At 38.5% G+C, this 144,179-nt stretch overlaps 3 protein-coding genes across 8 annotated transcripts; all 3 read left to right on the top strand.

Moving 5' to 3' along the window:
* The first annotated feature begins 25,878 nt into the window (after window positions 1-25,878).
* ZNF770 (zinc finger protein 770) lies at window positions 25,879-34,571 on the top strand. Of its 6 annotated transcripts, none has more exons than XM_054200040.1 (3): window positions 25,907-26,266; window positions 27,285-28,292; window positions 30,537-34,571. In XM_054200040.1, exon 3 carries the CDS (start codon window positions 30,679-30,681, stop codon window positions 32,860-32,862), a length of 2,184 nt encoding a protein of 727 aa, XP_054056015.1. In that variant the 5' UTR covers window positions 25,907-26,266; window positions 27,285-28,292; window positions 30,537-30,678; the 3' UTR covers window positions 32,863-34,571. The 6 variants fall into 6 exon arrangements, with proteins under 6 accessions (XP_054056017.1, XP_054056015.1, XP_054056014.1 ...); XM_054200039.1 differs by having other exon boundaries at window positions 27,285-28,540; XM_054200042.1 differs by lacking the exon at window positions 27,285-28,292 and having other exon boundaries at window positions 25,879-26,007.
* A 9,432-nt stretch (window positions 34,572-44,003) lies between these two features.
* On the top strand, window positions 44,004-99,251 carry AQR (aquarius intron-binding spliceosomal factor). Its single transcript, XM_054198729.1, has 35 exons — window positions 44,004-44,177; window positions 45,057-45,113; window positions 46,284-46,324; window positions 47,335-47,370; window positions 48,651-48,771; window positions 50,652-50,792; window positions 52,409-52,477; window positions 53,001-53,101; window positions 53,778-53,854; window positions 55,106-55,170; window positions 57,138-57,254; window positions 58,224-58,337; window positions 59,180-59,283; window positions 60,103-60,205; window positions 61,295-61,415; window positions 64,464-64,605; window positions 65,374-65,552; window positions 67,424-67,591; window positions 68,024-68,193; window positions 71,406-71,647; window positions 73,264-73,407; window positions 73,938-74,007; window positions 75,073-75,183; window positions 78,178-78,287; window positions 80,590-80,725; window positions 82,170-82,379; window positions 83,182-83,319; window positions 84,323-84,394; window positions 88,074-88,261; window positions 90,018-90,189; window positions 91,938-92,108; window positions 92,858-92,943; window positions 94,093-94,267; window positions 95,343-95,456; window positions 98,661-99,251. Exons 1-35 carry the CDS (start codon window positions 44,094-44,096, stop codon window positions 98,907-98,909), a joined length of 4,398 nt encoding a protein of 1,465 aa, XP_054054704.1. The 5' UTR covers window positions 44,004-44,093; the 3' UTR covers window positions 98,910-99,251.
* A 30,417-nt stretch (window positions 99,252-129,668) lies between these two features.
* On the top strand, window positions 129,669-135,190 carry ACTC1 (actin alpha cardiac muscle 1). Its single transcript, XM_054200964.1, has 7 exons — window positions 129,669-129,733; window positions 130,467-130,615; window positions 131,737-132,061; window positions 132,675-132,836; window positions 132,965-133,156; window positions 134,311-134,492; window positions 134,867-135,190. Exons 2-7 carry the CDS (start codon window positions 130,487-130,489, stop codon window positions 135,008-135,010), a joined length of 1,134 nt encoding a protein of 377 aa, XP_054056939.1. The 5' UTR covers window positions 129,669-129,733; window positions 130,467-130,486; the 3' UTR covers window positions 135,011-135,190.
* Window positions 135,191-144,179: the final 8,989 nt, after the last annotated feature.

Below are 144,179 nucleotides of genomic sequence, written 5' to 3'. Positions count from 1 at the left end.
CAGCACAGGAGCACTCATGAGACTCATCGTCAATGAGCACTTTGAAGACAGGCTACTGAACCTCAAAAATGTTTTGTATGTTCACCACAGTTACCTTTTTGTCTGACTGCTGGGCACAAATCTTGAGCAAGCCACAATGTTCTACCTCATTTTCTTCAGCCTTTTTCTCTCATCTCTGGATTCCACACCTTTCAAGTGCAGTTAACCGATTACACAGGGAAAAGGAGTTTAATAAATCACATAGGCACACTGTAAAGGATTTTCATGCATTCCTTTCCTATGTAAATGGTCTGTAACTTTTTCATGAATCAGGCCCATAGACTCTTTATTTCACACTTCCATCTTCCTTTCCCTGTAGAATTGCAATTTAAATGATCCTGAAACATTTTAAGACAATTAAAGGTTAGCTTTGCATATCAGTGATCTACCAGCAATTCCCTGTAAAGCTCTGATGTATGCACAGTGTTTGATCTCCAGCTGCCTGATTTCAGGAAGGTAGAAGGGTTTCCATACTGCTCTGAACTCTAGGCAGGGTTGGAAAATAGGCTCAGAAGACACTGCAAAATAGCTACTGCTTCCTTAAAGCTTCACACAGTTCTAGGAAACTGTTGTGGATTGCCAGGACTTTTGACTTCCTTCAAGTTTTGAGCAACATATAAATCATTAAGAGGGTTTGGACTGCCTTGCTAGCAAGATTTAAAGGAGGTTCAAAAAATGTTTTTGTTTGGTTTTGTGTTGGTTTTTCTTATGTCAAGCCTTAACACTATTTTTTAGGAATTTGCATAGCCTTTATTTCCAGAGGCAGAAATGGAGACTTATAACTGAGACTGTCTTACAAAGAGCAAAATTATGTTGGGGGAGAGATGTAAATTAATATACCATACTGTGCAAAAAAAAACAACCCCAAATTTGTCATCTCTATATAGCAGCAGCCCCACCAGGCCTGATCTACATGGGTTCTTAGAGGAAATGAAGGCTGCCTGGCACCTTGGAGTGACTGTGTGCAACTTGACCAAAGGTGGAGTAAGAGGTACCAACCAGTAGAGACTTCTGCAGGGACTGGAACAGTACATGATTTGAAACAAGGGCTTGAAATATAGTTACAAAAGCTGAAAGAGACTCAGCACTTAACTAGATTTTGAGTGAATTGTGAAATATTTGGACAAGATTCTTTCCTTCCCCTCCAGCCCCTTACAGCTTCCTCCCTCTGGAAAAGCACTTTAATATGTAGACTACAAATTAACAGGTCTCCAAAAGAGTTGATACACATTTGAGAAAATATTGTTGCACAGCATGACTGGACAGTTTAATTCCATTTGAGACAGATTCAAAAGATGGAAATTACTATAATATTGGATGATGGAATAGCTCCAAACTCTTACAGCTTTGTCTGGAACAGGCACAGATTAGCCACTATTGTTTTACATAGCAACTAAATATAAATACTATAAAAAATTTATAAATAGTGAGTGCCAAATTGATCACATTGTAGAGTTTTACTGGAACATTTAAGTCCTGTTATTAATCTGACATTTATAAAATTTTTACCACCGATCACTTAAGACAGTCATCTGTCCATATATGTTGTCTTCTGAAAAAAATAAAAATGAAGATAGAAACAGCTTTGTGATTTATTCAAAATCTCTGAGACCATTTCTGCCAGTGTGTGTGCTGATAAATGCTATGTTAACAGGTTCTCTGTTTGTTTAACATCCCCCCGAGGAGGGCTCAATGTGATTTAAGCAGTCTCATATATTTAAAGTGCAGCATTAATATCTAGTCTGCAATGAGAAAGACAGGAAGGGTCACAGGTGGCGCAGTCAGGGCAGTTGATAGCCTTTGTCTTCCTTAGTAAAAGTTTATTCACATCACAAAATCTTGAAAATCTTGTTTTAGGAAAATATAGTGTGGAAATTACATCCTGCATTGCAGGATATAATATAACAACATTATAGGAATATTTACAATAATAATCTAATGCCTATTTTCTATTTTTTGCCTAGGTTGCATGTAGTTTGCTATACATCAGCTTTTTCTTAAAGGAAGCAGAAGGCTTTTTACAACAAATTAATACCTCCACATCCTCAACACACACACACACACACACACACACGCAGAAGCACACGTTCACAGTCATATTTCTGGAAGCTATTTTCTAGACCATTTTTCCCTGTCAGTAATACAGATGTGATGAATCAGGCCTCAATTATGATTCCAGTTGCATCCCTATTTTCCAGAGAGCATTTGGAATTGCTAAAGTAATTCAAAGGCTTAGATTATTGCCTTTTTGTCATGAATATTTGTTATGCCTTGCCTGCATTTGATGGGCATCTGATTAAAATGAACAAAGCTGAATCCATATGACACAGAGGCTCATTTTTATCACTGTAGACAGACTGAAAGTAAAAAACACTACTATAGAGAGCCCACTAGATCAAATAATCCCAGTAAGGTTATGCAAAGATGGTTGTTTTTTCAAAATCAAACATTATAGAAGAAACATTATCATTGAGCATCAGACATGGGAAACCCAGGCTGTTAGAACTCAATGAAATACTCGGTGAGAACATCTAATGGAGACTGTTGTGTGTGCAAGCTGTGGATCACCTGCAATTGCCAAAAAAAACCCCATGCATCAGGCTCCAGGGGGAAGAGTGCTCTCTAAAGGAAGACTTAGACAGTAGATTATCTAGAAGATGTCGGCTTTCCTTTGGGTGAAATGCTAAAGCTGATAACCAGACAGTTTTAATTTTGGATGAGCTGGCTCCGAGGTTGTAGAAGTTACAGAAACTGAGGTTGCTGTAGCCCCCCTAACAATCTCCCCTTCCGAACTACCTCACATATAATGCAGTGTCTGGTGTGTATAAATGAGATTAACTCTAAGAGGTATTAATTCTAAAAACTGTGTCTTCTGCTTATTCATAGATTCAAATAACTTTCTATCAATCTTCAAGCCCACAGGATAACTAAAGTTTTCAAAAGAAGGTCAGAGATCCAGCACTGCAGGACATACAGCTGCCCTTAGGCACTTTTCTGGACTTTCTAAAATACATCACCTAACTGTAGAGGCCAAGATGATTTCTTCAGATAATATCCTGAAGATAGTGACAACTTTTGGTGACTTTACTACTTTCAGTTTGGTAGTTTGGTACTACCTTCAGTCGGCAGGAGCCTCCATTACACGAATAACGACTCACTGGTCATCACCACTCTCTGGAATCCACAATGAAACATTAGGGCAAGTTCAAATCATAGTCTATTTTCAGAATCACTAGAAGGGCGTTAGTACTTCTCCGAAAACATCAATTCAGTGACTATTATACACACAAGCAGTAGTCTTGATGTATTTCATTTGAGAGACACACGTCTCGACAAATGATTATTCCTGAGGGATCTGCCAAAGGAAAAACAGAAAATGACCACTGAGGTCACGTTTTTATTAGATACAGTAAAATGTCCCTAAAGTGCAAAAATTAAGTCATCTTTCATTGTAATATGTTTCATTAGGAGATTATGTTATGTCAAACTGCACATTGCTTATTAAGTCCCTTTGACAAAAGCTCTTGTAAAGGAGAAAGACAGAGATGACACAAAACAAATAATGAGTACTTGATGATCCTGTTTATCATAGCTCTTTGTTTCTCTACTTTTTACTCTTCCTCACCTGAAACCACCACTTGTTACTTATGGATTTAACTGCTTTGGACATTTCTGAATACGGCATGTCATTGGGGTTGTTATGTCAGTCTTAATTAGCTGTTCTTTTTGCCTTCGTGTTTGCAGGTAAGTGTAATCATACCACTGTCTGTCATGATACTGTTCTCTTTAATAGGTGTAAAAATGTAGTAGGCCAACAACTGCTATTGTCACTGAATCCTCACTGTGTCTTTGAAGTAGACAGAGGTAATTCTTTATTATTATTTCACTGAAGTTTCACAAAGTGAAAGTCCAGGTATAAGAAGATGTATTCAGCCTGTTCTTTAAAACCTAGGCCTTACTGGCTACCACGCTGATTCCATACAACCAGTACTATGCTGGCATTCACCGTAACCAGCTGCAGTGGTGCAACCACTTAAAACACTAGCTGTGAGGAGACAGAGGAAAAAGTCAAGACAGCAAAAATAGAAACGAGTATGCACAAAGCCTTTTTAGTAGTTGCAACTAAGTCCGATGTGCTATATCAAAGTGAATCTGATAGAAAGGAATCCAAGGTCTGGACGCTCTAAAATTTACCATGCAATGGGTTAAGCGTCTCAGATGGAACATAAAGATTGTGGAAAGCTTGTTCTCTGAGCCAGATGATGAAGACAGTTTGCCAATATGGAAAACAAGCCAGAAATGCCACAGTGAGGGAAGAGAATTTATTTAGCAGATTTCTACCAACTCTGGCAAACAGACAACAGGAGCCCTTGATCTTCTGCGTGGAGATATAGCTGACACTCATCTATACCTTGGGGTTTTTTGTATTTCTCATATTTTAGGAAAAAGTTAGAGAATGCATATTTAGTTGGCATGAAATGATTCAATTTTGTCAATGTGACTAATGAGGGACTTGGAGCTCCATGGTCATATATTTAACCAGGGAAGAAGATGGAGAAGAGGAAGGTGAAGGAGAAACTGCTGTGGGATACATCCTACTCCTGATTAGCCTGTAACTAAATCTGCTGGGTGACAAGATTTCCATGTTTTTAACTACTGAAATAGTATTTTTCATCTGTTGTCCTTTCTACATAGCTTTGTTCTTACCACAGTTATCAGCTTCATCTGGTGGGCCATTGTTTCTTGCACACAAAGAGATAATAAGCAGTAGATACCTGTCTAGCTTTCCCATTGCTGCTCATTCTTGAATGTATGATGATTTATATTGCAGAATACTGTGCTATATAGAGATTTTGATACCATAGTCATTACTACAGTACACAAACTTTTGTCTGCAGTGCATTAAGCAACATATTCCAATATCCATATGTAGTCTTCAGTGACAATGCAGAGCTGGAGTGGAGTGCCTTGCTCATAGCCTGCAGGTTAGGTGAAATTTGTAATGGGCAATTCAGTTACTGACATATGTCATTCTTTTTCCTCACTCTTTTAAATAAGGATTGAAACACAGACAAATTGGCCTAGCAACCTGCTCAAAGGATCGAACAGTTCCTCTCCCAGGTACATATGTATCAGGCGATAAGGGATGCTGATATGCTGGTCATACATTGAGCACACCTGTTGGTGACCATATTCTTCATTTCCTTCTGCAGTCTCTTCAGACAATTTATAATGCGTGCTTTCAGTATAGGGAAGGGGGGTACAGGAGGTTTTATAAGTGAGATCAGAGGGCAGTTGTTGTTATTATTTTTATAGTACCAAAACCATGCAGAATTCTCTCTGTTTTTCCTAGAAGAGCTGACAATCCAATTTAGATATGAGGTAGCAAAATTAAATTTAAAAACACCTAAAACATAGAGCAGCTGGAAGAGGTGTAAGGACAAAGGTTACAGCATTACAGCTACATTGTTAGGCAGCAAGAGCTAGCATGAAGTAAATTTAGCAAAGAAAATTTATGGGAATAAATAAAATAAAATAAATCCATGTCTTTTTTACTACATAATTTAGTATTAATAATAACAGAGGTCTCTGTAATACACCAAGTAAGGTTGCCCTTGCTATTAGAATGTCCAATTCAGAAGAAATAAAAGTTAACAACTGATCAAATCAAATTAAAATATAGAATCCCCAGCATACCCTTTCATCATACTTTAATGGCATGTAAAAAGCACATACTTAGATAACCAAGTGAATCTGAGCAAATCTTTATGCACAGATGTCACGGACAAGGACTTACCTCAGCTTTTTACAATATTCTTTTGAAGAGTTGCAAATTTAAAACTAAATCCAAATGTATAATTACTTAGGGATTCTATATCCAGAGAGCTGAATCAGATCAGTTGTGAGAGAAAAGCCAGTCCAGCATACAAGAAATCTTTGAACTGTACATCCCATTTAAGTGTATATTATAAGCCTGTATCTTAAGAGCTGTATATATACAGCTGAACAGTTAAATAAAAAGGGGCTTTTCTTGACACAATGCAAGGTATCTGAAGGAATTGGCTTTGTGTAATTATTTGGAAGGTTGATTCAAAGCATACTACTTTCACCTTAAAACATTCTTCTTTCATGGAATTAAGTTTTGTGTATTCATTATATATTTCTCTGTAAAAAGAAAATCTATATAACTTGCCCTCCTGTTCTATCTTCAAAATCCTGGAGGTTGTTTCTGTCCTTATTAGGGTCTGTCTGAGTTTTGCTATTAACCTCAGAAGGAACAGGACTTAATTTTAATACTACTTCAGGGGCCTCCTCCAGTTTCAGTTGCTAATCTACTTTTATATGTAAATCCCATAAATCATTGATTTATATGAAACTGAGGGGAAGGAGATGCCTGTTATTTTGCTAGGTGGCCTAAATAATTGTCTGCTCTCAGAGTTAAAAAATTAAAACAACCCCCTTCAGAATAGCAAGAGTATCCAGTTCATCATCACTCTGCAAACTGGTACCCTTTATGGTTTTTGCTCTTTTTCTTTTCCATCCCCACTGTTCTTAATAATTCAGTACCTTCTTTCTTTAATCATATTATTAAAGGCAATGGGCTGATGATTCATTTTGCTTTCTTTGCTCTCTCAGTGATGTCCATTAATGAAGACTTACTTTTCAGCGCCATTGACTCACTTATCTAAATTATTTACTTGGTTGAGCAGCTCAGTGTATCAAACTTTTTTTGGTCAGTGTAGCAACTACTTTTAGCTCAGATTGGAGTTTCATATTGATTTTCTCCTGGAAAACGTGTATGAAATGGATTGTGCTCTAAAGCACCAAAAGTGGTAAATGCAGGGCTGAATAAGGTATAGATAAATAGATAACAATAAGTCCTCTTTCTGTAGCAATTTTTTACATTTGCTGTCCTTTCCATTTGAAATGAGTGAAAGACTTTTGAAACATTAATGGCACTGAAATTCCCCCGAAGAAGCCCATTTTCTACTGGAAAGTGTACTGGACTAAGGTGTGCAAGTCAGGTATACACTTTTTGCCTTTTGCATTTAGTATAGACTATTATTCCCTGGCCACTCCAAATCAGAAAAAAAACAGATTGTAATGTCTTCCCCACCCAAAGCCTATATAATAAGTCATCACTTCCAGAAGACTTCATATAAATCTTCAAGGAAAGAACATGTATTAAGAAAATTTATTTCACAGGAGATTTTTGAGCTCTTTCTCTACTGTCAGTTATTGCTCATTGCCTTCTTTCTGTCCTGGCTCTAATTAAGGAAATCTAGGTTGTTTGTGGGATATATTGGTGTGGCTCAACTTCATTTTATCCCCCTTTTTCTCTCCCTCATAATCCCTCCTTCAGCTGCTTTCACAACTGATCCTACCGTCTTCTCCTACTCCTATCTCCTAATAAAAACCTTTTCAAAGAAGTTAATTGCTTTCAGTCTTTCATGTAATCCCATCAATAGAAGTACTTGTTTCTACTTGAATATTTAAAAAAAAGTCTGAAAATTTTCCAGATATCTAAATTTTCATTGTGCTCCATGTGACATTTTGAAAGTTTATTTTCTTTGCTATGCCCAGATTCATAGATTTCTGCATAATGTTCATATCACTGTTTGAAACTCTCAGCTGTAGATTAATATGGGGAAATCTCTCTTTCAGTCTCAAAAAAAGAAAAAAAATCTCTGTTAAATAACATTTTTTTCAGAGAACAATATTTTCTTCATCTAAATACAGTGGTTTGGCGTGATGGGAAAAACTTTTTCCATTCAAAGTCCTTGACAGTCTGCTGTTTATATTCCTAGGACTGTCCATACTATTCTGAAATACCCTGTAGCACCTGTGTAAAGTAGATATCAGAAACAGGGGTGGAAGCTTGATTATAAGTACAAAAGAGTAAAAATTAGCAGAAACTATAAAAGAAAAATGGAAGGTGAAACTTCTGATAAAACGTGACTGATATTTGGCAGAGAGGAATGATCTTTATTGGCTATTCATTTTGTTAGGGAAATGATACAGAAAAAGCTCTGAATGCAGAAGTATTGGAAGTGCCTTGACTTGAGACTTAGTACAATCGCCTGTAGATATGTCTGGGGAATGTGACTCTGGGAGAATGGACAGAACCTATTATACTTTCTCCACGTAGCAGGAATGTTTGTTCGTAGGCATTATGTGACACTAAGTATCATGGTGTTTCAGCACTTGTAATAACGAATTTTATTTTGAAGTGTATTGTGATCAAGAAAATATTTGCTCTCTCCATTTTACAGAAACAAAATGAAGCACAGAGGAAGTCTAAAAGTCATATTTTCCTCTGTACTAGACCATGAAACCTTTTATATGTGGAAGATAAATGACATTTCCCATCAGATTGAACATTTACCCCACCCTTGTAAACGATTACATATGGGAGCAAGATCAGCCTTTAAATTACTAATCTGTAGTGAAAAAGAAATCTTTAGCAAACTAACCAAGCAATGTTACCCAGATCTTTAGAGTACATCATATTAAGAAACAGATTGGCAATACAAAGTTTTCAGTTTATCCCATTATTGCTCCTTAATCCCTTCCTCATTAGTGCTGGAGTAAATTATATTATATATATATATGTATGTATATATAAAAAACACAAATATAACAATTATTTTTATTTTTTTCCATTTGACACCACAAAAAATCATGTGCTTGCTATTAAACCCAGTCCAGGCCATCAACCCCATGCTTTCATAGCCTGAAATCACCAGCACCATACTCTACCAAAAAAATTGAGATGGAAAGTGTTTTGATAATGTTTGACTGATGAGTTTAAGTAGCTTTTATTAAATATTTGTTGAACTTAAATGCCTACTAGATACTTGGGAAAAGAATGTCACTGTTAAAATATCGATGCCATAACTTCTGAATTAGTGACAGCTCTCTACGTAAAATTATAGGTGCTTCTTAGAATGGATTCCTTCCCAGCCACCTCTTGCACAGCACAGCAACCTCCCCTTTAGACAAACCTTAACTCAACATGAAAGACTAGACGTGACACTGTTCATCCGGACTCTTGACCATTTCAGCAGAAAAACCTAATCTATATGAAAAAAGTAACAAAAACTGAGGTAGGAAAAAATCGCAGACATTTACCAGTATGCTGAGTGCAGCCTCATGCCCCGGCTCCAAGGGATTTAGCTGCCTGTTCTCAAGTCGACGCAGACACGGTGCAGCTGCATAATCTGGGCTCAGGCTGTTGAGAAAAGAGTTGTGTGAGAAAGAACTGTAAGAAGGTGGATGGCTGTCCCTCCCTCCTTGCTCAGAAGCTGCTTTCAAACCCCTGCCCTCACCCTTAGTCCCTGTCGAGGGTCCCTGACCATGCCTGGCCATATACCCCACTGATCCAGACCCGACCCTGACCCACTGTCTCGACTTCCCAGCTTGGACTTGCACCTGTGTCGCCACTATAGGTTTGTCTGGAAACCCCTGGACTGTTGGCTGACCCTCATTACCACCATCAGACTTGCTCCACTCTTCTCCTTTTGGGTACTATGGGACTGGACCTTTGTCAGTGCAGTCCCAGCCCCACACATGCCTTGGGTCACCCTCGGCTCCTGGCTTGCCTTCCATTACAGAGCATCCTGCTCTGGCTGCTCCCTGACAACATCTTTATATACCATAAGAAATCCAGGGCTAACACATACACACACACTCCCTCAAAAAAAAAAAAAGGGAGAAGAAATAGAAGACAAACACAGCAAAGGATAAAAATCCTTTGCAGGTCACCTTAGGCATTGCTTTTCGGCAGAAACCAATTTGAGTATTTATAGCCAAGCTAAAACCCATTGAAAGCACAGGTCAAAATGGAAACACTGACCTTTGCCAACTGCAGGGCTAGCGAGCGCCACCCCTGACTAAGTACTTGTAAGCTGCTTGCAATAAAAAAACCCTCTTAATTTCAGCTCTCCAAGTGTCAGTCCTCTGTACTGGTTAATATTATCGAGGGAATCCTTGCCTGACAGAAAGTAATTTAGGATCCATTAAATATGATTACTTGGCCTTGAAAATGATGGATATTGAACAGAATTATAGGATCACTTTACAAAAGAAAGGTCTCTTTTACATCCTTTCTTGTGGGGCATTAAATAAAGTCTGAAGAAAACTCCTAAGGGATTCCTGGCATTTATAGGTTACATTTATGAAAAGAAGGATTGATATTCATATTAAAAACCCTAAAAATTGAACAGGGTGATGTGGCAAGCACGTGGACAGCTGTGACATGTCTAAAAAGTGAGTGACATGTTCACCAACTGTTTTCCTTGCTTCAATTATACTAGAGATATGAAAAGTGCCTTTAATTTCAGGCTAATCTTTCATGTTCTCTATTGGAATATTAACCCCAAGTGGTTTCCTAGGTTCCCCATACTTCCCACTATATCTTCATTTGTAACTGAAGTACTTATGCCACAGATTTTCAAAATTCTGAGGTCGCTGTTTTCACTATATCCTTTAATAGCCACACAACAAAAATGAGTTTGTATAGAGACTTGATATGTTTATGCTGCTTTAAACTAACTGAAATCTAATCTTCAGAAGACTATATTTTAGGTACAGGGGAAGTTTGACTTCTTCATTACTAAAGGATCTGCCCTAAAGTTCAAACATACAATGAAAATAGACAGTGTGAGCTTCCTCACTTTTCTCCCACTTGAATTTCCAATCAAAATTGATAAACTAAAATCAACTAACATTTCTTTTTATTCATTTTTCCATTAAGAAGGTGGGTTGGCTAATTTATCCTATGGAGAAGGCTGGAAATGTGGCCTCAAAAATTAGAAAAATAAGGTTTATGGATGGCTCCGCCTGAAAATAGATCCCTCTCTAGAATGAAGGGAGAAAAAGGAGACATAAAGAGCATAAAATGAAGAAAAATGAGGTCGTCTGTGCTTTGATCTTCCTCATCTCACTGTATTTCCACATAACAAGCTGCCCTAGAAACCACAGTATCCTGGAACACCCATCTTCACTCCAATGGGTCTCATAGATAAGGCTTCACCTTACAGACAGCAATCCCAGATGCTTCACCTGAATCTTCCTCATTAAGCGTAAGGCAGCAGATTCATCATGAAGACAAAAAGCACATTCATCATCTACTTCATAGACATAAACAAAATCACAGTATGTCTGGGCACAGCACAAGACATGGCCCACTGACAAATCTTGGCTTACATGCTTTCTATTTTGAGATGAGGAAGAGCATTAATATATTTTAAATATAAAATTTTCAAGCCAGTATTGTCAATGAATTACCTGACAACTGATTTTTGATTGCAGTGTGTATGTTGAGCATGTATTCAGACAATACAAGATTGTTGATATATACCTTGAACCATTCGCATGCATTGGCAAATAATAAGCATCTAAATTTTAGTTGTTTTTTTAAATGTTGATATATCATCTCAATGACATTCAGTCACCTCTCTGGTTTCTTACATCTGACTATATGCAGTGCATATCTGAAGAAGCAAGTTCGCCCACTTCCAGAGGCAGCCCTTCTGCTACTTCGCATTATGTGTGATCATTTGTACCTGTGTAAACATGGCACAATATTTTATGGGATTACAATGCTTTAATTTATACTGACAACAGCTGCTACATGCATCTAGAGATGGGTGGATTTCAGGAGATCTCTGATTCTACAATAAAGTAGGTTAACTCTGAGCTGTTTTTTTTTTAACTAGTAAAACAGCGACATTCAGCAGCCTCATGCCTCAGGCGCACATCACATACATACGCACGGATTATAATTCCAGTTTCACCAAATTCAGAGTGGAGCTCTGAACTGGGATTTTCCATATCCCCTAAGAATGCCCTAGCTATTTGTTTGTTCAGGAGGGGGGGTGGTCTCCCTTTTCAGTTTCAATCAGGAAAACATACGCTTGACATGAGATAACTTCACCAAAAAAAGGTTCTGTTAAAACTGATAGGTGGCTCCAGAAAATTACAGTTTAAGTGAATGAGCATTTTCTGATAAAAAGGTGGTTTCACCAAGCAGTTCTTGACCAGTTCCACTTATGTGACCTCTGCATTAATTTTGGTGACTTTATAATACATAAGAAAATGAAGAATAAAGCCCCTATATTACTAATTACATTTATACAAAACCATTACCTAATAGTTTTGTTATAATTTCATAATCCTTAGCATGCAAACTAATGTGGTACTTAACATCTCCCCTCCTTTAAAGGAACCTATGACTACATATCTGGGAATATTTAACAACATATGAAGATTCTTTTTGTCTAATTTTGCTTTTCAGTACATAACTAGAATCTTCTTGGAGATAACGATACCTGAAGAGTTCTGTCATCTAAATATAGAAGGAGATGCAAAGGAAAAGAAAGTTATGTAGTTGTAAAGAGAGGAGCACTGGGCAGCCTTTGATCTATGTACTAAAGATCTTTATTAACTATGTTTTAATGTATGCAAATGCACATAAAACTATATTTTTAAGTATGCATAATTTAATTATTCCTTAGACAGCAATCTTGGGTAGCTTAGGTCAGAATCACATTTTTATGGTTGTGAGATAAACCCTGGCAAACAGGAGCTTATAATGGAAGTGCTAACACAACCTTAGCACTTCAAGTGCAAAGGGTATAATCAAATTTTAAAAAAATTGCATCTCATTCGTTAAGTATATTGTCACAAACTGGCTGTACAACAAGAAAGTAGATGACAGCAACATGCACGCAAAATAAATCAGGATTAATGGACATTGTCAAAGATACCTGGTAAATTTAAACAATAAAAAACATTACACAGTTTTCAGTGTTGTATTTTTTTTTTTAATAAATGCTGCTGACTATGATGCCGAAGGAGTCCAGCAAGTTGTATTGCAGCATACATTTTCTTTACACATCCCTCTCCTCTCTCAGTTCTAGAAGTGAACCTAACGAGAAGCTGCAACACCCAGACCAAAGAGAACAACATTTCATTCTGAGACAGTTTAGAAACATGTCCTCTGCTTCACTGGCATGCATCAAAGTAGTATCCTAAGTTTTTAGTTTCTGGCTCTTCTAGGGTTACATCCACATTTGATATTTGTCAATTTTTTTCTGAGGGTTAGATGATTTGCAACACCAGCTCCCAACCCACCGTGCCCCATACATACAGATCTAAAGGTCTTTCCTTTGCGTTGTTGTGATTACAGTGCACTACAGTGTTTTAAAAAAGGTGCTGAACACCATGGTCATACGTTATACTGCCCTGCTGTGTACTGCATGTATTGCAGGATTTATCACGTCATGCACTGTTGGATCCCTACCAGAAAACCATATAATTTCAGAGCAGGATTCATTCCATCATTCTTTTTTTTTTTTTTTTCCCTAAACAGTGTCAATTTCAAAATACTGGTAGGTGGCATGGAGAAAACACTGAAGACCTGTTATTCTTTACTGTGATTAATATAGATAGGCTCCTGAAAAAATATCTGAAGTTGCGCTGTGACATTAAAACAAAGATTCTGAAGATATGAATGAAGACATGGCTTGGCAAACATTGAGTGGGACTGAAAGGAATCCTATGGTCCACTCAGAAAAAACAACAGGATGGTGCAGAATGATGAAGAGCAGTAAAACTGTTATGAATTGGCCAACTCTGACTATTGCTGATTAGCAGGTAACTATGGCAACGTGTTCTCAGTTAATTTTTGAAATTAGGATGTATGCGACTACTGAGTGCCTTTTCTCTAACTCATAAACCTGGGTAAAACATAAGTTCTGTTGGTTTGTGGTCACTGGGTTCCCAAAATGTACTAAGGCAAGTAAAGGGATACATGGAACCATCTTCCTTCCACTCCAGTCGTCAGCATTCAATAAGAGAAAGGAAATCTCTTTGGACTGGTGTTTTGGTTTCTAATCTTTCTCTATATTGTACTGGTATCTGCCAGGTGACATTTAGGTGTTGGGATTGTCTACTTCTTCATCTGTTCATTGGCTGAACTTCTCCAGGTTATGAAGTCTTATTATCTTTTTGAAGTTACTAAGTTGTTACTACAGAAAACAAGGTGGTTTTGTAACAAGTGTGCCATGTAAACTCGGAATTCATCATAGGATGGCAAAATTGTGTCATGCTTTTGGCAGACCAAAGATAGACCCTTCAGACTGAAGTACCTTCAGCTTTTGATTTACAAGAATTTGAATGGAAAGTTACCAAACTTAGGCCACAGAGCCCAGGAAGTTGTTAATAATATTATTTGCTTTCTGACTAAGAGATAAAGCAGAAGAAGTTACAAACTAAGGAATGCATCAGGGTTTTCAGAATTTCTGTGTAAAACCCATACATACTTATATATCAGTGATCACACTACTGGGCATAAGCAGTCTCAGTGTCAATTTTGAAGGCAAACACGTTACTTATCCATACTGTTCGACTCCTGGAAAGCATTCAGGGTTAGCTCTGGGCAATGCACTCAGTACTACTAGCAAGAAAGCTGCTTCTTATTGATGACTCAAGGATGTACTTTATGTGAAGACAGGTCCTGGAACTTCATGCATAACCCTGGCACCTCGCTTATGCCATTGATCTGTGCCGTGATGTCAGATGACCGATGTCAGTCAAACAAGATAGTTCAGAGTTTGTCCTAGAAAAGCCCCAAAATCCCCACTAGGGCAAGGTTAGACAGGGTTTGTGAACAGATAAATTCAGATTGCCATAGAAGGAAATATGACTGCTTCCAGATTTTAAGAGGATCCCAAATCACACAGAGCTCTTAGGATTGACCAGACATCCAAGTGATATCCCTTTGCTTAAAGGGCTTCAAAAATACTTGAACTACAAATAGAAAGCTGAAAACTTCAATAACATATGGTAAAAGGTACACAAACTATGGAAGGGAGGGATACGACCCTGAAGAATCACAGAATCAGAGAATGGTAGGGGTTGGAAGGAACCTTTGGAAATCATCTAGTCCAGCCCCCCTGCCAAAGCAGGTTCACCTAGAGCAGGCTGGACAGGAATGCATCCAAGAGGCTTTTGAATATCTCCAGAGAAGGAGACTCCACAACCTCTCTGGGCAACCTGTTCCAGTGCTCTGGCACCCTCAAAGTAAAGAAGTTTTTCCTCATGTTCAGATGGAATTTTTTGTGTTCCAGCTTGTGCCTGTTGCCCCTTGTCCTATTGCTGGGCACCACTGAAAAGAGTCTGGTCCCATCCTTTTGACACCCACCCTTTAGATATTTATAAGCATTGATGTGATCCCCTCTCAGTCTGCTCTTCTCCAGGCTAAACAGACCCAGGTCCCTCAGCCTGTCCTCATAGGAGACGTGCTCCATTCCCTGGATCATCTTTGTAGCCTTCCTCTGGATTCTCTCCAGTAGTTCCCTGTCCTTCTTGAACTGGGGGGCCCAGAACTGGACACAGTACTCCAAATGTGGCCTCACCAGGGCAGAGTAGAGGGGGAGGATGACCTCCCTCGACCTGCTGGCCACGCTCTTTTTAATGCACACCAGGATGCCATTGGTCTTCCTGGCCACAAGAAAACATTGCTGGCTCATGGTCAAGTTGTTGCCCACCAGGACCACCAATCCCTCTCTGCAGAGCTGCTCTCCAGCATGTCAGCCCCCAACCTGTACCGGTGTAGGGGTTATTCCTCCCCAGGTGCAGCACCCTCCACTTGTCCTTGTTGAATTTCATTAGGTTCCTCTTCATCCAACTCTCCAGCTTGTCCAGGTCTTGCTGTATGGCAGCACAGCCTTCTGGTGTGTCAGCCACTCCTCACAGTTTTGTATCACCAGCAAACTTGCTGAAGGTACACTCTGTCCCCTTGTCCAGGTTGTTGATGAATATATTGAACAAGATTGGACCCAGTACTGACCTCTGAGGAACACCACTAGTTACAGGTCTCCAACTAGACTCTGCGCCACTGAATCTGTATTTTCTAGCTCTCAAATGCAAAGGGCAGTAGACAGCTGCTGGCTCATACTTAAGTGGAAAGGTATTACGCTCTCATGAAAATTCTGTAGTAGTAGAGGACACACAAGTAAATGTGTAGGCTGACATGAATACCCATAATATATTATGATAACTGGAGGACTTGGAGGGTCTGTAAAATTTACAGATTTTATTTTTTTTTAACAATTTTTATTATCTATGCTAAGCAAAAGGTAACTTGAAGCTGAAGTCAGCAGCATGAAGCATTGTGAGATGAAAAATATCTTTTACCTTAATATCCAGTCCTACAGATCTTACACAAGTAAAAAATCTATCCCTAGAAGCTAAATGTGTCTTTTTCTCCAAGTGAATAAATTTATACTTCCTGCAATATGACTTTAACTGACATTACGCACATCTATTGAATTTCAACATATTACTTTATTTATCAGAAATACTTAGGCTACATGTAATTCTATGTGAGACTCTGTTCCTGATTTTCAGAATAGCTTTATGATGAAGATTCTTGCACTGCAGAGAGCTCTACTGAGTTTTAGAGGAGTCTACATGTGCAGGCTGTAAACAGGTGCTTGTACGAATGAGTCTACATTGTTACTTGAAATTTAAAACACTTAGTTATTACTTACCCTGGATAGATAATTATATCATTTGCATCCCACTGCATTTACATGCAATGATGTGTACATACTTTCTAAATTACAAGTTCAAATCTAAATGAAAACACTGTATTACAAATCAAGATAACTCGATTTGTCAAGATTCTCTGCGGTGTAGAAGAAACTAATTGTATTGATAGACGGGAGGTTTTGTGCAAGTCAATACAGCAGCACTGGAGTTTAAGAATAGATTTCTTGCCTCATCAAATCCAATTTCCTGCTGTCACAGGTGGTCATGTGTTTCATATACTACTTCCATTATATTTCTGGAAAAATAAACACAGCTTTCCTAACTGACCCACATCAAGCTTTCCAAGTTTTGCTGCCAATTCAGATTTTTGGTCCCTCTTTCCTTTCATCTAGCTTGTGAATCACATTGAAAACTGAGGCAAAATATTCAAATACATTTTGAACCATGCATAATTTATCCTCCATTGCTCCTTCTTCTTCAGTGCACAGGGATCTCACTGTTCTCTTAATTTTACATGGCTGAAGAATCTTTTGCTATATATATTTTTTTAAGACTAATAACATTTGACTTCTGTCAATTCTTATTACACAACTACACTTCCTGTCACTGAGGTTTAGCTTTCCTTGCTGGACACTCTTTGATTTAATTAATTAATTCTCCTAATTTCTTGAACTTCATCCTTCCTTTTGAAATCAAGCAACCTAAAGACAAGCTTCTGTTAATCCTCCTGTTAATCTAAATGTAATCTTTATGTAACCAGTTAAAAGAAGGCTGCTTTTATGACCAACTCTTCTTTAGTCCACTTACCGCTTGCCAAAACCAAATGGAAATCAATTCTAAAATAGAATCAGCTATAATTCAGTATTATCTACCACATCCAGGAATGACTGGCTCCAAATATTATTCTTGACCCTTGTTTCCCATGGATTACTGTCCATCAGTAATTTTGACTACTGTGTTCGCAGCTTATTTATTTCTCCTTAACTCAAGCTGTGGTAGTTTAATTGCTGGCTCCTTTGGTCTTTCAAGCCTCCATCCACTCAAACTGTGGATTCTTTTCTTTTCCCTTGTACTAGTTTCAGTGCTCTTCAAGCCTTTAACAAAACCAGTCTAGAAAAATAAATGACAAATAAAAAACTCTGTCCTGAAAAAATTATAAAAGTTAATTGCTGCCAGTGCAGGAAAATTCAAGTCCTTTGTAGACTTAGATCAAGATTCTCAGTGTAATCATAGACTTAGAGAAGTTATAATATAATATAGCTGGATTCAGTGTCTTACTCTAAAAGTGCAACATTAGTAGGTAGGTAGATGCTCTTGCTTCCTTGAGTACATAGGCCTCAGAAACCAACTACCTCTGAAGAAAGAACCCATACACTTCATGACTAGAAAGCAATTTTAAAAATGAAATATTACAAGCCCCTTACATGTTAAGCCTGTTAACAATATCCATAGAATAACAGAACAGCTGAGGCTGGAAGCCACCTCTGGAGATTATCTAGTCCAAGCCTCTAGCCAAAGCAGGGTCAGCTAAAGCACATGGCTCAGGGATGGGTTCAGCCAGGTCCTGAATATATCCAAGGATGGAGACTCCACAACCTCTCTGGGCAGCCTCTCCCAGTGTTTTACCATTGTCAAAGCAAGAAAGGGTTTTTTTCTCATGTTTAGGGAAATTTCCTATATTTCAGTCTGTGCCTCTTGTCATTTCAGTGGCCACCACAAAGACGAATCTGGCTTCAACTATACTCTCTCCCATTATATACTTATACACATTGATAAGATCACCACTAAGTCTCTTCTTGAGGCTAAGCAGTCCCAGCTCTCTCAGACTCTCCTCATATAAAAGATGTTCCTTAATCATCTTAGTGTTTCTTTGCTGGACTTCTTCCAGTATGTCCATCTCTTTTGTACTGGGGAGCCCAGCACTGGACACAGTACTGAGGAGATATTTCTTTTCTTCAGCTCTGTTTTTGTTTATGTTCTTTTTACTTGTTCCATGAAAGGAATTATTTTCCATTTTACTTAGAGTAATTTTTAGCTCCACTCCTGCATACACACATACACCTTTGCATGATATTGCACAGTTTAATGTTTCAGTGTTGTAAAGAATCCTTTATCACCCAGAGGCCACCTAGGCTAGCCAATGGCACTGAATGTGCAAAGTCAGAAACAAAAGCTTATAAGTACACAGCATGTGCAATTTGATACTGCATTTGAATTTTTCAGTTCTAGATAATCATAAATTCCTTTTAAATTGAAACAAATTAATCTACACAAAGGAGGTGAAGACACCGGGAACTTTCTATGCAGTATGTCAATCTGTAGATTAATTAATACATTGATTCCATTTGAGAGCCTGCATGTACCTGTCTTCCCACTGAGATACCCACTGTGCAATCAGTGGTAATTTAAAAATCAATTGCTCTTCTGTAGTAATTAAATTTGTCCATTTAAACAGATATAATTGATAGAACCTGCAACTAATTTCAAAGCAGGGATTCTTAAGGGATTCTAGAGATTAAGGGCTGTGAGCCAGCCATTTGTGGGTTTTTTACTCAACAAATGAACATCTAAATAAACTGGTTTGTGTATGGGTTTTAAATACACTATACAAGATATGACATTTATCTTGAAATATACTGCTAGACAACGCCAAATATATTGCTAGACAAAGCAAAAAACTTAATGAAAGCGATTGTAGTTAGGCAGAACTACATCTTAAAGGTACTGAAATACAATTATTCTTACATTTCACAGAACTAAATGTGTTGCCTATAAAATTTCATCATATTATTTTAAAATTTCTCTTTTTTGATGTGATGCTCTAGCTTTTTATAAGTCTGGTTGAATAAAGTCTGCTTTTCCTGAAAATGTCATTAAAAGTTGCTTTTGTTTTGAGCATATAGAGAGAATGTATGGAGCTCTTGCCACACATAGTGCTTAATCAAAATATGATGCTTGCATGTGCAGAATACATGTTTCTGAGATTCATTAAACAACTATCTCCCCTCAAGGCAATCCATTTTTATGAACCAGAGGGCTTTAAGATGGACTATTTAGGAAAAAAAGGCAGAAAATAGGACAAGAGAAAAAGGGAGAAACAGAAGACAAGCATGAAATGCATATTCACAGTTTTAAAAGTCTTTGCAATTTACTTCAGCCCTGAGGTGGCATTAATTGACACATTAGCAAGTTATCTGCTGTGTTATGTGCCTATTTAGCCTAGAATTCAATAAAAATAACACCAGGGAAATTGCTGTAACACATTGCATGTACAGTACGTGTTTAAAGTACGAAACACCTTACAAAAGGAGACACAACATTAATGATAACATGTTGCAGTTAACTCACAGACTGCCTCTGCAACTCATGTAATTGAACTGCCAACTGTCAGGTTGCAGAGGCATCCTTACAATATTTTAAGGCAAAATCTTACAATTCCTAAAAACTAAAGAGAATTGAAATTTATCTGAACAAGGTCTGGTTTCTCATATTTGTATACTATAGCATACACCCACAAAAAGACCAATCGCTCATTTTTTGTTAACATTAACACTAACATGCTAATACCTACTCCAAACAGTGTGCCTTCTATAAGAAGTGGAGTAACATGCATTTAGAATAGCAGGGTAAAAGGGTTACATAGATAACGTTGTAGCAAGTGGGAAATAAAGTTTTCTTGCACAAATGAAGGGACGATTCAGCATTTCAAGATCTTGAAATTCAGTTTTAGCCAGGGAAACTATTGTATTGTCCAATTTTTCTTTAAGGAAAGTTTAGCAATTCTTTCATTGTTTATTTTTTCTGTTTTCTTTTCTTCAAAAATAAATGAATTAAAAAAAGAATCTTGCACGTGACTTTGTCTATTACCATAGACAGATGTGTTTAACCTCTCGAGTGCCCAAGTCAGATAATAATCATGCAGATTGTTTCAGTATACCCCTGTTTTATTTATCTATTAAATATAACCTAATCTAGATAAACAAAACAAGGATAATAAGTATACTGAAACATGTACATTCTGCACATTCTCAGTATGTAGAGAATTGTTACAGAAATGTTAGGATTAGTATGTGTGGCAGATGAATAGCGATATCTGGGTGTAGAAGCATCAGAAGGAAAAACCAGCTGGAGAACAGTTACGAGAGTGGCCTGTATTCATAGCACCTAGGTTAGCAGGTCATCAAGATCCTAGCACATATCTACCTACAGTTTAGCAGGACACCCAGATGAGGAGGCAATGGGCAGTGAGTAAATCCCAGTGACTTACCGAAGCGGGGCAGGATGGTAAAAATAATCACGGTCAGGTTACAAAAAGATATATCTGAACCCAAGATGTGGGAGGAAGGTATAAGTGAATGACAGAAATCAGTTCAGATTTAAAATAAAGCCATTTTCCACTCCTACGAGGTCTTGCACCGTTGCTACAATGTTGCAACATTATTTCCTACAAACTCTGCCTATTTTATTCCTTAGCATCATAAAAGCAAATTATCAGTTCCCTGTGTTTGCTGGGTTTTCTACGAAAACGTATTGAATGACTTCATCTGTTTTGTTACAATTGGGCTGTAAGATTTAATTTAGTATTTTTGGATTACCCTCTCCGTTAACTCCCAGAACTATATGAGCTGATGAGCATACCATCAGATGGCATGCATTGCTACAGCTTCATTAAAATCACGAGAGCTACAATGATGGATCTGCTACTTTAATCTGTTATTGGACACAAGCTAAACTCAGCTGCTTGTGTTCGTGCTTCAGGCCAGAGGTTTCATGAAGAAAAGACTGCCAAGACTGCATATACTTTAAAATTAAAGGGACACTTTAAAAAGAAAAAGATATATAATCAGGTGATCTGCAATTATTAAATGATTAATTCATTTCTGAATAGCTTTATAAGATGCATGTGGCAAATATTACACACTTTTTATAGCTGGGGAATTGATACCTAGAAGGCTGAGTGACTTGCCTGTGGTCAGACTGTGTTTCCAAGCTTTCAGCTATAGGCCGTCCAATCACCCTTTTAACTGCAAGACTTGGCTGTCTTTCAACGAGGTTAATAAATGACTGTAAGCTATTGAAGTAATGATCAACACTGTTTAAGCTGTTTCACTGGGCGTTTAACTGCAAATTAATTTTGTCCTGTAGTGTTAAAATTTGGCTTACATGTTGCAAACTAGGTCAGGTATTATTTAGAATCACTAGTGATGAGACTGATTTGATTTCTAACGCTGCCAAACTATGAGGTAGCGATTGTTATATAGACAGTTGTTTCTAGATATCAAAAAATACATCTCGAAGACAGTTCTGCAGAGATACTGGGGCCTGCAAAATTATCATATGCTTAGGCCTGCAAATGCTGCCAACTTCTGTTTCATTAGGGTATGCGAAATCCATGAGTAAACAAGTTATTTGTTTGTTTGTTTGTTTTAATATAGCAACAGGGTGTCTATCTGTATTCATCAACAGCAGGGGAGAGGCAATTTGGTGTATCTTCTGTCCAAAGACAGAATTATGATTATCAAATTCTATGTTTTATTATTGTTTAATCAGCTGGCATCATACTGCAATGGCTTGTGCTACGTAAGCTGCACATCAGTGAAAGATGACTGATTCCCAGGTTAATTCATTCTTTTCAAAAAGAGAGACATAAATTATTACTCTGATTCTGTCTTTCTCATTGTTTCATTGCAAGTAAGAAGGGTTCTACCCCATAAGTGAAGAGCATAGGACTGGGCTATGATGAGGTCTTCAGTGCAATCTGAGTGACGACCAGGTGCCTACATCCTTTACTGGGGATGTTAGCAATCTGCAGGTAACTTAAAAGGTCAAAACCAAAGAAAATATCCCAGGAAAGAAACCTTGGTGAACACTTTTCTCTGCATTACTGTTATTGACATAAGACAAAATGTGGGCAGATCTTTTCTAACTATTTTGTGAGTAGGAGGGATTTAGATCATGCACATGTCAGAAAATAAAGCTGAAATTTCACCTTGTAAGCAAATTGAGTTCCTCACTGCCACCTGGTTCTCAGCTTTCTTATAGTCTTGACTTCCAAGCAAGCTTAGCCAAGTAGTTTTGAAACAGCCAGGCTGTTGGGAGTTTCCTTGGCCTACATGATTGCCTCGAATTCCTGGTAGGGTTGGGAGAGGGGGCTCAACACACAGAGCAGAAGGACAATACGAATTACTGCAGCCACCTCTTCTGCTGGACACCGGAGAAATCCAGTGGAGATGTATTGGCTGTTCTGTGTCAATGCAGCTGCTCTGAAGGACAGTTTCTAGGGTATTTCTCCCTATTATACCAAGGGGTCCACTGATTTAAATCTTGATTTGTTGTTTTTTCTGTTCTGCCCTCTTCCATTCCTCCTGCTAGGAGTCAGATCCTAACCTCACTCATCACACAGAGGTGGGATCTTGGAAAAAGGACAGCTGAAGGAAAAGTATGAGTGAGCTGGCACTCCTGTTTTTCTAAGTTAATGCTGCATTTGCAAATAATTATTTTTGTTTAATTGCTGTCTGCATGAACAAATGAAAGAAAATGCATCTATATAAAAAAAATTAATCTTTAATAAAGTGTTATCTACTGGAATGACATATTTTGTCTTCAGTGCTGCAAATTCACTCACAATGGTGGTCTAATCAATTATCTGATTTTAAAAAGGTTTTTGTGGGTTTTGGTGGGTTGTTGTTTGTTTGGGGTATTTTTTTTTTGAGAGGGAAGCATAAAAGACGTTTTCTGCTGGCCCTCTGTAATTCCTGGGCTAGGGCAGATTTCTTAAAAAAAAGAATTAAAAAAAAAAAATTTACAGCCTGTCTTTATGCGAAAATTTTGATAAAGAGTTTAAGATTTGACTAATGGAGTCCATATTGAGCTGTACACACAGGTAACTGAGTCAAAACTCTGGTGACTGGAAATTCTCTGTCCCAATGGGGCTACAACCTAACCAGCCACATCCATGTCCTTATGCTTTATTAATGGACTTTTATATAAATGAATCTCTTACACTTTTGTGGTCGGTTGACCCTGGCTGGATGCCAGTTGCCCACCAAAGCCGCTCTACTACTACCCCTCCTCTGATGGACAGGGGAGAGGAAATATAATTATAAGCTCATGGGTCGAGGTAAGGATGGGGAGAGATCACTCACCAATTACCGGGCAAGACAGACTTGGAGAAAGTAACTTAATTTATTGCCAATCAAATCAGAGTAGGGTAATGAGAAATAAAACCAAATCTTAAAACACCTTCCCCCACCCCTCCCTTCTTACCGGGCTCAACTTCGCTCCTGGTTGTCTCTACCTCCTCCCTCTGAGGCGCTAAGGGGGACAGGAATGACAGCTGTGGTCAGTTCAACACACGTTGTCTCTGCTGCTCCTTCCTCCTTAGGGGGAGGACTCCTCACACTGTACCCCTGCTCCAGCGTGGGGTCCCTCCCACGGGAGACAGTCCTCCATGAGCTTCTCCAACGTGAGTCCTTCCCACGGGCTGCAGTTCTTCATGAACTGCTCCAGCATGGGTCCTTTCTATGGGGTGCAGTCCTTCAGGAACAGCATGGGTCCCCCACAGGGTCATAAGTCCTGCCAGCAAACCAGCTCCAGCGTGGCCTCCTCTCTCCATGGGGCCACAGGTCCTGCCACAAGCCTGCTCCAGTGCAGGGTCCCCATGGGGTCACAGCCTCCTTTGGGCATCCACCTGATACAGCATGGGGTCCTCCAAGGGCTGGAGGTGGATATCTGCTCCACAGTTAACCTCCATGGGCTGCAGGGGACAACCTGCCCCACCATGGTCTTCACCATGGGCTGCAGGGGACAACCTGCCTCACCATGGTCTTCACCATGGGCTGCAGGGGAATCTCTGCTCTGGCACCTGGCACACCTCCTCCCCTCCTTCCTCACTGACCTTGGTGTCTGCAGAGTTGTATCCCTCACATATTCTCACTCCTCTTTCCGTCTGCTGTTCCGATGCAGGGGTTTTTTTCCCCTGTCTTAAATACAATATCCCACATGCGCTATCACTGTCACTGATGGGTTTGGCCTTGGTCAGAGGCGGGTCTGTCTTGGAGCTGGCTGGCATTGGCTCTATCGGATGTGGGATAACCTTCTAGCAGCTTCTCACCCCTGTAGCCCCCTGCTACAAAAACCTTGCCATGCAAACCCAAAACAACTTTGCTCTGCCATCTGCCTGATCTTTTATGAGGTAAAATCACAGAATCATAGAGTGGTTTGGGTTGGCAGGAACCTTTAAAGATCATCTATTCCAACCCCCTGCTGTGGGCAGGGACATCTTTCACCAGGTCAGGCTGCTCAAGGCTGTGTCCAACCTGACCTTGAACACTTCCAATGATGGGGCATCCATAGTTTCTCTGGGCAACCTGTTCCAGTGATTCACCACCTTCATTGTAAAATATTGCTTCCTTATTTCTGATCTAAATCTACCCTTTTTCAGTTTAAAACTGATGCTCCTTGTCCTGTCACTATGAGTGTTGGTAAAAAGTCTGTCTCCGTCTTTCCTATAAGCCCCCTTTAAGTACTGGAAGGTCGCAATAAGGTCTCCCCAGAGCCTTCTCTTCTCCAGGCGGAACAACCGCAGCTCTCTCAGCCTGTCCTCATAGGAGAGGTCCTTCAGCCCTCTGACCATTTTCATGGCCTCCTCTGGAACTACTCAAACAGGTCCATGTCTTTCTTGTGCTGCGGACCGCAGAACAGGACGCAAGACTCAACTGCAAACGGTTTCTGTCTTTTTCTGGATGTTTTCAGCCTTTTGCCTGGCGTTCCTCTCCACCTCAGCTGTGCTCACTGAGGGGGCTCTGGCTACTGCAGGGACCAGCCCCTGAGCTCCTGCACTTGTTTGATCCCTCTCTCCTGCAGAGGAGGCAAAACTCTGCAAAAATGTTACTTTTGTGCCCACACGTTATTCGAGGTCTTTTTAGACTTCCCAGGGAAATCTCTCTTTCCCCTTTCCCTTCTAGGCACCACTTCTCGACCTTTTCGGCCGCAGGGTTTGGTCCACATTGCACAACAGGGTAATTCCACCAGCAAGGTTCAGTTGCAAACCCCGCCACATTTGCTTTTAGCATGCTGAGGATGAAAATGTAGCTTATGTGTAGGGAACAACGTGTCACCAGCGACTAATAATTAATCAGCAGAGCACAGCGGCATTTTCTGCACGAAGAGAAAAGAAATGGGGGCCGCCCTCCTCTCCCTTCCCCTCAGCCCGGCCCGGCCGCGGCCCGGCCCGGCGCCTCAGAGCGGCGGAAGGCGGGGCCGGATTGAGCGGAACGGGGGAACGGAAAGCTCCGGCCCGGGTTTCCTGGCGTCCCGGCGACTCGGTGCCATCCGGGGGGGAAGAGTTTAGGCGGCAGCAACCCCGGGAGGGATGAGAAGGTGGAGGTGTTGTAGCTGTTTGTTCAGGTCGCTCTCTCTTCGCCTACCGGGTTCCCGCTTGCCGCCCTTGCCCTGGGCCGGCGGTCAGCACCGCTGCCGGGGCGCTGGGCCGGTTACGGCCCTGTCGCGGCCGGTGCAGCGTGTCGGGTCCGGGCCCGCGCCCGGTGCCGGTGCTGAGCTCTGCCGGGGGGGCCGCGCCGGGCCGTGGCGGCCCCATCAAGGATCCCGTTTTGCGCTGGGGGAAAGCCGGCCGCGGTTGTGTGTGCCCGTCGGCGGTGTGCTTTCTGTAAGAGCCGCCTCGCTAATTGCTTTTAGGTTTTTTAACTGGGTTTAAGTGTGGCTTGCTGGGGGTGTGGGGGGTGTGTGTGGTGGTGTCAGTCCCGGGGTGCTGGAGCCCCTTCAGCAGAGCTCAGGTTTGTTCTTAAACCAGCCCAGCTTTTCTGCCCTGTATTTTTTTTTTTTTTGATTAAGAAAATGTTTTGGAGAAATACATGGAAAATAGGGGAGGGTGTTAGCTTTGAGGAACTGTAATGCGTGGTGTTGATTTCTATATAACTACAGGTGAAGGTTACATTTCTGGTGAAATTTGTTCCCCAATGGCAGCAATCTAATGTTTTCCCTAGGGAAAGCTGGTGAGGAGATCCAGCATGCCGTGTGTGTGTCTCAGCCCTCAGCTAGATTTTCACTTGTCTGTTTTGTAGTTAATGTTACAAGAGGCATCTTATGTTTTTTTGCACATTTATTATTATTATATTTTTCTTGTAATTGTGTTTGGAAAGCTATAAGCATTAGCCTATCTCAAGGGCAGGAGGATATACTAATAACAATGTGGAAGAATCCTTCAGTGGCAAATTTGGTAATATTTTACATTTTCATTTCTTAAGTGGTTTGTTTTAAATTACGTTAATGGGTTATAGGGAAAAAAGCCAGAATATTCATCTTGTATAGGGTCAACTATATGGATGTGGGAATTTGAGATGTTTGTACAACCTTTTTTGGAGGCCTACAGTGTTGGACACAGAGCAATTTCCCCACACAACTTATTTGTATGCTCATTAAGAAAAACTTTGTAACTGTGAGGACAAAAACGTATTTGAATCCTCTCTGCTATAATTTGAATCCGTTTCTAGTCACAACTATAAATATCTTGGGGAACGGCTTATTTCTGTTTTCTTTACAGCTGGCTCTTAGGTTTGGTTTTGTTTTGGGATTATTTTTTTTCTGTGCTTTTTAATCAGGTCTCTCTATTTTAACTTAAACATTCCTAGCTATTTTAATCTTTTCCTATATATTGTGCATTTAAGCTCTGATCATTCTTGATCCTCTTCTCTGGACTCATTCCAATTAGTTCAAATACTTGACTCAATTTGAAGGACAGTATTCAAAACTGGACCGAGTACAGCAGCCGAATTCTAAACAGTAGTGAGTAGTATGGAAGATTTATGTGCTGTCAAAGCTTTACTTCTGTTTACGCATCCTGCTATGCATGGCATTCTTGCTGTTGGCGTATTCAGCTTCCATTCAAACTTAGACTCCAGGTCTTCAATGGCCTACGTTACTTCTTGACTCTGTTTTTCTGCATGACCTTGCAGCCAAGATGAAAAGCCATGTTAATTTAATATTAAATTGGACCTATGCCACAAACTAAATCCTTATCACATAGGGAAGTATGTTTTCTGACTCTAATTAGGACAAGCCTGTGTACTTCCAAGGCTGGCAGGAGACAAAATTCCAAGCTTGTCTTTTGCTCTCTGATCTTCTGCAGTAGCATGTTTATTCCTTAGATATGCAAGGCACAGAGCACCCTGAAATAGCTGTGGAGAAGTCTGTCCTTAGTAAATAGGATTTGAAAATATATTTGGGCCACACAGTAATGCCTGTCTTAGCGCCTTTCTCCTTCTCCTGCATCCCCTAAGTTCACCTCATCTGAGCCTTTAGCCTTTCACAGGGCAAGAAGACTCCAGCAAGAAGCTCTGTTCTGCTTTTGACACCTTGTACTACAGAGCATTTTCCTCATTCACCAGATAGACTCTTTACAAAATTTATAAGCTAAATACAAAATCCCTTGTGTAATATGCCACAGCTGTCTTTCACTTTAGATTTTTTTTCTTTGCATGTCACTATACTGTTTGAGCACTTTCCTGATGTGTAAATTAGATCTGTATGACAGTATGTTAACTAAAATTCATCAGTCTTTATGGTTCTTTCTCAGGAGGTTTTCCATCCCTGCTAATGGAGGCTGCCTTGAGCTGTACGGAAACTTCCAGCGTAGCAGAGAAGCTTTTCTCAGCCTACCTGTCTCTAACTTCATGGTAGCACAAACTAGAAAGCATTTGGTGTCACACACTTACTCTCTCTAAACTCCCTGCCTTCACATGATGTGACAACAACTTGGAGGAAAAGGGGGTCTCCTAAGAGCGTTGTGTGTTCTTGCACCTTCAAAAGAAGACTGAAACCGAGTAGCTGTTAAAATTCTACGCAAAAAGAGAATAGGAAAGGAAAAGTTGACTTTTTCAACTGCTTGATAAGGCCTATCCTGAATGATTTCAGTAAGATTAAGGTAATTCCTCAGTGTAGTTACAACTGCATCTAAGGCATACATCGAGACATTATTTAATAAGGCCTGCATGTCTATGAGAGGTGGAACGATCCTACCAGATGACCAGGTTTCTTTCCATTAAGCTTAAGAAAAATCTTGATTCACAAGATATTTTCAGTCTTCTGTGCGTATGTGTTGAATCTCATTGTAACTTGCTTTAAATTGCAGTAGGCTTTTATTCTTTGCAATGACTTTGAATGGACTTTTAAGATATTTCTGAATTTTTAAAAACTAGAGTAATTAACTCTTTGTGAAGAGACAGGGCTTTCGGAGACAATGAATAAATTAATTTTTATTCTGCTGGTATGTAGGAAGAATATACAACTTGTGAGTTGTAGTATCAAAATACCACAAATTATAGTTAGTAGAAATGTACTGTGTATCTCAAAGTTATTACAAGTTGTAACTATTATGCTGTTGCTTTAAAGTTTGCTTCCTCATCCCTTTTCTTTTTTATAAGGGGATATAGGTAATACCATAAAAGGTATTTTTACTCTGTTGTTATTACTGCTCTTGTGGACTGAAATACTTAACCTGCCTCAGATGCAGCAATTTAGGAAGGATGTGACCAATTGAAATTAGTACAGAGACAATTAGAAAGACCAATCAGTTCGTTGGTTTTGTTTTGTTTTGTTTTGTTTTTAAGTGGACCTAAAAGCAATACTTGGGGGGGGGGGGAAAGAATTTTCCTAGTTTAAAAAAAAAAGGGGGGGGGAGAGAAAAGAGACTTGGAATACATAAAGTTGTGACAGAACACTTTTTAGTTATTTTCTAGGGGAAATTCCCCTTTCTAGGGGAAAGGACAATGAAAATAACTTTGTAGTAAAGAAAGGCTCAGCTGAGTACAAGGAAGAGCTTTGTCGGGGGCGATGCATTAGTGTGGGAGCCCTGCTGAGGTTAAGGCACCTCCTTCAGTGGAAGTTTTTAAGACCACTTTGGAGGCTGTCTAGATGAGAGCTGGCTTCATAGTGGAAGGCTTGGACTAAATAGTTGCTTGAGGTCCTTTCTATCTGTTCCTATGAATATTATAATAACTTTTCAAGCACTCAGGTACTTGCAAAGTTACTGTTTCTTGTTTGTAACTCATTACGCCTTAGCTGAGACACAGTAGCTTGCCCAAGCCTATTTCATCTGGTGAAAATTCAAGGAAAATTAGAACTGACTATGTCATGATTTTGGTTTAGACTAAAATATTCATTATGATAACGACCTCTATATTTATGGTGACTTCAGAGTATACTCATGGTTAGGTATCAAAACTCTGACATTCTAGCTCTGTGGTGAGATAGTGAATGTAGCCTGCGTTAATCCTTGTTTTGAGGTTATCCTCTTTCTGGTTGTAGTTTATGGTTGGTGTGTTGCTCTTTCTGACTGGCTCTGGTGTTTGCATTTTGAGATAAAGCAGAAATGATTACACTACTGTTTCTTCTGGATACAGTTCATAAGATGCAGAAATTTGAATAGTAACTTTGTACTTGGTTTCAATGTATTGTTAATCTTCTCAATAACACTGTATTCATTTAATCTTTTTTAAAAAAAAAATCCAAGAATCCCCAGCCCCAGCTCTCTTATCTTCACAAATATTATATCAGGGAGTTAGAATTATTGCTGTAGTGGACAAATCTATTACAGTAATTTTTTTGTGAAATTTTTTCAGAATATGCTTTATTTGTATATAACCTAAATATAATGTAGCTGAACTGGGTATTACTTGGAAGTAACATGCAGGACTGAACAATATCTGTGTTGCAGTACAGATTCCTTAGACTACTTTCCAGAAGAAACAAGTTTAGTTTTTCTGTATCGTGTTAACATGTTATGAGGAAAGCACTTTAAGATAAGTTAAACTGTGAGTATTCTAATCTAGATGCTTTTGGTCTCTTATGTAGAAAATGAGACAAACTTAGGCAATTATGTATTAATATAGGCTAAAATAATACTATCTTTCTTATTTTAGGGACCTGTGGGATTTAAGAATATCTCTCCTGAGAAAACTTGCTGCTTCTACAGCCTTCCATCTTAGTGAGCAATTGATGATTTCACTTGAAATACCTATCTGAAGAAATTAACAGTAGGCGAGGTGTAATTGCTTTTTAAAAATGTTAAAAGTTCAGCAGTGTGTAACAGCTGACAGGATACCCAAGAAAAAGCCATATATTTGTGACATTTGCTATAAACAGTTTGAAACTCCATCAAAATTAGCTAGGCATTATCTGATACATACTGGTCAAAAGCCATTTGAATGTCACGTGTGCCATAAAACATTTAGGCAGCTAGTCCACCTGGAGAGGCATCAGTTAACCCATAACCTGCCTTTTAAGTGTATTGTTTGTCATAGGAACTTCAAAAACTTAATCACTTTTTTAAAGCACCAGCAGCTTCATAATGAAAATTATCAGAATGATACCAAGCAAGCAGAAAACTCTGTGACTTTTGAGCAAGACAGGGTCACTTCTGGCATATTTCGATGTTCTATGTGCTGTAAATCTTTTACAACTGAAGAGAGGTGGATGCTGCATCAGTGCCTGAAGGCAGATCATCTACATGGTGCCAGAAGGAGAAAGAAAACTCATGCTTGTGAATCGTGTAACAAGACATTTCCATCAAGATCTAAGCTAGAAAGACACTTCCTTATTCACACTGGCCAGAAACCTTTTAAGTGTTCTTCATGTGGTAAATCTTTCAGACAGTCAACACACTTGAAAATCCATCAGCTCACGCACACCGAAGAAAGGCCTTTTCAGTGCTGCTTTTGTCAGAAGGGATTTAAAATACAGAGCAAACTCATAAAGCACAAACAGCTCCATGCCAGAAATAAGACTTTCCCCAATATTTTATACAAAACAAAGACTCTTAAATATCCCAGGCCACAGAACCTGTTGGAAGGAAAGAGGGATAGTTTTGAGAATGCTGACACTTATGAGTCACAGGAGAATGACCCACATGATGTTCACTCGATTTATATCGTACCCTTTCAGTGCCCAGCATGTGAACAGTGTTTTGAAACGGAGCAGGTTCTAAATTTGCACAAATGTTGTTATCTGAGAAATGGCAAAAGCTCAAATAATGGTACAACAGCATGCAGCCACAGAGTCAGCATGAAAAATAAGATCCTTACGAAGCTGAAGCGTACTGGAAGAAAGGCAACAGATTTTTCTCGGACTGACAGAAAAAAAATAAAATCGGGTCACTTTAAAAGTCCTGACCTGGTTGCAGCTAGAGATCAGCATTCTGATCAGTATGCTACCACTAAACCTTTCAAGGATTGCCGTAGCAAGCTTGACATGCACAAGGCACTTAGTAATCGGATGAAAAGAACATTTGCTGTGCCACTACCTAGGCAAGAGCACCCGCAACCTCATGACTTTGGAATTAATTTAAAAGGTATGCTTACTGGTGAAAGCATGTTAAACATCGATGATTCACTGCATAATAAAGGTGACGCTTTTTATGGTTCATCAGATGATGGCTGCTTTGATAATCCAGAAGTACTTCACTGTGCTTTTTCAGCTTCTGCTAAAAATATACATAACAGACACAAAGTGTGTAAATGTGACAGATGTGAAAAAATCTTTCCATCTTCATCCAAACTTCAAAGACATTATCTTATACACACGGGACAGAAGCCCTTTGGCTGTAATGTTTGTGGGAAGACATTTAGACAGTCAGCTCACTTAAAAAGACATCAGCTCACCCATACTGAAAAGAGACCCTATAAAAGCCCCGTTTGCCAGGTAGAATTTGAAAACCTGAACAAACTTTTCAATCATCAGGGAGATCACATTGAATTTAAGTCTTCTGAGCCTGTGGGTTATTCTCAAACACCTTCACGGGCATCTGGCTTTCAAGAATTTGAGTCGATTCAGTCAAACCAAGCAGCTGAAATCAAAGTTGAAATTGAGTCAGGGGACTTTGTTCTTGACACCAGCAGTAGAAACACACAGCCGTATTTGTGTAGTAAATTGTTGGAAACGGAGCAAAGCTGTTACAGCTACTGGCATGACTTTTCTGAAGGTACTGAAAAAAGTGAAGTTGTTAACAAATTGTATCAGTGCAGTATCTGCTTAAAAACTTTTAAATCGCCTTCTAAGCTTGAAAGACATTACCTGATGCATGCCGGACAGAAGCCGTTTGAATGTTTAGTTTGTGGTAAAAATTTCAGACAGGCCCCACATTTGAAAAGACATCACCTTATTCACTTTAAAGAGAGCTTAAAGCTGAGTTCCACTGAGCAACAACCAGAGAATATATTGTTTTTATCAAAACTGGATAATGTCCTATGAAATTGTATATTCAAGTTTTTGGTTGCATAATTATTAAAAGGCTTATGTGAGACCGGACAACAGACTGAAGGGGATTATTTTTTCCTGTTATGGAGATGACCTGGTGAAGAATTAATTTACTCTCTTCAGAACTGTCTACTTGATATAACTTGTGATGAATGTGAGATGTTTAAAACAAAAAAACCCACCATGCAACAAAAAAGCCACTTTGCATTTCTTTTCCTATCTTAATTTATAAATACACTTTCTTACTGTATCAATAGCATTGCAGCAATCTGCAGTACTCCGTGAATCAGATGTTTTAAGTTATGCCTTTTCCCATATAGTACTTTAGGACACTATTGCTGTCCAATGATAACCATCCAAAAAGTAAAGATAAAAAGGTAATTTTCAGAATACAGAAAAAACAGTCCTTTTACTTTTTTCTGGGTCTGTATATGTTGCAAGAAAAGGACACTTGCTGTATTTATTTCATACTTTTTTTAAAAAATAACGCTTATTTTTAGATAAAAGATGTAAAAAAGAAAGTAGAAAAAGGGGAAAAAGAAGTTTAATGAGGAAACAATGTTGATGTGGCGTTATAGAACAGTTAATAGAAAACTTTTTAACTGCTTTGTAACGTGCTTGGAGATCTATGGATGAGGAATTAGACCTTTTCCCTTTTTATGATAAAGTATAAATAGACAATGCTAAAAGAGCAGGGTTTATAATCAATTAATCCATTTCACCACTTAATTATCTCCACTTCTTTGTATATCCCTTGCCTTTTCTAGCCTTTTTGGCCAATTCATACAATACTGAGCTATTTTTCTGCAAGAAAAGAGGATAAGAAATTATCATTAATATGGTTACTATGGGGTTACTATCTGTTCCAGTCTCCTTCTAGCACACATATTGCACCAGTAAAAGAAATATTCTCCAAGATGTGATAATAACTCAGACGAGCAGTTTTGTCGGGAAGTCATGTTCTTGTGACATTAAATGTAAGAGACTGAAAATGACTTTTAGCTCAAATTAAATAATTCTTATTTTGTATTAATAGAATCCGTAGTCATACTTTCTGGTAAGTAGAGAGCTTTGCCCATTGTGCCTGTGGGTCTAGCAAAAAGTGTAAGTGAAGTGGAGATTTATTCATTATGAACAAGAATGAAGTTTGTTTCTTTTTTTTTCTCTGAAAAAACTACCTTTTAGGATATTTTCCTTTGTTATGAAACTTCTGAATAGTTGAAACCTGAAGTTTTGAATCCTGTTTCTAAATTAACATACCTGTAAGATATGTGGCATTCTTTTTACTATTTAAATAGATCCATATTTATTTAAGTAAAATGGTTTTTGGTTCTGTTTTTTTTTTTTTTTTTTGGAGTGATTTATCTAGGTCTTGCTGTGGCATAAGCTTTGTAGTATTTGGTATAAATGAAGTGAAGGGCAAAGGGAGTTTTTATTATATTTTCATAAATGTCATTCTTTCCCATTTTCAGAGAGAATAAAACTAGGAAAGATACTCAGAAACAGTCTGTAGTTACTGTGATTTTTGTATGACAGATGAATGCAGTATGGTAATAATGACTATAGTTATATATATTGAGATTTTTTTTCTCCCTATGTGAATTGTTTCATATTGAAAGACAGAATACTGTATAAAATGTTTTGAAAGTGTATTGTAGAGCTCTTTTAAAATACTTGTAATAAACTATTTTATTTATATTGTACTTTTATTATATACTTTATGTGCAAACCAGAGTTTCAAAACTACAAAACATTTAGTATGCAGCAAAGTCTAAGACTACATATCAAAATAACTAACTTTGCATGTTAGAATAATAGATTTTGTTTCAGGTATTTTTGTTACAGAAATAAAATAGAAATATGTTTAAAGAGAATAAGATCTTTCTTAAGGAGTCACAGTCATTTTAAAAAATGCTATGTTTGAGCCTAATGTTTAAAGAACAGTAAACTTGCTATGTTTTGAATATATCAATTTGAGTAAAATGAGGGAAAGGTAATACAGAAAGCTTCTTTTCAGGGATGAGTATGTGGCAAGTGTTACTGTCTGATTAATTTGGAAACTAATGTAATCTTTGGGCTCCATGAGATTTCAGAAGGGCAGTAAGGGCCACTTTGTTTATCTGGCTCTCTTTATGAAAAGTTTGCTGTCAGTATAAATTCACGATTTTAGGGCGATTATAGCATCAACTAGCTAGAAAGGGGTTAAAGCAGTTTCTAAGAGTCGGGAGAAAGAAAAAGTCTAAGGTTGAAATCCTGTCTCTTTTGAAGTTAACAGTAAAATTATCCAAGTACCTTTGAGAATTTGAGCTAAAATGGTTTTCCCAGTGCTAACAATAACACTTTGTGTTGTTCATTAGTATGTTAGTCATTTTCCATAATGCTTCAAGGCAAGTTCAAACCATCAATCTTTGAAGTATCTTTGGTGGCAGAGACATTGCCTGTGGTTTTGTCAGAATGAGCTGATGGCTAATAGTAACAATCTCATAGTACTGAAGTAATGGATTTTTTTAAGACTATACACAGAACCAAAACATATTGTGAACAGGAAAACAGTGGGTCCTCCTGTGTTAATATTGAGCTCTCCCCAGTAGAACTTCTCAAACTGCATGGATTCGGCTTTGAGGTAGTTCTCCGTGGAATAAAAGAAGGGTCAAATATTTTAAAACAAGCAGAGAAAGGTAAAAGGGATTTTTTTTTTAAAGACAAATGAAGTATGCAATACTAAGGTCACTGGAACTGTAGTATTAACTGATCACACCGTCCATTTTCTATCTAGAAAACGTGGCCATGGATAAGTTTAAAATGTTTATGATTTTGGTTGCTGTTATCCTTGCAATATTTGCAGAAAGTCAAAACTCGCAAAATATATATATATATATGTATTCTTATATATGTCTAGGGAAAAATTTAAAAAGGAAAAAAAGCCATCATAAACCACACAAGAACTGTTTAATCACTTTTATAGCTGCTTCTAACCGAGTGTTTGGTTTCTAACTTGTCTGTGATCTGCTCTAATATACCCAGCACCAATAAGAAAAGTTGGTGAGGCAAATGGGAGACAGACACAAAAGAAATTTAATTGAAGTTAATGAGAGCTTAGGCTTCAAACTGAGATGTTGGATCTAATGTTTAGTTTTCCCGGCTGCCTTCTAGTATATATGTAAGACTCTGAAAGTCATAATCTTACAGCAGTAGCTCACTCGTGTAACACTTAGATAAGTACAGCTGGATGACTCTTAAATCAATAAAGACTATGGATTCGGTCCTTCTAATGGCCCCTTGTAATAATGTTCAAAATGCCTAGATCTCCTAAATAACTAAAGGGGTCATGGTTCATATTCCTGGCACAAGATTTTGTGGATTTTTAAAGTGCAAGTTTTATTTTAATAGCCTAGTTTTATGGTCTGGTGGCTATGGATGAGATGTATCTGAGAGGCAGTAATCATAAGGAAAATTGAAATTACAGAAGCGACTTCTCTGTGCTTTCATATACCTTACTTTCTCCAGGTTGAACAAATTAATTGTACTTCTTCAGATAATGACTAGTTCTGTCAAGCAGCTTTTAAAGAGCATTTTTTTAGCATTTGTTAAAAAAGTGTATGCAAGTGAAAGAGAAATCAGCTTTATGCCAACAAAATCACTCGGAATTGATCATTTCCTTGTTCAGAAACTGCTATTCTAACAGGAAAATGTCGTCATGTCTGCCCTGAGTTATCACAAGTCTTTGAATGCTGTTTTACTTGTGTACTCTGCCATTCCCGTTCCTCTCTGCTTCCAGGATGTGCTAATGTGTGGCTTGGTTCTGCTGTACACCTGACGTAGTTTGGATATGCAGCTGAAATTTTTACTTTTCATTGAAATCCCTCCAGTGTCCCTGGTCCCAGTTTGTATGGATCTGTGAAACCCCGTATGTGACATGGAGAGTCATGGAGCAGGCTGTTGCACGTGTGCTGCTGTGGCCTGAGGACATGAGTGCATAAAGACGCAAGAAGTTGACCGGCTGTGGTGCAGACTGTGGCCTGTCATTCTCCACTGAAAGTGGTCTGGGTATGTAGGGTATTAGAAGCATATGGAAATAGCTATTCAGGTTTGCCTATGGCTGCTTCACTGGAACGTGCCTTGCTGGCACAGCAAAGGAGGGGAATACAGAGAACTATGTGACCACTGCTATATAAAAAAGCAAAATTCTATTCCTAAGCTCAAGAAACCAACTATGCCTGCTGTTTCCCATTTGTACTGCTAATGCCCTGCACTCAGTTTCTATTGACACCAAGGAAAACACTATCTTCCCGACAGGCACATTTGCGTTATTTTATTTGTGCATTTCTTTAAGGAGTATAAATTTTAAGGCTTTGTATGTGTTAGCAAAAGTAGCTTGCTCAGCTACAGAATCTCAGATGATTTCCTCAATTTCTACTTTATTTTGATTCGAAGAGGATCCTGGAAATAGAGTTGAGCAGCGAGATTCCTGTTAATGACAATGCAGTCCTACTAAACTGAGTAGAAATCTGCTAAGTCTTCTAGACACCTCAAGTGTCTCACTCAATTTGAGGAGAATTTTTAAGATCAAAACATGTTAGGATTTTTTCTTGACATTGACAGCAACCTTGTTTGCCATAGTGCACTTTATTTTGTATTTTATACTCTGCGTCTTAATAATAGCAGGTACTTGGGTAGTGGGAATAGCTTTGTAAGAATTCCCTCAGGCACCAATTGCATGTCTGCTGCTAGTGCAATTAGCAGAGGAAAAACATCCATTTGCCAATAAGCTAAAATGATTTTTTTGTGTAATATTTTAGTTTGTATCACAGTAGAAGGTTTTTTTTTTTAAGTAAAAGAAATTATTAGAACTTAATAAATTATTTTTCAGTGTTACACCAGTGTCAATTTTGCTATTTCCAGTAGATGGTCTGTTTTATTGCCATTTTATCCTCTTAAAATCCTGACATGCTAATGGAAATGTCTACCAAAAACCTAGAAAATATGGAGGAAGGCAAGGATTAAAGCTTCAGGAGACTGGAGCTGGTTCTCAGCATCTTAGAACTGTTCTCTCTTGATTATGTTTTATGCTGCATATTAGATAAGCTTCAGTTTTGTCTGCAATCTGTATTATTTTTTTTTCTGTGTCGTTAGAAAGGATATGTGATTGAGAATCTGCTTTTACAACGATTCTGCAAATAGACTCCACTTCCCATAACATTTCTCATGCTAGCACTAGCAGAAAGGAAATTATTTGCCTTAGAATCTCATTTTAGTGACGAAGGCCTCATGTTCCTCCATCAAACATTTATCTCACATTAATTTTTTTGCCCCATATAAATTTTGTCACGTAACAGCCTCTCACAGGATTTCTAGCAAATATTTCTAGAGCTTTACTGGCCATTGGTTTCTTATGTTCATACCACTATCCTGCCTCAGTTGGTAAGAACCCAGCTAAAAGTCTCTGAAGAGAATTAGAATAGCCCAGAGTCTGCTGTAACTTAAGCTGTCACCCAAATGCGTGCCCAGCAACAGAAAACTAAGAATGACATAAACTCCCGTATTTCCCCACCTCCTTCACTAGAGGCACTGCTTGCTATTCTGGGATATAAAAGCAGCTGGGTTGCTGAATTAACCATATTTTTCTCCAGTCATAAGCTCAGAATTTCCATTGAAGTTACTGTAAGTTTTGCACAAAAATCAAGGGCAGTACATTGGCCAGAACGTGTGCTAAATAAATATTTATACACAAATCAGAATGCTACTGACGGCTTCTTTACACTTTAAAATTCTAAATATTTTAAGAAGCATCTGTTACTAAACTGAGGCATCATTTTTGAAAGTACCCATATTTACTGAGTGGAAGTACACATATTTACTGAGTGAGTACCCATATTTAATGAGATGAACACAGTGACACACTCTTGGACTAGAAGAATGCACATAAATAAAATAGTAAAAGCGATATGATTGAATTAAAACTATAATGAAGAGGCTGAACATTCAGTTTATGTGAATATTAACTGCTAGGAAGAAAAAACTATAACGAAAGCAATAACCCCTAGCACTGTGCATAAGCTTTTTTACATGTTGAAGGATTCCTCTAATCTTTTCTGAGAAGCTTTTCCAAATTTTATTTACTTGAAAGCAGGTTAAATCAGTATGTTTCTTCTATAGTTTCAACAGGTAAGAGACATGGGAGGTTTCTGGTCGTTTGTGACTAATATACATACTATTCAATTTCTATGCCATTCATGCCCCCCATTCCTTTCAAAAACTTACTTCATATAACTTTGCAACATTTCAAAATGCTGCATATTGATCATCACTTTCCTTCTTTGCTTAGAGGAAAAGCTGTACATGCAAGTGTGTATATAAACATGGTGGGACTTGAAATTCTCATGTTTGGAGCTTTCTGTTTCAGGGTTTTTCAGAGGGATACCTCTCAAAAAAAACTTGTGTTTATGTGTAAAAATCAATAAGCAAGAGAGAAAAGCTGAATTTAAAGAGATGCAGTCCCCTAAGCTTTACAACCTTGCTTCACAGAAAGCCAACCCAACATACAGCTTCATGTCTCTGAGGCTGGGATTCATCTGCCCTAAGTTACGGTATCCAGGTGTGCAGTTTAGGTACTTCCCCAAAGTTAGGCTTATGCATTTAGTATAATGCAATTATATTAGGCCAGATAACAAATTCCCATACAGCAGCGAGATACATCCCACATATCTAGGCCTCTGTCCTGAGAAGCACAGTTCTATTAAAAATCACCTGGACCACCTTGATATTTTTAAGTTGTGCACAGGGAAAGCACAATTCAGCCATCTGCCTCTAGGACTTAATGTGTGTTTGACTTTCTGCATACAGAATATTGCTGTCAGAACAATCACACTTTGTTCACTTTGTAAAAAAGTAATGGAGACTTCCCTTCACCTCTGAGTTATGTACCACAATGTCCGAGAAACACTAAGAGTATTCAACATACATAGAAAAGAGTAAAAACTACTGTTGTAAGCAGAAGTACAGCCACATTCAATGATTTTGGAAGGAAGAGGCCCCTGCATCTCTATCAAGAAGTAACGCAGGCCAAAGACTTAGCCTTGATCACGCACTGGAGCTTCAGGCCTAGCTTGAAATTGTACCGGTGGACCAGCAGGAAAATAACCTCTGGGTGGGAAAGCATGGAGCAGTAGGACAACGCTGCCAGTGAGCCGCTTTTCCATTTCATCAGAGCGGTGTTAGCATGCCCTCAGCTATGAGGGAACAGAGTCCCCACCCTGGCAAGAAGGTTTCGATATCTTCAATTCCATCTTATGTTAGGAGAACCTCCGCCACCTCTGCTCCCCCAGTGACAGGAGTTCAGGCAATAGTAGAGTTGTGATAGTAGCCATCCCCCCGTTGTTCCAGATCAAAGAGCAAGGAGAAATTGCTGCTGCTCTACTGCAGTGACCAGGCTGAGGCACATGGGGAATCATCTGTCCCTAACACAGTGTTTCCTTGGAGGAGGACAAGTCAGCGGATGCCTGTTCATAATTTTGAAGGAACCTGATGACTGGAATGGGTAAGGTAAGGCCATTTTGCAACCTGAGCGCAGTGCTGCTATTTATTACCCGTGTTGGAACAAAGCTTTCCAACCAGAGTTTACATAGGTGAACACAGTATCCATACGGAGTCTGCCTCTCTCAGTGCAGGGTTTCTTTATGTCTAAGAGGCTGAAAGATAAAGGATTCAAAGGATAAATCTCTCTGGGTGAAAGAGAAACAGTAAAAAGTGAAACAACTTTTATATTAGCAGTATGTAGCTGCTGAATCAGGTTTCACTGGTCATGTCTCACTGGAGACACTAAAACAATAACAAGCCTTAAAGTCAATTAATACTAGAAATCCTTAGAGATTAATTGTTTGGTTTTCATTGCTAGAAATTAATTATTTCTGTGACTCCTGGTAGAACCTAAAATAATTTAAAAGGTAGACAGGCCAGAATCAACCTGTGCTAATTATCACTAGATACTTCCTGACCCACCGATACTGTATTCCAGAGCGTATCATTGAGATAAAAGCAGTGGCCAGCTTATTGATGACCTTGGCTTGTACCATTTGCAAAAAAGAGGAGAAAAGCATATTTTTCCTGGCTGCAATAATATAGAAGGGCAGGCATCCAAAACAAGAAGAGCTAATTAAGCAAGAAAGCCGCATTGAATATAAATTGACCAGGACTGTATGCAGCCTAGAAATGAATAATAGTCTTGAAAATCGCATCTACTCAAATGTGTGACTTCTTAAATAATACATGTCTTCATGAATGAATTAACAGATTTTTGAAGAGAAAGAATATTTGATTTTCTTGGCGTGTTAAGTCAATGAGTACAGCAAGATGGAGAACTTCACAGAAGGCTGTGGGGATGACGGGGTGCAGGGTTTTATTTTTCCCCTGACTACAAAGCAGTTTGGGGTGGAAAGTGACAGACGCGCCTCCACTCTGGGGAAAACTGAGTGTAGCGTTTGAGAGACCAGTCTTAACACAGTTGTGAGCTGGGGTGAGAGTCGCAGATGGGGACATGGGTACAGCACTGGGTGTCATTATGCCTGGTCTCACCACAGCTCCTCTTAAAAGGTTCAGCTGCTCTTGAGGCTTGAAAGAAATGTATTTTGCCAAAGCACTAATTTATACTGTTGCTATTTATTTGTAGTCCTACTATCATAGCAGTCTGTAACTAAACAATAGCCCTTATAGAGAAATATTTAATGCATTATTTACGGGGAGGAGATATTTTTTATCATTGTATTTGACGTTGCCACAGAGCGATGTAATCATATTGCCTCACATTAGGCATCTAATATTAGTTTCCAATATCAGAAGCTTGTTCAGAAAATGAGTCAGAGCACTTAAATTAGTTCTGATTTGCCCTCTGGAAGGATCTCTATCACCACATTGACTGTAGGGAAGTTTAAGACAACTAACCTCCTCACTGGGACACCCAAATGCCAAAAGTTAGATAAACATGGCTTCCTCCTTCTGCTTCCATAGCTTTGATATCATATGGAAATTTGTGGGTTTTGACACATGCCTGATGATCTGTCAATCATAAGCAGAGGTCAGAAGGTTTAAGTTAGCCTTGCAAGGGCATTCTAGAAAATTTACCAAGTCCAAAATCTATTTGCCTGACTAGTTTTTGGCATGGTAATAATTCCAAAAAAATATCACCTCGTAGGCAACACTTGAGCATGTGATTAGAAAAGAAATTTAAGGTCATCAATTACTGTCACCTCTGATCCCAAGAAATCATCATAGTCTCTAAGTGTCCCATGGTCCACCTTAAACACAAGTCAAACTTTTGGCTCCTGTCTGAAAGCCAATTTTAGAAGCTTTCATATTTTCAGCCTATATTTATAGCTAACAAACTTATATTCCTTTGTCCTTTTTCATCACTGATTTGTATCTTCAATACTTCCTTCCCTCCCTGCCATTTATCCCTCTAGTCCACTTATGGGTAGTAAAAGTACTTTTTTTTTTTTTTTCCCCACCAACCTCACAGGCTGCTATATTTCTACTTATTCTGATACATGCAAACGTTAAGCTATGTATGTTGATTCCTGAGGCGGTCAAATATAGAACCACCTAATTGTGGAAGGTAGGTTGGAGAGGACACCGTAAGCAAAGTTATCAGCTACGGTGCACCAACATGCTAATATGTCTCAGACAGCCTGCTCAGAGCTTAGGTAGATTCCCCTTGTATTTTCTACACCTGTGCATGGATGCAAGCGCTAGCAGTTGTACTAAGTGATGGAGAAAGGGCAGACACCAAAAGGGGTAGTTATATTTGCATAGATTTCGATAAACCTAAGTCAATCACGAAGCTGCAACCTCTAGGTTGATTAACTTAAATTGAAGCATCTTAATATAGTGATTTTTATCACAATTTAAGTGTTAGACAGGGTACATTGGTTTAAGTGTATTTTAACTGCTTTGCATTTTTCATCAAATACAGAGCTCTCTGAAGATTTCTATCATCAGACAAGACAGTGCTCAACCCTTGTTATTTACAGGATTTATTGCAGGTACTTTTGTAACTTTTTGATTTTGCTAGTTTTCATAGTAAAAACTTAAATTTTCTGGATCATTTAAAGCAAAGGCATACAATAGGCATATTTATTTGAATGCAGCCATTGTCTGATCCTATCCGAGGTACTGTCATTACTTTTTCCATTCCCATTGTACATTCTAATTCAACTTCAAAAAGAATATTTAGTTTAACCTCTGCTTGAAGAAATGAAATGGAGATCACCTTGATATCAAAACAAAGGAGGTCATATTCACACAGACTTCAATGGTATCTGCCTGGAAGTTTAAAGTACTCAAATGGCTGGTGCTGGATAATGAGCACAGAAACAAAGCACTGTAACTTCTCTGGGGAGTCTGTTAATTTCCTCCTTAATTAATCTGTTTACAAAATAGAATGAGTTAATTGCGAACCATTCTAAATCATTACAAAATTGTTGGCTTATGTAAGGGTGTAATTTTTCCCTCTTACCTTTGCCTCTCCTCTCCTCCACAGATTTCCCCCATTATGGGGACATGTGTCAGGCTGAGCTACGCTCAGATCTCGGTGGCATTTGTTTGATGTTACTACGAGTGGGTCTTTTCCACAGTAGATGGACAAAAACCTTTGCGCAAAGTGACAAATAACTGATAAAACACAAGGAGTCACCCTATTTACACAGCACTTGAAGTGTGACGGGAAAAGCAACCTGGCGCGTTAACTGCCTCCCTCTTCTTTTATGGCTTTTACAGGCTCCTGAACAGCTCCTTGAGGTGCTCCTTGCCAAGGACGGCCGAGCCTAGCTGGGGGGGGGGGGGGGCGCGCGCTACCGGAGCCGGCCCCGGGGACAGGCCTTGGCAGCGACCGCCGGAACGCGGCCCTTAGGAGCCCCTCACCGCCTGGGGGGTGGGCAGGGCGGGAACAGGGGGGTGAGAAGCCCCTCACCGCCCCGGTGGTTGGCGTGGGTGTAAGCTCCGCGCCCGCCAGCAGCAGGGACAGGGAAGGGGCGGCAGGAGGCGCGGCGGCGCCGCGCCGCCTCGCCTCGCCCCGCCCCGCCCCGCCCCTCCCCGCGGCCGCTCTAGCGCTCCTCGCCCCGGAAGCGCTTCCCCTCTCCGCTGCTCCTTACCCGGAGGCTGTTTCCGCTCGGCCTCCGCGGCGGGCCCGAGCTGAGGGCGGCCGTGTGTGCCCGGCAGCTCGAGGCGGCCTCACCATGGCGGCGCCGGCGTCCTCGGCCCCGCCGAAGAAGATCGTGGCGCCCACCGTGTCGCAGATCAACGCGGAGTACGTGACCCAGGTAAGGCCGGGCGGGGGAGCGGGCCCGGGGGAGGTCTCTGGGCCTGGAAAGGCGCCTCGGTGTTTAAATGGCCTTTGCGGTCCGTGGGTGTTAAGGAAAGGGTCCTGCTTTGTGGTGAGTGAGGAGGGATTTAACGTCCGTGTTACACGTGAAAGAGTATGTGCCCCCAACCTTTCCAGACTGTAGAGATTTACAGGAGCAGCACTGCAAAATAAATCGTGCTTGTTACGGTACGTGAAAAGTTGCTGACAGTTTCTTGTAGCTGAACATTTCAAGTGTTTTTATACAAGTGTTCATTTTTTTTATTTATTTTTTTTTTTGTGCTGGAAATGCTGCTTTGCGCTTATTCTTCCACGGCATAAAGTGGGTTAGGCAGCTCTTGCTACCATAGCTCAGGAGTTTTTGGTGAAGCAATGCCTACAGTGAATAGCCTTAAAATATTAGGCCTGTATACGTAGCCTCTAGTTCTTTGTGAAATTCCTCAATGTAATCATTTGTAGTCTGGGGTTTGCAGTCCTTGAAAGATCATGGTATATTTCTGATGTAGAAGTAACTTAGAAAGTAGAAGAAACTAGAAAGTAAGGCTAGAAGTAACTTAAGAAAAAAACTTGTTCATCATATGGCAGTCATCGCATCTGAAATTTTTACAGAGAATCACACATCTTTTGGAAAAGGTTTAGACATAAAACCGTAGATGGTTGAAAAGCATTGTTGCTGGGAAGACATAATTTTGTTACCCATAGTTACCATAAGCTGAAATTAAGCAAGATGCTAATGAAATGAAGTTTGAGGATGGGATCTGTTATACAATTATTGTATTGCTACAACTGAAAATGTATATATTTAACCTTTTTTTATTATTATTTTCCCCCCATACAGTTAGCAAATAAATACTGGGCTCCACATGTGAAGAAAAAATTGTCTTTTGATTCAAAGGTAAATACTGGAATTGTGTTGGGGTGTCAAAGAATGAGGATCAACCCTTTTCGGTTGTGACAATGTCTGATGGTGCTTATTTAGTTAAGAATACAGGAGAATACCTGGAAGGTCAACACTTGCTTAACACACTGTAATTATAAATTGTTTATTATGTATTTGTAGTTATGAAGGTGTGCTATAGCAGTGTAGTTCTTCTGTATGCTATTGTTAAGTTTATTTTGGCCAATAACTTATGAGATGAAAAGATTTTTGAGCATCTGCTTTGAGGTTAAAAGATTTTTGAGGAGGGACAGCTTCTAGAAATCAAAGAATGATGAAAGATGCAGGTATTACTGAACTGTGTATTTCTTCCTAGAAGTTTCTTCAGAGAGTTTTGAGCAGACAACTTTAGTGCTGTTCTAGTGGATATTTGTGTTTTGAATGTTTAATGTTTGGCCTGATTTGGCCTGTTTGGTTTTGTATTTTCTGTAGTGCGGGGTTCTTAAATGTTAGGTTTCTTTCCCTTGTGGGTATTTGGCTAAATCTCCCTTTCCAGCCTCAGTTTACTCACTCTCTTTGTAGTATTGGTGATAGCAATTGTCTGTGATTGTTAAAACTAGGATGTACATAAGCATCTGAATTATCTCTGTGTCCTTTGATGTCAATGTGTGCCTATCACAGCAGGTAGCACAGATTCTTTCATTCCTGTGGGAAAGACTAGGTAAAAGTGTCTGGATTTGGTTAAGTGTCAGTTGAAAGAAACAGTGACTACAGATGACTAAGTTGATGCAGACTTGGCTCTTGAAGACTGTTCTTTAAATTCAACAGTAAGCCAAAGATTAACAATAAAAAGGTTTGCATATCTGTTTGACTTCAATATAAAAATCTCAGTGCGGTGTAGGTTATTCCTTCAGAATAATTTCAATGAAAGTCCTATGAATTCTCTTATCATTGTGTGCTTTTCCCTAAGTTGATTCACTTTCTCTGTGAGAATGTATGTCCATGAAGCTTTTGGACTCTTCAGAGCTGAGACATAATTGTTATGACATTTTTGATCAAGTAGCAGTAAGCAGAGAGTAATTAATTCAGAGTAACATTTGAGTGCATACAGTATCTTAATGCATTTTTAATCACTTTATGAAGTATATAAAATTCTTAACCATTTTTTTGAAATATTCTTTCCTATAGGTTATTGAAGATGTATATACAAAAGAAATTGTCAGGTCAAAGTAAGTACACAAGTCACTTTCACGTATAAACAAGCGTTCCAACATTATCTGCCTTGAAGTGGTTTCTGGTGTTTCACAGAGTATTTAAAAATGTGTTAACATGTTGAAAACAGATGAAAATGACTCAAATGCATTTGAGCCATTTAATCGTTATGGTATTTCAAAGTATGAATGGGGCAAAAAGATGAGCTCATAATTCTTAAATGTGATGGTTGGACATGATATTGTTTGATTCCTCGATCTGGTAGCCTGTTGTATTTTATGTTGGTTTTGTTGTGATGATTATAGAAGGCTGGTCCCTTCTTTTGTCACCAAAGTATGTAAAGAAGAAGAACCAGTTGAGGAGTGTGCTGCCTCTAGCTTTTCGCTCTTTCCCTAATTAATGTTACCAGGTTTATAAAGGGCAAGTCTCATTTCAGTGAATTCCAATGTTTGATGGGGGAGACAAAGAATTCAAGGTAAACTGCATTCTGCAGCTGTGTGTATGGAAAAGAGCTGTGTGTATGGAAAAGAATTGTAACTGTAGCTGTTTGGAGCTTTTCAGGGGAAGTTTGAGCTCTGAAGATAAATCTGTTTATGTTTCCTTTATGGAAGTAATCTAAGAATTGCCATACAGGATCAGAGCAAGCTTCCATTTCCGGTGACTAAGAAGAAATAGCATTGTGAACTGATTAAATATGTAGTTGTAGTTTTCCAGAAGACATTCTCAGCTTCTAGCAGTTTATGTCTTCAAGGCTGTTGAAAGCAGTGTTTTCATATTTAAAAGATCTAGATGTTTTTTTATGTGAATTTGATTGCTTAATGGATCTGCGCAAACTTCAGCTTTCACAGTGCTACAGCAGTTGCTTCTGCATTCAAGTGGTTGCTCTTGCATGGAAATGGGGGGGCAGAAATGATTCCTAGATGTTTATACAGGTTTCGTTATGTAACAAATTTAGGAAAAATTAGCCATTTTCCATGTGTATGGGAGGCTTTTTCCCTGTGTTAATTGATTATTTTTTCCTTTTTAGGTTTGCTATTAGAAAGATAATGCTTCTTGAATTCAGGTAAGCTAATTGGAGTGACGTTTTAAGTAATTTTTTCGTAGGAACCTGTAAAGATGAGAAGCAAGTGTGGGGTAGTGAGTGACGTTGAAGGTAGTACTCACTTGTTCGTACTTACTAAAGCCTTGGATTGCGTACCTAGGAAAATTAAGTGAGGAGAGCTTAATTTGAGGAGGAAATAGTTTCATAAGCATACACATTCTGGCTGAGCTCCCAGGAAGCGGAAATCCCTGTCTGACCATTATTGAGCCTTTTGTTTCTGATTACATACAAATTCTCACTGCGTTTTTTCACCACCATCTCTGGTACTTGTCTTATCTGAAATTAGTGAAGTAGCTTGCTGTAAGACATCGGAAAAGTAAGCTGTGGATAGAAGTAAATACGTAAAACTGAGTTGGCTCATGAGGGGCCAACTGAATGTCAGAGCAGGCATTGAGAGGAAGGGATGGTTGAGCAGCTTGTTTAGGAAGAAACAAGACTTTTCACTTTCTGGTGGCCGTTGTTGAAGTAGCACAAGGTGCAACTACACTGTTGAATATGGTGGATTTAGGGATTGCTGCCTCAGGAGTAACTATCCTGCATAGCTTCAAGAGGAAGTTAAAGGAGGGAGGCAGTTGCTTGTCCAAATAGCCTCTTATCTCTAAGATCTAATTTTAAGAGTTTCTTCCGTGAGAAATGTGCCATATTAATGAAGAAGAAATGCTCATTGCTGGGTAGCTATTTTCTGGTGTCCAATAATTTTTTTCACCTTCTTGAAAATACCTAATCACTCCTCTAATATTCAATGTTTTATTTTAGGTGCACACTGTAATGTAATATTTTTATTGCCATTATATGATTAGAAGCTTAAAATCTCTCTAGATGATTCCTATTTTTTTTACAAGGAAACATTGTCCTTTGTGTCTTAAGCTAGGATATGCAGCATGTAACGTTCTTTAGGGAAGTGAAGTTTTTTTGGGTTTTTTTTTTTCTCTGTTTGGAAAATCCACATGAATTCATGTTCTGACTTTGTATTGAGCTGTGGCTGCTTGTTACATTTGAAAACCCTCTGGTGAATGTGTCTTCCTGATAAGAAATTCATCTGTTTCTTGTAGCAGTTACTGAGTCTAACAAGTTTTGCTGCAGTGACCTAGGTGAGAGGTAACTTCAGGAACTACTCACAAACTATAAAGATGGCTTTAAGGAGAAGGAGGAAAAAACCCCTGAGGAGAACTGCTCTTTCAAATGAGTGACAGATTATGTGGGTGGCAGCAACTAATGAAATACTCTTTGTCTCTTCACAGCCAGTACCTTGAAAATTACCTATGGATGAATTATTCTCCAGAGGTGTCCAGTAAGGCATATTTAATGTCAATCTGCTGTATGGTGAATGAGAAGTTCAGAGAGAATGTCCCTGCGTGGGAGGTAACCAATTTCAATTACAGCTAGAATTGTCTTTGATCCGCAAGTTGCAGCTTTTGCTGTGTGCTCACTTATACTGACAGAAGGTAGCAAAGCTTGTAGTGTTAAAAGTAAATGGTACCTCAGCTGGAATGTTTCATATAGTGTTTTAAAGTGTGTGTTCTTTACAGAGAAAGCAATGGAAGGCCAAAAAGTCGCCTCATTCCTTCTGGAATTTCTTTGTTCTGCTGTGTGATGCCTCTACATAATCGGCAGCATTTGGTTTTTTGGTGCTTGACAAGTCAGGCATTGGCAGAGAAATTCTTGCTCTGATATTGAAAGAAAAAAGGATTTTTATAGCTGTGGAGGAAAGAAAGCACCACTGGAAGTCTAATGTATTATCCAATAGTGTCTTGCTTAAAACCTGTGAATATGCTTTTGTAGCTTTCTTCCGTGAGATTTTATACTAACATAATATCTTACTCTGCTTCCTTGTGTACTGTTCGGTTTTTTTTTTTCTGTAATAATAGGTTTAGAAATGATTCAGTGTTTCTACAAACTGTCCAGTTCTCAGGCCATTTCAACAGCATGACCCTAGTTAGAAATTCCATGCAAGCATTATTTCAGAAGCATACTTAGTCCGATAGCAGTGCCATTGCTTCAGTGCTGGAAGATCACAAAGGATTAATAACTTGCTCATATGATGTCTGTGCCTTTTTTTGTTCTGAATGCAAAATGACAGGTGCATGTTACTTTCCAGGCAGCTTAGTTAAATTTGTTATTTGGTATGTGGCTGCCCTTGTAAGGAAACCATTTTATTTCCACAATTATGTGGTTTATGTTTTTCTGGCTTAGATAGCTGAATGGGAGTTCCACAACTGTAATTAATCTCTGGTAGGTTTTACCTGCTCATTTCTTGCAGATCACTAAACAGCTGCCATAGATTTTGGCCAAAATCTACCAATCTTGTTCTAACCTGTGTCATTTTAGAATCATAGAATCATTTAGGTCAGAAAAAGACCCTTGGGATCATCAAGTCCAACCATCAACCCCACTCTACAAAGTTCTCCCCTACACCATATCCCCTAACACCGCATCTAAATGAGTCTTAAACACATCCAGGGATGGCGACTCCACCACCTCCCTGGGCAGCCTGTTCCAGTGTCTGACCACTCTTTCTGTGAAGAAATTTTTTCCTAACGTTCAGTCTAAACCTACCCTGTTGCAGTTTAAAGCCATTCCCTCTTGTTCTATCGCTCATTACCTGTGAGAAGAGACCAGCACCAACCTCTCTACAGTGTCCTTTCAAGTAGTTGTAGAGAGTGAGGGGGTCTCCCCTCAGCCTCCTCTTCCTCAAACTAAACAGTCCCAGCTCCTTCAATCGCTCCTCATAAGATTTATTCTCCAGGCCCTTCACCAGCTTCGTTGCCCTCCTCTGCACTTGCTCCAGCACCTGTCTCGTATCGAGGTGCCCAGAACTGGACACAATACTCAAGGTGTGGCCTCACCAGTGCTGAGTACAGGGGGACAATCACCTCCCTGCTTCTGCTGGTCACAATATAATTTACAGTAATTCTGTGTGATCACCAGTTGAACGTTCCCACAACACAATCCACTCCACTTGTGCTTCTTGTTCAGTTTGTCCTATGCATCACCTGTGTTAGACTGCGCAAAAGGCAGGAGTCCCACTAAGAGCATTCCCATAGTGTGAGGATCCGTGATCAGGAGGATATCATTACTTTGTTTTGTTTGTGCTGCCTGGTGATAATAAATGAAAAAGAGAAAAAAATTCTTCCTTCTATAGATTTAAATGGGTTTAGAGAACTTAAGCCATGTTATGTGAATGAAGATTAAAATGATTTGTATCAACCTGACTCAAAATCAACTTCCTCTTCTACTCCTAGACATTCAAAAAAAACCCAGAACACTTTCCCTTCTTTTTCAAATGCATACTGGAAGCATCGCTGGTTGAAAATGACAGTGAATACTCTCTGCATGAACAGACAGTCCTGCTTCTTTTCCTTGATCACTGCTTCAATAGTTTGGTATGTTAAAATTAACTGTAGTACTTTGAGTGTGTTTATGCTGTTCTGTGTGAATAGGTGTTTATTTTGAGCAATTTCTTCTTACAAGACAGATGAAGCAAAATTCCCATTTCAGGAAGAAGATGGTACCGGAGGACTTTTGCCCCTCTTTTTGACTCTTGCTTTTTCTCTCTCATCACGTTTGCATTTCTCTGACACAAGGTCATAAAAGATAACTCGAAATTGGAGGATTGGCACTTACGGTAATTCAAAGGCATATATTCAGACAAATTTTAAATGGTGGTTAAAAAATGTATTTATATTTGAAAAGGTGCTTTACACTTAAAAGCAGGTTACTTACTACTGCACTCTTTTTAGTTTGGCTGGCAAATTGCACAAAATTATTTCCATTAGCTATTGAGAAAGACAGTAATTTTTTTCACTTTTGAAACCAGGTTTAGATAGTATTTCTATCTGCACTTCTCTCGAGTTAGTTTTAAGAAAGCATTGGAGCAACTTGTGTTCTCAATCTATAGTAAAAACACAGTTATAGATCCTAATTAGCAAGTGTGGAGAATAATTTAAAATCATCTGTTATATGAAACAGTACTCTGTTACCTTTCTTGCTACAGGGCTTTGTCTTTACTTCTACACAGGATGTATCAGTCCAAATCAGGGTCCGCACAAATAAAGAACAAAATCATGTCTTGCAGACAAAACAACTGAGGAAGTGTATGATTTGATTTTTGGAATTAGGAGTGATTATGGGAGCCGGTAGTCATCATGAACCTTATGCATATAGTTTATTGACGTAGTATTTTTCTGTAGTGACCATGGTACGACAGATCTTCACTGCAGAGAATCCTGTTTGCAGAGCATGTTTCTCAGAAAACATGATATGGAAGCCAGTAAAAAAATGCTTGTAAAAGCATACTGCTATTTGAAGCTGCAGTTCTTCGTGAAATGCAGAAGAGGGTAGTCACAGTAGTGCTTTAAGTACGGAGCACCAAAGTGTTAAGTTTCAGAATGCTGCAAATAGAGTAATTGTCCATGAAGACATATTTAAGATGTTAATGGAAGTTTTTCAGCAGTTTAGGAAAGAAAGAAAACTTTGTGGATCCAGATCATGGGTAGAGTTGGAGAGAGAACATTTGAAACAACAGTTGAAATTACATGAATTAGAGATGAAATTAACGATTTCAGATTATGGGAAGAGTGTAGATGAAGTTGGAAAAACTTGATAAACAAAGGGCTTCAGGAGAGAACAAATAGAGTAAAAACAAGTAGAGAAAACAGAGTAAGAAAATTCAGTTCAAGAACAAGAAACGACTGAAGAAGAAAGAGCAGTTCCAGTCAGCTTCTATGATAAAAATGCTTACATGGACGGGGCCCCTGCTTAAGTGTTAAGAACTGACAGAATCCATGAGAAGAATCTGAAACGCAAAAGTCATCAACAGTTTTAAGTGTTACTGGGTAGGGCTATTGTGCAGTTTCCTGTTAGGAAATTGTGAAACCTAACACAAGAACATACGTATTTTTGTCAAATGATAATGTACACTGATGTATTTTGTAAGACAAGCACATCAGAAAACATAAGAGTTACAGACAGAAAATGTTTTTTTTTAACTTTCTAACAGGAAGTGGATTTGATCAGAAGTCAGGTGCAGCAGCTCATCTCCTTACCGATGTGGATGGCTCTACAACCTGTAAGCATAATACTGTAAACTGGCAAAGCAATCTTCTAGGCATTATGCAAGTCCTGGAAAGTGAATTCTTATGGAATACTATTATGGAAGTCTAATATTTAAAGCTGCCTGCACTGCTATGGAATTATATTTTTGTGTGCTTGGTAAAATCCTCTTTACTGTGTGTTGCAAATTTCCATGTAATTGTAATTATTAAATAATTAAGTAATTTTTCGTAAAACTAAGCTTTGTTGCTTATAGCTTCTTCAAGCTATGATTTGTAGACAAGGCCATGAGATCACAGCAGCTGGGGAATGGAGCTGACATCTAGCCATGGCTAGACTCTTTCTAGCGGTACTGCGTTCTTGTTTTGCAGGGATACTTGCTGAGATTAGTCTGAGTCAGCTTTTCAGTTTGTTATGTATTTTTATATATATTTGTTCGTTATATGTTTTTTTCTTTTTTAATAAGAAGACTGGCTTATTTTTTTACCTTTTGTGAAAACAAGAATTCTTGGTGACTGTATAACATTTTCACATTTCAGAAACGGTTGGAACAAGAGCTGAAAAAGACACCAAAACTAAGAAAATTCTGGAATCTAATAAAGAAAAACGATGAGAAAATGGATGAGGAGACAAGAATGCGGTATGTTACAGAAACCGTTTTTCCTGTTAAGCCCAAACCCCTTAATGCATCCATGTGTTTCAGCTAAAATAAATTATTTCAATGAAAAAAAGTGTTTTTTAAAAAAAACTATGAAGATGGCAAATAAAGATTGATCATATGCGGTCTCCCAGCAACTGTTTTGTTTTCCAGTAGTCTTTATGCAAACTACTGTTACAGAACTAATATTTTATTTGATCAGTGAATTTGTGATACCAAATCTTGAAACTAAAGGATGAAAGCCGTAAGAGAAAATTCATGTAGTCACGCGTATTTTTTCATGACCTTTAGCAGATGTTCATCTCTTAAGCAAATAGCTTATGCAAGTATTTGAATAAATTTGTGTGTATCTCGCCAAAGTTAAGTGTTTCAATACTTTTGTGTTGCAGTGTGGTAAGGTGTAGGTGGTGACATACTTCTGCTCTTTGACTCAGTAGAAGTATAGGTTGTTAATGAGTTCTGTGCCTAAAAATGTAGACTCTGCTAATCTGTCTGCCTGAGTGCAGAAAGAAAAGCTATCATCTAAACAGTTTGGGTGTGTTTCAAAGCACCATTATATAAATTTCAAAGCAGCTAACTTTGTATTAGTGAAAGATATGATGCACTTCTAGTCTGCATTTAAGGAATATTAATGCTTTTGTCATATGTCTGATTTTAGAGCATATCAGGAGAGAAGATTTCTTTCACAGCTCATCCAGAAATTCATTTCTGTGCTAAAATCAATACCTGTCTCAGGTAACTGTGGTTCTTATGTTACTTTGTTATCTGGTAATCTGTCTTAAATATTTTTCTGTTGCTGAACCAACTACTCTCTAGGATACCAACCTGAGATTGGTGACCTTATTTAGATGGAAGTTTAGTGAAATCCATGCCTGTCTGCATGGATTTCTTGTCAAAATTATGTTCAAGTCTGTATATGCTTTAAAAATTAAATAGCAGAAAGCTACTTTAAACCTCTTCTGCTTCTGTTCAGTATGGACTTAATAAAGAAAATATTTCTGGGTACTGATATTCTTTGTTATGTGCTTACAGTCTTCTTACAGCATTAAAGCATTTCATATGTACTTAGATGCCTTGTTAAACAGGTGGTATAAATGCATATCATAAGGCTCTATTCTGTCAGTATCATTGATTTATGGCAAGAACAAAAGCCTAAGTAAAGTGAAATTCTGTAAGATTTGACTGCTCTTGATTTATAAGTCATTGTGACAAGCAAAATTATATGCTTGCCTGATTTAGAAAGGAAATGTGTTTGTACAGGGAGGTGTTAGCCTTTTGACAAAAAAGGCTTATTATACTCTAAGTACAGCACAATTTGGGTGAAATCACTTCCCAGAGTGCTGCTTTTCCTCTTAAACTCTTAGCAAACTTCAGCTTTTAACTGAGCTGTAAGGCAAAATTCTGTGTATTGTGGCTTCCTCAGAAAGGATACCTATCCTGTCTGTTTTCCCAAATATGCAAGACCTGAAGATTTACATTAACAGTTCTTTGGAGACTTTAGGAAATAGATATTCATTAAAGCAGACTTAGTGTTGTGTTTTGACATTATTCTAAAGGCTCCTTAGTAGTCACCACTGAATACCTTTGAATGTTGTCAAGGCCTTTTGTACACACCTTGATTGCAGCTTTTAAATAGGTATTTTTGAGTACCCAGAGTTAAAAGTTCTTAAGAAGCTTAGCAGGCCATTGGTATCTTCTGGAAGTGTGCATTTTTGTACGTCACATTGTTGTTTTTTTACAGAGTGGATAAAATCACTCTTGAAACTCTGGTTCCATTGCTTTCTTGTATCCAAAAATTTTCTGGTTTGAAATGAAGGATTGTGTCAGAAAAAGAGAAGAATGTGCTAGTTAACTTTTTAATCTTGTTAAAAGTAAAATGCTGATAATATTAGTAGCATTTATTACATTTTTAAAGAATAGTTCAAGTACAAATGTATTGTGATGTGGATCAATTGTAAAAAGAAATTTATTTTTTTTCCTGTCTAGGTCCTATTTCTATGGACAAAGTTCATTATTGTGAGAGATTCATTGAACTTATGCTAGATCTTGAGGTAAGTTATTCAATTGTTTCAACCTGTTACCAGGTGTACTTTTCTGTTTTAAATGTGTAAAGTCATTATTGCAGCCTTATTCCAATTAGCAGATGGTTATGTCACCATTGTGCATATGGTTGCTTAATAGTGGGTTTCCATCTGTAAATAGGGAGTTGTAGCAGTGCATCCACCTTGGGAACTGACTAGTAATGTTTATAAATCAGATGAACTGTTAGAGAAAGCTAGGATCCTAAATTGCTCAGTGAAGAAGACTTTCTTAATTGGTGCAGTGCTAATAATTCTGGCAATTGATGGAAATGTGTGATGCTTTGATCTGCTAGGAATAACCCAGAAGTATTCTTCCCAGTGCATAATAGGTCACCTAAAGTATCTTTTGTGTTCGTAGTGTAGTGGTGTAGGGTATAGTCCCAGAAAGCATTGGTAGTTCTGAAATGCAAACTGTTTCTGTTTGACTAGAATTCATTATTTAGAAGTAACAGTTCTGCTGATCTAGGTTTGTTACAGAATAATAGGAGGGCAAGCGAGGTTCTGTGAAATTTTTCAGTAGGTACTGAGAAAGTGGGACAATTTTAAGCTTTGCAGTAGCATAATTAAGAATAAAAGATATTAATTCACAATGTATCACCTGAGTAGCAACTTATTTAAAGTAACTTCAGATTTAGAAGACATTCTGAAATAAGACAGAGTTTTCTGAAACGGTAAGCACAGGGAGCTTTAAAATGGCTTGATCTTGAACTCATACGAGCTGACTGTCCTCAGCTAAATCACTGAAGAAGCCTGTGCTTGTAGGTGCAATAGAATGAATTCTTTAAGTTACAGCTTGTTTTCTTATGGGTATAATACACCCTCATAAGAGAAAATTTGTATTTGAAGGTAAACTGAAGTCTGGCTGTTAGCCAAGGTGCTTAGAGGCAGTACATTTGATGTTGGTTCTTGCTAGGTATTACAGGAAGGTTAAAACTCAGTTCATGAAGCCTGTTTAAATAACTGGAAAATGCAAATGAGAAATTATCTGTAAATCCAAGTCTTTTTGCCTCGGTAGCATGCACTGTGTTCAGGGGCTCTTTTTACCTATGTTGATGCCTTTTTCATAATATTTGTTTCATATTAAAGTGAAATAAAGACTTCGTAAAGACTGCCATCAAAACTTGGTGATTTGATAGCTTGAAAGGAGTGACTCCGTGGAAAGTTCTTATGGTTTTCTGAGTTTGTTTTTTGTAATTACTGTGCAGGACAATGGATGTTTTCTACTACAGATTCTTTTATTTTCTTTGTCTTAGTTCTAAACACCATGTTGATGCTTTTTGGCTTTCTAAATTTAGTCTGTAGATTCTACTGAGAACAACTAATTTTTCTCTTGAATTGTTGAGGTGTCCTACTGTATGCTGTTGAGCAGTTGCTACATATAGCAGCTTAAGGGTATTTACATTGAGAAGAAATGACCTGTTTTGTTTACAAAAAAATTCTTAGACCTAATTTGAGTATCTTACAAAGGATAGAAGATACCATACCATATTTTGAAGAAACACTGTTTGCAGTCTTGAGAAAGACATGTTTAAAATTAATGAAATTAGTATATAAAACAAAAATTTAAACCTATGTTGCAGTACTTTGACATATCTTTTGTAGCACACAGTCATTATGTAGACACTTGGTAGTACAACAATTGCTTTATTTTATTTACTTTTATTACTGGCAGGATGCAATCTCGCTAATGGCAGGTTTGTGCGGTGTTCCCAGTCCTATGAAAAGCTGTGTTCATAGCAGCCTACCTGCATAAAACCAGTGTCTTGGTGTACGTAAATGCTGCTTTAATATGAGAACCTCTGTTAGTGTATTAGATATGTAAATAACTGTGCAGCAATCTATCTTGATACACCTTCTTGAAATGGAACATAATGAGAAACCAGGATTTCTTCCATTTTGAAGGATTGCATGTACTAACATGAGGTTGTTTACGGCAGGCTTTGCTTCCCACACGGCGCTGGTTTAATACAGTGTTGGATGACTCCCATCTTGTTGTCCACTGTTACCTGTCCAGTCTTGCTAAAAGAGAGAAGGAAGGTCATCTCTTTTGCCAGGTGAGATACAAAGTTGGTGAAAATAACTTTTTCATTCCGATGCAGCTCTGAATACTGCAGTTGTTTTGTTTTATATTTGTTTGTTAAGGCAGGTTTTTCTGATGGATGCAAACTACATGTTTATTTAAATCCTTTCAGACCATAGTTCTTTCTTACCTGTACCTGTGTGTGTGACTGCTCTTACATTTCTGGCTCTGTTTTTGAGCGAGCAGTTCTTAAAAGCACAACCTAGAAGACAGTGCAACTTCTGGTGTGCTTTACCCCACATATTGCAGAAGCTGTCACCAGTGCATTCTTCTGTGCTTCGTTTTGACCTCAGACTGTTCTATAATGCAGCAGTTTTTCCACTACTGTCCTTCAGTTTACTCAGTCATAGACAGTATAGTGTTTTTTATGGCAGGATCTGAGGACCTCTCCCCTTTCTTGCATCTCAGCTGCTTTTCCTGCTGCTTGCTGTCCCCTGTCTCTGGCATTTGTTCAGTTTCTCTGAGGGTCAGTATTGATGGAACACAAAGCCAGCAGCACGTCTGAATAATTTTATTCTTCTGAGTTAATCTCATTGAAAGGTAGCATGAATTCCAGAGCTGGCATCAGAGGGGGCAGTAGGGAGCAAGACTGCTGCCTTTTGATAGGAGCAAGCCAGAAGTTGGGTTCAGTGTCTCGGTGAACCTCTGGCTGAGTCACCTTAGTGCAGCTAGTTTGAGTTTCAAGTCCTAGTAGGTAAAAGAAACCACATTGATTGTGGTCTGTGCTGTAATTTCTGTGGCTTGCAGATGAGATACCTAGGCAAAATTATTTTGTGCAGCAGCCAAGTATAAAATTTAGGTACCACTCCTTAGTCCATTTCTTCAAGAATTTTGAGGAGCACTTGTTTTGTGCATGGAGCCCAGATTCGTCCTGTTGTGGTTTTTGTTTGTGGTAGGGCGTCTCTTATTGTTAATCCACTAATGTATATGGATGATGTCTCAGCTTTTAGATATGCTTAAATTCTACACTGGCTTTGAAATCAACGATCAGACTGGAAACGCTCTGACAGAGAATGAGATGACAACAATTCACTATGACAGAATTACTTCTTTACAGGTAGGCAGACAAAAAAGTGCCATCTTACGGGAGGGAAGGATTTGGTGGTGGTGTTTTAATCTAATTTGCATCTGGTATAGATATCAAATATTTTGCAAAATAAACCTCTTATTTTTCATTTTCATTTTTTTATTTTTGTAACTCAATAGAGTTACAGCAATAGTTTTAACTTGACTTTCTATACCATACCAAATACACTTAACGCTTCAGTGTTATGTGTGTCACTGTAACTAAGTAATATGCTTCAGCAAAAGATCACCACTTTTGCTTTGATACTGTAGAGGTGAACTGCTCCCATTAAATCTGTTCAGAAGGGAAAATTAAGTGCTGTAGGAACTTAACTTATGATTATGCAGTAGGTGGCACCATTTCTTCAAGATCAGCGCGCACATATGGTACCAATAGTGGTCCCTTTTACATGAGAGGCAAAATGAAAATTCACATTACTAGTAGTCATATAAATATAGTTATACTTTTCAGAATTTTAACCATTGGTTTAAAAAAAAATAAATCAAGGAGGCATGGTTAAATTAAACATGTTTTTCTTAGTTGTCTGCAAGGCTACATGTCTGCCCCCATTACGTTTTATTTCAATGACAGAACAAATGCTGATAGAAAGGTGTATAAAAAAAGATACTGTGTTGGAAGCACAGGACTGACAAATAGGAGGTACTAATAAAATGGAGAGTTCACCTGGTTTTTAGTTCTACCCTGGTAGCGTCCACAGGGTGCTGTGTGTTCTGAATTGGAGGAAGCTATGCTTTTGTATAAATATTTGGATTGTTATTAAATGGTTTCATTAATATGCCTACATTGAGTTTCTGGGCATGGGTCTTTTGTAGAGGGCAGCATTTGCGCATTTCCCGGAGTTATATGACTTCGCACTCTCAAATGTAGCTGCAGTAGATACCCGTGATTCACTGGTGAAATTTTTTGGACCCCTTAGGTAAGATACCAAAATGAAATTTAACATGAGATTGAAATTCTTTGTTCTCAGTATGCTTTAATTAATGAATTTCTAGCCATTTTTCTTTCTGACTTCTCATGTGACTTCTGACGTCTTTGTGACTTGTCATGGTGCCTTTACATCTGCTGAAATAGGGAGACAAGACTTTGCATCCACTAGTAGTGAAGTACTAGAATTCCAGTGTAAGAAAGATTTGTGTGTTTTCCTTTATTCTAATGAATGTGAGAAAGCACTCATTTTCTGGAAAGTAGCTAGCTACTTAGAGTAATTGTAGCAGTAATTAACTTACAGTAGTTAACCTCTAACCTTTTTAACTTGGCCTTTTTTTACTCTGTTCTGTAAAAAAGCTACAACAGAAATCATAAAAGTATACCACCGGGTTAGCTGTACTGTATTGTAAATGCTGTGATTAAAAGGATAACAGTCTGTATTTTCACAAAGGCAGTATGTGCTCAGTTTTTTGGTTCTGTTTTCAAGTACATGTCTTGAAACAATAAATATTGACACCTTGCTGTGTTTATTGTGGATGGGTAGTTCATCTTACACCTGTGGCCGATCACACTTCACGTATGGAAGTGCTTTAGAGCACCTTGTAATAATTCCAAAAATACATATTTTAAATATCTCTTCACTTAAAATACTGGTCTGTAATTGCCGGTCTTTGATGAAATTCACAGTTGTAGTTGTTTGGTTTTTTTTTTTTTTTAAGGAAAACAAAATAAAAAATTTGCCATAAGTGCTTTCTCTCATGTTTCAGTGTCAGTGACACAAGCTTCTGTCTTTCCTTCTGCTGTGCAGCTCAAACGTTCTCCACCAGGTGGCATCGTACCTCTGCCTCCTGCCGCCCCTGCCCGATGGGGAAGACTCCAGCTACGAAAAGGAGTTTCTGCTGGAGTTGCTGGTAAAACCATAATTCATATTGCTTGTATTTCTTCATTGCAAACTCAAGATACAGCTAAATGTAGCAGGTACACCGCAGTAAAGTAGCCGTTTAGGACCTTTTGCTGAACCACCTGTGAACCACTGCAGTGTTATAGTAGTAAACCGCATGCTAAGATGAGGTTTAATACCATGTAAATTAAGTATTTGAAAATGTTTATTTATAAATGTAGTTTCCCTGAGAAACTATTATGTGTGTGTTTGGTGTAACTGTAAAGGTCAGTAAGCGGAGTCTCAGCAGCAGTGTTTGAGGAGTTCTGGAAAAGTTGTTGCTCTTTGTGTAGTAACCTGTTTGTCCCCTTTAAAACAAAAAAAATCTGCTAAAGTAGACCTAGAATATTCAGTACCTGCTTGGTTCTTCAAGCCCATTTGAAATACCATTTGGTGCACAAATGTTTCATTGGATATTCAGTATATAATGATATTACTGTAGGCTTCTAATCTGGTACCAGTATTAGAATGGCATAGCTGTTTTTTTTAAATCTTTATTGTAGGCTTTTTTTGTGGTTGTTGATTTCTTTAAAAATTGTTCACATAGTTTCCTAAGATTTAGATGGTCGGAATATGATGCTTATGGATGCCATGAAAGAAATATTTGTTCAGGTGACGTATTGTAGTGTTGAATGCATTTTTTTTTTTCTCCCAAAGAGGGAATTGAACTAGCTGTTGAATCAGCAGTGTTACTTAGCTATTGACCGTATGTTTAACGGAAAGCAAAATAAATTTCATTTGAAGTTGATTCTCTGCTAAGCCTTAGCTGTATATTTTCAGTTCTGCTGTGCCGTTTTTGGTCTGCTGAGTAGCCAAATGATTGTTTGACTTCAGTACCATGACCGATAGTTGGGCTATATGCTTGTTCATCTTCTGATGTCACTGTGTACATTTATTTATATTTAATTAAAAAAAACCCACAAAACAAACCCAAAACTAATTAAAAGAGTCAAAATGGCAAGTGACCACCAGCAATCTTATGGATTAATGTGTATGTTTCAAAAATAGCTTTATTGTCCCTTTTTGAGTTACGGAAATTTAAAAAGCATGCTTTCTTTAGGTTTCCCGTCATGAGCGACGAATATCTCAAATTCAGCAACTCAACCAGATGCCTCTCTATCCCACAGAGAAGATTATTTGGGATGAAAATATTGTACCAACTGAGTATTATTCTGGAGAAGGTATGATTAGTAGTTCAGTAAATGCCGAACAGGGCAGTAAGTGCTGCAAAAAAAGCAGTTGTAATGTCTATGTTCATTCTGTCTTCAGAATTTATATATGCAGTACTTTGGCATATTCTAGCATCTTAGAGTAAGGTCGGCATTTTTTGAGTTATGAAATCGGGAACTCTGGGATTAAATTGTTAGCAAATTTATAGTGAATTTAAAGAAAAATCCTAAGGCCCATGTTTACACAAAGACACACTCTTGCTTCGAATCTGGGTAACAAATGTGCCATGCAACCAGCTGTGGCACAGATAGCTACTGTAAGGTGAAACAGGTTGTAAACACTCATCAGAAAAGCTTTTGTCTGTACTTTGCTCTTCAGTATGTTCAAGAAAGCCTTTTTAAAATTAAAAACAGGAGTGATGATGGGAAGAAATTAACACTAATTAAAAACAGGAGTGATGATGGGAAGAAATTAACACTAATTATCTTAGTCTTTTATTTCAAGGGAGAAGTGTACACGTAGAGTGCATACACTGCCTTTCAGTGACGTAGTCAAAATGTAGTGTTCGTGCTCATGATCAAGGAAGCAAACTGCAGGTATTGCAAATAAGGAATTATGTAATTTTAAGCTTTGCAGTACACAGCATGTATATTTTTGTCTAACTACTTTAAAAAAAACCCTTTTTTTGGTGTGGATCATGAGAATTTTCATTATGAATGTGAAAATTTTAATTTGGAATGTGGAAATTCCAAATAATTGGAATAAGTATGTCTTCAAAGACTAGTATAAAGTATGTTTCTGGTTTGAGCAGTGAGTGTTCTGTTCCATCCTCCATGTAGTTTTGATTCAGTCTTTTTTTGGTGTAGATATAAGCCCTAAGTTCAGATGCTTAGCATAAGTTCATTTTTTGAGATAAATTCTCTGTGAACCAGTATTAATGAGAAAAAAGAAATTCTTGAAATTTGACCCCTTTAAATAAGGCAGGGCTATACGAAACAGAGTATCTTTTTCTGAACACATATGATACGAATGCCATCTAGAGATCTGTCCAAGAAGAGATGAAGTACTGATGTTTAGTGTGATGCAAGTAGTTAAAAGCCTAACCAGATTCTTCTGAACAATAGGTCTCCTGATGGGGGTTTATCCTTTAAAAAAAAAAAAAGCGCAACAAAAAACAGACCAAAAAAAAAACAGACCAAAAAAAACCAAACCAAAACAAAAAAAACCCACCCAAAAAAACCACACACACAAAAAAAACCCCTGAAACAGGATGATTGCTGTAATTTCTAGGAAATTATTAAACCAAGATTTTTAAATTTTTTTTTATTTCAGTAAACAACACATAGGTTGCTGTAATACTCTGGAACATTTAGGTTTTATATGCAAGTCAAGGTAGCTTTACTGTCATTCAGACTGTATTGAAAGGCTGACTTTGCAGTATTTGAATTTGTTCGGGCACAGTGTGTGTATTCTGTGTTTTATTAGCCAGATATATTAATCACAATATATGTGTTATTGCGAGAGGGAGGGAAGGAGAAAGAGCAGCTCATCACACCTGTTTCTGTACTGTTTTGTGACTTTTTAATAATGCGTTAAAGAAATTTTATTAATGGTGGAATGTAATTTTGGCAAGTAACAATGGTTGCTAGTGGAAGTGTTTTCTCCTGTGGTGAACTCTTTTGCTGTTATTATCTGTGTATTGATAGCACTGTTGTGATTCATTTCTGTTGCTGTCACAGTGCTACAACTATTTTTCTATTTTACTTCTAAGTTTCAGTTAACACTTTCTCTTTTTGATCTCCATGTATTCTCCATCCCTGATTTCAAACAAGACAGTTCCGTTTTCATCTTGGGGTTCGGTTTTTTGTGTTCTTAAAAGTAGCTAAATTCTTTTGTATAAAACTTAAAGAGTAATTTAGCCCAAGAAAAACAGGCGTATTGGTTTTGGTTTTTTGTGGGGGTTTTTTTGGTTTTTTTTTTGTTTGTTTGTTTGTTTTTGGTTTGTTTTTTTTTTTAAATGAGGGAAGAAGAATATCTGTCTGATAAATGCTGTGCAGCCTTAAAGAGGTGTTGCTTCAGGCCCTGCCCTTTGTGCATATAACTGGCTTTACAGGACGGGGTTTATTACTTGGCGTTGGGAAATGTGTTAAAGTATTTTATCACCATGAGGCTTTCCAGAATAGAAATCACTGTGTTGTGTCGCCTTTCTTCACTGCCATTGTATCTCAATGCGTGTGAAAGCCATTATGTAGTACATATACCAGTGAAAGGTTTCAAGGATAATATTGCAAGTTACAAAAGCCTGATGCCTTCGTAGGATTAAAGCATAGGTGTCAAACTGTAACTTTAGTCCAGAAATGTTAAATGAGTAACGTATAAGAATCTTTATTATGGAAAATTTGCATCTAAGACTACCCTGAAGCTATGGAAACTTTAGGACCTGCCTAGGACTTTTAATACTCATTGTGTAGTTAGATCTAATCCTCCCATGTTTTTCATTCTCATTAAAAAAATAAATCTATAACAGTAGCAGAAACTTGTGTATTAACATTTTATTTCTTGGCTTAAAACTTTTTTCTACGTTAATAGTTTTCATGGCTTCTAGTAAACATAAAGGATTGGAATTGGGGGACTGTTGGATAATGCACTGTTTTTATTAGATAATGAGCCTTTTTCAGTATTATTTAATGCTTTATTAATTGTTGAATTCGCAAAGTACTGTTATTTTGCCCTGCATTTGGTTTTTCTAAAATCAATTTTGCCGTAGTCTGAATACAGGGAAGGATTCAGTCTTTAAATAGTTCGCTGTATGACTGGCAGAAGGATGAAAATTCCTTTAATTTTGTGCAGGTTCATTTAAAGAAAACCTGAAAAATCTGTGATTTTTAGTGGTGTATATTTATAAAAGGAGTAGTTCTTAGAATCTCCCAGGATAACAGCTATGGTAGTTACAGAATAATGTGTGTATGTATTTATGAATTTGTAGAACCAATATATTAATTAATCTTCTTTTTGTTTATCCATCAAATACCCCTTCCCTTCCACCCTTACCCCCTCAGGCTGTCTTGCACTTCCCAAATTGAATCTGCAGTTTCTGACTCTTCATGACTACCTGCTGAGGAACTTCAATCTTTTCCGGTTAGAGTCTACCTACGAGATCAGACAGGACATTGAAGATAGTGTCAGTAGGATGAAACCATGGTAATATTTATTAACTGATGCAAACCGGTCGGTTGAGTTTCAGTTGTCACCAGCGTGCATTCAGAATGAATAACTGATACTGTGTATGTAATAAATACACAGTAACAAGTGTATTTTAAATTACTGCATAGATACTGTGTTTCATGCTAACTTCTTCCATAAGGTGTTGCCATCCTGTGGGATGATTTTGTAAGGTTGTGTTGATATGTATCCCTGTAGTTGTGTTAAGACAGTCTGTTGGATGCTAACAACCAACTTTTGTTGTGTTAAGACAGATGATTTAGTTTTCTAAAAGTGCTAAGCCTTGTCTGACATTACAAAATCTGGAAGCTTTACCACCGACTCTTCTGGTTCTACTGAGTATTCTTGAATTTGCCTTCTGCCACATTTTGATCCTCTATAGATTTCAAGGGCTCGTTTGGTGTGGTATCTCTTATATTTGGTAGCTGCTTTTTGTTATCGTCCCTTTTTCTTCTCTTTCTGCGAGTTATTTTTTTTCTTTATAATGCCAGCATAAGTTGCCTTTGTTTGTTGAAATATAAGAATAAGTTGGATCACGTTATGCTTCAGTTCTAAAATGCAGGATTATATGCATGTACTTCAGTAGCATGTAAAAACAAAACTTCTACATTTGTCTTAGAGCTGACTGTGAGTGAAATTGTTTCACAGTTTAAAAAAACAACTGAATTTGTTATCAGGTGATGACTAACAAAACTTTGGGGGGGTTGTTCATTTTTTTTTTTTGGTTGGTTTTTTTTTTTTTTTTAGGTTATCGGAATACGGAGGTGTGGTCTTTGGTGGATGGGCTAGGATGGCACAACCCATTGTCTCTTTCACAGTGGTAGAGGTGGCAAAGCCCAATATTGGTGAAAACTGGCCCATGCGAGTACGAGCAGATGTTACAATTAATTTGAATGTCCGAGATAGCATCAAAGATGAATGGGAAGGTATTTACATTCTTTGAAATAAGATGCTCAAAATAGGTGCTCATCAAAATACACTTTGATGTAATCTTATTTGTAAGAAAGGTGGTTTTTATCCAAGATACAGATTTTCCAATCTTAATACACTGTTTAAAAATCATATTACTCAAATTCCAAGTCTAAGAAGATTATACTTTCCTAAAATAAAGATCAAAATTATTAAAGTATATACATGTCCATTGGGAACAGAACATTTACTAATTCAGATTCATGTCGTTCAGTTTGTAACTGTAAAATTCTGCCTTTAACAGGGAATGTGGAAAAGTAACTTAGCATTTTAAATGAATATGTATGCTAATACTGTCATATTGAAAGAGTAGTGGAGAATGTAGTGTCTCTCTCACATACAAGTGAAGAGGACAGATTTTGATTTAATTCAAACCAGTGCATTTTAGTAGTTTTCAGTATATTTGAATATTATTAGGAAGTGCTGTCTGTACCAAATACTGTTTCTTACAGGTATCCACAGGGGACACTTCTTTTGCTTGGGGAATTGAACTTTAGTTGACTGTGTTGGCAAGTGGCATAGAAGCATGTACTTGTACTTGGATTATCAGTAAATGTCACTCCCTTCTCTTTTGCTAGAGAAGCTTGTTAAATGTGCTGGAGCTGCACAGTGTGATTACAGGTCACGTAGCACAAATGCTAGAGCTGGAGTGTGTGTTAAATAAGCAGATACAAGTTTGGGAATGTAGATTTCTGTTAAAGTAGAGAAGCTGGGAGGATGGCAGCAGACTTCACTGTGCTTAAGGTAGCTATATAGTGGTGCATCTAGCTTTTTAAATACTAGAATAGCCTCTGATGTTGGAAGCGGTAATGCTTTAACTTAATCAAAACTGAGTTGAAGAATTGATGAATCATTGCCTGACATAAAGCAGTTTCATCAAGACCCTGTTAGCTTGGATAATATCCAGTGAGTAATGAGAAGTTATTTGTCTCATATAAAAAATACAGCATATGTTTACTATAAATTTTGAAGATGTCTTAGATCTGTGAGAATCTGTAGGCATACTGGAGAAAAGGATTAGTGTTTAAAATTACATTAGCGAATTGGAGAAATTGCATTTTAAAAGTAGAGTGTAGTTCAGTGGGGATGAATGTATGATACTAAACTTAAGCAAGAACAAGTCACTGCACAAATTCACGTTGGGGGAATAACTTGTTAGGCAGTAGCTCTGCAGAATGAAAAGAGTCCAAGCTCATTGTTGCTCAAAAGCAAATGCGACTCCACAACAATGTGTTACTGCTGAGGGGGGAAAAAAAAACGCTCAACCAAGTCATATGGGGATTTATAAACTGGAATGTAGCATGGAAAACAAGTAACTTATTGAAGTGACCTTTTAAGTAGATAACTAAAGTAACTTTGTTTAGGATTTTGTGCACAGTTCTAGGCACTGCACTTAAATTGTTGTAAACAAAAAAATAAATTTGGAGGTTAATGCAGAAGAAAGCAATGAGAATAAGAGGTTAATGGTACGCTACTTTTGAGATAAGACTGAAAATACCTAGGTTGTGTAATTTAAGATTATTAGGAGAAGAATAATCCTGAAATAAATAAGTTTGTTGTCATGAAAAAAGCAGTCAGTTTCTCCTTTTTGTATTTGAAGTCCTAGCAGATATTAGTGTGCAGGAATAGTGGAAAGGATGACGATATCCTATGGTTCTATATCCTCTTAAGTTAAAGGCATATTTTGAAACAGAACACATTATTCTTTGTAAACAGGTGGGGTTTTATTTAAAGAAATTTTTGTATGTTCTATTGTGTATATATATTAAGGAACGGAAAAAGCGAATGGGATTCAATCAAATCACCAAATGTTCCTTTCTGGAACCAGGTCTGCGTAAACATGATGTCTGCTTTTTGATTACGGTACGTCCCACGCAACCTTATGGCACCAAGTTTGACCGACGACGACCTTTTGTTGAGCAAACTGGTCTGGTGTATGTCAGAGGCTGTGAAATCCAGGGCATGTTGGATGAGAAAGGACGTGTTATTGAAGAAGGTATGGCATACCAAAGCTTCTTTGAAAGATTTACTTTTTTTTCCCTTTATTTATTTTTTTTGTTTGTTAACAGCCTAATCATTGACTTGCTTCTCTTTTAAGCAATTCTCATTGAATTCATTTCCTACCTGAAAAAACAAACTAATCCCATAAGCAGCCTGAGAAAGGTTAACTAGTTTCCTCTGGTAAAATCCGATATAATTAAGTTAATTAATAAATCCAGTATATTTTGGTTTTAGGAATAAGATATCTTATATTCCAAAACTGTGTTAGAAGTCGTATAAAAATTTTTGTAGTGCCATGCAGAAATCAGTTTAATCATATGAATTTGTCTAAATTTAATTTCAGGAATGATTATGTATCGCTTATTTGAATGATAATCTGCTTGTAGCACTATTTCAAATTCTAATCTTACTGTTTCATTATGGGCAGGACCTGAACCCAAACCAAGACTTAAAGGGGATTGCAGAACATACAGAGTATTTCTGGACCCAAACCAGTATCAACAAGATATGACCAATACAATCCAAAGTGGAGCAGAAGATGTTTATGAGACATTTAATATAATAATGAGAAGAAAACCAAAAGAAAACAATTTCAAGGTAAGGTACGGCTTATTGACTCTTAAGAGTCTGTTTGAATATGCCAGCAGTACTGAGGCATATTAATTTTAGATGCATGTAGTTAGGCTTTTTAGGTGGTGTTGGATGACTTCAGGATGTCACATAATCACAGAATGGTAGGGGTTGGAAGTGACCTCTGGAGATCATCTAGTCCAACCCCTGCCAGAGCAGGGTCACCTAGAGCAGGTTGCACAGGAACGCATCCAGGCAGGTTTTGAATGTCTCCAGAGACGGAGACTCCACCACCTCTCTGGACATCCCGTTCCAGTGCTCTGGCACGCTCAAAGTAACAAAGTTCCTCCTCATGTTTAGATGGAACTTCCTATGCTCAAGTTTTTCCCCATTACCTCTTGTCCTGTCGCTGGGCACCACTGAAAAGAGCCTGGCCCCATCCTCCTGACACCCACCCTTTATGTATTTATAAGAATTTATAAGATCCCCCCTTAATCTACTTTTTTCCAGATCGAAAAGACCCAAGTCCCTCAGCCTTTCTTCATAAGAGAGTTGTTTCAGTCCCCTAATCATCTTCGTAGCCCTTTGCTGCACCCTCTCCAGCAGTTCCCTGTCCTTCTTGAACCGGGGAGCCCAGAACTGGACACAGTACTCCAGATGCGGCCTCACCAGGGCAGAGTAGAGAGGGAGGATGACCTCCCTTGATCTGCTTGCGATGCTCTTCTTGATGCAGCCCAGGATGCCATTGGCCTTTTTGGCCACAAGGGCACATTGCTGGCTCATGGTCATCTTGTTGTCCACCAGGACTCCCAGGTCTCTTTCCACAGAGCTGCTCGCCAGCAGGTCAGCCCCCAACCTGTACTGCTGCATGGGGTTATTCCTCCCCAGGTGCAGCACCCTACACTTGTCCTTATTGAATTTCATAAGGTTCCTCTCCACCCAGCTCTCCAGCCTGTCCAGGTCTTGCTGTGTGGTAGCACAGCCTTCCGGTGTGTCAGCCACTCCTTACAGTTTTGTATCATCAGCAAACTTGCTGAGGGTGCACTCTATCCCTTCATCCCAGTCATTGATGAATATATTGATCAGGACTGGGCCCAATACTGGCCCCTGGGGAACACCACTTGTTACTGACCTCCAACTGGGCTCTGCGTCCAACTGTACTGCGTCCAGCTCTGGAGTCATCAGCACAAGGAGAGCATTGACCTGTTAGAGTGGGTCCAGAGGAGGGCCACAAAAATAATCAGAAGGCTGGAACACCTCTCCTATGAGGACAGGCTGAGAGAATTTGGGTTATTGAACCTGGAGAAGGCTCCAAGGAGAGCTAATTGCAGCCATTCAGTACTTAAAGGGGGCCTACAGGGAAGATGGGGATAGACTTTTTATCAGGGCCCATAGTGATAGGACAAGGGGGTAATAGATATAAACTAAGAGACGGTAGATGCAGTCTACATATAAGGAAGAAATTTTTTATGACTAGGTTGGTGAAACACTGGAACAGGTTGCCCGGAGAAGTGGTAGATGCCCCATCCCTGGAAACTTTCAACGTCAGGTTGGATGGGGCTCTGAGCAACGTGATGTAGTTGAAGATATGCCTGCTTGTTGCAGGGGAGGTTGGACTAGGTGATCTTTAAGGGTCCCTTCCAACCCAAACTATTCTATGATTCTCTGATTCAGCCTCAACAGCGCTGAGCAGAGCAGAAGGAGTACCTCCCTTGAACTTACTAATGCAGCACAAGATACTGTTGGTTTCTTTTGCCGTGAGGGTGCGTAACCTGAAAATATTTCTTGTATGCATCCTCAGTTTCTTTGCTGTTAGATCATTTAGACGTTTGAATCTTTAATGTTCCTTGAGTTTTCCATTATGAAGATGCAGCATGAACTAAAAACTGCCTTTCTTTTAGTGCCTTAAAATCATGCATTGCGTAATTGAAATTATTTTAATTTTAAAGGATTCTTCAGCAAGTTCTGTGCAGATGGATAAAGAGGGAGGCAGGAAGGCTTTGACTTCTTATTTTCTGTATCTGGAAAGATGCCTCTGGTGTGAAACAGTAGCTTGTGGTCTGCTCAGAGCATTCTGGTGCCATCCAGCTGTGGATTAGTATACTGGAAGTACTTCATAGAAAGTCTTTTATAAGTTAACATTAAAAAACAAAAACAAACAACAAACCAACCCAGAACTGATTGTTAATGTTGTGTGTCTGTGGTGGGTTCATTTTACATTATAAGCACAAGTAAGCTCTGCCAAAGCCTGTTTGTGTGCTGGGGCTATAGAAAATTTTTTTTTAATCGCATATATATGCACTTTTGTGTAGTCAGAAGGAAGTGCTGGAGTGAATACTTAAGTTTACTCAGAGTTGCCATTAGATTTGAGTGTAGCTTTCAAATTTGTACTGTCTACTTGGAGCTAATTTACAGGCAAATCACAATGCAAAACATTCTGTGCTGGTTTTTCCTTAAGTCCCATGCATTCATTTGTCAAGACAAACTAAGATATTTCCAGATTTATCACATCGCTACCAGTTTGGGTGCAAGCTTTCTGTGTCATCTGCAAACCTTTCTAACTTCAACTGGATAAAAGAAAACAAAGGTATCGCTGTGATTAGTGTTGATAGTGTATTAGTTAGGTAGAGGGCAGCTTGAAGTTTTAAGCTGAGCTTGTAGGAGAAAAGACAAGAGAAAAACTTGTGCAGTCTTGGTAAATTAAGCAGGTGAGACAGCAGTGGAGGTGCAAATACAATGTGTTTGCTGGAGGTGACTCCACAATTGTTCAGCAACGTTAGTTCTTACAAGACCTAATCCTACTGTTTTTACATGTATAGAATTTACTTTTGAAAAGCTAAAGCCAAGTTTTTTGTGATGTAAAGACAGCACATTAGTTGTTAGGGACGTATTTCTTAAACTTTCCTCTGAGAAATTGATCATCTAGATTTAGAAATACTACCTGAAGAAGGCACATCTTCCAATTTATTTGTGATTTTCTTACCACAAGTGTATTATCCTATGCTTAATATACATTTAAACCAGAAACACTTGTTTTATATTTGCAACAAAAATATATTTATTTATATATATTTATATGTTGCATTTATACACTGTATATAGGTTGACTCAACCTAACCAAGCACCTGTCAGTTATGTGCTAGCATCTTAGAATAGACTTGTTTAGTCTTCAGTATGTCACATTTTCTTGGTAAAAAGTCAGTCTCTCTAATAATTTTTTCTATTTTTCTGATATACAGGCTGTTCTGGAGACTATTAGGAATTTGATGAACACAGATTGCGTGGTTCCTGACTGGCTGCATGACATCATTCTTGGATATGGAGACCCAAGTAGTGCACACTATTCGAAAATGCCAAATCAGATTGCAACTCTGGATTTTAATGACACTTTCCTGTCCATTGATCACTTAAAAGCTAGCTTTCCTGGATACAATATTAAAGTGACTGTTGACAATCCAGTTCTGCAAATACCCCCCTTCAGGTGATCTCAAAATTTCAAGCACTCCTGGTCTAATATTCTTGATGAAGTGCATTGTCAGGTGGACTTGAGTTCAGTGATTGGAGAGACGTGCTCTTTCTTTTAAGAAAAGATTTTAATATGTTAATAGTAAGATTTAGATGGTTATATTACAGAGTTAACTATACTACAGTTTGGCTGAGGACCAGCTTCTGCTCTATTCTGTACAAAATTGCATCAGAGCATTGCTTGTAGATCAACCTATTGAATATGTGGGAAAAGCAACAGAATGATATAGAATCAAGGCACATAGTCACTTTTGCATTACGGTATCCAGCTTCCTCAAGTTCAGCCTAAAGACTTTTTAATTACATAGTTTCCTTACATATCTCATTTAAGCGAGCTAAGAACAGCAATTTCAACATCAGTTAAAATTTGAGCTTTTGGAAACACCATTCACTCAAAATAAAGAATTAAGTCTGAAATCCCATAGTACTTATTTTAATTTAGAAATAGTTTCTGAAATAAGATGCCTACATTTGTGACGACTAAATGAGATTTACAGGTTTTGTTTCAGCGGTGCTGTTGTTCCAGCATTTTTAGACTTGACAGTTCTGTCCCTCCTGGTGGACCTCGTTGGATCTGGCAACTGAATTTCACAGTGCATAGCATTGGAGAATGGTTTCTTCAGCTGGACTGAAAAACTATATCTTTTTTACCTTATAAGTTAATAAGAATTGAAATATGTTTCCTTTTGAAGGAATAGATTTGACTGGGGAGGGAAAAAAGATGGCTTTCCTTCCCCCACCAGTCAACTCTTATCATGGCTAAATTTAATCTTGAAAAGCAGAGAGGTAATCTTCCATGCTTCTCTTTTTTTTTTTTTTTTTTTTTTTTTTTTTTTTTTTTTTTAAACACTGCCTGTAGAATATGTGTGGAGAAGGCACTAACTAACGCTATGTAATGATACAAAAATAGTCTGAAGGTATCAAGACAAGATAGCATGCACAATTTCCCTTGACGAACTGGTATGCATTTTCAGTTAATAGATTAAAATGGAGATATTCCTATTTATGAAGAGCTATTGCTCTTCCTACTGCATTTGTCCTGTAAAGAGACTAAGAGATTATTGCTGTCAAAGATGTCTGCATTGTTGTCTCAAGATCATTGGATAGCCATTGGAATTCCTTCACTGTGATGTGTTTCCGAATTAGGTTAGAGAAGGTTGCTAACATGTGATACAGAGGGCTATAAAATCGAGTTGTTATTGCTGAACAAACAGTGCCGGTGGCTTTCTATTATAACTTTGCTCCTGTCTCTTCCATTTTCAGTTATGAACTCTTTGCCTTCAGTGTTTTTTCCAGCTGGCTCTCAGCACTGCTCCTGGCTTTTGAAACTATGTGAAGAGCACTTTTGACATACTTTTTGTCAAATATGCTTTCTTAAAATTGGCTTCATCAATTTATTTGTCATTCCTTTTCCTTATCCTCATTAATACTTTGTTGTCTGCAACTCTTGTTTCCCTATTGTGTGAAAGTTTGTCATAACGGTGACAAAAAAAGTCTTTCTATACAAACTTCTAAGACAGTCTGGCGTCACAGTGAGTGTGTTGAAGTGTAGTCTTAAATTATATGTTACAGGATAACTTTCCCAATAAAGGGCGGTAAAGGAAAGAAAAGAAAAGAAGATGGGAATGAAGAAAAACCTGAAGAAGCTAAAACACTGATTGTAGAGCCTCACGTCATTCCGAACAGGGGACCATATCCATATAATCAACCAAAACGGTAATAAACAGATGAGAATTTACAAACGGTAACACATGCATAGCAGTTCATTTTCAGAAATACTTAAAAATAATATTGTTGATTATAAATGAAAAGTCATTTAGACTTCATTACTGAAATTGAATTTGAATGTGAGACTGTTTTGTTTTACGTTTAAATCAAACTATTCTATTTTCCGCTCCCTCTTAAAAAATTCCTTTGAAGAACAATGAGAAATACTGTCTTTTAGTAGTGTGTCAGGACTTTGAACATTAGGAGAATCATACCTAAATAATTTTACAGCATTCTCAGCAAATAATAGCTGAAGACAGGCAGTCTTTTAGATGGGATGATTTTGTTGTAACATGGACAACATGACTGGCTGTCTTGCAAGATTGTAGTGTCTATAAAGAAGATCATTGTTTGCAAGCATGTAGTTCTGGAGAAACATGTAGCCAATAAATTTAAATCAAACTTATTAAAACAATTGGTTTTATCAAATTGTTGCCAAAATCCGTCACTTCTCTGATTTTTGTGTTGCTTTGTTACAGCAATACTATTCAATTTACCCATACTCAGATTGAAGCTATACGTGCAGGAATGCAGCCTGGGTTAACTATGGTAAGAATTTTTTAAGGATTTTATACTCTTTGTTTACTGGGTTCTGCCTTTAGGTATATTTATGTAGCCTTTCTAGCCTTGCTAGCCTTCTATAGAGGTCACTTCCAGTAATAGCTCAAAAATATGAAAAAATAACTACAAAGGTTCAACATCCTCCCATCTTCACAAAATCATACAGAAACACATTTGATCTCTGTATAACTGTATCCAGTGTTTCAGTGGCTGAAGACTTTCCACAACAACTGAATTTACTTTTTCGGTGGTTGGATTGCTAGTTTTAGACTGTTAAGCTTTTGCCATGTCTGTTATTTTTGGATGTTTTAAATTAGTTGCATCATTTTCAGTTTGACCTAACTCCATTAAAGGAAATGAAAGTCACTGAATTGTCTTCAGGGAGTTTTTTTTCTGCTGTCTTGTGAAATGTAACATGCAATCCTTTATATCCTGCTGACTTCTAGAACTAAGAAGTTACAAACCAAACCAAACCTGTAGATCTGTTATGAAAGTAATTTTTGATCAGTGAATTTTAAAAAAGGTCTTTAAGGTTTACCACTGTCAATTAGACTTTGACTACAAGTATCTGTTTCCCACTGAAGTACAGTCTATCCTGGTAGTGAGTCAGTGGAATAGTTGAATGACTTTTCTCTGATACTCTTAATTTTTTCGTGGTCTATGTAGGCAATAAGGCTAACTTTTACATTTTTCATATTGGTATTCATTAGTACCATGGTCTTCTTCCTCCCCTTCCTCCTTATGTTTTACCACTCCCTATATGCTCTGTAGCTAGCACGTAAAAGATGCAAGTCAAAGAAAAAAATAAACTTCAGCGGAATTGTTTGCCTTTCGTCACTGCCTGTTTAAGTGTGCTGAAATTAGTAGTGTCGTAAATGTATAAACTTCACCTGAGTTCTTGGCAGTGTTTTTAAGAATGGTATGTTTTCTAATGTCGGAGTCTTGTGAGATTGTTCTGTTTTTTCCCAACTGTCTATATTTCTGTATTGTGCAACATTCTGATAAATTGTGTGTTGATTTTTTTTTTTGTTGTTTATTTTGTTTTGGTTTTAGGTAGTGGGTCCACCTGGTACTGGAAAAACTGATGTAGCAGTCCAGATAATATCCAATCTTTATCATAATTTTCCAGAACAACGAACCCTTATAGTTACCCACTCTAATCAGGTAAAGTGTCCATCATGTGTGAAATTTTCATGTAATTAAAATCAAGAAGACCAGCAGGTAATGAGATGAGTAGGTTTGGGATTGCAGTTGTCTCTTAACAATGAAAACTTGAGTTGTCTTGTGTGCAATTTTGCCAGTTTCATAATGTGAAATTAAAATTTTGAATTTCGGGTTTGTAGTTCTGTGCTATTTATCAGAAGTTTTTAATATATTTAACTGTTTGGGGCTAGAAATTAGGAAGTATTTTGAAAAAGTGGCTGCACAGTTCTTACAGTTGCACATTCACTGCATGCCTGCCAGGTTTTTGCTAACTAACTTTCTTGGACACCGGTTGCTCTGTGCTTCATACTTGTAAGGGAAAGGATGAAAGGTAGTAGGTATCATATCATAGAATCCTAGAATACCGGGTTGGAAGGGACCTCAAGGATCATCTGGTCCAACCTTTCTTGGCAAAAGCATGATCTAGGCAAGATGGCCCAACACACTGTCCAGCTGAATCTTAAAAGTGTCCAATGATGGGGAATCCCCTGCTTCCCTGGGGAGATTATTCCAATGGCTGATTGTTCTCATTGTGAAAAAAATTTCCTCTTGCGTCCAGTTGGAATCTCCCCAGAAGTAACTTGTACCCATTACCCCTCATTTTTTCCCTGTGAGTCCTTGTAAAAAGGGAGCCTCTATCTTCTTTGTGGCCACCCTTTAAATACTGGAACATGGGGATAAGGTCTGCCTGCTAGCGATGCCCATGTTGATGCAACCCAGCATCCTGTTGGCTGTCTTTGCTGCAGCAGCACACTGTTCCCTCATACTGAAGCTCAGTCCGGGACCCCCAGGTCCCTTTCTACAGAGCTGCACCCCAGCCTGTGCTGCACTCCTGGATTATGTTTTCGCAGGTGCAGGACCTTACACTTGTCCTTGTTGAACTTCATAAGGTTCTTGTTAGCCCACTCTTCCAGCCTATGCAGGTCTTCCTGCAGGGTGGCTCTCCTGAAGTGTCCCCTTCCCCACTCAATTTGGTAGGATTGGCAAACTTCATCAGGGTACACTTGATCCCATCATCCAGATCACTTATGAAGATATTAAACAGTGTTGAGCCCAATACCGATCCCTGGGGGACCCCACTTGTGACAGGCTGCCAATTTGAAAAGGAGCTATTTACCAACCCCCTCTGGGTGCAGCCTGTCAGCCAGCTCCCCACCCACCGCACAGACCACTTGTCTAGACCATAAAGCATCAGTTTCTCTAGGAGGAGCCTGTGGGGAGCCATGTTGAAAGCCTTGCAGAAATACAGGCAGACAATGTCCACCGCTCACCCCACATCTACCAAAGAGGTTACTTTGTTGTGGAAGGCGATCAGGTTTGTCAAGCATGATTTGCCCTTGCTGAATCTGTGCTGGCTTTTCCTAATCACATGCTTCGTTTGACTTGTGATAGCCCCCACGAGGATTCGTTCCATAACTTTCCCAGGGACTGAAGTAAGACTGATGGGCCTATAATTTCTTGGATTCTCCTTAAGCCCTTCTTGTAGAGAAGGGTGACATTAGCCTTCTTGCAGTCTTCTCAAATGTCCCAAAGCTCAAGGACTTCTCGGAGATTATGGAGAGCAGCCTCACAATGACGTCAGTCAGCTCTCTTAACACCCTTGGGTGGGTAGCGTCAGGGCCCATCAATTTGCAGGGGTCAAGCTCCTGTAATAGTTTACATACCAGCAGTCAGCAACCAGTCATGGTCTCTTCAGCTGAGTGCTCGCTTCCCAGTCATAAGAGATGGAGTCTAGCTGCTGATTCTCAAGCATATATAAAATAAGAATAATAATGATAAAAGTCTTAAAGATTCTTACTGTAAATCTGCATCTGGTTTGGAAGGATTTGTTTGGAAACCAGTGTTATCTTTTTCCTGGTCACCCTAATTAGCCTATCCTATTTCAGTTATGAGCTATTTTAACTGAACATACCACTTTGACAATATTTAATCTTTTTCCATCAAAGCATGATCAGCTACTTATGCTGTTGTTCAAAGAATGGTGGATGGGGCTTCATTCTGGTGAGGAGTTACAACCTGGAATAATATAGGCCAGTCTGCAGTGGGTTGTGGGAGAGTAACAGGTAGTGAAGTTGAGAGAAAGGGTTGAGAGCATGTCTGTAGGGGAGAAAAGGAAGGAATTAATTTGAGGCAGGTAGGAGACTCTTCTTACCTGCCTAGACTAATATGAGAACGTGACCTTGAAATTGAACTTCAGGAAATAAACTATCTCAGCAGGCTTCATTCCCTATGCCTTGGCACTTTTATTTTAACATGTTTGCGTGATTTCCATCTGACTTGAAGTACAAGTGAAGCTTGCTCATGTTTATTCTTAGTTTCCAAACATGATGATCCAGTGCTTACAAACTTACTCCTTTGAAATTGGACATTTGGAATTGAAATGTCCTTGAAATTGAAAACTCCTTGAAACTGGACAAAATGTCCTTTGAATTGGACAGCTGTTAGAGAATTGAAGAGTTTAAGGCAAGAGACGTAGCGCACCTTGAATTTAGTTCACCAAAACTTATTTATGCGTATGGAATACAGTTACAGCACCTGCCAGTTAGTATCATATCATGCTCTTCTAACGTACAGTAAAAGTTAAATGGTTTAAAGTCATCTAACAAAATCAATATTTGCAAAGTGTGCTTCTTGAGAGAGTTTTATAAATGGATAGCTTTATCAACAAAATTAACTAGGTGATAGAATCAAATTTTAAAATTGTTTAAAAATTGTAAAATCAAATTGAAGTGTTGTATAAAGTATGCAAATACAAGAGTTTTAGTAGGGTAGATTCACCATTGTCAAGATTTAGAGCTCTAGTTTCAGTATTAACTTTATGTTTGCATTGGCTTCTATTTATACCAAAATAGGCATAATTTCCTAGCCGGCTTACCAGCAGTTCTTGAGTTAACCCCTGCAAGAGCCTTTGGACTTCTAAAAACTACCTTTTCTCCTGTTCTTGTCAATCTTTAGGCCTTGAATCAGCTGTTTGAAAAAATCATGGCCCTGGACATTGATGAGCGTCACCTCCTGCGTCTGGGTCATGGAGAAGAGGAATTAGAGACAGAGAAAGATTTCAGCAGGTGAGAAAGGAGGTGCTAATGATAAACTCGCTTGCATAAACATTTTAGCAAGATGTATGTGTTGGATCCATTCTGCCGCCTTTGTAAATGAGCAAGGAGCTGTACTTGACAAGCTTTACCTTTCTCGTATTATTGCATTATAGCAATGCAGAGTACACTTGTTTTCAATACTGGGTTAAGTCATTTTAGTTCTTATTCACTATACAAACTGTGTTCTCTTGAGAATCCAAAGGCAGAATCAGGCAGTTGCTTGTTCACAAACTGCCTGAATAGGTACAGCTCATTGTATTCTGGGACCATGTGTGTTTTATAGAATTGATCTGTTTTGTGAGAGAAAGTTGAATAACAAGGGTAGGTTGTTGCAGTTGCAAATTTTTATATGCAAATATGATATCACTTCTGCTGGCATGGTGAATATTGCATTAATAAATATAAAAATGAAATGAAACTTTCTGCTTTTAATTCTTCAGAACGTTGCTTAATTACAAAGCTGCTTATTTCATTGGTAAATAACACATTTTGAAGAGTACATACATAAGGAAAGCTATCCAAGTCTTTATCAGTACAAAGATTTAAGAACCTGTTCTTGTAAATATTTGTACATTTGTTACATCTTAGTCCAATTGACGTCAGTAAGATTACACACATTCATAAATGTAAGCAGGGGTATAAGGGTCATGCCCTGGAAATAACTGAACTGTCCAGTACTGGATTATTATAGCAATACTTTGACTTCAAAAGGTATAGTAAAAATTATATATAGCCACTAGAAGCTACGCACATATGCATAGTTGAGTTTCATTTAGCAAAATAAATACCTTGTGATTTTTTTTTATTTTTTTTTTTTTAATTTGAATGCTTTGACATAGTCAAATTATTCCAGAAATTTGATAGCCAAAATCTTAGTGAAATAATGCCATGGCAGATGTTTATTTAGTAGTATCCACGGTTTAGTATATTGCTTGAACAATAGTGCTCATCATTAAAAGGAGTTTTCTTTGAGACATTCTATGTTGTCTGTTTTCATTCTCTTTCAAGGTAACTCCAGACCTACAGGACATTACTGCAAGTCCTGTGGATTCTGGCAGTTTGGGAGGGAGGGATAAAAGTTGAGGAATATATTTGAAAGTGGGCTGCACGACTGTGAGAAGTCTATTTTCCATTTGCCTTTTGTTTATTTTAGGTTGCTTCTGAGTTTGTGGTTTTTCTGTGTTAAGTTGCTTTAGAGGGCACAATGCTGCTTAAGGAATTTCTGCTGCTTGGCAAGCTTAGTGTTCCTTTTTTGCTCCCTCTGCAGGCACAGCAAAGCAGGGCAGGGGGTGTAAGAACAATATCATATTCAGTTGTGTCTTAGTAAATTCAAATCTCCAGCTTTAACTACTCTCACCCTTCTAAATAAGACAATAGAACCCATTGTGATTACCAGGGACCATGGCAAGGTTTTTTTTTCTGTGCAGAAGGCATATTTTATGAATAGTAAGTTTAATAAGAACTTGAAATTTAGCCTTTATTCACATTTGAGATTTTAACTACGTTTGCATTTTTAGAGAGTGTCCTGTTCCTCTCAATTCTTTAATTCCACCCTTTTTTAGAAAATGTGATATATTGATTTTTGTTCTTGTATCCCTTCTTGGAGGGGGAGAGTGCATTGATTAAGGAAATTGATTTATAAAGGAAAAATTTAGGCTTGAATTGGGTAAGAGGAGGAAGAATGGAACGAGCAGTTACAAACTAATCAGTCATAAGTTACTGAGCAGGCAGCTGTGAATAGAGGACCTCCTATGTGTGGATGCAGACCTGTCTCTTATGGTGGGCTAAGAGCATTATTGCAAGACACTTTGTATGTTGCCAAAGGAAGTCAGCCTTATCATACTGAAACTTCGGGTGTAGGTTCTGTTTGTGATGGTCCATAGACCAAGTTGTATTACTTGTGTTTGTGTAACATGTTGTGTACCGTAGTTCCTAAACTGTATATTGGAAGTAATGCGTTTCTGCTTTACAGGTACATTGTAGAAATGTTTTACTAACACTTATGAAACTTTTATTGACGTGATAGGATAAAAGGAGCTTTTCCTACAGTAACAGCTCTTGCGTGGCTTTGAAAATTATTAGGACTCAACTGATAGAAATACTCAGCACGTAGCAAATTCTTGGGGTTTGGAACCTGGTAGTAGTTTGGGGTTTTTTTTTGTGGGGGGGGGGGTTTGCTTTTTTGGTGATCTCTCATTGTGATACTTAGATATAAAGTTTTGAATTAAATACATTTAAATACAAATTATGTTATATTTAATCCATTTTGTAGGTACGGAAGAGTTAATTATGTTCTGGCTCGAAGACTTGAACTTCTACGAGAAGTTGGGCGATTGCAAGAGAGTCTTGGAGTCCCAGGAGATGTTTCTTACACTTGTGAAACAGCAGGCCACTTTTTCTTATACCAAGTAAGGACTGATACTTCTACTGTATGACCTCAATATATTATGAAACACTTTGTAAAAATTGGACTGATTTTTCAGAATTAATTCTAAAAAAAAAAAAAAAAAGCCATTTTCTTTAGTGGTTCAAAATACAATAACAGCTAAAGCTATAATTGCAACATTACTTACTTGTATTGCTATTGTTTTAAATCCTGCCCGATGACTCACCAATTGAAAGGCTAGCATTGCTGCTCTTCATGACTGCTGGCAAAGATTCTAACCTGAAGTTTCTCCTTCAGATAGGAAAATCTTGGGCTGCTTTACATATTGGACAAGCATCAGAACAGCTACTTGATGGTCCTGCTAGAAAGCTTTTATGGTGTTAAATGCCAGTGTGAAATTGAATGTATAGTATACAAAACCGTGATTTTCTGTATTTTGTATATCCCTCGTTTACCTTCCATGTATTTTTCAGTGACATGGTCATATTAGCAATTAGCGTGGCTTAAGCAGACTTACAGCGTGCCTAGGTACTTAGGATCAAATGCATACACTATATGTATTTTTACGGAAGTTACTGTGGGCCAGCTTCCATGTGAGCCTAAACATCAAATGGTCATTAGGTGTTGGAGAGTACTAGGAGGCATTGCTAGAGCTCATCTTCTGGCCCCACGCAGCAATGTCAGAAGGAAAAAGAGGGGCAGGAGGTGCTCCAGGCACCAGAGCAGAGATTCCCCCATAGCTCATGGAGAGGACCATCGTGAAGCAGGTTGTCCCCCTGCAGCCCATGAAGGACCATGTCAGAACAGATATGCACACTGCAGCGCATGGAGGACCCCATGCTAGAGCAGGTGGATATGCCATGAAGGAAGCTGCAACCTGTGTCAAGCCCGTGCTAGAGCAAGGGAGAAGTGTGAGGAGAATGGAGTGGCAGAGATGCGGTGTTGTGAACTCAAATGAGAAGCCCCATTTCTCCTGCACTGCTCAGCATGGGGACAAGATAGAATAGTTGGGAGTGAAGGAATGAAATTGAGCCTGGGAAGAAGGAGGGAGGGGACAAGTAAGGTGGTTTTGGTTTAGTTTAGTGTTTGTTTCTCACCATCCTACTCTGTTTTTAATCAGAGTAATTAATTAAATTAATTTCCCCTAAGTCAAGTCTGGTTTGCCTGTGGTGGTACTTGCTAGGTGATCTCCCTGTCTTTATCTCAACCCATAAGCTTTCCATCTTATTTTCTCCCCCTGTCCTGCTGAGGAGGAGGAATGAGACACGCTTGGTGGGAGTCTGGCAGCCAGCCAAGATCAACCCACCACAGCATCAAAACTGTTGTCCTGATAAAAGGTCAAATGCTAATTTAAACATACCTTGGTTTTGTGATGGTTTTTTTTAATACTATGTGTGCAAGACTGTACCTTGACAATGACTTTGTCATATTGACATGTTTTTATATCATACTTTTGTTTGCCATAGGTAATGTCTCGTTGGGAGGAGTATATCAGCAAAGTGAAAGCTAAAGGTGGAAAAACACCAGATGTTACAGATGTTTCCAGTTTGTTTCCTTTTCACCAGTATTTTGCAAATGCTCCTCAACCAATTTTCAAAGGCAGATCCTATGAAGAAGATATGGAAATTGCTGAAGGGTGTTTTAGACATGTTAAGAAAATATTCACTCAGCTTGAGGTAAGACATGTAACTATTAAAGGTAAGTGGATCTGGCTAATCCTATAAAAAAGACTTCACGGAGTTCCAAAATTCTCCTTTGCCCTACGTCCTAAAAGGAGTATATACCTCTGGGCAGCTTTAGCTTGCAAGGCATTCAGGTGACAGTTTCCATGTTTAAGTAATATAGGCATGTTTCACAGTAGGGACAAGGGTCTCATCTGTTTTATTTTGATCTTAGGAAACAGCCATTCTGCATGTTCCGTTTTCACTGATTAGGGTACAAGAGTTGGTGTGCCAATCACTGCTCCTCTGATCCTCAAGGGCCTTTGTATTTAAAGACAGAGATAACCTAGAAGTAACTTAAACAGTTTATCTTCTATTTTTACCAGAATTGCTTGAGAGGCTTTTAAAAGTTGGGGTAAAGGTGATCTGGGTATCTTTTGCTCATATTAACTGTATTGATCTTTCTAATACTGAACTTGATGTAAAGTTATGATGCAGTAAAGTAGGAAACAAGAAGATATAGTAAAACAAAATTCTGGGGAATTCTGAGAAGGTTCCTCAGAAGCAATTGAATAATTGTCTGCAAATTTATATATGCATGCAGGTTACAGAATTCTTGGACGTTGTTTTTGAAACACTGTTGTTTCCAGGTTCAGCATAAAAAAAAATATTCAGATGGGATTTTTAACAGTAGATATCTTGATAACTTTCTGGCCTAATTGTATTAAGAAGTTGGCCAGATATTTTGAATAAATACATTTTATAAGCAATAATTTTTTGTATTCTGACTATCGAGATTTTCTTTTCTCCTCTGTAGGAATTCAGAGCATTTGAACTTCTCCGCAGTGGCCTGGATAGATCCAAATACTTGTTGGTGAAAGAAGCAAAAATCATTGCCATGACTTGTACTCATGCTGCTCTGAAGCGACACGACCTGGTTGAATTAGGTTTCAAAGTAATGATTATACTAGTTATAATTATACTATATAGAATATATATAATAATAATATACCATAATATATTATAATAATTAATAATATAATATAGATAATATAATAATATATATAATTGTACTATTATACTGTACTATGCTAATTGTTTTTTGGGGTTGGGTATTGGTTTTTTTTTTCTCCCCCTTGTATAAACCTTTTTATTTGTCCTAAATCTAGGCAACTAGATTATTTTGAGATGCATTTTTACCAATATATTTGAAACTGTAATTTTAGTGAAGAAAATTTTAATTTCTGTAAGTAAAAGGTGAGATCACTTTTAAGTTATTGTATATACAAAAATGCTGAATAGTTCATCTCTGTTTAAAAGAAAAGTTAGTTTTGCCATATTAGATGATGAACAGCAGTGATATGATTGAGTAATAAAATAAAGGCAGAACTGGGCAAAGCCCATGGCCTTTATAACTTTGTTTACCTAAAAAATTAATAATTTGCGGGAAAAGAACTATGATGCAATGCTGTTTTCACTCTGCAGTGTTAACCATAGGTATTCAGACTTTTATCTGACAGAAACAAAACAAAAGCCCACAACCAATAATTCTTTCAGTCTTATTTTTCTCCGATAATGCGCTGTATTAGATCACAAGTGTTTCTTTTCTGCTTCAGTGCAAAGATCCTAAATTAGTTTGCTTCATTGCAGAAAGCTTTTCTCTTGCAGATGGGTTATGGTATGTGGGAAGCATGTCATCTATTTCAGTCATGGATTCCTTCTAGATGTATAAGCCCTGATTGGTACAGGTAGATCTGCCGTTGATGTAGTAGAATTTCATCCTCTGGCATTGATTTTTAGTACTACTGATACTTTGCCTATAAGGTAAAATCCGGCTGTAACTGTCCCACCCAACAAAAACCAAATGAGTAATTGATGCTTTCTTTTGGTAGGCTGAAATAACAGCATTAATTTGTATTACTTGATTGATGGACACCTCTTTACTTTTTCTTTCTTAGTATGACAACATCTTAATGGAAGAGTCTGCTCAGATTCTGGAGATAGAAACCTTTATACCTCTCCTGTTGCAGGTTAGACCAGAATTATAAAACATATTACAAAAAATGATAAATGAAAGTCTGTGTTCTTGATCGATTTAGAATGTTAAAGGGAAAATATCTTGTGCAGAAGGTAACCGACGACTGATACTTGCCATTTGAGGGCACAGTAAGAACTTTCACATTGTTATACATTAGTTTTCTATCCTAGTTTTTTAATATTACGGATTAGTAGGTTCTAAATATGTTACTTTTATTGTCTAAATAATACTATTAGCAGGCTTTCATTTTGAAAATAAAAAAGCAAAGATATTTATGTAAACTAGGTCCTGGCTTTGTTACTTTCATTGTTTCTCACGTAGTACTGACTGTTGCTAATTTTAAAAATTGTTAAAATTAATACTTTGTATTAAATAGCAGTTTTGCTTCCCAAGAACATACGGCTTACATAATTGCTCGGTGTCATCCTCAGTGTCACCAAGCTTGTGGTGGTTGGTCAGTTTCAGTCGAGACTAACAGAGATAGAGAGATACCAACCACCTACAACTTCAGGAAAACTGGAGACAAGTAGAGAGGAGACATTCTAATTGTTGTTACCACTCCACAGAAAGAAAAGAAATGGTTACTGGTTCTGCTTCTATTTTTGCCCAATAGTTATGCATCTTTCGTCTAGCTCATTGGTAAATGTTTAACCTGGAATAAACTGCAGCTTGTACTGTATTTGGCAAACCAACAATTGGTAGATAAAGGAATGGAGATGTGGTACAGTTGAATGGAGGAAGTCTTGCAGCTGGAAAGGTACTGCTAATGCAGGGAAGGGAAGAAGGAAAGTGAAGCTAATGTGGCACGGGGGGTATGTATAGTACAGTCATACATATGTAGGAATAGGGAAGCAATGACTCTGTAACTTCAGGGGTTATTGTAGTAGAGGGACAACGCTGCTCCTTTTAAAGTTGAGTATCTTGCCTTTACTCTGATCATTCTAAACTCAGTGCATCCACTCGGACTGTCTTGAAATTTTTTGTGCCTCCAGTGAAGGTTATCTGTTGGTTGCTTTTAGCAGCCTGAGCTTGAGATGCATCACTTCCTGTTTTAAGAGCTAGGGGATTTCATAAGTAAGCAAAATATGCTTCTCGCACATCTGTGGCTCTGTTATCTCTGTAATGTCAAATTATCATGAGATAAAATTTCACGTCTTGAAGTGAAGTGTGGGCTCCCTCAGGAACCCTGTGCAAACCCTTTAGCTGGGAGAAGTCAGTAAAATTGAAGACAGTCTGTTCTGTTCATTTGATTCTTACTGTAGCGGCTTTCTGAAAAATGCACAGTCTGCATTTGCTCATAGTCTAAAATTAAGTCTCCTTTCAGAAGTTTTGCCTGGAGCAGATATTTTCATTGAAAAGCAATAATTTTAAGTCTTCTAGAAAACCACATCCAAGCTTTTGGATATTCATTCTAAAAGAAAATATCAGTTGAAAAAGGTGTGATAGAAACTTCATGAAATATTTGATATATTTGTAATTGCAGCTCATAATTTTTCACTTTCCTTTTTAACAATGGAGAGTAGAATACAATTGCAGGAAAAGTAACTCGGTATGGGCCTAGTGCACAAAAGAATATGCATGTCCGCGTTAACCATATTGCTACTAAAGCCCAAGTCCTGTTCTCAGTTGCTGTCTAGCTCTGTAGGTTTTTAAGTTTTAGGGATATTAATGTAGTTTTTTAACACTTTCTTGGAGTGTAAAGACTGCTGGGTTTTGATGATTCTGAGCAGGTAGGCAACTCTAAACCCCAAATACTGCCTGAACTCTGAAGAGGAGCATGTATTTGTCCGTCTTGTTTGGGGTGTTTAGAGAGCAAACCACTACTGGGTGAGGCTTCTCACAATCATAAAACAGTGACAGTAAAGCTCTCTTTTCCTTTTAGTTATTAGTTTAGCAATTATAATAATACCATGAAAGATACTTGGTTCCTTTCTGTCCTGCGGGCTCATGGTGGTCTCTAGAACTACATTCAATTTAGTTAAACCTAAAATGCAAGATTTCTTCTTGCTGCTTAGTTAGATTGCCCTAACAGTCAGAAATGTGTCGAGGCATAAGTTCTCGTTTAGGTGGCTTCTCCTGCAATTAGGTATTTAAATCTCTATGTGTAAAGCCACGTGTGATACTTTAAGATGTTGTTTTTGTGTTTTGGCAGTCTTGAATTTAATGCTACAACATCGTACTGTAGTTGTGTGTAACAAATAATTCCTGTGTGGCTTTCACCATAGTTTTCATTGATAATTAAATTATTACATTTAGTGAAATGAACATCTCGCAGTGTTCTTCAAATGTTTGAATGAGCTTTGAATAACCAGATGCATCAGACTGGTGAGGGGAAGTAAGTGTACGTGAGCAATGCGGAAGCTGGAGAGTTTTGTGTAATTAAATGAGACCTTCGCACCATGGAGCCATATTCTGGGGGATATTCCATGACCATTCTCACAAGAGCCATCCAAATAGTCCTTGAAAACTGAGGGGTTTTTTAACAAAACCTAAAGAACTAGGCTTACAGAGTAGCAGTACTTGATTTCTTGCACTTGCATTTTGGAGTAAGAAATTCTTTGGAGGCTTCTTTGTCCGAGATTGAAATTGCTGATAAGAGCAGACTGATTATATAGAATTCTGGGTTTTCCCCAAATCAGTAACCTTTTTGGAGGAAAAAAAAAAAAAAGAAATCTTCTTCTGTGCCATTGAAAATAATTTTCATCCTCTTACTTTCTTACTAAGGCATCTTCAGGCTTGATGAGCTGAATAGTCCAGAGTTCAGTTTTTCTTCCTTGCTGTCTGATCAGAGAGAGATTCAGTGCTCTTCCACTTCAAGTGGCAACAAAAAAACCAAATTTTAGGCTCTCTCTTGAATAGTGCTGGGGGAAGGCAAATATCATGGGAGTGTGTAAGAAATGAGAGTCTGAATTGTAAAACTGGCAGGTGAAAATCTCCAGGATTCCAGTTCCCGGATAGTGTTACCCACACATCTGTTCCTTTTTTGCCCCTATGTTACAACATTCCTTCATGAGGTACACAAAGGATGATGAGGAACTGGAAAGAGATGTACCAAACATACTGAAGAGCATTCAGTCCAAAAGGCAGGGTGAGGATTAATTAGAGGCACATCCTGGTCATGGAAGAGGCCAAGTGGGAATTCCAGAAGAACCATGGAGACACTTGAGAAGCAGGCTCAGTTTGTGCCCCAGACACAAGAGCAGGAAAATTGTTCCAGGTGCTTCAGGCACTTCATATTTACTATCTAAGAATCCAAAAAATTACGTTTAAAAGACTGTTCTAGGGTAACAGTACCGTGTAGAAATCAGGTTTTTTACTACTGTCACTTCTATAACTGATTCTTCCTTTTGTCCTCTGATAATACTTTACTTTTGGCCTTTAAAACAATGTAACTTGATACTTATCCTGATGTTTCTCTACTGATTTTAATAGATAATCTTACCTGTTGTTTTATAAGAAACAAGACTATTTGAAATACTGCTCCCTTTTTTGGTAGTAGATTGGAAAGAAGCTAGTAGTTGTCTTTAAAAGGACCACAGCTCAGTGTGGCTTAAGAACAAACATTGAAATTTAGGGCTAATCTATGACAGCCAATTTGACTGTTAATGTGTTGTAATTGCGTGCCTTGATTATATTGTAACAGTTATAATCGTGTAATTTTTTAATTCTAGAACCCCCAGGACGGCTTCAGTCGTTTGAAGCGGTGGATTATGATTGGTGACCATCATCAGTTGCCACCAGTCATTAAGAACATGGCTTTTCAAAAATACTCCAACATGGAGCAGTCCCTTTTTACACGATTTGTTCGTGTGGGAGTGCCAACTGTTGATTTGGATGCACAAGGAAGAGCAAGAGCAAGGTGAGACAGAGAAAATGGCATGTCTAGCTTGTAAGAAACTACCAGGTTAAAAATTGGAAAAACACACATCTTTCCTGTTGTTAGGGCAGGAGTTTGCAAAACGGCAATTTAGTTGTTTTGTTCTATTTTTTTCAGCTTAGACTAGTAAGTCAGATTTTACTTTGCTGAAATGCAATCAGTTTTACTTTATTTTTTTTATATAGTAGTACTCTGCTACTGCTACAAGTATTTTAATGAAAGTGCTATTTGAAGGAATTTTAATAGTCTTAAGTGTTTGATTTTTTTACATCTGAGACTTTTTTGCAGAAGCTTCCTTTTCTAAACTAATAGATTTCATATATTCAAGGCGAAATAAAGATTTCTTTTTTTGGCCTTGAATATATCGTATTTCCCATATGGTCTGCAAAAGGGTACTTTTCTTCTAGTATTTCAGCAGAGCTTCAGCTTTGATTGGAGACAACCAGGCTGTCCACACAAGACCATAGTGCCTTTTCTTTTTATTATAAGAGATACTGCTTCTCTGTAGTAAGAGAACTTCTTTTTATCCATGTATTTGTCATTTCATTGTGGTAATTTAGATGTCAAATTTCTTTATTGTGTAAAGTGCATGTTTTTGGTGTCGTATTACCAAGAAAAAGTAAAACCAAAGAAGAGAAAGAGACTCTGTAAGATTTCGCTACTTGAAGTTTAGTTTTAAATCCTAATTTTTTGGCATAAAGTGGAATGAACAATATGAAAACTCCAATTTATTTTTTTTTTAAATATAAGAAATAAAAATGTGGTAGAACATTATGTTCCATTCATATGCATAACAGTTACTTTCAGTATGACTTTAAAAATGCAAACTATATCTGAGTATGATGATAAATGAAGTTTAATTTTCTATCTACTGTTTTGCAACACCTCAGAGAAATTCTTCGAGATAAAAGAGCAGAAGAATTCCTTGACTTTGCAAGAAATTCCTTGATCAAGGGTTTTTTCCATACCTTCCTATGCTTTGTCTTTTCTTATCTGCTACTTTATCTGGTCTGGATATTGCTGTGGATTTCTGACTGAGGCATTTTGGTTATACTACTGTTCCATAAATACCAGATATGATTCAGAATTATGTAGATATTGATTGCTTCCCTTCACGTGGCAACACACAACATAAGAAAATAATTTTCTTTTTGCAGTAAGAGGCTAAGAGGCTTTACAGCGGATAATACAGAAAATACTTTTTCCTGTACTTCTTTCTTTTTTGTAAGGAAGCATTAATATTCCTTTTCTGGAGACATTCAAAACCCACCTGGACGTGTTCCTGTCCAGCCTGCTCTAGGTGAACCTGCTTTGGCAGGGGTTTTGGACTAGGTGGTCTCCAAAGGTCCCTTCCAGCCCCTACAGTTCTGTGATGCCTTTTGTTCCCCATGAAAATTCCTACTATATTTCTGTGCAAATTTTGTACCCTTCAGTGTAGAGCTGACCAAGCATAACAGGTTTAAGGGTGAGTGTGCTGCATTTCTAAAAAGTGAAATCTAAAGTTTTCTGTGAGAGGGAACCAGACAGAAACAAAACTTAAAAAATAATTGCTGGATAGCTTATACAAGTATGTTCATTTATATATGTACAGACTATACAGCAATATTATTTTTTTGACCAAAAACCTACAGAAGCATTCACCTTCAAAGCAAAGGATTGTGTGTATCTGAACTATTTTGAATGAGTTGAAGAACCTGATTTAACTCTTTGGGGTTTGTCTCTGTGTGGTTTTGGACAGTCTGTGTAACCTCTACAACTGGCGTTACAAGAATCTGGGTAACCTGCCTCACGTCCAGCTTCTGCCAGAGTTCAGAACAGCCAATGCTGGGTTTTTGTATGACTTCCAGCTTATAAACGTAGAAGACTTCAATGGTGTGGGAGAGTCTGAACCCAATCCTTATTTCTATCAGGTAAGAGAAATATTACATGTATATTTTATTTAATCTGGATATGGCTTATTAAATCTGCAGTGAAGACAGACTATCAAAATACTATGAACTGGTGTTTAATTAATGTTCTCAGATAGTCATGCGTATGTGTGATTTTTTTCTTTTTTTTTTTTCTCCTTTTAATCGGTTCTGAAAGTTGAAAATGATGACGTATTAAGTTGTGCTTTTTGCTCAAAGTAAACGGCTTTGCTTGATGTCTGTGCTTTCTGAATGTTATGAGAGGGGTGAGATTTGGTGTGTAATACATTATGAAACGTTGTTTTGGCCTGTGGCAAATTGGTGTCCATTGTAGTTCAGCTGTGCTGCCATGATAGTGAAATAAACAGTAGGATTTCCCCTGTACGTGAAGGATCAAAGTTTGCTCTGTGGCACATATTTGAGTTTGAAGAGTCGCTGTTTTCATTTGATCTATATGTAAGAATACTAAAAGGCCCATTCATAAAAGAAGGAAACAATACTGCAAGAAATATACATAAGAGGCAGAAAGACGTTAAGGCTGAAGTAAATTGCCAAAAAAAACCCCTTAGCCTTGGAATTTCTCAACTAAATTTTCAAATTAAGCCAGCAACAACAGCCTCCATCTATTTCTCTTAAATGTAGGAAAACCTTTTATACTTGTAATGAGATGCTTATATTTTCAGTCCTCTTGTTCTTCTTGTTTAAAAACAGCAATGAAAACAAACTCTAGTACCTAAATTACCAGTTCGGGTTTCAGCAGCTGGAGCTGTGTGCAAGTTGAGTTTAATTCTAACATGGAATTACACCTTATATTTTGTTTAATATTATGGAAAGCAAATTATGTACTTCGAGATTACAATATTCATGGTCATTTTTTCCCTGTGAAAATCATTGAAGGTTATGCTAATCTATTTTTTAAAAATATGGAAGATATTCATAGTTTATTCTTGAAATTGAATAGGTGTGGCCTCAGTAGAAATAACTGGGTTTGATAGTCCAGATGTCTCTCTCCTAACTAATAGTTGAAAGCAGTTTAGTTATTCTAGTCCAACTAGTTCTTACTTTCTGCTTACTGGAGAGTGAGTCATTGCAACTTTTTTGCGTGCTTATTTGGAACCATGTTAAATTAGCGCTAAGTGGGTTTTTTAAACCATTGTATTTAAATACAGGTAGCTGTAGACTATCAGCTTGTAATACTTTTTAACAAATAATAGTTCCACAGCTTTACATAACAGGTGTTTTTTGGGGGATGTGACCTTTTAAGAAGGAGAAATGACGTACTGTATTGGTTGAGTTCTGTAATAATACGGTTAAGGTGGCAGTTCGATTGGGCAGACAGCTATCAGCATATAAATGCATTTATATACAAATGTGTAAATATTTAATAGCTCATAAATATAATTTAAATGGACTATTAAATATTTAGTTTTTAATCTTGTATTGAAATTAAACTGGGAGCTTCTGAGTAGATATCGGAAAATGTCAATCAATGACTAACAATAATGCTGACATAGGGATTTTCAGCAATTCTCTGAAGAGGAATCAGAATGAAGTTATTAAACCTACTTGTGCTTCTTTTGTTCTTTCAAAATGGCTTTTAAGTGAGCAAAGAAAGATCAGATCTATCAACATTTCTCATCACTGAGATTTTTGCCTAAATAGATTATAATGTCACTGGTGTTACTCTTTCCAGCCTTACAAGTTCAGTAACCTCCATTTTTTTTTTTCTTCCCTCCTCTTTTAAACTTAAGAATCTTGGTGAAGCAGAGTACGTTGTAGCACTCTTCATGTACATGTGCCTGCTTGGTTATCCTGCAGACAAGATAAGTATCCTGACAACATACAATGGACAGAAACACCTGATCCGTGATGTCATTAATCAGCGGTGTGGAAATAATCCACTGATTGGACGACCAAACAAGGTGATTTTGAAAATATATGTCATAGGAGTGGTTCTGGTTTATTTGTTTTTAAATTGTCATATTGTAGAATGGAACTAATTGAATAGATTCACAGCTTTCTGTGGAAGTATTCCCTGGTTAACTACACGTTTATTAACCTACATTCTATGGAATTTCATAGAGTAGTGCTCTCATTTCTGCCTGTTTGTAATCTGACATACGAATAAACTGAAGTCGGAAAGGCTACTTCCAGTGAAGTTGGAAAGGCTACAGACTACATGGGACAGAATAACTCTTTATCACTTATTTTGTCCTAAAAAAAAAACCCCACAGTCAAAAAACACACCTTTAGGAAGATCCACCCAAAGTGGAAATGATTTGTTAAATGTATGATGACAAATCTGATTAAATGAATAAAAAACATAGAAAGGTCTGGTGCTAATTCTGCAGGTCAAAGCTCTGTATTGTAAAATGGATGGCTTTCGACAATCTTTTGTTATTAGCACCCCACTGTTAGCTGTCCAAATTGAATAAAAGTGTAATAGAATCACATACAGTCAGACAAAAGCTCCTCACAACATCTCCCAAAAAGAACACGCTGATGATTTTTGGATAGAGGTCAACTAAACCAGAGTTAAAGCGTTTTCTTTTCCCATTTATTGCAGTCTCAGTCCGAAGCTGTTCAAATTTTGGTGTCACGTTTTGATTAAAATGGCAAAGATTAACCTACAGAGGTTTTTTTTTTTTTTTCTTGGTTTTTGATTCTCTAGGTAACAACTGTGGACAGATTTCAAGGTCAACAAAATGATTATATTCTCCTTTCACTAGTGCGTACCAAAGCTGTAGGCCACCTGAGGTATGTTAGAAGATACTTTTGTAATGTCTTTAAACTGCATACTTTGTGAATCAGAAAGGTGTTCATCATACATTACACAAAAGTGTTCAGTTATTTGAATATGTAGTAGAAATTAAGTTTAATGCTAAGTATTGAATGAAGTTCAGGCATATTTCCTTTTATAACTGCCTGGTACCCTCTTCACAACCACTTTATCCTTTAGTAATGACTCTTATACTATAATTAGTTTATATTATTGCAGATAGGCTGAACTTGATTTCACCCCGGTAGAATGGTAGGAATGTAATGCGTGTTGAACAAATGCAGGCTTAAATTTTCTCATAGATTCTTTCTTGAAGTGAGCTTTTTTTTTTTTTGCATCAGAAGTGTTTGATCACTGCGTAAGTTGCATTATGATGTGTAGTTTGAAATGTTTGCACTTCAGTTTTGGGGTGGGGTGGAGGAAGACCTGTCTTTTCAGCAGCGCTTAGGCAAGTTATCAAACTCATGTTTGGTCATTGAGGAACACAGAAATGCTGTTATGATTTGTTCTTAATGTAAATCTTTACCTCTGAAGTCTGGGAAAATAGTAAAGCATGATTTTTCGTATCATTATCAGTCCAGTGAACCCTCTTACATAATGGTTCTAGAATTTGGTAGTTACTGAAACAGTATGTAGGGAAAAAAACTAAAGACAAAATAGTATCATTGAATGGTTTGAGTTGGAAGGGACCTTAAAGATAATCTTGTTCCAACGCCCTTCCATGGACAGGGACACCTCTCACTAAACCAGGTTACTTAAAGCCCCATCCAGCCTGGCCTTGAACACTTCCAGGGAAGGGGGCATCCGCAACTTCTCCGGGCAACCTGTTCCAGTGCCTCACCACCCTCACAGGAAAGAATTTCTTCCTAATATCTAATCTAAATCCACCCTCTTTCAGTTTAAAACCATTACCCCTCATCCTATCGCTGCACTCCCTGATAGAGTCCCTCCCCATCTTTCCTGTAGGCCCCCTTTAGGTACCGGAAGGCTGCTAGAAGGTCTCCCTGGAGTATTTAGCAGATGGTTTTGTATTTCCTTTAAGACTTCTGCATGCTTATTTTTATTGCAGCTATGTCGTCATCAATGGAAAGGATATGATTGATTTTTGTTGTTGTTGTTTTCTGAAGGGATGTCCGACGATTAGTTGTTGCCATGTCAAGAGCCAGGCTCGGGCTTTATATCTTTGCAAGGGTATCGCTGTTTCAGAACTGTTTTGAGCTAACCCCAGCTTTCAGCCAGCTCACAGCTCGACCACTTCACCTCCATATTGTTCCTACAGAATGTTTTCCAACAGCAAGACAGGTAGGAACAGCTGCTCTGAATTTTGCTACCTGTAATGGGCGTGTGTGTTTGCCTGCTTTTTTTGAGTGGGATATAAGAGGTGGGACCATCTTCTCTGCTAAACCACTGCCTCTTGGATAATTATGTCCCTAGACTGAACTTTTACGATGATACACACTAGCTGGTTTTAATTGATATTTCCACAAAACTTAGTCAACAAGTAGCTCTGTGCCTGCTTTTTCTTAAGTTCTGCCTGTGTAAGTGATTCAATATTTTTCTTTTGTCATGAATAGGTAAGTTTTTAGTGTGTTCCATATTTTTGGTCTTGGTATGAAACAAAATGTTATTTCTCAAAATAAAAAGCTGCACAAAGCTAATTGTTTCTTGTTAAAGAGGTAAAATTACATTTGACTGAGTAATTCAGTGTAACCAATTGATGTTTATGGGTTTATTTTTAAATTGGGTCCAGAATCACGTAAGAGTTTTGTTGCTGAGCTAGAAGTATGAAAATGTAATTTGTAATACTGCGCTAGATCTTTAGGGAAAGGTTTGTATTAAACATGTAAGCACAGAACACACCAAGTAGGATGCTAAACGAAGAAATGGAGGAGCATATCTGCTTTGCTTCCTGGAGCTTTGAGAAGGGGTACCTGCATGAACTCAAAAGTCAGTTACAGATCTTTCCCTGGTCTTAAGACCTGTTGACAAGTTTGGGAGGGAGGAAACTTTCAGGTCCACTGTGCAACAAAGAATACAGTGTGTATGGTCAGTGAATGCGAGGAAGAAAGAGCTAGACAGTGATGGACAAGTAGACTTAAGTCCAAATCTCGTCCTACACTATTTGTGCCTTTAATATGTAACATCAGTCGGGTCCAAAATGTACTTCATGGAGTAAGTATCAGTACCCAGCCTTTCCTTTTGAAATTTGTTGGTGTCAGAGCTACATTTCCTGTCTTTCCAAATAATTTAGCTATTTTTTTCTTTAAAAAGCATTATTTAATTTCTTGAGTTAATGTTTTCTGATGTAGTTGAATAACCTTTGAATAATGGTTGTTTGGCTTTGCTTGATGAATGTCTACTTTTTTCCCTTCCTCAGAATGGAGAAAGGCCATCTCACCAAATACATGTTATTAAGAACATGCCTCAAATGGCTAACTTTGTGTACAATATGTATATGCACATGATACAGAGTACACGCCACTATCAACCGGTAAGGACCTTTGAACTTTCGGAAGGTGTGCATTTAAAATAAAATCAATTTTTAGTAAGTGAAATGATATCCTGTTGAGGTTTAAGATTGTTCCTGTTATGTTTGAAATTCAAGAATTTTTTATGACTGGGATTGAGAATATTGAGGTCTTTAAAACCTTGCAGTAGCAAGAGTGGTATCTTTTAGTAGCTTAAGCTGCAATTTAAGGCCCCAAACCCAGCAGTAATTGATGGTGAGTGCTAGACGTGGCTCTGTCTGGGCCCAGAAATTCCTCGTTAATACTAAAGAACTAGCCTGTCCAGTGTTTACTTGAAGTAAACTTATGTCTTATGTTTCAAGTAAGTGCAGCTAGTGGTACTACAGCACCACTGCATGGTGTAGTGTATAGAAAGACCAGATCATATCTTGGAACTATTTTAACAATGTTAGCTCACTGCATTATCCAGACTAGTTGGCAGATGTAGCGGTTTTTTTCTGGAGCCATTATTTTCAGCACTAGTTCACGGCACCAAGCGAAATAGCATGGGGTTGGAAGAAGTTGTAGATGCTTTTCTCACTTCTGTACACAATTTTGTCAGTGTTTAATCCCTGAAGCAGAATTCAGAACCCAACAGAAACACCTTGTCTTCCTTATATATGTGAGCAGAGGTTTAAGGTAGTTTAGATAGTATACTGAGCAGAACGCTGCCTTTACTCGGCATGCTTGGGTCTGTAGATGCCTAGAGGTAGTTGATAGCAAACACAAAGGGAGAGGTCTTAACTGCTACCCCTCAACTCCATCAGTTTTCAATTAATGTCTGGGGTGTATCATGATTGTATTACCTATAATTTATTCTTTCATGGTATTCTGAAGGTCCCTTGTTGGTTTTTGCTCTTTTGAAGGATTTCCAAAAGTGGAAAAAAATTGATGTAGAAAGACTCTATTCACTCTGTATTAGCTAGCTGTGGAAAGAGAGTGTGAGCGTGGCTCTCTGTCCTTGAACAGATTAGTCCAAGGTGCTTGTCTGTGAGATCTAGGTTCTAGATCTGTTCTTTAACGCAAGGAAGTTTCTCTGTCACCTCCTCTTCCTTCCTTCTTCCAGTGGCTGTTTCATCTGGTATGGAATCTAGATGGAAACTAGTGTAATCAGTAGAGATCAGACCCTGAAATTCTCCTTTAACTGAATGTCAGACTTTCAGATAGAAAATTTCTTTTCCTCTGCAGTTCTTATCCAGTGAATCTTTGATTTGTACTTTTTATTTTTTTTTCTTCTGGCAGGCATAGCTGCAGCCAAATTTGAAGCATTTTGCTACCCAGAAAAAGCCTTTTTCCAGGTGGACAGGATACTTTCTCACTATTTTGGGGAAGTGTTCTAATTATCTGTCTGCTGTAAAGAAAAGGGGATAGAGAAAGAGCAGTGAGAATACTAAAATCTCCTCTTCTTGTAACTGCTTTGTTGTTTTTTTTTTTTAAGTAGGGAAACCTCACACTGTTTTGTTATAAACTCAGTCCTATAAGCACATGATGTGACTTGTTTTGGAGCCAGTTCATTTAATATAGTTGGAGATCGCTCAGCCATGCAGATTGTATGTGATTAAGATTCAGTGGACTGTGCAGTTGGTCACATTCAGATGCAAATGAATAGCCCTGTCAAAACTGAGAAGTGTAGACATATCCTGAAAAGCAGATGGTAGCATCTAAATTTTACCAAAAGATGGGTTTGCTTGACACCTTAATCAAATATGGAACCAATCCTTCTAATACCAGTTATTCTTTTTAGCATCCTAGTCTTATCCATTGCTAGCTAAAATTAGTTACAAAACTCTGGTTTCCTACTGTGGCAATGAATCACATTCTCCCTGCAGGAGAAGCCAAAAAGTGAACTACAAAAAAAAAAAAAAAAAAGAAAAAAAAAAAAAGAAAAAGTAGGCATTAAATTTCTTTTACCCTATTTAGTACAACATGATATTTTTCCTTTTCTTTTATGCTAGTCTTAACAGTAGTAGTCACGAAGCACAGCATTCATCTAACTAAACCACAGAAGAAGTCTAGTTTGTCTCATGCATCAAGAATGTATTTTTGTAATTAAAGGATCTGTGAACAAATGGATTATAGGGACCAGCATAATAACTTCAAAGGCCGTAAAAAAATGTGGTGTCTCTGGTACCGTATCTCTGGTAGTTATAATTGCTTCATAGATTTTGTCTATGCTTGTCAGAAATTTGTAATATTAGTGTCATCTAACTGAAGATAAGTCTTCACTGTAATTAAACACTTAATTTATCATACGAAGCCAAGTTGCCTTTAAGCAAAAAAAAACCCACAACCCACCCTAAAGAATCATGCATGGGAGGTTTATCAAGCTTTCATTTCATTAAAATGCTTCACAATATTCGAACAAAATATCCATCATATCATTAAATAATGTCAGGCTGCAAGAGGTAGGAGCGTTTCTGTACAGCCTGGAATTGTAAAGCATTCATCCATACTCTTCAGCTCACTGTATTCATGGTATTTTTTTTTCCAAGTCTGTAATATGGCTACCTTTGCTGCTTATAATGTTTTGCAAACTACTTTTCCAGAAGTATTATGTGAAAAATATCTAAGCATTGTTATAATTGTTACTGGAACTTGCGTTGTTTTACACTTACAGCTGTGGGTGAAACTTGTGTAAGTACAGATAACGTTCCCACAATATTTTATAAGATGTTTCAAGGGGAAATTACTGTAATGAGTTGTTAAAGACAGGCCTGTTAAAGACCTCAAAAAGCAAGTTAAACATATCTAGGAGTTTGAAATGGTAATAGATGAGATTACAGTAGGAATGTGCTTGTTGCTCCAAGTAGGGATTTACCGTAGCTCTATTACTTGTCTGGCTGTTGGGGATAATGAAATGTGTTTGATATCCTTGAATTGGAAGGACTGAGTTTTTAACACCCTCTTTTCAGGCAAAAAATGTGTGTAATAAGACCCTTGTGTGAGCTAAGATGCTCTCTTTTTTTTTTTTTTTTTTTTTTTTTTTTTTTGTTATATAGGAGTTAAGTGCCTACGGGTGATTAGGGCTTCTGAATTTTAAGTCTTAGTTGTTAAGTTGTTATCTAATGCAAAATCTTAAATATAAGATGAACAGTTGAAGTTAAAATAGGGACTAGATGACCAAATAGATGTATTCATTTGTAAAAATTGAAAATCCTTTATTTATTTATTATTTGATTATCATCTAGCGCTTACTGCCCCCACCTGCCATGACTGAAGAAACTGAAACTACTCAAACTCAAGAGACTGAAGTAGAAGGTGAAGTGCAAGGCATGCAGGAAGATGCAAAAGAAGAAAAAAATAAGGTAGGGGAAGAAGCAATAAAGGAAGGAGAATTGAAAGTGGCTGAAGTGGATGAACATCGAACAATGCCAGAGCACCCGGGAAGAGACAGTGATAGTGGAGACAGTGAGCCTGAGAATGAGACTGAAAAGTGATCCACGTGATGTTTATCCTCTACGTGTTTGGGAAATGGGCAGGGGAAAAAAGCAGTTAAATATAATTGCTATTTTTACATTGACTTTTTAAAAAGGTTGCTTGTATAATGTGACCTGTTTTGTATATTTTTCACTGAATACTTTGTGGACAAGCAAAATGTTTGGCAGACATTTTACTGAGTTCTTGTCAGTATGAGTAATGTAATTTGTTTAATGGCGTCAAATGATACACAATTTGCTTTTTATAAGTTCTTCAGTAAAGATGCTTTTTATACCAGTTTTGGATATTTGACCTTTAATTCAGTCACTGAGTTATCCATTAAACTTCACTGAATAATTAGATTCAATATTGGTCAGACACTCTTTATAGTTTCCTTAATATTTCACACTGGAGAATTCCTTACACAGAGCTGTGCTTGTATAACCTGAGATATGGTATTTTAGGTGTAGGCTCAAGTTCAGTAAGATATTTAACTGTATGTCTGAGAAATGTGAATTACCATGGGAGTTTGAAACGTTTAAAAGCTTTATTGAGTTGGGACCTTAGCAGATTCTCAGAATTTCTTGAGGCCCAGGTACTTGTAGTAATTTCTCATTGTTGACTTCTGCTGCTGCTGTTTTTAATTGATCGTTAATTACAGAAGAAGTAAAGATGCAGGTTTTCAACAGTGCTGTTTTTTAAAATAGTGTTTTGAAATAAATTTGTTTTGCTTTAAAAGGACACAGTAATTGCCCAGGATAAAGCCATGTAAGGAAGAAAAATTATGGTAGTTCCCTGCAGGAATTGCAAAAATCCCTGCAGGATTTGCAAAACATACAATAGTGATCTTAATGGCATAATGGTTGAGTGGGTTTTCTAGGGTAACTTCCAAGTGTACATCTTTCATAAAGTGATCAGAGAAAGGTTTTTCCCTGGTTCATTAAGAATACCTGCCAACTTGGCAAATTATTCAATGGGTCGATGAGACTTAGGAATTTCCAAGTAGATTTTCAAACAAAGCAATAGCCACAGAACACCTTTTATTGCTGGCAAGGGGAAAATACTTGGTTTTCAAGTGTTGCAGTTGTGAAGCTGCCAGAAGGACTTCCTCACTAAGTTGACTAGAGAGTAATTAACTTCCAAGCTTTTATTATTAGCATTGAAGTTGTGTATTTTTTTTTATATTTTTGTAGTATAATAAGGAAAAAAGAAATAGTAGAAAGTAAACCAAGCTCCATGAAACACATCTGTTGCACACTTGTGCGTGCTTGCTGAGATCTCATCTGCCCCTTCCCCTGAAGTCGTTCTCCCCCCGTCAGTTAGAGGGGAGCTCAGGAGTAACAAATCCTAATACTTGCTATTGGTACACAGTGTTCTCTTAACTTTTTTTCAGCGAATAAAGAACGTTTCTCAAACAGGAAAACAAATCATTTGAGCACCGTGTGTGTTCTTTCGTTGCTTGTTTTGACTGGAAGGGAGCATACTTTTTATTACCAAATTGTCTACCTTGGGAGAACAAATATTACAGTGTGGAATGTTTGGGTGATAAATTTCATGTGGTAGCATCCACGTGGTCATGCAGGGTTGAATAATACAGGGCCTTCAGGCCACAAGCAACTGGCTCAGCTGAGGGTTGTCATCTTTTGTTTTCCAGCCTATTTTTTATAAATACTTGAGCCTGACAATCGTTTATTGTGCTTGAGGATTTTAGGAATTGGAAAAGGGTGCTGGAGGTTTTTTGTCTAACATGGATAATTTACCTGTCAGGGTTTCTATCAATAATTAGGGCAGGATGACTATTAGCAAGCACCTAAAGCTGAAAGGAGCTGGGAAGACCTTTTTGAGTTGTGGACAGTTTGTAATGAGCTGTGACCACACCTGCTTGTGTGTGGTGCTGGGTTCCGGCTGCAGGTCTCAGGTGTAGGTGGTCACTTCTGGCTCAGTCCTTATAGAACAACAGCCAAGTATATAGCCTCGTCCTAGACTTCAGTGTTGCCCTAAAATGGTGAGTGGAGTTGTAATGAAGATTGTTTCTGGATAAGGTGCAAGAAGAGGCAATTGAACTGCAAACAATCGCAAAAGCATGAACAGCCTTAATATGCAGTTTTCTGAGGGACCAAACGCCACCGGTAACAGATGAAGGTTTTGTTGAGTTGACTGGAGCTGGGCAAGTTGTTCGTTATCCTTACTGCCATCTTCCGTATGTTGAACTTTACTTTTTTCAGGGACTTAATATCATTAGGAGAATGTCTTTTCAAAAGTCTGGAAAATTAATTTTTTTCCCGTAGCAGTGGTTGGAGGAGTTGTTGGAGTTCTTGAGGCTTTGATTTGCATTTGGATGATGAGGTTAGAGGTTTGAGGCTTTTTTACTCCAAAGCTTTTCAGTTCTGTTTTTCATTTTTGGTAAAAGATGAACTTTTTCACCAAAGTTGTTTTATGTTCTATTTACATTTTCTTATAAGGAAGAGTAGGTGGGAGAAATGAAGCAGTCTGAAACTGTAATTTTGGTCTACATGGTTTGTTTTCCAGTGGCAATATTTACTTGGGATTTAGCATCCCCTTCTGATGTCCCTATCTTTATTCTAGTGAACAACAATATCCAATTGTTCAACTAAACGTATTGAAGTTTCAAAACAAATAATGACTTACACAAATTTAATTATTTTAAAAGACAGAATCTGTGAGTGAACAAAAACATCGTTAAAATAGCTTTTAAAAAGTTCTATTCAAGCATTATTGCAAAGAATTATTATAGCACTGCATGAAAACCTAGCAAACAAAATTGTTGTGAAGACAAGATCCTCTAAGGGTATAAACCAGAGGAAAAGATATAAAATTACTTTTATTGTTCCGAAGCCATGTAATAAAAACACTAAGGACTTTTTGAGTGAAACTAAAGAACTGTTTGTGGTTTTTCATGCTTCCATGAATTGCTTAATTTCCCTCTGTTACACCGAGCCTGTAAAACAACTTAGGCACTACTTTCCAGATGTATTTAAATAGAGACTAGTTTAGAAACAGCTCAACTCTTGGACTGTAATATTGTGCTGTTATAAAAATGATAACTGTAATTAAATATACTGTTCATTTCTTCAATAGCCAGAAAAACAAGGGCAAAGAGCACTTTACTTAGGGTTCTGTCATCCATACATAGCTGAGATAATGCAGTAAGTGCAGGTTAGGAAAGGAAGTGCCTTAGCAACGCTCTCAGACCATGGCTTGCTTTTGTTTTAGTCTATATGGGACTTTGAAACGGCTTGACAATGTGACCAAGATGGTGGATAAGTTAGTACTAAAAGGTTCAGGGCAAAGTTTGTCCAGGGTAAAAGAAACGAGAAGCTGGAGGTCTCAATAAGCAATTGACAATAATGAATATGTCCCTAAAATCCTGAAGATAAAGCCATTATGTTTTCTTAGCCTACCTTGCATTCGCTTTCATAGCGGATACCAAATACTGCTCTACGTGTTGGATAAGGTAGGTTCTAACTTCCTTCGAAAGGGAAACAAACATCTGGCCCCTTGGAGTGGATCTCTGCAGCTTCCTGGGACGTAAAAGGATGTGAATCCTGAAGAAAAGCATTCTCGTGAGGAGCAGAAGTTGAGTTTTGCTGACAGGACAAGAGAGACCAGTTTTATTCTCTGAAATCACAGAATTATTTTGAAAAAGAAGGCCTGGAGGCGATGTTGATCACACACTGGATAAATGTGATGACATACAGTTCTATTGCAACAAGCGTTAGGTAACACTTGAAATCTTGTAGAGCAAGCAGACAAAAGTGAACGTCCCAGCCAACAAATGAATCACCGCCCACAGCAGTCAAGAAGCTGTGAATGCCGCTACGACGTACGGCAGCGTACTTTCCTTTGCCAAACATGGTAATCCTCACAGTAGAAACGATCAATAGAAAATGAATGGGTTTGGGGGAGTTCTGGAGGCTGTTTTTATGGCCCTTCAGGCTTCCTTTGCTACGTGGTTTCTCAAGCGTAGATCTCTTACAGTCCTTTTTCTCAGAGGACTGGTTGCATGGGTACCTGTCGAAAAAGCCCAGTTAACTGTGTAATGTTTATGTGTTATAGGACTGATAAACACATTTCAAAAGAATGCTGTTTCCATTGCAAATTGAAAAAGAAATTTCTTAAAAGCCTTTCAGCTAAGCGTCCTCTGAAAGTCTGTGTATTTTCCTAACTTTTGGGAGGTTTCTGAAAAAGTACAGTACTCAAACTTCCAAAATAGAATTCCTCCTTACCAGCACAGGCATCTACAAAGTTAGTAGAGTGAAGAGAATGCAAGAAAAGAAGGAGAAAAAATACCTGCAATACTGCTCCCTCTCAGTGTGTAAATAGTAATATTTCAGGAGACTAAATATTACTATTGTCATGAGAAAGTGATTTTTTTTTTTTTTCCCCCGCTCCTACGGCAGGTAACAAGGACAGATTATTTCTCTGGGCCATGCTCTGGCAGGGCCTTAATCAGCTTAATGTAGCCCACATCAGGGATAATGTACTATGTTGCTATTAAGAAAAATAGTTAACATTTCATTTAGCTTCCATTGTGATTTTCACTCACCTTGAAAAAAGTGCAAGGACAAGAATCTGGATCAAGTAACAGCATTACTTAAGCGTAATGCAGAGAAGCCTGTTGCTGTGCTGTTCTATCTGGAAAACAAGATAAAAATAAAAGCTGAAGAAGAGTTATTTCGGCTATAGGTAAGAAAATTTCAGGCGTTCAGGCATTTATCTCTCTGCCTTGAGAAACACTATCAGAGCAAACAGAGTATGGTTTTGTGTGAGTGTCTTTTAAGAAAACGTAGACCCAGGCAAAAAGCTGAGCCAGCAGCTCTCAATTACATAGTTCATCTATAGATGTCAGTGAAAAAGCGTATACAGCTGCAGAGCATGTTTGCCTAATGAAACATTAGAATTTTATGGTTCCAGAGAGAGAACAGCATAAAAGAGCAAGCTAGAGACCCAAATAAGGGTCAGGAATATATCCGTCCTGGCACCGTTTGCGAGAGATAAAAAGAAGCCGCCCTTATTGCATTTATCAAGTGTGAATTCCTAAATTGCTGCAACCCAGTGTAAGAGAAGCCCTGCTACGCATCTAGAGACGCTTCAGCATCCTGCTGTGCTGGCCTGACATCTCCTGTGTGTCAAGAGCACTTATTTTTAGATGGGACAGTCATTAGGGACACAACGTGTCTCAACTACTGTAAAGGAAGTAGCTCAGGGGCAGCAGCAGTGGGTAGGGAGAAGCTCAGCACAGAGGCACAAAGATTCTGTTTCTGACCTTAATCCACAGCATTACAGACCTGCCCTATTTTTTGAGAGTGGTTTTTGGCAGCAGCAGAGATGTCCTATCGGGCAATACCACGTTTTCTGAAAATGAGAGAGACCGCATGTTTTGCATGCTGAGTCAGGGAGAGGAGAAAGCGCCGGACCAATAATCCTCTTGTGGCCAGGACACGTGCAATTGCGAGCACTGAAACAAGACTAACTGGGGGAAAAGAAAAGCCCAGTTGCGGAAGAGTTGTCTCGCTGTCTGTCACTGACCACCTCTGGGAACATGAGCAGAGTTAAATAAATAATTGCTGCATTGCAATGTATGTAAATACGACCTAAGCTTGAACAGAACTCATGTACATCCAAATATTGCCTCTGTATGGCTCTAAATTAAAAGCTAATAGTGGCTGAAGTTGATTATCTATGGCTTTTATTGTTACCAAACCGCTGTCCTTAGAGACAAAGACAGGAGTTCAGTCATATGTCTTGTTCATTTTGCCTGTTGTAAATATTTTTCAAGGAATTTCAAGCCTGTCTTCCCTTAGTTATGCCTTACAGGCGCTCTGTTGTGCCAAGTTTCATCTGTTTGTGTCAGCTGTTCCTGATATAAACATATATATATATTTGTGTGTGTGTGTACCTCTAGCTATGAATGTTGCCTCAGTTTCATTTAAGTCTTTTTAAAATGAAATTTTTAAACATCTGGTGAAGAGATTATGTTTTTGCTTACCGGAAGGATATACTGAAAATTACTAGTCTTTGAGTGATAAAAATCTTTACTGAAACTGAAGTCTTCATTTGCAGTTTTGTGGTTTCATACAGATCCTAAAACAGAATGTCTTTGAGAAAATGTTATTTTGCAGACTGGCTTTGACTGTTATCCAACTGCGTATTGGTCTGGAGTTTTACTTCTTTACTCGTCTCTCTCACGGTGTAGTAGGGAAAACTCATGTGCAGTGAAACACCAGAACGTGTGGCATCCTGCTCAGTTGTGGACTTACGTTTTATCTAAACTATTGTAACAAAAGTGATTTACGTAAACCTTAAGTGATAAGCTAGGGGTTTTCAGAACAGAAAGCATGTTAGGGAATTAGGAAAATTTTGTGGGGCATTGATGTAGGAAATAATGTGATTGTGGAGTTGATCACAAGTTTTCCAAAGCAATGCTTTTCCCAAAATGTGAGTTTGGCTAAATGTTGCACTTCATTTGTTTTTAAATGTGATGCCAAACAAAAACTATTCAAGCACTTGGCTTTAGTAGCACACTTTTCCCTTACATGAATCATATATTATCAGAAAGTCAAAACAAGTGGTAAAATAGAAAGTAGAAGACAGTATTCCAAATTCCAGAAAAACACAAAAACATGTCACAGTGTTTAAAAAAAATCTGATTTTTTTTTTTGGTCCAATTAGCACTGAAAGGGTATTCTGAAACCTGGAATTTCACACAAAACGAAAACTTGAAACTCTGACCAGCTGTGGTGAGGTACGTTTGGATGTTGAACCCTTCCTGCGGTACCACTTGAGTTCCAGTTTTGAAAACTGACCAACCTAGACACAGAAGTCAATGACTCACTATAATCTTCATGAAGTTTAAGCTACTAAAATGGCCCCCACTACCCTGCTTTCCTATCCTGGTGCAGGACGTCGTGTCACACTATTTCTTTCCTTGTTCAGACCGACCGTGTTTCAGGCGCCTGCTAGTTTTACTCAGAGCTAAGAAGCGCTCCCGAGTAGCTCACTGTTTTCACAGGCCCCGTTCTTTATCTCATTTGATCTCTAATGTACTATGAACTAATCTCGCCCCTGCATACGCAGATGCTTCAGTGATGGGGCAGTTGTCCTGGATCGCTCCCTGCTCCTGCAGTGTTCCCCCAGTGGCGTTCTGTCAGGCTGGGCCGCGTACGGAGCTGAGGCGCTGGGGACAGCTGCTGCTCCTGACTCGGCTTCCTGCTACGTCCTACCCGCCGTGCCTTCCTGAAGCTCTGAGCTGAAACAATTACCATCCTACATTGGAAAGAAAAACCTTAGCTTTTTGAATTTTATTTGCTGCAACACAAATGTCAGTGGCAATGCGCATGCGCCTCTTGTGTAGCGGTAAATTTATGGAGAGAAAGTTGATTCCGAAGAGAATTTCTTACTATATTCGCAAATGTGCTATGCTTCATTGTGTCAGTATGAAGCCTGGTATTTTACTTAATATAAGGTAAAGCCAATTCTGTAAACTGTAAACTACTAGTTTAAACCAGGACTTAAAATGCTTTTGGTATTGTTTCAATATACAGAACTATGAATGAATATATATATGATATATATGATAATATATATATGATAATATATATCATATATAATATATGATATATAAGATAATGAATGATATATACCTTTTATGCTCTCTCCCCATGGGAATATACGAAAAGCCTTTCAATTTAAACAATGTAATGTCCTTTTAAGTGGTGTTTTGGCATCTCATTCTCACAAAAACGGCTCGTCCTGCAACTTTAAAGTTATTCTATTTGGATTTATTTTATTATATTTAGAAACGATGCCTTACAATGTTCCAAGATGAATACAGTGGAATAAAGAGCCAATGCAGGTTATTGCTGCTGCCCCTGTACCGTGGAGGAGGAGGTGTGGAGAAGGCAAGCCCTCTCCTAGGTTTCTGAATTCTGCCAGCAAAGGAGACTGCTGGAGGAGAGCATTATCCACCCAAGATTATGAGGGTCTGGGTCAAGGATTTTTATCTTAATCCTCCTATACCTTAGCTACAGATGCTAAGTTTACATAGATGCAAACATAAAGCTGTCCCAAAAACTGCTATCCAAATGTCTGTGTGAGGGACTGCGTGACTGTGAGCAACGGGGACCTGGAATGCGATAGGGAGAAGCTGGTGAGGGCATTACCTCAGAGGTGCAATAAGCATAATATGTAATAAGCATGTTACAAAATGCTCAGTAATTTGTAGCAGTAAGCTAAATATATACCTCAGTGTTTTAGCTTTAATTTATGAATCTACCACCAGTTCCATGTTTCTTCTAGCAAGATCTTTTAAAAGAACTACAAATACAATTGCAAAAACAAATTAAAAAACATATGCACTAACAGGGAAAATGTTTCAGTGGCTTCAGATTAAAAAACTGGCATAGATGTGCAGGTAACTAAAGATTAGCCTGTTTTATTTCTTTCCAAAGCCAAAGTTGAGGAGAAATGTGTGTGTGCCTATGTACTGGGTCTTACCTAGGTATGAAAGACGGCTGCTTTTCCTAAAGTATTTGCAGCACACTTTCACTACATGTCTAATGGATATTGGCCTTTTGTGTGGTGCCATTTAGACACTAAAACTGTACTTTGTTTCACTGAAGAGCTTGATTTTTTGAGGAGAGAACCATCACGGTAACTTTAGGGCACTGACTCGGACTGTATCACGGCAAGCAACTTCCACTCCCTCCCAGAATAACTGGCTTTACTCTGTGGGGGGTTCATGCCTTTGGGGAGAGAATTCAAACCTTCCAATGGAACACATGGTAAGGAGAAAAACTAGTACCGAAGCAGTATCCGTGTGCAGGCAGGTTGGCCATTACCAGATATAAAGATGATTGCTGCGTGTCAGGATTTCTGTTCTGGAGTCTGGAAATTGCCTCTCTGAGAATGAAGTCACTCTTCAACTCACTGAGCTTGCTCTCCACACCTTCCTTTCGTGTTATCCTACAGAATGAAACCAAGAATGTTTAGATAACCAACAGCCCAGCTGGAGCATTTAAAAGTGATTTCTAGGTTTGGGATACCTCAAATGCAGATTTCAGGGTAGCTCTGTTTGAAGAGAATTAGCAGATAACAGTGAGTCCCTGAGAGTATTGAAGGGACCCAAAGCTAAAAACCATGACAAGAATCCTGGAATCAGAGGTCGCTATTGGATTCACTTGTCACGGATATCCCTAGCTTTTCTTTTGTCTGCTTTGATCAAATTTTTTCACAATTGGTACCTGTCTCCACCTTAGGCTACCTTTCTAATTTGAGAACGTATGGAACCAGATGGTGTTCATGATTCTTTCATGCCTGCAGAGAAAATCTCTGTTCCTCAAATCAACCAGAACAGCCTACCTGGGAATGTTCCTCTACCCTCTACCTTCTGACGAGGGTTCACTGTCTCAGTTTGCTGGTGACAGGACCTTTTTTCCTTACTTGGTAACTGTTAACTGGATGAGTTTTGCTGCAGCTTTTTGTGATCCGGATATGGTCACATGACACACACAGTTGAGGGGGAAGGCGTAAGCCTTGATTTCATTTTGGACTGGATATAATATTCCTGTGAAGGACGTAATGCGAAAAAGAATGGAAGTGCTCAAAAGTAGAAATTTGTATTAGGGTAATTGGCCTAAATTCCCAAACTGCCAGTAACCTAATTTGCTACTGCCCGACTCTGAATTTAGGCCATGTGCACCAAGGTCTCCCATGAGCCATACAACCCTTTGGGATTAGGCAGGAGCTATGTGCAGATTTTCAGGTTACAGTTTTAGATTTCGATGTTTACGTGCTGTTGTAGTCACAGAAGTCATTTGCTTTTTTTTTTTTTATTTTATTTTCCCCAAACCTAGCTCTAGGCTGCATAGACGATGCATTGGCTCCATCAATACATGGAGAAAAACCAGTGAGTCTTGCAGCATCATAACAGTCTTTTTGGTAATTCTGAGAAAAGAGTTGAATGTATTCATAGTGTTAAGTAAAATCTGCTTAAAATAGGGAAGCCATTCAATAGAACAACAGAGAGTGTACTTTCTTGTCTTGTTCTAGCTTGAAGCCAAATTTAGGACGTCTTGAATATATTGGCAACTGAGATGTTTGAAGACAGTTTTAATTAGCTCGTTAACCAGTTTGTTTATGAAAGGCAATCAGAAATTGCACACTAATTTGTAATATTATTTCAGTGAGTACACGTTCAGAGTGAAGATTAGCCTGTTTGTTTTCTAATGGAAGAAAAAACCCAAACCATCTGCAACTGAATTTTAAGGGCCTGTGCAGCGAAGACAAGACTGAAGATATGGTACCAATGTTTTGCTACGTCCTGTGCAGTTTCTTTATTTGAATTCATTCTTCTGCTTAAGTTGACTGGGTGTTTAAAACTTCAGCTGCCAAGCTGTCAGGCTTGCCAGCAGCATTATAACTGTGAATATCATGACATCCGTATCCTTACATTTTCAGCCATAATATTTGTTTAGCAAGTTCACTGCTGAAAAAAATTATGAAAAAAACCCACCTCTTCATATACACTGTGAAAAAAACCGTTGACATGATTCAGACATAATTTTGACATAATTCAGATCACCATGTATTTACCGTGACTATAAGATGCTTTGTTAAACTAAATGCTCAAATCATTTTGTATCTCAAACTTTCTTTGAGATATCTCGGTAACAAGAAAATTACTTAGAATATCTTACAGCATTTCACTCTGATGTGATTTAATACAGCCTAAGTGGATTTTACCAGAATTTTCTGAAACATAAACATAGTTGAATTATAAAAAGCTGCCTATACAACAGCATTTATAAGCTGTCTTTTCAAAAATTACCAAATGTGGTAACAGAAATACACACTGAAAATTCCTTGGAAATTATAGAATGTTCTTTATATCTAACAAAAAGATGGAAAAGACAAAATGAAGGAAATTGGAGGACTTGAGGAATATCTGAAGTGCTTGTGTAACTGATAAAAACAGTAACCTTCCCATAGGGATTTTGGGACACATACTTTCCTCCCTGTTTGGGTCTTAGCTGTTTCTATTGTATGCTGGTTCCAAAATTGACTCTTTTCCACTGGGCACAGTGGAGTTTTCCATAAGATTGCTGCAAAACTTTTTTAGCCATCCTTACTTCTCTGTCCCTGTCATGGAAGGAAGGGGGAGAGACATTTTTAATACCTCTAGGGTATGCCAGGTTTCTCCTCTAAAAGTTTTTACTAATCAAAACATGACATGCACATGTATTAGTGTCTATCTTTAGTTTCCCTACCTCGTGCTTTTTGTGGTTGAGATCGGAAGATATTCACTGTATCAACTAAAAGTGCAGCTGCCAAAACCACGGCTAAGGCTGGAAGCCGCATCTTCCTCTCCGTGGCACAGGTGAAGTACTACGGCTTTAACAGGGCAGCCAGCAATTCCCCTTGGGATGTGCAGTCTCTGACTGATGTCAGTGACTTCAATACACTTCTGTCCTTGCCCGGCAGCTCCAGCCAGCCCAGCCGCCCTGTTGGGATTACGTGAGCCAGCGCAAAGAGAGTTTCTCCCAAGGTTGCAGGTTTACGGGTGTGAATCAGGGAATGTCAGGCTTAGGGGTGCCTCAGTTCCTGAGAGACGTTTGCTGTTGTGCGTGATCCCTCTGCTCCTTGCAGCCCACCCAAGGCACTTGCTGAGGCCACGGCTGTTGCTGTGGGCACGTCCCTGTTTTGGTACAGCGCGGTTGGTCGTGTTCAGGTGGCAAAAGAGGAGACAAGGGCTCGCGTCAAACAATTTATTCACCTTGCCTTCTGCTTCAGTGTATGCCTGGCAGAGAAAATCTGATCATTTAAAAAGCCACAGAATTGTGCCTTAAAATTAAAGGCTGTTTTCCGTATATTTTTCTGCCTTTACTGATAATTGAGCAATTTGCGTACTTTTCAGTACAATATCATAAAGCAGCACAAATTCAGATAATAAATCCAGACCATCCTTTCATGTTCGTGTTCATGTATTTTAGCACCTGAATTAGAGCAAGCTGTTTAATTCAATAATACTGTGTCACCCGCAGTGACCACTTGTTAGGCTGAGTAATAGCACACATAGTAAATATTTGGTTTTTAATTTTAAAAGAATTTCCTGAGCAGTTTGTATTTTTACCATGAAATCTCAATTATGAATTATTAAAAAGGAAACACTGAGAAATGTTCCAGTGTTTTAGATAGGAACAGTTTATTTTTTCATTGTTTGATTTTTCTTCCTTTATTTAGCTGCTGGACATCTCACATGACCAGCAGAAAATGCCGGGTTGTATTTTGGATTGTGTAGCGTTTTCATACATATAAATATCTCTGCAATTTTCCAGACAGCTGAAAGAATGAGCAAGGCAGAAGTAAAATGCTCTGACAGCTCACAGCACATCTCAGTCACTGGGGAGATAACTGTTAATAGTCTTGGTGGATAATAGGCTTGATGGTTCTGTTAAATAAAGCTCATAGTCGCAAAGCTCAGCACAGGGAGTAGGTGACAATGAAAAGGACTAGCAGATATGTAAACTCAATTAACCTGGTACTAGTTGTGTGCAACCGTTTTCTCATTAAGCCAGAGAATAAGCAATGGGAGGTGTCCTCCTTAGGTTGCCTGTTGACAACTTGTGAAGTTCTGCAGTTTTATGATCAAGCCATAGTCTGCACCTTGGGATTTTCTTAATGTGTTATATTCCAAACGTATTATATTCCAAACCTTGATTGTGTTCTTCATCTATAGCCACATTTTCTCAAGTGTTGAAGGAACATTGCAACTTATCTCTTTAGATCTAGGTTCAAAATTTGCATCCAAGCCATTCTTGTGTAGAAAACTACGCATTAAAGCAAATCTGATATTTCCCTTTCCTCCTTAGGAAGTTTTGCAGGAGGCATGTGTGACTTGGTATTTGTTACATTAGACTTTTGATAAATACAGATTTTTCTTGCCTGAAAATATTTTTTTTTCCTCCAAAAATAAGATTTGAAGACGAAAAAGAGTTCTATATACACTTGCAGTCAAAGTTAACCCTTCTTTTCCACGTCACTGAGTTCAGATGGCAGACTGCAACTGCTTAGTGTGGGGATTATTTTGGCTCAATGTGCTGGTGTTTCTTGGCTAGCCCACAAGCATAGCCTTGTGTGCCCTCTATGGATTCCTTTCTCCTCTTGCTACTTTAAAATAGGACTACATGAATTAAGCGAAGTGTTGCTGAAGGGCACATGTTTGGGGAGGCAGCATGCTCAGAATGTGTGCTATAGCAACCGCCTGTTTTAGGCAATGAAGATAGTCCTGCTTTGGACAAGCATTTGCCTGTATGCTGCTGGATTTCATAGGTTGCTCTGTAAATCTTAATTTTTCAGTTCTAAACAAACTTTTCTTAATTTTCAACTGAGTATGTTTCTAGAGGGTGTCTAAGAAACCTTAACAATGCAAAGGTTTGTCTTGTAAAATATAGGATAAAAGTTGAAGCTATTGCTTCGAAAATGAGTAATGATATCAGGTACTTGGAGAAGGTAGCTATGTACGCATCTCTCAGGCTTTGAGCGCAGTGTCAAAATCTAATTCAACAGTTGGAAACATTGCCTAAGAGGTGGAATGCACCTACTTGGTTTGATTAAGACACTTGAGAAGAGTAGATACTGAATAGGAAATTTACTTTTGTGAATATTTTAATCTACAGTGCACATTACTCAGTAATAAGAAAAGTGAAATTCTGATCTGATGTCTTTACAGTGTGTATTTTTTCCTTTGCAACAGCCATTAGAAATCTTGCGTGTTACCATCTCATTTTGTGTTCATTTCCTATGAAGAGCAGTTTTTAAATGGAACAGCTTTGCTCATGTGGGTTCACTGCAATGATTTCAAGTATATTAAATTAATAAACAATTTCTGTAAACACACTCATTGAAATGTCTCCTACTTTGTCCTTTGTTTGATGCTTTTTATATTTTTATGATCCATTGAACACTAAGCATTGTCCAACCATTTACTTGTAATACTTTGGATTTCTAAGAATTTCAGTAGGTCTCTAGAGAAAATATTTTTTTATTTTGCTTTTTAAGGCCTGTGTTTTCTGGTTCTGTCTGTCATCTCATATTTTTATTATAGTGAGTAATGAGATGAAAAATAAGATTGGTTTTATAAAGGTTTCTGTTCTTGCCTTAAAAGACTTTGCTTAGCTTAAAGTGACCGGCTGACAGAGTGACAGTAACTACAATTTCCTGTGTGTTTCCAGAAATGTTTTAGAAATTAGCAGGTCTAGAAGTCAGTTTAAAGAGGTTTAATTGATCCAGAGGAGGGTATGATTAGATGAAACAGTGTTTAAATGCCACGTCAGTGTACCAAGAAAAGAAAGAAGTTGGCCTTTGAGAATCAAAAAACCTTCAGAGAGGTCTATAGTGGCTGCCTAGTAAGTTCAGAATTATACCAAATGATACAAGCGAACTCCCTGAGGATGGAGAAGACTTAATCATTTTCAGTCATTCATTCAGTTTGTCACTGAAAGAATGGAGTTTGGCTAAAAAGTAAAATAAAGTTTCTCCCAATTCAACTGTAAGAGACTAGAACAGATAGGACACGGTGGTATCAAATGCCTAACTATTTTTGGGTAGGACTTTCATTACTTCATGGAAGGGGTAAGTAACGTGACATGGTGCTTAGCGATATGGTTTAGTGGTGGTTTTTGTCAGTGTGAGGTTGGTGGTTGGACTAGATGATCTAAAAGGTCCCTTCCAACCTAGGCAATTCTGTGATTCTATGATTCTATGGTCTCTGTGGTAGCTGGAGATTGGACTTGATAGTTTAAGAGATCTCCTCTATCTTGCCAAAACTGTAACCATTTCATCAGAAATTGTTTATGTAAAAAGTCTACCTCAGGTTGGGTATTTTGCGAAGTTTGACCCAAAATTACGTAGTCATTTTTGAAAGCAAGCTGGGAAAAAGTATGTATATATTATGTAAAAATAAAAAAGTACAGCCATTTTGTTGAGAGGGTCTAAGTACCCCAGTATTTACACATTTTAAATTTGACAAGAGAAGTGTAAGTGTGATGGATGACTTTTTTTGCTATTTTTGGGAAAGTCTGCTGAAGTTCAACTGCTTCATGAGCTCTTAAAAAAGCCCTGTGTATGTGTGAATCTCTCTTCTCTGCCTGTATTCAGCTGTGTTCATCTGTTGCACAAGGCTAGGCTTTGTTCACACCATTTCCTATAGAACAGGTGAGCATGCAATTTTTGCATGCTCACGCACAGGGAATTCAGTGATTTTCCTTGCAACTGTGGACTGAGGTGGGGTCAGATATCAGAATTTAAAAAGGGACACTTTTTACCATTTTTTGCAATAGTCTTCCCAACATGAATGAAGAAGATTCTTGACTTAACTGAAGAAGGTAAAACTAAGTGAAACAGGGACTAGGAATGAAAATGTTTGTGTTGAGAGATGGGACAATTGGGGCTGGCCACTATTTTCAGCAGTCATAGATTTTTGGAAGAGGATTGAAACTGGGAGAATAGAGAAGCCAGACAGGATTATGTTGAGGAGCTGGGCTTGAAAGTGAGTAGGTTAAGGATGAGGCTGTGGGGGTGAAGAGACATTGTTGGAAGAGTTGGAGGAAAATAACACACCCAGGAATGATACTTATCTCCAACAAGGTTGTAGAAACCTGTTAGTCCTGTGACAGTGATATCAGTGAGCGTAAAGACACCAGCCTTTCTGGGGAAAGAGAGCAACATTATGATGTCACTTCTGAATTTCAGCTTTCTTTTTTTAACCTCCCCGAAACCTTTGTGCAAAGGCAGTTCAGTGAAAGTATATCGTGCTAGCGAAGTTTAACACCCAAAGTTAGGAATGGTACTCTAACAGCTACTAATTAAATAGAAATTAAGTAACTGCGCATGTTTTCTTCATCAGAGATCTTGGCATCATTCTGGGTACTACAGGGACATGCTCTGGGTGTGATGCTTTGGATTTTAACATCATCAAATCTATTCCAGATCTTCTCATATGTAGATATTAATGTATCATCGTGTTTTGCAGGAGCCTTGGGAAACTCTGTGGTAAAAAATGGAACAGCAAAGTCCCTGAGGAAATCAGCCAGTCCACCTTCTCTAGCCTACAGCTTAGAGAACCAGCTCCAAGGTTCGTTTGCAGGATTTATATACAGCAGTTACTTGATAAAATACTGAAAGGGAAGAACAGGTGCAGGAGCAGCCCCAAAATACCTCTCATTTCCTCTTTTGCATAAGCAACTAATCATTAGGGTACAGCAAGAGATTCAGTCTTGTGTATATCTAGCCATAATTATTCTTGTAATAGCTCCTGCCTAGAATGGCCTGTAACTTGATTCTGGGAGATGGGGATGTGTATTTCTACCACAGTAAGAAAACACGAGGATTAGATATGCAATTTACCTGTCAGCCACTGCAATTAAAAAGCCATTGTAAAATAAAGTTGGCCATAACTCAAGTGTTTTTTTGTTAGAATAGCATGGGCCTTGAGCCCTTAGAAGGTGGTTTCAGGATGTGAATCTGGACTGGTAAGAAAGAGCATCTAAGCTTTTGAGACTAACGGTATTTCAGACAGACCCTTGTCCTCATTTAGCCTCAACCATCAAGCATCACCTTACGCTGAATTAGGTGATGATACATAGGACAAGTTAAATTTTTTAAGGGACAGGATCGGAGAAAATAGTGCTGACTGGGGTGATTCACTGGGGTTTTTTGCTGATTCTGTTCTCTGAAACATTTAACTTCCCCTGTGTATTAACACTGAACTCAGGAGCTGTGAATTCTGCTAGGGCAGAGCAGACAACTAAAACTGAGGCATTAAACATTCATCTACCATGCATGTTAATATAAAAGGTGGAAATATGAGGTTTAGACTGACGACAGTATGTGTTCTGAATATGGAAAATGAGAGAAATAAATGCACCTCAGCTCAAACCCTAAAACTAGTATGTGGTTCATGTAATGGACTCCCTGTAGAGAGCCTTCAAAGTGCTGGAAAAAAAAGAATATTTTTTGTTTGACTTATTCAGCACAAACAGAGTAACTTGGATATTTTCTCCCTCTTTCATAGCTCCACAATACTCAAACAGAATTGAAACAAACTTCTGAAAAATCAGATTTTTGTTGAACGCTATTTTTGAAATACCTATCTATCTGTGGAAAAATTTTCTTCTGCATAGAAATAAGCTTTTCGAAATAAATGTTATAACCAGATTATCTCCTCAGTCATAAATGTTACTGTGTGATTTCCAAAAAGCAATTGTACTAGCTGGCAAAATGGAGCCTGAAACGTACAAATATTTTTAAGTTACTGCTTAAGCCTAGCAGCTACGTTCTGGGAGTACTGGGACACAAGTTGTTTTCTCTTAATTTTGCTTCTGTTGCATATCCGGTTGGTACCACGGAGGACCTGTTGTGGTTAGAAAGAATTCCTGTTATGTTCTAAACCAGTCCACACTTCCTTCATTATTAATGGTGTAACACAACTTCTTTTAACTTCATTCTAACAGAACTTCTTACACAGTTCTGTGCTAGTATGAGAAACTATTTAGGTCTGCGTTATTAGTGTGTAATTCTACAGCAAGAAATTATCTCCCCTTGCTTATAAGAGGGCTTGGTTCTGAATGACACCAGGTACTTTAGGATGAGTAGCACTGCTGCTCTCATTGCTTTACCAATTTTGTTCTGTTCTTTAATGACAGGAACAGAAAAAATAACTGGAACCTTCCATAATTAATCTAGAGATCATTACTAAGTAAGGTATATTTTTGTAATACTTTAAATTTTATTTTCTTTCATTTTCTTTAAGAGCAATGATTTATGACAAATAGATAAAGATTGATGGAGCCTGATGTATAAATATGCTAAATATAATCATTGAAATGAATATGCTTTGCAAGTGAAAGGCCATTCAAACTCATGAATATTCAAAAGCAATAACCTCATGTTTAGCTTTATTGAAATTTTACTTGCAGACGTATCTACCCCACATTTACCTTTTGTAACATTCTTTTCCCTGACGGCAATTTCTATGGAGCCATGTAGAACCAGGATCTTTTCTTCCTTTAGTTTTCTTTTAGAGTTCACCTATCCCACATGGCTTTTTCTGAGGTGAAGTAATTAATCTGCTCATGACATCATATCAGTTGCTTTAGCAGCAATGACATTTTGATTTCCAAATGCATTTTCAAAGCAGTTCCAGATGCAGGAGGCAAACCAAGAATTTATGTAAAGTTGTGATTTTCAACCCACTTGTGTTTCTGTGCTCATTTGAATTCCAAGATTGTCTTCTTTCCTTTCACTTGAATACTGCAGAGATATTTTTCCCTAAAGGTAAGCCCTTCAGTATTTCATTTCCTTGTTGTTAATAATTGAACTCAAAAACTCACTCGTCTGTGGCTTCAGCTGGGTATAACTTTGCTGAAACCAGTAGAACTTCCTACAGCTTTCAAGCAGATCAGCTAGGAGAGTCTGCTGAGCAAAGCAATTTCTTCATCATGACAACTATTGGATGTTGCTGTAGTCATCTGTAAAATTGCATGCCCCAAAACACTAGCAGGAATGGGGTGATAAATTGAAAATTTGAGGATTACTGGACTGATGCTTGAAACACTAGAGTTGTGCTTCTGTGATTCATTTTTCTTTTTGAGATTGATCAACAATTTCCTGTTTATCATTAAGACAACTAATCTGTACCTCATTGCCTTATAGATAAAAACCTCACAGGAATTTTGGGAGTTTAAAATTCACTAACAAATATGAAAAACTTAGTTACACCGAACTGGAAAACCTGTGTTTAGAGCTAGAAATCTACTGACTTTAGGATAGAAGCAGGCTGTTAGCTAGCACAAGACTGTAATTACAGTGCATATTCTAGCTTTTTCTCTTAGTGTTTCAAGCTTTAAAGCTTACTCAGTTTATATGCTTCCAGGCCAACTGATCTAATTTTCAGAAGATGCTTAGACATGATATTTTCAGCATTCATCCTATTATTTATTTAATCTTGAATTTACTTTATGCTTGTATAGAATTTCACCTGCTTCCTGGTGCTATAGAAATCAATCAACAAAATCATATTTCAATCACTTAATTCAGTACGAATAGCCCTAGGGAAATCACTGTCCCATTCCTGCTGGGATTTGAACTCCTGCAGTATCCTTTGAAGATGACAACATAAATTGCCAGGTTTGTAGGGGACACAATGATTCAGAATTAATGGCCAGAGTAAATTTGCCAGTTAAAGTTCTACCAAATAAATATTTCTTTATCCTTGGGTATTTAGGTCAACTATAAAGAGATGTCATGTCCTCCTTAATTTGATAGGAAAGCAATATGCATAAACAACAATTTCTGGGCCTACTCCAAAGCCTATGTGGGCAATGAGAGTTTATTAAGCATTATGGTATACCTTGTATCAACTCAAGCTTTCTTCTGAGGACTTTCTCTCAAACATATAATAATCTTTCTGAATTTCTGTAATTAACTCACATTTTTCTTGCACTTGGATACTTAGAACTCCCTGCAATATTCTAGGTGCAACAGTTTATTTCTTACAGCAGCCTTTTAGATCATTTACTTGAGTTGTCATAGGGTCTTCACTGGGAACCAGCTTGACCATCAATGACAGAAAAAGGACTCAGCGCAGATGAGCCTTACAGAAGATAAAGCATTTCTTTTCAGTTTCCAAAAGCTTTGACACAATTTACATTTCACAAGAGATTTTGTGTTAAAGGCCTTTACCTTTAAAATGGTGTCTGTTTTGAAAGCACCATGGATTTTAATTGCTGATTTCAAAAAATGCATATAGCGCTCTAAATGTAAGGAGGGCTGAGGTGCTGCAATACCTAATTCTTAGTTGCCCGTCATTCAGACAGGAATCTAGAGTATTGACGTAGTTGTGTAGGTTCCACCTAAAATATCCAAGATGATTTAGGTACTAGAACATGCCAGAAAAAGCTAAAGTAATGGTGAGACATTTAGAGCTAATATATTGGAAGCACTAAATCCTGGGATGTAGCTGAAACAGCCGTCCTTTCTGGAGTTAGTGTGCTTGAACTGGAGAAGCCAGCAGAGAGATACCCTGTTCACTTGGGAGCCAGGACCTGAAATCCTTGTAGAAATTGTCAGCATCTTTTCTTCCTGAGAATCTAAACAGGGCTTATTCTTTATTGTTTCTTTTGTTGGCTTCTTTTTGAAGTGCCATCTGGGCACGGAAAAGGAGGTGGAGGTAGAGAGGTTAATTCTTCTCCCTTCTATTACAGATTAGAGGTCAGAGTACTCTGCTGGGATGTGAGATGATACAAATTTAATGCTCTCTTCAGCGCTTAGGTTAGCCTCCTAAGCACCATAATGCCTTTGAAGCTGAACAGATAAAGTTCTGCCTCGTTCTGTTTCATATGGGCCTCTGGGTATGAAAAGGCAAAGGGAGAGAAAACAAGAGATGAAACATGACTCTGCAATCTCTTAGCTATACTTGGCCAAAGGTGTCATGGGTATCTGCTTTTCTTTTTTTAACGCAATGTCTATGTAAAGCGTTGGTGAATGGTGGTGAGCGGAGCAGAGGAAAGTACTATATTGGCTAGAAAATCTGAGTGGTGACGTAGCTAGCAAAGAGCAACAACTAAGGGGTGGTGCAGCCAGCAGGATCGGTAGCAAAGCTTTTGGTGTTGTCTCTCAACGTCAGATGGGGGATCTCGCAGGGGATAACACGACAGGCAAGGCAGGGCAGGGGTCCCACCAGCCAGGTCCCAGTCTCACAGTGCCCCAATGAGGCAGGCCTGGAGGTGGCAGCCAGGTCTGAGCAAGAATCCAGATCATAAGGCAACGTCATGGTGATGAGGCAGGTCTGAGGTCAAGCCAGGAAGTCAGTCTACAGGACAGGCAGCCAACAGGTCCATAGCGACAAGGCTGGGCTGAGATGTCAAGGTTCAGATGGGGATCAGGAACAGGGACAGTGAGGGGAAACAGGCTCAGACAAGGCCCCAAAATGGCTGGACAGGGCTGTGGGGATGGGGACGGGCCAAGCTCAGCCTGTGGAAAGCTGGAGACTAGCCCTCCTGCTGCATTGCTAGGGCAGGGCCTGATGGCCCCATGGGGCTGACGTGGAGTCCTGGGCCATGGGCTAGGTGGGGTGAGCCCTGAGGGGGTGGGCAGGGACAATCAGGGCTGTGAACGCCCTCGGGGCCATGGCAGACACAGTCTTCAAATGTCATGTGGTTAAACAAAGTTAAACAAACTTGCTTTTTTTTCCTTTACTTTGACAGTCAGCCTGAATATAGTCTGAGTCCTTAGAAATCTTGGTCCTCACTATCTCTGTTGGAGGATAAAGTCAATGCCAGCCCACCTGTGTACCCCTGTTCTCTGTAGAGTATGTCTGATTCGAGACTTGACAACCTCACTCAGCCAGTAACTTTTCTTTTTGACTGATTTTTACTGAGTTCCTTGTCTTAAGGCCATTTTTTCTTATTTTGAAGGGCAGTGTGCTGTATTTGAATTTTTCTGCATGTCGTGTTTTGTCAAATGTCTACCCAATACCTTGGTCTATCCAAGACATTTTGCACTGGGAAACAATCACTTATCATGAGAGTCATTCCTCTGAGGGCAACTGCCACATGGCCTGGTAGTTTTGATACTGTTTTGCAAAGTAGGAATACATCTAGATTTTCTTCGTGGTAACTGCCTTTGGTTGTGTTTTGTGCATTATTTTGGAAGATATTTTATGGGAAAATAATTGCTTTATGAACCATCAAATTGACCTTTTTTTCCCCGAACATCTACTATGCTTAAGGCAACAGATTAAAACTGTATTTTCAGCAACATTTTCCCCCGTTGACTTAAATGATGAACTTTTGCCAATGATATTTTACTGATGCCATCTGGTACTTCCTCTGATCTTGAATCACTGAGGTTTTAGGTAGATTACCTGTTCCTTAAATACGCATTTAGCCTTTCAATTTTAACCCTATTTTTCAGAAGCTTTTCAGGTTTTTGCAATGGTTAAAACCCCCACCTGCAATGGATCATTGTTCCCAAATTCGGAACAGTTTCTATCTTGACAATAAACAGAAATTTTAGATATGCCTTAGAGATATTTTAAATGGAAGACTATGTTGCTGCTGTCCACAACTTTTTATTTATCTGCAGGACATGTTGAACAGCTTTATACAAAATGCTGATTTAAATTGGATTTTTAAACATCTTTGTATCAAGCCATAAATAGTAACTAAGTTGGCTGAGGCAATAACACGTCTTCTTATGTTAAGGATGACAGTAACTAGAATAAAGTATTCCAAAATACATTGGAAATCAAGCATGCTCTTCTACAGGTAACTCAGAAATGCCTCTACAACATTTTTCTGTGATATTAATGAAGTGTGCTAAGTGAAGTCTGAAATGCAGTGATTATTTATAGAATATGTACAGAAGAGACAGTATGAACTTCTTACTATAGCCTTGGTAAATGTTTTGTCTTGTCTAAAACAGAGCCTTTTCACAAGGAAAAGGAGGTAGACCCTGATTTATCTTTTCTGCACTTAGGACTTTGGATAAATAAGTGATAAAATAAGTACTGGTAAAAAACATTCCCCATTGTCATTCTAGAATACTATTTAGAAAGTTAATAAACCCCAGAAGTAATCCCCTTTTAGTTCCCTGAAATTGTTTCCATCACCAAGCATTCAAAATGGCTCAAAATCTGGTTTTGCTATTTTCATTTCAGTTGAACTCTGTTTCTTTGCTGTGGTATTTTTTTTTTACCCCATAGGTATGTAATAAGAATAGCTTATTAAATGCTCTCTGAGATCTGAAAAATCTGTCAGTACTGTTATCGTGCTACACAGATATTTTATTGTTAAAATGAAAAATGTCAGTCTGCTGTGGATTCTTTTGAATTGCACTGAACATATTATGGGAATGCTGGATTGAAATGAAGACTACATTACTGAAGATAACTCATTGCAGGATATTGATTTTGGAAATATTTGGATATTCTTTATAAAACATACTGTGTGATTAACTATTCATAAAAAGTAGTGAAAAACGTACTTAGGCCATACCTACACAAAAAAATGTACTCATATTATGAATGCACCATGAAAGTAAAATTTATGGTCCAGTGGCTGACTGAAAATCCATAAAATTGAACCCATGTTACATACCTATTGTCTTCACTGGGAAGTCTAGATTTTTGAATGAAGTTTTATCTCTCTCTCTGCTCAATTCCAACTGGACATAAGGAGAAATGATGGCAAAAAGTGGATAAAATTTACATTTGCAACATGATAAGTAGTCAGAATATATCAACTTACACTTGTAGCATGTTTTTTATATTACATAAAGTCTTTTTACAAGGCAACTTTGTGGAAGCTTCTGCAATCTTCTAGCTAATTGCTTAATTGCTATTTGCTTAATTTTCAAGGGCTTCTAGTGGTCCAGAGAAACTTTATTTTGATTACCAAAGTTTTAGCTTTGATTGATTAATAAACTGTTATGTTTGAGGTAATTTTTCCATCTTTTGAAAAAGGTGAGATAGATAAAAATATTTTTCTACTGAATTTGTCTAAGAGGTAAAAGTCTTGAAAGTACTCAGAAATAAAAGTTGGAATTTTTTTTTTCTGTCAAATATTTTGTTCATAAATCAGATAGTTCTTTTCTGCAAAATAAATCTGTAGGTTTGTGGATTTTTTTTAACCTATAAGAGAATTAAATAAGCTGACGAAAGCATTCTTTGAAAAATGGAGAACAAAACTTTTGGAGTAAAATGTATTTTGAAGAATCTCTGTTTTTTAGCAAGAGAAATAACTTTGCCAGAAAGTCCTGAGCCAGTCTCAGATCCTCCAGTTCTGCTCTTGAATTCACTTGCTGTAATGTATATCATGATCCAGCTACATCCTTTGTTAATAACTGAGATGCTTTTATCTAAATCATCTTACAACTTTGCAAAATTGAAGTTTAGAATCATCACATTTTTATGAGACTCATCAAATATCTTTGTGTTCCTAATAGTAGCAGTGGAATCCATCGGTCCTGTAAAATGATATTCCTTGGGAAGGTTATATCTATCAATTGTGGCAAAGCAAACTCTTTCTGTGTACACCACAGATTCGGAGAGCAATGACGTGCTTCTTATTCAACAGCTGGAACTCGTCTTCAGAAGCAGGGTTCAAGTCTTACATAAACAGCTAATTTCCAATCTGACTTCGGTCGTCACTTCATCCTGCTGAACCTTAGTTTCTCATCTGTAAAGCAATACTTCCTTCTCTTCTTAGTCTGTACAGATTAAGAAATGTAGGTCCTCCCACTTTAACACGCAGTAAAAGAGAATGCAGGTAGAGATGTTAACAGAAAAGCTGGCATCTGATGGTTTCCTTTAGTAAAAGTTAATTTCTTCCCAAGAATGCAATTAGAATAGACTGCTTCATTGTTGCTTTTCTTGAAATTATGTGACATTTGTCTCCAATTCTGAAAAACAATCTGGAAGCTCACTCAGTGCTTTGCAGCAGCTGGTAGATTCAGGTTCCTTTTGTTTCCGATTATCGAACCCTACTCATTGCAATGGACTTCACATCTGCTCATGCAGATTGGTGAGACCAAAGTAATGTGGTGGGTTATAAATAAGAAGACTGGCCTATGTGACATGTCAGTAAAGACAAGATATACGTGTGAGATTTCACCTTACTGCAAGTGTATGCTGGCTGGGGAAGAAAATGGATATGTTTCTTGTTTCTCTGGAAAACTTTTCCTTGCAAACTGAATCCTCTTTTATCTTCACAGAGTCAGTGGCTGCTCATTTTGCTTATTGGTGGCTGCACACAACAATCTATGCATACTGGAGAATATAGAGCTGGAGAACTTACAGATATGTAGTGTGGAAAACGAAGATGGAAATGACAAGTGAAGGAAGGTGAGGATAATGGGAAAGTGATCAAAACATGAATAAAAGGAAGGGAACTTGATGAAGAGGGGGACATTCGAAGTAGTGAAGGAGGGGAAAGATCAATTCCTAGTATGAAATGTTCTGAACAGTTCTTAGAAACTGGCTTTGACATGGATTACCATAGGTGGTTGTGACTCAGAGACCTCGCAGAAGGACTTACAGTAGAGAACTAGATTAAACTGAAAGGTTACAGCCATGTTCTAGGAACACCACACTTGATAGTAGGTTTGATCTGCTCATGGCACTGGTCTGGTAGTAGTTGTGACGCTAAATTTGAAAAGCAATACATAGATAGGCTATGAAGTTCCGATCATTTTCGATAGAACATGACAGGTGCAGAATCTATGGCAAAGAAACAAGAGCACAGTGTTTGAAGTAGTTTTGGAGTTTGGAGGAGACTGAAGGTGGAGTGAGACATAAATCAGAGTGAGGAAGTGCCTCTGGCTACAAATTTCTGAGTCTATGTCTTGCTTTCTCTCTCTCTCACTGTTCTCCTTTGTAATTTTTAAGTATTTAGGTATTAATCTACATAATTTATATACTAAAGAAACATCCGCTGAGGTTCCATGTAATTTCGTTATGCTTCCTGGGTGACCATTCTGCAAATATGTGCTTTTTACAGTCATATATAAGGAGATATAATTTAAATAAAAATAATCACAGATTACATTTAACTGGGCAGAATTTAGCCTTAATATTGGTGTTTTGGGGAAATATTCCTAATAAAATATATTGTCAAACTATTTTTGGTACATCTAGCAATTACCCATTGCCTTTGGAATTATTTATTGATGTGATACTAGCAGACAGAGGCTCATCAAGGATGAAATGATGATTGTGTGATATGGAACAAACACACAAAAAGTTTTGTTCATGTTCCATCTGTTCTGGTCTTTAGGTCAGATGTGTTTTCCAGCTTGAAAAAAACCCAACAGTTGAAGTGAGACTTAGAAATACTGTTAGAAATACTGCTCATCAGCTTTCTAACGTAGGGCAGGTATCTCTCAGAGACGCTGCACATGATTGGCAACCGAGATACATGCTGGCAACAGCTGAAGTGTTCAGGACGTATTTCTGTCCTCTTGAACTACTCCGTGTCCCTCAGTGCATAAGACAGCCTGAGGGGCCTAAATGGTAGCAGTTTTCCTGGTCTGCATTTCATTTCAGAGCAGCCTGCAATCTTCACAGCATGAAATGCTGCAGTCCTACCCTGTGATGCCGGTCGTGCTCCGGCTTGCGAGAGAAGAGCCACTTTCCGTGGCGCTTTTAGGATCTCCTGGCACTTTCTGAGCCCTCTTTCTGCTGCAAAGGGAGTGTAATGGGAGTGAGAGTCCCGGCATTTCTTTGTAAGTAAGTGACGTGTGGCAAATAATGATTCTTGAGAGTCAGAGACTCAGAAGCGCAGATTGCTTTCACTGCCACTCACCTGCAGTTACATTGTCCGTGCCTAATTCTCCCAGGTTCATAACAAGATGTTTTAGCTGCATCCTTAACTCCCAGTGCCCACCTCGTTATTCTGTCATTTCAGCGCACACTTAAGATGTTTTAGGTTAATTATAGATGTGCAGCAGTACATGAGTGAGTGAGAGAGAGAGACGCAGAGAGATGATAACAGCCTGCAACTATGCGAAGGGTTTAAATGCTGAGAAGACAGGGAATGTATTAAGTATGAAACATGGGCTATTATGAGGGTGAATGAGACATAACTAAGAAGGGGACATACCAAATGAATTCTCTGGAAAAGTTTGCCTGACAGTATGATTGTTAAATTGGGACACTCTCCTCTAGCAGAAAATAATACAGATTTCTTGCTTGGGAGGTTGAAAATCTGACTGGAAAAGTGTAGCAAAGCTTTTCATTGGGAACAACTTCAGGTTGGTGGTGACTGCAGAATAGTCTTTTTTGACTTCTCTTTGTATGTCCATATACACAAAAAGAGACAGATTCATAACTACAGAGATGTAGATAACCATGTATGACTCCGTCGTGACAGTGATTCATTTATGATCGTGATATTCATCATATATTGTATATTTGGCATTCTCATCTCATCAAAACTCCCGCCCATCAATAAGACTCTGCTGTGATGCTTCTTTCATTTCTAAAGTGCATATAGCTCCAAACAGCTGTCACGGGACAAAAGAAAACCTGTCAGAGTGGCATTTGCTTCTTATTCTTGAAAAAGTAAAATTTCTTCCAAAGATGACGCTGGCCTGAGGCTTAAGAGAGGTAACATTTGGCTCTGTGCTAGGACAGATTTTATATGTCATCATCCTTTGGATTTAGAAATAGCAGATTTTAAGTGAGAAGAGAGGTCGTCTGCTGTAAAACCTGCTAGGTCAGGGTATACTGTACATGCAATGGTTTGGTGCATTATGAAAAGTTTATTTTTTTATCAGAAGATGTGCAGAAAATAAAAGAATAATCTCAAAGACTGGGAAAAAAAAGTACAGAGATGCTACACATTTTCAATTGCTGAATGCAATGTTAACTACTGTAAATAATCTGGAGTCTGTGGTAAAGTACATTCCATGCTTTAAAGTTTTTGAAGAATCGAGGCTTTATTTTAAGTGATTTTATTTTTTTTTTTCATTCAAAAGCTGAATAACAGTTGAAGATTTCTGGGCACCATAAGATCGCAGTGTGATTTTTTTTATTCACATTTTTTACCACACCGAGGTAAGAACTCATGTTCTGATTTTGGCTGCAGTCACAACAGCGTCTTGTTGGTTGAATAATACATCCAGTTTTGCCCGTGTACATGTCTCATATATATATTATTTTGCTACCCCATTAATATTGTGTACACATTGAGGCTTCATGCTCCTGCGTGTTCAGGCTGCTTTAGGGTACAAGCAGATGATGTCCACTGCAGACCTGCCGCTATCCCAGTACTCCGTACTTCCAGTGTTCCCTTTGTGTCTGAGGTCACTCCCAATAGCTAAGTCATGAGAAACGTACACAGCGTGTGGGGACCCTGGTCAGTCAGACGCTGGAGTATTTTTCCTCTAGATGACATTGCACAACACACTTCAGTAGGTTTTTCCTTCTTTGTTTGCTTGTTTGGTTTATTTGGGGCTGGAATATCACTATATTGCAGAAAGCAGAATGATTTTTGGTCAAAAGAATAGCTTTAACTGGGTACTTTTCAAATTGCTATGAGGAAGCAGATGTGGTTTTGGATATAGGTACAATGTCTGGTGCCTTTTTCATGTGACCTTGCAACATGCGGGGAGGGAGGAGCGGGGATTGATGAGCTCTCAAGTGCATCAGGATCCTAGATGTGAGTCCTGATGGATTATAAATTTAAAACTTGAAGAAAGAGTAGAGAAACCCAATATTTAGTTGTAAAGTACACAAGAAAATACAGACTGTTTTGTGTAGATTTTGCAGGGAGAGCTGGCTCTGTCTCAGTTTCAGCAGTCTGTCTCTCTCTCTGGCAGAAGGAAATGCAGGATGTGACAGGGAGGGTCTGATTGGGGAAGAATTCAATGCAGCTATCAGCAGCGGGCTTCTATGTAAATACTGTAACACCTCTGAACCGAGGAACAGCTGAGATAACACTGTAAACTAATCTCTAGTGCCGGAGAAGCTGGCCAATCCCTCACATTATATGGTTTCTGTAGAAAAGATGTGCTAAGGAAAAAAAGAAGCAGATTTAAATCATGCATATGGCAACTTACCATGCAGTAAAATAGGCTGACTTTTTAAAATTGAAAGCAGCGTATGGTAAAGTATTTCTTCTTTGAAACAGTCCTCAGTTCCGGGGTGTATATGCTTATACCTCCTTGCATATATATGAATTCTTATATAAATAGGCATTGTTATCATGAAAATATTTTCAACTCTCTGTTACCTGTGCCTGATCAATTTAGATAAATATATACTCACTTGGGGGTCTTATCCCACCAGTATTGATTTTGGTTGATTTTTCATCAACACCAGGAAAACTAAGAGCTAAAATTTGTCCAGAGCAGAAGCACCGAAGCACAGTCTTTCCCTGCTTTGACCTTTTGAGGTCACTGTATTTCACAGTCCTACACCTTCCTTTTTTAGGTAGCTAAGAAAAAAAATGTAATATATACATGGATATATACATGCATACATAATATATATGTGCATATATATTTATATATACATATATATGAAATATATGTACACACACCTTCATACACAAATAGTGTCTCACCTGAAACAGTTTGTGTCTCCTCGAGGCACTTAAAGAAACGCAGGAGCTATCCATGGCCAAGAAGTTTGTTGCTACATCTGCTTCAGAGTTGTGCTCATAATTGGGCACCACCCCAAGATAAACTGGGGCTGGGGTGGAGCTAACCACCTCATTAATTGTGCTAGAAACGAGGAAACCGATTCCACTATCTCCGATTTCAGAAGAAATTAAAGTCCAAGCATCTCTGACGCCCCCTTTGGATACAGTTTAAAAGTGAGTAGCCAGCAATTTCGATCCAGTTCTTGCACCCTTTGTCAGAGCCAAACCAGAGTGCAAGGATGGCTCTTACACCAACACCCCTCAAGCCCCCAAACTGCAGGCTGAGTTGCATTCACAAGTTCTTTTCTTCCACCTCATTTAAGAAGTATATCACCATGTGATGGCGTCTAATAAACCGGACCTGTGTTTAAAGCAGTTGATCCATTTTACTGGGCATTCCCCTCTTGACCTTTACATCCCACCCTTCTCTTCTGTCCCAAACCTCAGTTCTTTTTTCCCCCGTGTTGGCTTGCACGGGCAGACATTGAGCATTTTATAGGCTGAGGTCCCAAAGGACAGTGTACTCTGCGTTATAATGCGGTTCCTCTGGGACACACGTTGACAATCTCTGCCTTCACATACCAGGCCAAACCCACTCAAGGGATGCCACTCCAGTCTTTCTATTTTTAACTAAAAAAAAATAAATAAATCCTGGAGATACATGGATTTTACAGGTTCCACCGCTGGAACGAATTATCAATGTGGGTATTTCGACAACTAAGCAGGAAAACAACTGTCACGTTACGTTAATACCATAGCTGTTTTTTGTCCAAGCTATTCCCATCTCTCATCCTCCACCCCATGCATATCACTATGCGTTACTGATCCACTGTGCATTAAAAGAGAGAAAATGGGGAGTTTATGTATATACCTATTAATGTAAATGAGCAGATCCCATTTTGTGCTATAGATGTCAGCCAAAAGCAGAGAAAAGCACGATTTTTGCTGCATGTGCTCATCAAAGTTTAAAGGAATTCGAGTGCTCACTGCTCCTTCCTAAGGCAATACAGGCAGCAGATGCTGCCTCCATGCAGTGGAAGAGCCCCAGTTGTTGGCACCGAAGTAACTTCACGGGTCGTCGATTAAATAGGAGCTCGACTGGCTTTTTTTTTCAGTGGAAAAAATGAAAATCTGAGGAAGAAAAGACCCGTGGAGCTTCCCCCGCGCCCTCGGCCAGGCCCGAGCATCTCCACTTTCTGGGTCCACCGGGGCCGGCATCCGGCGGGTGTGGACACCCCGGGGTTGCCGCCGGCGGCCGGAGCCGAGCCCCCGGGAGGTGGCCCGGGAAGCCACCTTTCCACCCCGCCACCCGAAAGAGCTGGCCCCCGGGGGGCTGCGCGGGGCTCCCTATTTGGCCATGCGGCGGGCCGGGGGCGCGCTGCCCCGCGCCTGCCTTACATGGGCCGGGCGGCCGGGCTGCGCCGGGGCTGGCCGGGCTCCATTCATGGCTGCGCGGCCGCTCAATGGCGCGGAGCCGACCAAATAAGGAGAAGGTGGCTGCCCCGTCCCGCGGTGGCCCCGGCCGACGCTGCCCCTCGGGGGGGTATAAATTGGGGCGTCTCCGCCGAGCCGGCACCCAGGCTCTCCTCCGCAGCCCCCCCGACGCCGCCGGTGCTGGTCTGGTGAGTTGCGCGGCGGCTCCCGCAGCCCCGCGGGGCCGGCTCGGGGCGGGCAGGGAGGGATAGGGTGGGATGGGACGGGATGGGACGGCACGGCATAGGACCGGACGGTATGAGACGGGACGGCATGGGATGGGATGGGATGGCACGGCATAGGACGGGACGGCATGAGACAGGACGGCGTGGGACGGGACGGGACGGGATGGGACGGGACGGGATGAGATAGTACAGCCGCTGCTCTGCCTGCGCACCTCCCGGCTTGGTGTTACTCCCGCCGGGAACACCGTCCCCGGCCGCCCCCCGCCCAGCACCTGCCGCCGCGCCCCCATGGGGCGCGACGCCCCGCCGCCGGTGAAGTGCCCTGGGCAGGGCCGATCTCTCCGGTTTCAAACCCTTTCCCTCCCGTTTCAATCTGCGGCCCGAGGGTACGGCTAATGATGCCCTAATGAGCGCCCTGCAAGCCGGGGGCGCCTTTTGAAGCGCGGAGAAGGCGGCGGCTGGCGGACCCTATTTAAAGCCCTGCCCACGAGCGTGGCTGAGCCACCGACCATCCTCCCGGGAAGAGTCAAATTTCCCGCTCCCGCCGGCAGCTGCCGGTGTGCCGCCGCCGCCGCCCGTGCCTCCGGGGATGGCGGCGGGAGGGCGCGGAGGGGCCGCCCGGGCGGGCTTGGCGGGGCCCGGCGGCAGCGCCGCGCTATCCGCGGGGCTCTGGACGCGCCGCCGCGCTGTGTTTCAGGTCCGTGCCTCCCTCCGAAGATGTGTGACGACGAGGAGACCACCGCACTGGTGTGCGACAACGGCTCGGGGCTGGTGAAGGCGGGCTTTGCCGGAGACGATGCCCCCAGGGCCGTTTTCCCGTCCATCGTCGGCCGCCCGAGGCACCAGGTAAATACGGACGGACGGACCGGGGCAGGACCGAGCGTTCCCTCTCCAGCAGCCGCCTCCGCACGCCCCTTCTCTCCATGGTTCTTCTGTCCTGTCCCAAATACCCTGCCTTTCCCTCTGCTCACTTCTTGTGGTGGTACTAGCGATGCCTTTCCAGTTCTCTCCGGTGCTTCGCTCAACTCCCGTTTGGCGGTCTCTTATCTCTTTCCTATTGCTGACTCCCTTTCCCCCAGCTATTTCTAATTCACCAGCTTTTGTCGTGACTCTGTCCCTGTTCTCCCTCCTAATGAGCCCAAATCCAGCTTCCTACAAAGCTGCTACCCACTCCATCCCCCAGGCCAGACCTGATGCTGGTGTTAGTTCAAAGGCATCTCCATTGGCTGAATTTGAGTACAACACAGTTTGTTTAAGGCCCTTCCCACCCATCCTGTCCAACGGTTCACATATCAAACACCATCTTTCAATTTCTTCTACTTCTTTTGTCCATCTCTGATCTTACCTTCTCACCACTCTCTAAGCCTCCTTTTCTCTGTTTCCATGTCATTGTCCTTCTCTTTTGCCACGATTAAATCATTACACAGAACATACAGTACTTTTTCTCCTACCATTTCCTTGTTAAAAAGTTTGTAAGACTTTTTTAAAAACTAAAACTTTGTGATTTGTATCTTGTTATTGTGAATATGTTACTGGTGAGTCTCCATAGCAACAGTCATTTTGGCAGTATCTTCATTTTGGAAGTATCTTCCTTCACTAGAAGGCTTACTTGCCTCCATATCTTCTTGTTTATAAGCTCTATTTGTATGTCTCTCTGTATCTTTTCCTGCTCATGATATTGTGCAGTTGTCAAACTTTTGGACCAGAAAGAAGTAACTGAAAATAAAAGATGTATTAAAAAAAGGGGAGGGGGGAATCCTTTAATCTGATTAAAGGAAAAAGGATTTCATGAGAAAGCTTCAAGTCAAGTTCTGTTGACTTAATATTTCAATAATGCTAATTTATTTTCCTAAACAACCTTATAGTGGCGTGACCTTTCTTAAAAATAGCGTAGTTGTCTGTGGTGTAATTGGGTTCTGTGATGTTGTCTTCCTCAAATAATGCTTTTCTGTATTTTCTTCTCTTAGGGTGTTATGGTTGGTATGGGTCAAAAAGATTCCTATGTAGGTGATGAAGCTCAGAGCAAAAGAGGTATCCTTACTTTGAAATATCCCATTGAACATGGCATCATCACCAACTGGGATGACATGGAAAAGATCTGGCACCACACTTTCTACAATGAGCTCCGTGTGGCCCCTGAGGAACACCCTACCTTGCTCACAGAAGCCCCCTTGAACCCTAAAGCTAATCGTGAAAAGATGACACAGATAATGTTTGAGACCTTCAACGTACCTGCTATGTATGTGGCGATCCAGGCTGTCCTGTCCCTGTATGCCTCTGGTCGCACAACAGGTAACGTAAAAAAAATAAACCCTCCTTCCTCATTCCAAATAGGGAAAAAAACCCATAGATCATTCAAATCTATAGAAAACTAGGTGTTTTTAGTTTATAGCAACTGATGATAACAGCAGCAGAAAAGGCAGTAAACGGACTGTGGAAAGAGCAGTGTGGAGCTGTCTGCATTGCTTTCAGAGGGGCACTGTGGAACTGACTCTCCCGCCGCTTGTCATCACGCAAACGAGGAGACACTCCTGTGAAGATACTGCAGTTACACAAGTATTACACCAGTTTAAGGGCTTAAACTGGGCCTAAAAGTTGACCATTATTGGATCGGGACAATCACTATTGCAAATATATTTACTGCTCAGTGTAGTAGCAGTGGAAGGCTGTTTGTGTGGATTAGCTTAAAATATGTACCGGACAACTGTTTTATGGGAAAATTCACACCAAAGACGAATGTCCAGTCAAGCGAAGATAGAAGCAATGGGCAAGATCTTTAGGGCTAAAATAGAATGATGCTACTTTATATTGCCTGAAAAATCCTTTATTTTGTTGTGTTTCTTGCTGCTTAGTGTGCCGAAGGGCTGTAGGTGATTCCAACTGCTCTCTGACATTTCTCTCCCAGGTATTGTTCTTGACTCTGGCGATGGCGTCACCCACAATGTACCTATTTATGAAGGTTATGCTTTGCCTCATGCTATCATGCGTCTGGATCTGGCTGGCAGGGATCTGACTGACTACCTCATGAAGATCCTCACGGAGCGTGGCTATTCCTTTGTGACAACAGGTCAGTCCTTCAACTTTGCCCTCTTCAACTTTGCCCTCCTGTGAAAATCCTTGTGTCTTTCTTGGCCTGCCTTCTTCCTCTAGTATTGTGCTTATCCAAACCTTGATTTGATTCCCGTGTATCTGCAGCTGAACGTGAGATTGTTCGTGATATCAAAGAGAAATTGTGCTACGTTGCACTGGACTTCGAGAATGAAATGGCCACTGCTGCCTCTTCTTCCTCTCTGGAAAAGAGCTATGAATTGCCCGATGGTCAAGTGATCACAATCGGTAACGAACGTTTCCGCTGCCCAGAAACCTTATTCCAGCCATCCTTTATTGGTAAGTGTTCCCAGGAAATTGTCCTTTCAGTAGGAGGTATGAATGAATCAGAAGATCCAGAAGGTGTCCCACTCCTCTTCCTGCTTATCTAAATTTGGCATGAAATCAAACAAATAATGAATTAGATCATCTGGTCCCTGTAAGCTGCGCTTAATATAAGCTCAGATGGTAATTAGCTGAGCTTTGGGGTTGTCTTGAAAGTTTTAGACCAGGTTTTAGGGTCACAATTTTTCGTGATGAAATGGAGTTAGAATATCATCATGTCAGGATGGAAAGAATAGCTTCCAGTGCTGTGTTTGTAAAGCTTAGGCTTAAAACAGTATCTGAAGAAGAAGTGAAGTGCCTAGGAGAGGGGAAAAAAAAAAAAGAAGGAAGGTTTGTGTATATTTATATGCACGGTAATTGAACATTGGCATGGTCAAGATGGTAAGCTTTGCTGTTTGTGAGTGCAGCTGACAGATATAGCAAATGCTTATACTCTTAAGTCCTGGGCAATAAGCGCAGTTGTTCATCAGCTGACATCTCACTGTGGATCTAGTGTCAGCCTTTTCAGGAAGCACCTGTCAAAATTAATAAACTGGAATGCAACCTACAAACACTTGCTTCTGGTTTCTTTTTCCTTACCACAAAGTACTAATATCTTGGTTACATCTTGTCCTGATGTTTATAAATGGTATAGACTGTATTTTGAGTAGGCTGAAAAAGAAACAAGGTTATTATTGTCTTCTTTAATTCTACCTCAGCTGCTTTTGTTGTCTTTATTGCTGTCTTTTCTATATTCAACTAATGTTTTTTGTGAGACTCTGACATAACCTGATACTCATCTTTTCTGTTCTATATAACTTTCTCCCATTGCCATATACTAAATGAGTTTATCTTGTGTGTCTACCTCTTCTCTTACTGCATATTTTGAGCATCTTTCCTTTGCACATGCATTATGATTCTTACAATTTCTAACAAAGAATTTTCATTTTCTTAGCTAGTTCTGTATTATATTTTTATGTTTTTCTATGACATTTAATAATCAGTAAGTAATTTTACAAAAAAAATATCATAACAGTTCATATTAATGATGATGAGAAATGCCGAGAGTTCTCTTCAAGCAAACCTCTTGTATAATTTACTGATCTACTACGGTCTTCTTTCTTCTCAAGGTATGGAATCCGCTGGTATTCACGAAACTACCTACAACAGTATCATGAAGTGTGATATTGATATTCGTAAGGACCTGTATGCTAACAACGTCCTCTCAGGTGGAACGACAATGTACCCTGGCATTGCTGATCGCATGCAGAAGGAAATCACTGCACTTGCTCCTAGCACTATGAAGATCAAGGTGAGGAATTTGACTCTGTACTGTAAAATGTGGATGGGAAAATGTCCACATCATTAAATTGGTGTATAGGAACAACTCAAAAGTGAGATCAACAGCTGATGAACAAATGAGAGGAAATTCCGTTTAATCAGCATAATTATATTGATTAGAAGCAAGGGTTACAAAAGAGGAAAATATGGTTATAGATTTTCTTAGAGAATATTATACGTATTGTACCAGCTGCTGAAGATCAAGACATTTATTATAGAGAAGTTCTTTATTTACTTAAGGATTTTTTTATGATTTACTTAGTGATTTGTTACACTGGTGATGTGGGTTGGTTGTTCAGAAATGTAACTGTTAAATGAGGATCTTGTTGCTTTTCTTTATCCTAGATCATTGCCCCACCTGAGCGCAAGTACTCTGTCTGGATTGGTGGCTCCATTCTAGCATCTCTGTCCACCTTCCAGCAAATGTGGATCAGTAAACAGGAGTACGATGAAGCTGGTCCATCCATTGTTCACCGCAAGTGCTTCTAAGCACTTTCCCCTCAATTTACTTCCCACTCAGGATGACGACAATATGCTTCTTGGAGTCTTCTGGCAACCCTTCCTGAACTCTTCAGTCATTGTACAGTTTGTTTACACACCCGTGCAATTTATTTGTGCTTCTAATATTTATTGCTTTATAAATAAACAAGATCTGGGACTTGCAACCTACCAATGACTGTCTTTTTTTTTCATTATAAGTATTCTTTGGTTAAAAAAATGAGATTAAACACCCTGGGATTTGGAAACTCCCATCAAACCTACCAATGCCTTCACTGCATGCACGTCCTTCTAACCGATGTAGGCATGTGAGGTCGTGGTTTTCTATTAGGAAGAATTTATAGTTTCATTTTGAAACTTGAAACAAAAGAAGCATCATATATCAAGGCTTGCAAAGAAATAGCCTTGAGACTTGAGACAAAGTAACTGGAAAAAGTGGAAAGAAATCTCTCATAGTCACTCACTGCGGTTAGAAATGTTTCTTCCGTTGCATTCACTATAACCCAAGTATTTTAATATCAATTTATTGAAAGCCAAAGTTTCTGTAAAAGTATTATGTTAATATATTTAGAATGTGATTTATAACTAATTAGCTCAATCCTAAAGAGTCATACAATTGTTTTCTGTGGGCTATAAAATTTATGACAAAACGTTAATTCAAACTGACAGTTTACTCATCTTCCCTCATCTCTTTAAAGCCAGAGATAAAGAAGTGAAGCGTTTATTGTATTAATGCAAAAGAATCAAACTTTTGCTGTATAAACATACAATGGTTATAACCGTGATTATTTTCACATCATCGTTCATATGTTTTAGGCAATTCTTAATCCTTAATCTTTGCTATTCTTTGTTGCTATTTGACCCAGATACTACGATCAAAAATTGCACACTTTCCATCAGCTTTTTTGTTTCTCGCCGTGACTTTTTATAACTGTGCTCTTCGATTTTATTTTTTTTTTTTAAAGTAATATCTAAAAAGTGAAGTACAGAATTCTCTGGGAGATTTTCATTAAAATAATGGGACCAGTCAGTACCATAGTTTGAACTATGTACAGTCTGGAGTTTGCCTAAATTTGATTTAGGAAATCAATTAAAGCATTTATCAAGCTGTGCAGGTAGTTAGTTAGGCGTGTGCTTAGCTGAAAGCCATTACAGATGTTTGAAAAGATTAGATTTCATGGTCATTTTATACTCAAATGGAAATAAAAAAAACCCCAAACCCCAAAACGTAATGATAATAGGCAGTTTACACAGCTGCAGGGAGACTTTTCCTGTTTCTCCTACCTCTTATTTTCTGGAAAGGCATTAAAACTGGCCATTAGATGTGATCTGATTTTTCTCTTTGAATATATGAAGACGTATTTAGTATCTGTCTTGAATTTACTTATCACTCAAAGACATTTTGCTGAAGGTGCCATTGTAATTGCTTACTATCATCTTGCAACTGCAATACTCAAATATTTCTACATATTTTTGCTTTTGGTCAGAGAAGGTAGATGGAGTTGTTAAATATAGATAAAATTTAAACAAACATAAAATTTTATACCTTTTTACAATTTAAACATAAATTTAAACATTTTAAACATAAAAATGAAATTTTAGCATAAATATGAAATACTTATCTTTACACTGCACATAGTATTACTGAAATGCTGCTACAAATAGGCCTTTTCACAATCCAACACAAATTAATTAACTTGTGAATCTGTTAAGGCAGAGTCAACAGCTTCCACTGTTCTCAAGAAGGTTTCAAGAGTAAGGAATCACTCTGAAGTTCACACCATGGAGAAATTTTGTATATTTTGAAAACACGGGAACATTTCCAGATTTCTGACCAACACAAATTTAATTGCCCTAACTTAAATAACATTTGCCAATAAAGTTTTGAAGTTTGGATGTTGTCTTTCAGAACCATTGCACTTTTCTTGCTTGGTCTTGCTTGCTAATTTGAAAGATTCAGCTGGTCAGAAAGGTCATCTCAGGTATTAGTGTGAATTAATAGGGTGATACTGGACATAAATTGCAACTAATTGGAGCTTAAAATGTTAGGCAAGCATGCAAAGGGCATGCTAAGTCAGAGCCGGTGGCTTCCTGACTGACTGGCTCTGACTGATAGGTCAGGAATGGCAGGCGTACAGCTGGCACCACATTCACGGCTGGGATTGAGAGTTCACCCTTGAGCATGTGGGCACGAGGAAGGAACTGCAGGAAGCCACTGATTGCATGACATTCTTTCCATAGCCATTTTTTGGGTTTGTAGTTCACAGTTTATGGAAATGGATATGGGCAGCAAGGATTGTGCAAAAGGCTGGTATGCTTGAGTACAATGTAGGATATGATCAAAAAGCAGTGTCTTACTCTCACTCTCCTACAGTGTGTTTCCAAATGTATTCAGTTTTAATACAGTAATCCCATATTTTGCCATTGTAAAATATGTATTCACACTCATTGCAGTGAAAACTTTAATAATTAAATGGGATGGGAAGTATTTTTATATATATATACACACATAACTATTTATGGAAGAAAACTTGGGAAAAGTCTCATTCTTTTAAATATGGATAATACAACTGATCAGTGTGATTGAGAAGAATCTGAGTGTTGAGTCACATAAGCTAGGATTCGAAATTCTACTAAGAGATGCCACCACATAAGTTTGCCCTCTGTTTACATTTTAGAGTAAGCTTTAGTAGTGGTGGCATGCAATATGTATGGCACATGAAGATAGGGAATGGGATGCAGAAATTAACTGGAGAGCACCTATGTGATAACCAGTAAAATTATTGCAGATACTTGCTTGCAAAAGGCAAATTAAAACCCAGCTGTACCCAAGCCCTGCTGTGAACATCTACAGGGGTTCGACCTACAATCTTCATCTCTGAAGCACCTCAGCTGATGAAGACATAAATTTTGAGACTGAAGGATCACAGCTAACCTTCATTGCTCTTGTTGAGATTGTCTTTGGATGGAAGAGGGAAATTTAATGTTTAGTCGAACTTATAGATTCAACACACTTGTTTTGAAAAGCAGCATGGGTACATGGCAAAACGTCTACCTGCTGCACTGAAGCGTGTCCTCTTATTTGACTTTGCAGCTGCTGGTTGCTAACATGTAAAGTGGTGTGGAGGTCACTCTGTGGAAGCCGGTCTGATGTGATTTTATACGTAGGTAGAGCATCTTTATTCAGTTAGAAGGGCTAAAAAGTGTTAAGAAATACTAACATACATCAGTAAGAGCTGGGACGAAATCTTATGGCCTGCTCTAGCAGCCAGAACAACACAGCCCAGTACTTCTGCTTTTGACTGAAGGACATTGGGATTTTGCCACTGTTGCCTGACCCACAGACCTTACAGAAAACTTTCCTTCTAGATTGAGGAGCATGTTGGCACTTAAGGAGTATTGAGAAATAGGATTATGATCAGAACAGAAAGCTTGTCACATCTCCATGGAGTAGGCGCTAAGAATCTGAAAATCCTGCCATTCTGCTTAAAAAGATGGATTTTTTTTGGCAGGAAATAAGGAGATATTTCAGAATTCACTTGTTAGCATTTCAAGGCTCTTTCAAAAAAATTGTTAGGACAGTCATTATAAATTTGATAGAGTTGTCTACTTTGCACTAATCTTCTCTAAAAAAGCTGTTTTAGCTAAAGACTTTAAAAAGTCAGCCTAAGGCAAAGCACTAATATGAACATTTTTAGCTTGAATAATTGAATTCTGCAGAGTGGTAATTTTTTAATGTAGAATAAGAGGCTTTTATACCTAAAAACATTAGATTACTCTAAATATATTTGACAGTCAAATTAATCAACAATAATAACATTACAATCAAAAAAAAATCAAGAAAAACCTCTTGGCTGCTGGTTGGATAAACTGAATACGAGGCCCAGGCAGAGATTATTGCTTTCTTCCAGTGACAGCTGAACCCAGTCCCACCCTGAAGCACCCTGTGACAGAAACCTCTGTTATTACCAAGACACAAGAAAAAGGAAAAAAAAATAATTTATAAAATTGAGCGATTAGTAAATCTCACTTATTACACTCAAGAAAGAAGCAATTAAGGCAGTTAACATACTACTAAATTACCTTTGCTTTTTCTCCTGAGGGTGACTGATTGCTGAAACTCGCAAACTCAGCATATAGAAAAGTTAATTATTGGAAAAAAATTATTATGCTGGTATGTAACTAAAGGATGGATTTAATTTGTGATTAGGCTGTCCTGTGTGAATAATGTTGGAGGAACAGAGTTTAACAGACTTTAGCAAAAGTTAATGCAGCTGACAGCAGTCTTATTTTTCATTATAAAGAAATAATTCACAAAATACAGTATATTTGAGGTCTACCAAATATAGGGCAGTATGCTTTCTTAGAGGAGATGAACTGTATTTCAGGAACATTTTTTTAACCGTTTTCTGTCCAGTGATATACGTATGTAGGGGAAAAAGTGGATGTGGAATGGCATAAAGCTTTATCAGCATAGATTTACATAACACGTAAATGATGTAGTAAGTCTGGGAAGGTACCCAATAAAATGCAGGTAGTGAGGCAGTAAGAAAGAGCTTAAAGATTAGTTCTGAGTCTCTAAGTCCCCCAGGTTTAGATGACAGAAAGTGCATTGTCAATGATAATGAGGACTACATGAGCTTCCATTCTAAAGGGTTCCAAATGCTTTATGAGCTATATTGTGGCTTCTAGATAAGGTTTTGCAAAAAGGCGATGCTCAAAGGGAAACTGAGGAGCTCCTGGGTGTTAGAGAGGGTCTTGCAACTCCAGCTCTTCTGGAGAGCGTGGAAATAGGTGGCCGTAGCAGCACAGCAACTCCTGCCATGTATTCCTCCCTCTGCCACAGCACTCTGTAGCTGTGTGTGTCTGCCTCGGCTGAGGTGAGAAAGAAAGAAGGTGAAAAATACAGTTCATTGTGTTCTGGGGAGGAAGGGGCCTAGGACGCACACATTGCTGGGCCCGTTGGGGTGGGAAGGTCTTCCACAGCATCCAAAAGCACAGGGATTTTACAGTAGCTGTTATCAAGGAAAAAATATAAGTTCAGGGAATTCAAGCCGTATTCTCATGTTTGTGTAATAGATGAATTTTGACAAAGAATTTCATACTACTTCTTTGTTTTTTATTTTGATTATATAAACTATTTTCAGGACATAGCCTCACATAACTAAGCCTCTATTTTGTTAAAAAAACCACGAAACGCAAACAGAATAAAACACGTTAATCTTAAGCAAGAAAAATATCCACCTTGGGTCTTTCTTTTTTAAACTAAGTATTTTTGGTTACTGAAAATGTTTTAAAGTTAACTATTAGATTTGTTTGTGTGAGTGTGTGTGTGAGTGACAAGCCCAATGCAAGATGGTTTGCAATGTTCTGGTTCTCTGGTGAGACAGAGTGGAGAAGGATTCTTGCAGAAACTTCAGCAGATTTGCAGGACAAACCACCGAACAAGTCACAAGAAAAAAGTACTTTACTTCTTTAGCATGAATTATGCCTTGAATTTAGCCACTAAACTGGGAGATTCTCCCTTGTCAAGGAACACCACCTGCAATAAAACTTTGCTTTCCACCAGTTAAATCAAGCCCATTTCTTTTTACTTAGGGTAAAAGACTAAAGGGAATCCTTAGTCTTCTATTACAGGCTAAACAGAATACACCTTTCTTGTGCTAAATGTGTGACTTCATTATCTGATGTGTTAGTTTGACAATTTGAGTAACTGATTATCTAAATTCATGTCATTAACTAATTGATATACTACTTCAGCGCTGGTTGTGAATTCAACTTTATTACCCTACTGTTTCATTCATAATTAATATCCTGAACTCACCGCAGGCAGCCTGTGTGTAAACGCATGAATGTGAGTTGGGAAAAATGCAATCTGTGGTTTTACTCCTGCAAACGTTCAATGATTTCTTTGATCTGTATTTAAAAAGTCATATGTATATTTACAGGAATGATTATATAGCAAGTATTTAATGTATATTATGGCTTACTAAATGACATAATCCATTATGAGATACTATAAAGTGCCCAGATATACTTTAAATTGTAATGTATTATGTTGTAAAATACAATTGTAAAATAACCTTTACTATGTGATGAACAAGTTTACACAAATGTTCTTAGGCCTTACTAGTCTTACTGGTGTGGAAATTATTTTAGATTTATTTTTAATTGACTTGGAGCTGTTCCGTGCAGCTCAGCTCTGTATGGCAACCAGACAAACCACAGTAATGCAGTAGCTTTTGATCTTTTGCCCATACATTTTGACAGGCAAATTGAATGGACTTTAAAAGACGCTTACATGGAACAATTATCTTCTTTGCACATAGGAAAATGAGTGATTATGTTATTGCTGATGATAGTCACTCTTGCATTTCTTTGATTCTGGGTGCTCCAAAGTGTTTGCCACAATAATATAGACGCACATACACACTCGCACACGTATATATTTATACATATGTATGTGTATATACCTACATACATATATATTTACACATATGTATGCATATACACGTATACAAATATTTTCCCTAAGTCTTCTCTTTAACTTCGCAATATAAGAGTGTTCCTGGCCTGGTAACAAGTTTCAGAGACCACGTCTGTATGACATAGCATACGTGCATCCTCTCTAGAAACTCAGCATAGTTGAAGTTGGAAGGACAAATATTTCATGTCAGAAACATCACAGAGATATTTGACTAAGACACAACTGTGGATATTTTGTAACCTAGTCCCTAAGAGAAGTTGATTCCTAGTTTCGGTTTCTGCTCAAGACAAAACCTCAGAATTCCGGAATTTTGAGAACAGATCAGAATTGAAGTGTTTTTAGTGATAATGTGAAATACTCTTTCCTTCTTACAAACTACAGTCAAAGTGACACAAATTACGTTCTTCAGACATAGCCTGAATACATCACATACTGCTGAAAGTGTAAAAAATGCACAAAGACACGTAGAGAATAAGTTTGGAATGTCTGGTGTCACATTCTGTATTTTAATGGCTGCAGCAATAATTTTGTAGAATTTTCCTTTCTGCTCAAACATGATGTCAGCCCTGGTCATCAACTGGGTGGACAAATTTGTTTCTGCCCTTTCATTTCAACTGAGACTATGAATTCTGCCCATCGTACTGGCACCTAACAGAAATAGGAAACTACCTTCTGACCTTATTTTTGTAAATAAACAGCATATGAAATTATCAGGAATAGTACCCTGCAGGCTCTTCCTTCTGCCAAAAGACATACAAAGGGTTCATTTGCTCATCCTGTCCATATATATTATACAAAGCAAATCGTGAGCAACTATATTGCCATTTAAAATGCTAAAAAGGCTTTTTCTTTTGTAAGTAATAATACAGAGACGATGATTGTGCAATCTCCAAATAGGGTCGTGTGGTGACAGAGAGACAGTGGGTGCTATTAAAAGCTTGACATTTATCACTCACGGTCGTTAAATTTATCATGGTATTTGTGGCATTTGCCAATCTAAGTATAGAGAATGCCACAAATACCACAGAACAGATAAATACTGCTGTGCAAACCCCAGCAAACTGCTGGTGGTGCTTTGCTAAACCTATAGCGCTCTGTGTTCTGGAAATGCATTGCAGGTGCTACTAGCTAGGATTTTCTCAGTGTGGAAAAGGCAGAAAAGTTTGTTATGCTTTTGTTTTCCTTGTCTATTTAGACCAAAAGGTCTATTGTATATGAAATATTTATCTGTGTCTCTTTGTAGCCTCCAGAGCAATGGAGACCCTATCAGAGTCTGAGTGTCCTAAAGCTAATAAGAACCAGATCGTGGCATGTTGTTCACACAGACAAAATGGAGTCTATCCAGTACATGAAGATTAGGAATTGTTCCACTGGAAAATATGCCATGTATCTTACGACAAGCAACCCACTGTGCAAGTCCAGTTGGAAAAAATGGCTTTTAAAGAAGAAAGTTGTCCTCTAGGACACAAGAGCTCTAGAGCTCTGTTTAAATCCTTAAGGACAGAATGGACATAATCAATCACATTGTACACTTACTCTAAGACACACAAAAAATCATCATTATTTTCTTTGCAATAACTGCAGAGAAGACGTTAAGATAAAAAAGTGCCTAATGGAACTATTTTTTCTTCACCTAATAAAACAACTTTAGTGGTGGCAGAGGAGATAAAGGCTTTGCCATTGTCTTGCAGTCTTGGGGTTTTGGAGTCTAGGCATCCAAATCCCATCGGTACCTTGGAAAAATACTGTTTCTTGACTTCTTCGAGTTCACAGAGTGAATATGAAATGGATAGCTGCTCTTGTGTCTTATCTGCAGGTATAGTTCGGTCCCAGTTTGACTGGAGAAGGTACTGTGGTGCTAAAGGACCAATTCTCATAGGTATTAAGTTGTGTAATGGGTATTTGGCTGTAGCTTAAGAAAGTGTAGCAAAAAGCTGAAAGAATGTGACCATGGTTGTGGCCAAGTTCTTCTTCTTTGGCAATGACGTTCACTTAATGTTCACTTGATTCTACCCTCGCAGGACAGACCTAAGCCTAGAGCTAGATCATTTCCCTGTTATGGAGCTGTTAAGACTGGCTATTTGATTATATCTTAAGCTTTTGGATGCATCTGGTTACAGCAGATGGCACTGAAGAGTATATAATGAAATTCCTGGTCTCTCAACAAAACCTGTGTGTTACAGGTCAGTCCTGATCTCAGTCCTTGACATGACCTCTTTACCTTTATTTGGCAGGCATTCTCCCCAAAATTCCCTGCTCTTTCCACAAACATGATTCACCTGGTGAAAGCAATGGAAGGAAGTATGTTAGGGAAAGAGGGCACTGTATCCAACGTCAGCATTTCTAGAATCATTTAATATTTACCCAAATCATAGGTATATTGAGCTCTTTAAAAATCTCTTTAGAAGTGGAACGTTGAATTTTGATTCAATGAGTATTATTTTGTAAGACTAGAACTTCAGAAACAGCTTAAACGTAGAACAAAAATGCTGCACTGTATTCTTACGTCCATAAAAAAATAATTAAGGACCAAATTCTCAGCTCAGCTAAATCGGAACACTGCTCTTGTTTTGAAGCCAATGATACTAGTAGGACTGTCTAAAATAGGTGAGGGTATGGCTGTTTTTCTGAATAGTTCTTTTTTTCTTCCCATGCTGTAAAGCTCCAGTGCAC

The sequence above is a fragment of the Rissa tridactyla genome, chromosome 4 (genome assembly GCF_028500815.1).
Source record: "Rissa tridactyla isolate bRisTri1 chromosome 4, bRisTri1.patW.cur.20221130, whole genome shotgun sequence".
Lineage (NCBI taxonomy): Eukaryota > Metazoa > Chordata > Aves > Charadriiformes > Laridae > Rissa > Rissa tridactyla.
The sequence above is the reverse complement of the archived record's forward strand: the minus strand, read 5'-3'. Positions and strand labels throughout refer to the sequence as shown.

Excerpts from the sequence above, each read along its gene's own strand:
- ZNF770 (XM_054200042.1), top strand. The coding sequence starts at position 30,679 with ATGTTAAAAGTTCAGCAGTGTGTAACAGCTGACAGGATACCCAAGAAA.
- AQR (XM_054198729.1), top strand. The coding sequence starts at position 44,094 with ATGGCGGCGCCGGCGTCCTCGGCCCCGCCGAAGAAGATCGTGGCGCCC. Across the intron at positions 73,408-73,937 it reads CCATATAATCAACCAAAACG|CAATACTATTCAATTTACCC; the intron begins GTAATAAACAGA and ends GCTTTGTTACAG. Across the intron at positions 92,944-94,092 it reads AAAGCTGTAGGCCACCTGAG|GGATGTCCGACGATTAGTTG; the intron begins GTATGTTAGAAG and ends TGTTTTCTGAAG.
- ACTC1 (XM_054200964.1), top strand. The coding sequence starts at position 130,487 with ATGTGTGACGACGAGGAGACCACCGCACTGGTGTGCGACAACGGCTCG. Across the intron at positions 130,616-131,736 it reads TCGGCCGCCCGAGGCACCAG|GGTGTTATGGTTGGTATGGG; the intron begins GTAAATACGGAC and ends TTCTTCTCTTAG. Across the intron at positions 133,157-134,310 it reads ATTCCAGCCATCCTTTATTG|GTATGGAATCCGCTGGTATT; the intron begins GTAAGTGTTCCC and ends TTTCTTCTCAAG.